Source organism: Prunus mume, linkage group LG6, assembly GCF_029339155.1.
Source record: "Prunus mume cultivar Tortuosa linkage group LG6, ASM2933915v1, whole genome shotgun sequence".
NCBI classification, from domain to species: Eukaryota; Viridiplantae; Streptophyta; class Magnoliopsida; order Rosales; family Rosaceae; genus Prunus; species Prunus mume.
Genome location: NC_142703.1, coordinates 13,048,607 through 13,164,514, shown reverse-complemented (window position 1 = coordinate 13,164,514; position 115,908 = coordinate 13,048,607). Strand labels below are relative to the sequence as shown.

The following is a 115,908-nucleotide window of genomic DNA, read 5'->3' as shown; positions in this document are numbered from 1 at the left end:
CCCATAAAGCACGATTTTTCTTTTTCATGCTCTAAACTCATTATTTTTTAGCACAAATGTGACATTGATCTTACTACAATGGTTGTTGCTTCTGATTTGACTTTTGTATATGCACATTAATTATTAATTTGTGTCCAAAATATTTATTTCTGAAAAAAAAAAAATTGATTGTTAAAAATAAAAATATAAATAACCTATTCTCTCTCCACCGCCACCTATTGTCTCACTCTTTCTCAAAAACCACCACCACCACCACCTTGTGTCTGTCCACCATCTAAACCACCGTCACTTCCTCTCTCTCCTCCACATCTCTCTCTACCATCTCCACCTCATCTCTCTCTCTCTCTCTCTCTCTCTCTCTCTCTCTCTCTCTCTCTCGTCCAAAATCTGCTCTCGCACCCAACCTCAGCCCAGGCCCAATTTTAAGATCCCAGCCTTAAAACCCACCCGAGCCCTACCACCATTGGCTCCGCTTAGTTAATTCTCTCCCTCTATCTCCCTCCAAATCTTCTCTAGACACCCATCATCAATGTTCAAATTGCAACCTCTAACACCCCAAATTCGAGGCCTGCCACTCACGATCTCACAGTCGTGAATCTGAAACGTGGGTTGGGTGGGTGGGGTCCAACTACAGGTGCATAAAGGTGGAGATGGCTGGGTTAGGTGCGGCTACAGTTGGGCTTCAGAGGACTGGGGTTGGGTGGGGGTGGGGAAAATTGGTGGGTTGTGGGCTGCTGGGGTTGGGGAGGTCGGCGGGGAGTCTAAGGAAGATGGGGGAGCAGAGAGACAAATGAAAATCAAAGTAGAATGAGAATAAGGAGGCTGGTTTTCAGTTTCTAAAAATATGGTTATGGAGAAAACGAAAGTATTTTCGTGCCCTGTGAAAAGCACAATTAATCGTGCTTTCAAATAATAATAATAATTTCATAGCCTCACTTATTACTCACAGTGAAGTGACATAATAAAGGGGTTATATTGACATGGATATTAGGCACAAATCTCGTGTCCAAATTTCAATGGGCACAAATAGATTCTTTTTGTACTCGTCTTAGACACAAACCTACAGTGTTTTATGTGTAATAGACATGTTTTTTTTTTTTGAGAAATTCTAGGATTGCATTCATAATTCAACCAAAAAAGTCATTAGTCACAAGGGCCAAAACAAACTAGCCACAAAGGGCGATTACAATAACGGAGCGGTCGAACAACAAAATTAAGACAATGGTGCGCCTCCACTAACGATCACGCAGGATCGAATAAACTATAGCATAGGCATCCCAACTAAGATTGCAAACTCAGAATAATCAAAAATAGACAAAGCTTGAAAAAATCAAGCCATAACAATACAAATAAAACTCTCACAAAAGAGAGATAAAAAGCTCTCACAAAGGAGATGTGAAAAGCTCTCACAAAAGGAGATGTGAAAATTCACAGAGAACCTACAGAGTCTCTGTGACTTATTCCGAACAAAAAGAAACCACAAAAAAGATGGTGGTAGAGATCCGACGTCAAAACGCAGGTAGAGATCCAACGCTGAAACGCAATCGCCTATGATGGTTGGAGGAAAATCAGAACAAATCACAATCGCCTATGAGAGAAAACCATTTGTCTCTGGAGAAGAGAGGGAGGAAGAGAAAGAGAAAGAGGGGAGGGGAGATGAAGAACAAGGGCCTCCTCCCCCCCCTCAAAGTGAAAACGGCTCTATGAGGGTTTTTTTCTCTGCTAGGGTTTTTTGCTCACCTTGTCTATTCTACATGTGTATGTTTAAGACATTTTTGTGCTAAATGAAGTTGAAAAAGACATGATACTTCTTTTGTGCTCTATAAAATGTGTCTTTAGAGCAATTTTGTAGTAGTGAAATAAACTGTACATGCCTAATTATGTAGCATGCGATCATGTTGTTATACTATAATTGCTTAAAACTTCCATGTGGACATGAAATGACAAAAATCGTGGGAGAAAGTTGCTCTAACCAATAATCAAATACTCAAAACAAGTAAAAATTGCAGTCCTCTATAAAGAGTATTAACCTAGAATAGTGTACATAATATTAGAATCATTATAGCTTGTTGGGTATGTGACAATAATACTCGAAACTTCATATAGTCCATGGTTATGTTGGGAACTAAAAAAGATATAGCTTTAAATCATAGATAACTGTCCACAAATTGGATAATTTTAGTTCCATAGATAGAAGGTCAAAAGTAAGAGTTCATCACAATATCATCTCTAAGAGTGAGGTCAAATGCAAAATGTTAAATTCGGATTTGATGACCTATTTAGCAATTTGACGCTTTATAAATTTTTAATATTCAACCGAAATATCATATAACATTTTATTTTTATTTTTATTACATCTTTTTTAAAAAATGGGGGTCATATTAAAAGAATAAACGATAGTAGGGCCCAACATATAAAAAGACTTCAAAATAACTTGTCAAAAGAGCTTCGAGTGTGAATTGCATTGCTCGATCCACCATGTGACACACGTTGGTAGTTCGTTTCTGATAATCTGAACAGACATATGTACCCTTGATTTGGGACCAGACCAGCTATTATCAACTTTGAAGGAAAATGTGTGCCGCATGCAAGTACGGAAAAAGATGAAAAAGAAAGAGAACATAAATTCAATCCCACTTCAGGCTGCAAAGGTTTACATTCACACAACCTGAAATATGGGAAGGTTCTGTTTGCATATACATATATATATATATATATATATATATATATATTCTCTCTATTTCTAAAGCAAGCGTGAAAGAATGATAAAATCAACTATCCAAGTGTGTCAGCTGGCAGATTGCAATTGGTGCTAGCTGGTTCTTCTTGTGGTTACATACTCACCATACAACACTAATTTTATCTTATCTTTTGGTGGGAAACATGAGCTTGCAATTATCACCTCAATCAAATTCAAATCAAACTCAAGTGCTTGAGTGAGTGTTCATGGTGGGGGCCAATGTAGAATAAGTTATGGGACCAGAGAAACTTTTGGGATCCTATATCCATGGCACAATTTCTAAGTTTGAAGTTGTAAATTAAGTTATAGTGATCACTGCTCCAATGGCACAACCAAGCCACTCTCACTTCTCATCCTTCCTTTTGATTCTTCTTCTCTTTGCATTGCCACTTGGGCAACAAACAGCTGCAGGACATGGACTCTCAATCAAGGAAGCCACCATAGACGATCTCCAACTAGCTTTCAAGCACAACAAGCTCACCTCAAGGCAACTTGTCCAGTTTTACCTTGGGGAAATCAGCAAGCTCAACCCTTTCCTCAAGGGGGTCATAGAAGTGAACCCGGACGCGCTTTATCTTGCGGACAAGGCTGACTACGAGCGCAAGACTAAAGCACCATCTGTGTCACTCTCTAAGTTACATGGCATTCCCATTCTGGTCAAGGACAACATTGCAACCAAGGACAAGTTGAACACCACAGCTGGCTCTTATGCTCTGCTTGGCTCTGTTGTGCCCCGGGACGCCGGCGTGGTGACCAAGTTGAGGAAGGCTGGGGCTATCATACTGGGAAAGGCCAGCTTGAGTGAGTGGTCCTATTGGAGGTCCAATGATGCACCTTCTGGTTGGAGTGGCAGAGGTGGCCAAGGGGTGGTGAGTTGAGGATCATTAATTGCCTCATGTAAACCTTGTTTGATTTATTTTAAGTTCTCTTGGTAGATACCTGGTATGTTATGTTGTGAAACTGTCAATTTAAAACATACATTCAACTAAAAGTTAACATAACTAATGTTTGAGATTGACTGACAGTCTGATAATATAACATTACAGACATTCTGAGATATAGTTCCGTTGAGTGCAGAACCCTTACAATTTCAACGCGACGCCAAGCGGCTCAAGTAGCGGGTCGGCAATATCAGCGGCAGCAAATCTGGCAACAGTGACACTGGGGAGTGAAACAGACGGGTCAATCTTAAGTCCATCCAGTTGGAACTCAGTGGTGGGCATCAAACCAACAATTGGCCTTACAAGTCGAGCAGGGGTTGTTCCAATCTCTCCAAGACAGGACACAGTCGGGTAAGTGGTGATCAATCAATGTAAATTATTTTCACATTAATTTTGATGGCTAGCTTTTTCAGTCTCATTGTTTGTTGGGGGGTGTTGGATTGAACAGGCCAATTGCTAGGACAGTATCAGATGCCGCATATGTTCTTGATGTCATTGCAGGCATCGACAGCAATGACCTTGCAACAATTGAGGCATCGAGGTACATTCCCAAGGGCGGCTATGCACAATTTCTCAGACCTGATGGACTTAGAGGTAAGAGAATAGGGATAGTTAGAGCCTTGTTCAACTTTGGCGGTGACGCTTCATTGACTCGAACTTTTGAACAGCATTTCAAAACTCTGAGGTAACAAAACCATGTATTAGTCTCTCCAATTCGAGACATACGTTCTGTTTTGATGACATAATAAGTTGTTGGAATTTGGAAATTTAATGTAGGAAAAGAGGTGCTGTTTTGGTAGACAATTTGGAAATAGCACATTTTGATGAAATCTACTATAATTCAAGTAGTGAAAGCATTGCATTGTCTGCTGAGTTCAAAATTTACTTGAACACATACCTCAAGAACTTGGTGGCTTCGCCGGTTCGATCCTTGGCAGATGTGATAGCCTTCAACAATAAAAACTCAAAACTGGTGAGTAAATAGGAGCAAGGGTTTATGTTACTGTCAAATTATATGCTCAGAATTTGTCCTAAGTAATTGGTTGAGCTACCGGCAATGTAGGAGAAAGTGAAGGAGTATGGCCAAGGCCTACTCTTGAAATCTGAAGCAACAAATGGGATTGGCAATGCAGAGAAGGCAGCGCTGGTAAACTTGGCAAAGCTATCCAAAAATGGTTTCGAGAAGCTCATGACGAAGAAGAGGCTAGACGCAGTAGTGGCTCCATCTGCAGCCGTGTCGACATTGCTCGCCATAGCAGGTTCCCCAGGTGTGGTTGTCCCAGCAGGATATAATAAAGATGGGGTACCGTTTGGCATCTCCTTTGGCGGGCTGAGGGGTTCGGAGCCAAAGCTAATTGAGATAGCATACGGCTTTGAGCAAGCCACTAAGATTAGGAAGCCTCCTTCACTTAAAAACTTCAAGATTTAGAGTCCCATTTTATTGGTATTGAAGCTAATGGGTGTACTATTGTAGTCTCATGATCAAGAAAAATGCTAAGAATAATAATGACGGGTCTTGATCATTTAGGTTTTATTACAACTCTTCTCTTGGTCTAATACTATTTCTCTTTCAAATGGTGCAAGATATTCAAGTTCAAATGGCTCTCCCAAATAATAATAATAATAATAATAATAATAATAAACAGAAATTATATTAAAATTGAAAACCATAATTACTTGTTTTCTATGATAACCTTTTCATGTGTTTAATAACTGGAATGCATCATGATTTTACCACAATATCAATACATTTAGCATTAAGAATACAAGTGATAGTCTAAACTATAAGAGAGTTTATGAAAGGTATGAAAGAAATATATATTTTTTTTAATGTTTACAAGTTAGGTTTTTTTTTTCATTGTGCTAGACCCCGTTGACAACAAAATATGTATGATTTAGACATTATAAACATGATCCATAACCATAGGAAACATGATATAACTAAGTAAATAATAAGTCAAAGAGAAACTCCTATCCCGTGAGAATTAACCAATTAAACATCATCTAGTCAAATTGCTCTCACTATCAGGGGCGGAGGCACAGAGGGACAAGAGGGGTCAGGTGACCTCATGGCAACTGGAAAGGTACCTGTAAAGGTCTCAGATGACCCTATGGCTGGCTGGTGTGTGACCCCGAAGGTGCACACCAGATGTTTGATGAAAGGTTTTGAAAGACCTTGTGATGCTGCTGCTGTGAGCAGACACGCAAGGTCTTTTTCCAAAATCGCATGGCCAAAACGACGTTGTTTTAGTCCAGCGTATTAAATTTTTTTAATGACCTAGCTTCAAAGCGACATCGTTTTGAGCCAGCTTATAAAAAAATAAAAAATAAAAAAAGAATAGAACCCACCCTTTTTTTCACATTTACACCAGTCTTAAATATGCTGATCTTTAGAGCACTTCCAGCGCGCGTCTTCAACCCTGGCAGAAGGGGGCCCAAAGGCCACAATCCAACTCCACCGTGCCAAGTCTAGCCAGGGCAAAGGTTGGGTCTTATAAGCCTAGCAAGCCCACAGGCAAATACAGCTTGAGCTGCTGCCTAGGCAAAATGACACATTGCTGACATCATCAACCAAAAAAAAAATCAAAATTCCAGAATTTTTTTTAATTATATATATACAGAGAACTTCTATTGAGGGACATCCCTTATAGGGCCCACTCTGGAGTATATTTCACTAATTCAAACAATCTATTTTATAGATACTCATTGAAAGATCATCTCTACAAAAAATCACTTGAATCCGATATCATTTAACCACTCAATTAAGTTATTGAAATTTTAGTACTTTCTTGAAGTACTGTGTTCATTGATTTTGCAGGATACAATTGGATGTCGAAACAGTTTGCGATTTGTCTAATTTTTTTTTAAGGATGATCTATTAATGAAGACCTACGAAATAGATGGTTTGGATTATTGGAGAAAAAATTGTAAGGGATCCCTCAATAGAATAGGACTATATATATATATATATATATATATATACAGAGAGCTTCCATTAAGAGATCCCTCAAATAAGCTTATTTGAGGAACACCCTTTGTAGGGCCCACTTCAGATTGTATTTCACTAATCCAAACCTTTTGTAGATACTCATTCAAAGATCATCTCTACAAAAAATCACTTGAATCCAATATCATTTGACTACTCAATTGAGTTCTTGAAATTTTAGTACTTTCTTGAAACACTGTGTTCATTGATTTTGTAGGACATAATTGGATATCTAAACGGTTTCCGATTTGTCTAGTTTTTTGTAAGGATGATTTATGAATATAGACTTAAACAATAGATGGTTTGGATCGTTGAAAATAAATTTGTAGAGTACCATAAAGTGTGTCCCTCAAATAAAATTATTTGAGGGATCCCTCAATAGAAGGGGACTAATATATATAGCCATATTCTTATTTCCCACATAAAAAACTTCTTTCAAATTCATCTCCTCATATCTCATGTGAATAGTAATTGCCATTACTCTATCCCATAGGGATGTTTGAGCAAGCCACTAAGATTAGGAAGCCTCCTTCACTTAAAAACTTCAAGATTTAGAGTCCCATTTTATTGGTATTGAAGCTAATGGGTGTACTATTGTAGTCTCATGATCAAGAAAAATGCTAAGAATAATAATGACGGGTATTGATCATCTAGGTTTTATTACAACTCTTCTCTTGGTCTAATACCATTTCTCTTTCAAATGGTGCAAGATATTCAAGTTCAAATGGCTCTCCCAAATAATAATAATAATAATAATAATAAACAGAAATTATATTAAAATTGAAAACCATAATTACTTGTTTTCTATGATAACCTTTTCATGTGTTTAATAACTGGAATGAATCATGATTTTACCACAATATCAATACATTTAGCATTAAGAGTACAAGTGATAGTCTAAACTATAAGAGAGTTGATGAAAGGTATGAAAGAAATTTTTTTTTTTTTTTTTAATGTTTACAAGTTAGGTTTTTTTTTCATTGTGCTAGACCCGGTTGGCAACAAAATATGTATAATTTAGACATTATAAACTTGATCCATAACCATAGGAAACATAATATAACTAAGTAAATAATAAGCCGAAGAGAAACTCCTATCCCGTGAGAATTAACCAATTAAACATCATCTAATCAAATTGCTCTCACTATCAGGGGCAGAGGCACAGAGGGACAAGAGGGGTTAGGTGACCTCATGGCAACTGGAAAGGTACCTGTAGAGGTCTCAGATGACCCTATGGCTGGCTGGTGTGTGACCCCGAAGGTGCACACCAAATGTTTGATGAAAGGTTTGAAAGACCTTGCGATCTTCTTTCTTTGTCTGCGACACGCGAGGTCTTTTTTTTTTTTCCAAAATCGCATGGCCAAAACAACGTTATTTTGGTCCAAGGGTATTCAATTTTTTTTTAATGACCTCGCTTCCGAAACGACATCGTTTTGAGCCAGCTTATAAAAAAATAAAAGAATAGAACCCACCTTTTTTTCACATTTACACCAGGTCTTAAATATGTCGATCTTTAGAGCACTTCCAGCGCGCATCTTCAACCCTGGCAAAGGGGGCCCAAAGGCCACAATCCAACTCCACTGTGCCAAGTCTAGCCAAGGCAAGGGTTGGGTCTCATAAGCCTAACAAGCCCACGGGCAAATTCAATTGAGTGTTGCAGGCAAAATGACACACCTTGACGTCATCAACCAAAAAAAAAAACCAGAATTCCAGAATTTTTTAATTATATATATACAGAGAGCTTCTATTGTGGAATCCCTCAAATAAGCTTATTTGAGGGACATCCCTTATAAGGCCCACTCTGGATTATATTTCACTGATCCAAACAATCTATTTTATAGATACTCATTGAAAGATCATCTCTACAAAAAAATCACTCGAATCCGATATCATTTGACCACTCAATTAAGTTATTGAAATTAGTATTTTCTTGAAGCACCATGTTCATTGATTTTGCAGGACACAATTGGATGTCGAAACGGTTTGCGATTTGTCCCATTTTTTTTAAAGGATGATCTATGAATGAAGACCTATGAAATAGATGGTTTGGATCATTGGAGAAAAAATTGTAAGGGATCCCTCAATAGAAGGGGACTATATATATATATATATATATGCATATAGTCTAACCAAAAATTGGTACCCTAGGCCAACACCTCCAGACATCCAATTTGAAGAACGAAACTTCCAAAGCCAATTTTTAGTTTCTTCTGATAAATTGTATGAATGGAATATTGATGGTCTATTTGAGCAAGAAATCCTTAATAAACTACAACTTATGTCTATGGTTGCTAATAGTTATATCTCCAATCACAGCTTTAGATAATATGAAATTGTGCCTTTACTTGTCATTGGTTTTACCGGAACCCTCCGATATTGGTGGGATAAGCATCTAACAGCTGAGTCAAAAAATTTGATAATTCATGCTATTAAGTTAATTGAAAAAGGTCTTCCTATATTTGATGAGCAGATAGGTCAAGGTGTAGAAGATGGAGTCAATACTCTGTTTTATACAATAATTGAGCTTTCTGGACCAGTTTTTCTTAGGGTAATATTTCTTTTTCTTATAGAACCCATCATTATTGTGCCGGAAAGATTGTTTTTTATGTGAGTAAGGACGACTTTTCCTAAGAGGACTAGACTTATTTTTCCTAGAAGGAGGAATACTAGTTAGACCGTATTGTTCACAGAAATTTCCTAACTCATACTTGGCTGATTTTGTCTGACTTTTTCTAGCCGGTTAATTAGATCTCGTTTATTAGGTATGGGATACCTAATCCATTCTAAGACTGAATTAAGAGGCTTATAATTGATGACTAATCTTGGGACCCCTTTTTCTAACTCAGCATTTTTCTGGACATAGAAAGTAGGACAAAACCAAGGCGATTTAGATTTACGGATTATTCCTTTCTGGAGTAACTCAGTTATTTTATTTTTATAGAATTCCATTATTTCTTGACTCATTTGGATTGGTCTGGCTTTAGTGGGGATATTTTTCTCACTAAAGGTTCTGATATAAGGCAGACTAACAACATGTTGTTTCCTATACCAAAAAGCATTAGGCAAATCAGAACATATTTCATTTTTTAACTTATCTTCAAATCGCTGCATTTGCAACTGGAATGACTTGCAATTAAGCTGTTGTTCAATTCTTTTGAAATTAATTTCCTCTTTAAGAAATTTCAACTGATTGTTTTTATTATGAATTATTCTGACAGACTTTGAGACTGAACTTTTTTTAAGGGCTTTTAAATTATGCAGCTCAGGTTTAGACAAAACTCAAACTTAACCTTTTCGCCTAACTGGGTGGAGGTGACTCCGTCATATTCTACCTGGAAAGGATATAATAAAGTAATAAAAGGCAAACCGATAATGACTTCATCAGTGATGTTTTTGACTAAGACAAATGAGGTTTTAAAACAAATTTTATTTTGACAGACATGGGCTTTAGGGATCTCATAATTCAGCTGAAGTGACTTTCCTGAAGCAGTGCTCAAGGATTCTTTGGACTCCTTATAATACTTAGTGGAGATTAGACCTTCCTGAATACAATTAAGGTCTGCTCCTGAATCAAATAAAGCAACTGTACTAAACTCAAAAATTTTGACAAATATTCTGATTTTAGAATACCATTTTCTAAAATTGACTTGTTTAATTAGATTAACTATCTGTTCTTTGTTTGAAGGTTCACTGTCTGAGTTAAATTAACTAAATCTTGTTTAATGGTATAATTTTCAACTTGTAGTTTATGACTCATTTGTTTTAACTCAACTATTTCTTTTTTGATTGTTTTGACTTCTAATAGTAAATCTTGTGAGGTGACATTTTTCTTTTGGTTAAACTTTTCTATTGTGGTATTCAGACTGATTATATATATATATATATATATATATATACACAGAGAGCTTCCATTGAGGGATCCCTCAAATAAGCTTATTTGAGGGACACCCTTTGTAGAGCCCACTCCGGATTGTATTTCACTAATCCAAACCGTCTATTTTGTAGATACTCATTCAAAGATATATCTACAAAAAATCACTTGAATCCAATATCATTTGACCACTCAATTGAGTTCTTGAAATTTTAGTACTATCTTGAAGCACTGTATTCATTGATTTTGTAGGACACAATTGGATGTCTAAATGGTTTCCGATTTGTCTAATTTTTTTTGCAAGGGTGATCTATGAATATAGACTTAAAACCATCAAATGTTACACTTCAGGCTATTAATACATTCAAGCTTCGATTTTTTTTTTCTTTCTTTTCACTTTGCGTTGATTGGATTGGATTGGACTCTCTCTACGAAAACGATCAAATGTCATTCAGCTGTTGAAATCTCCACTAAGATAACAAATTTGATGTTATAAGGAGTCAGCGGCTGGGGATCTAGGCGGCCGGGCGGGTCTAGGGGGCTGGCGGATCTAGGCGCCTAGGCTGCTGGGTGGATCTAGACGACGCCTAGGTCGCCTGGCCGTTCTAAGGCGATCTGGTGGTCTAGCCGGCGCCTAGGCGGCCTGGCAGATCTAGCAACCTCTTTTTGTTCCAAATGAAGACAGACGAGGCTTGCAGTCGCAGATCGAATGTATTTAGCGAGTCCAGCCGAGCGGCTATACTATAAAAATATTCGAATATATTCCTAGAATATAGCCGCGCGGCTATACCGTGAAAATAATATATTTAAATAATATCACCGTTCGTACGTCTATGCCTACTTTTTTTGAAACATTTCCGGTTGTTTTGGTAGACGGAGACGGAATTGTTAGAGCCTATGTTCCTTTTAGAATGGCATAATCAAAATATAGTGTCGAACAAGTAGGTGTAATTGTTGAGTTCTATGGCAGCGAACTCAACGGAGTCAGTTATAGTGATCCCGCTACCGTGAAAAAAAATGCTAGACGCGCTCAATTGGGTGAAATTTTTGAATTAGATCGTGCTACTTTGAAATCCGAATATATTCGAAGCGTATAGCCGCACGGCTATACCGTTAAAATAAAATATTTAAGTTGTATTGCCGCACGGCTATACTATTTAAATATACAATTTTGTCATGTAATTTTAAATTACCACTTTAGCTAATTAGGGTAGAGTTATTTCTTCCATTATTTTTTTTTTTATACTAGTGATATTGGGGAATGATAATTTAAATTCTTTCTAATACCTCACATTCTAATGATTTCCAGCTATTAGTCCATTAGGCCATAATAAAAAATGAATTTTATTTATAAGAAATAATACGAGTTAAACCCACAAATACAAAAAAAAAATAGGAATCCAATCCAAAGGTTTTGGACCTTTCTACACATTACCAGTTACAAGGTTTTATTTGTGGCAGCTCTTCTTGCCAATTAATTTTGCGATTTTTAGCACCTTTCTACACATTACCTGTTACAAGACCTACTTGGTAATTTCCACTTCACATTCAAAATCAGCTATTGAATCTGTTGAAGAATCAATGATAACCTACGTACAAAATTAAAAAACAAGCCACAATCAGTGAAACTTAGACTTTGGGTCAAACTTTATACACCTTAAGAAAGTTAAAAGGGAAAGAAAAGGACCAGTGACACTAATCTACCATTCTCATCAGACGGTTACCTTCCATTATACCCCTTACCCGTTGTTTAAGTGACAAGGTACAAGCAAAAATCTAGGCTTATTATCACAAAACGTCCATAAGGTTTACGAAACTATCAGATTGCATCCTTAATGTTTTTTTTTTTGTCACTTATGGTCCTTAAGGTTAGTATGTGCAATCACAAATGGTCTCTTAGGTTCATCAAAACTCATTAGTTTGTTGACGTGGCATACATATATATCACAAAACATCCCTGAGGTTTACACACTTATCACAAATGGTCCCTACAAATTTTTTTTATTTTTTAATTTAAAATTCATAAAATTTTGGTTTTATTTTTAAAATTATTTATAATTTATAAATAAAAAAACCATTTATTGAAGGATTTTAATCTTGAGGACCGTTTATGAACCCTAAACCTTTAATTTTTTTCATTTTTAAATTTTATGAATTTTAAATTATTTTTAAAAAACTTCATTAATTTGTTGATGTGGCATATATATGGAGCCCACATCTACAATAATATAGTGTCACATGTATTTAAAATTTAATATATATTTTAAAATAATTATAATTCATAAAATTTTAAAAACAAAACAAAAATTTTATGAATTTTAAAATTAAAAAATTAAAAAATTTCGTAAGAACCATTTGTGATAGGTGTGTGAACCTTAAGAATGTTTTGTGATATACATATATGCTACGTCAGCAAACTAACGGAGTTTTTGATGGAACCTAACGGCATGGACCATTTGTGATCATGCATACTAACCTTGAGGACCAAGAATGACAAAAAAAAAACATTAAGGATGCAATCTGATAGTTTTGTAAACTTTAGGAACGTTTTGTGATAATAAGCCAAAAATCTATGAATATTCAACGAAAACAACAAAACACATGGATCACATGGACTGCAGAAAAGTACCAAGTGGGCATACAAAACTTGCCAGATAACATTTTCAACATAGTTATTTTGCAGCAAATGCACTTCTACGTTTAAATATTTTATGAATGTCATATGTGGAAAATACAAACTGCTAACCAACTTACCATAAGTCTATACCGAGGTTCAAAATGGGTAGCGGAAACTTCTGAAATGGGAGGACACCATCCATTACAAAGAGTGGCATCAAATCAACACCAAAGTTTGTCATTGTATCATTCTCCAACTTCCTTTCGGCAAATTCCTCTGGGAATTTCTTATGTATAATGGCATTAAGTGTCACAATGGGAAAAACAAAAAGAAGATATTGAAGGTGTCAGAACTGAAGCAAACAATCTTGATAAAGAAGCATGCTGCATCCAAACATACATTAATACTGGCAATCACATCCCACAATATACTCAATTTTTAATAAAGATAAATATAAAGTTACCCAAAAACTGAAGGTTTGAGTCCTGCTGAAATGGCCCTATATTTTTTAGGATAATGTACTGTGAAAAGGAAAAACACAAAAGAAGAGCTTCTCTAGGAGGACGAAGGAAAAAAAAAATAAACAAAACAAAACAAGATAAACAATACAGGAAAGAGGACTAGCACTAGCTGTAGAATGTAATGATATAAACAAGGCCGAATGCCCAATTCGCACTAGCACTCGTCTTTTATTCTAGGCAAGTACTACTACTAAGAAGTCTGAAATACCTGCACAACCATTTGCAGAAGATTGATGCTACTAGTAATTGAGCTTGAAAAAATAAAAAGGAAAATGGTTTATTGATTAGATATAGGACTGCAAGACTTCATCCATTGACTTTATTAGATTTTATGATATTCAAAACCCCAAACAACCTGATTCCTAGTATTTGAGGCACATATTCAGAAAGTAACATGATTTGTTAGGCACGGGCGGATTGTGATGGACATCTACTCCCATCTTTCTTGTATAATCTAAGCAACTGTTGATTATAAAGGGAGAAAAGCATGTAATCTGATTCACATATTTCTTTCTTTCCATTTTTTATTCTATAAGTCAAGTGTGACCAAAACCATCATTTGCAATATATATGTGATTCATATTGGAAAATCAACGTATCCCTTTGTTTTCCCATCATAATATTCTGTAACCTACAAGAGAATCAACACTTACGTAAATTTGTCCTGAAGAACAGCTGCTGCAATATACTCCTACTAGAAACCTTTGTAAATATAGGAACCAAATGAAAAAGATACTGCACAAATTTTGCCTTACCTTTATAATGACCAGATGATGACCTGGAAGGTTTACAACCCATGCCAATGTGCTGGTACAAACCAATACCTATAATTTAATAGGTATGCCTAATCAGTATATAGAGTAAGAACATGATCTTTTTATTTTCTCTTTTCCTAATGTGTTTGTTAGGAAAGACTCATGCTTACTGAGGTACGACAGAAATGCCTGAATCTTGTTGTCTGCAAAGAGCTCCTCAACCAGAGATCCATCTTTGTCATTCAGACCGGCATGGTGTAATCCAATGCCAAACTGCAATGTGTGCCTCAGATTAAAGAACCATCTGCTGGGCTTCTTCTGGCATACTAAGAAACTGCCCTGGATGTTCATCTGACGTTGCCAACTTCAATAACAGAAAAGCACCCAAAAAAATTGAATCAAAACCGCAGCCGAAACCGAAGAAAAAAATCCAAGCTTGAGTTGAGAGAGGCTCAAGACCGAGTATTTGAATTTTGAAGATTGGACTGCGAGTGCAAGCTTCGTGTTCGTTTCTCTGTCTCTTCATTTCACTTGTGCACCACATTCCTCTGCGAGTGCAAGCTTCGTCTGTCATCATATGGAAAAAAAAGGACGCCCAGACCCGCCCAGGCCGCCTAGAAGCTCCCAAGCCGCCTAGGTGCCGCCTAGAACCTCCCAGGCCGCCTAGGTGCCGCCTAGAAACTCCCAGGCCGCCGAGGCGCCGCCTAGATCCACCCAGGCCGCCTAGGCGCCGCCTAACTCCCTTATAGCCTTAGAGATGTTATCTTAGTGGAGATTTCAACAGCTGAATGACATTTGCTGGTTTTCATAGAGAGAGTCCAATCCAATCCAATCAACGCAGCAGCCGAAACGAAAGCAAAAAAGAAATTGAAGCTTGTGTTGAGAGAGAGAGAGATTCTTTGAAGCTTGGAAGCGCTTAGAGAAATGGCTGAGTCGCGAGTGCAAGCTTCGTGTTTGTTTTGACCCTATTTAAAGCCTATAGCCGCACGGCTATATCTTTAAGACATTTGAATATATTCAAAGCGTATAGCCCAACGGCTATACCTGTAAAATACTATATTCAAATAATACAGCCGTCCGGCTATACTCTTTGAATATACTCTTTAAGCCTATAGCCGTCCGGCTATACTTATTCATTAAGCAATGTATTAGGGAAGGAGGGAGGGAACTAATGGGAATGAATATAATTTTGTAAGCGGGTTAATCGTTTTATTAGTCCCTGAACTTAGACCCGATTTGCATTTGAGTCCTTTAATTTTCAAAATCATTCCCATGGTCCTTCAACTTCAATTTCGTTAGGACAAATGGTCCTACCTCTCTTTTATCTAGGAAGCATAGGAGATCCAACATTTCATGAGGACCCAGGTTTGATAAAGAAGCAAGCTGCATCCAAACATACATTAATATTGGCAATCACATCCCACAATACACTCAATTTTAATAAAGCGAAATATAAAGTTACCCATAAGCTGAAGGTTTGAGTCCTGCTGAAATGGCCCTATATTTTTCAGGGTAATGTACTGTGAAAAGGAAAAACACAAAAAAAAAGCTTCTCTAGGAGGACGAAGGAAAAAGAAGAAAAAGATAATATACAGGAAAGAGGACTAGCACTAGCTGTAGAATGTAATAATATAAACAAGGCAGAATGCCCAATTCGCACTCGCACTCGTCTTTTATTCTAGGCAAGTACCTGCACGACCATTTGCAGAAGATTCATGCTAGTAACTGAGCTTGAAATTAGCACATATATATCTGTCATGGCCCGGATGATTCGCATACTTTGTTCTAATACTAACTTCAAGTCTGTAACTTAATCACTGATTGGTAATTCTAACTGCGAGAAATGTGCCTGAATGCAGAATTCATGCATGGTAAGAGAATAAAACGATGAGAGAACTAGAAAGGATGAGGACATGAAGTTTTTGTTTGAAAAACTTATAGTTGAAGACAACTCTGACCTGAAATAGCAGATTGGCTTTGACATGTGGATCATCTAAGCAGTCCTTATCCACTTTATATCAAACTCAGGTTCAGTATTGTCCAAGCCATAGTAAGCTGGATTAAACAAGCTGGATTAAACATCTGTAGAAGACTATGCTCACGTCATTGTCATTGCAGCATCTGTAAATCAAATACTAAGGACACAAAGTAATAAAAACCAAAGGCTTTTAACTTGTGTCTTCACCACATTTAAATACAAGAGGATCATTGTCACAGCAGCAATGCAAATGATACGCGTTCTGAAATTTAACAGCAAAAAAAAGATAGGTGTAGAGTATTGAGAAAATAAAAAAGAAAATGGTTTATTGATTAGATATAGGACTGCAAGACTTCGTACATTGACTTTATTAGATTTTCTGATATTCAAATCCCCAAACAACCTGATTCCTAGTATTTGAGGCACATATTCAGAAAGTAACATGATTTGTTAGGCGCGGGCAGATTGTGATGGACATCTACTCCCATCTTTCTTGTAGAATCTAAGCAACTGTTGATTATAAAGGGAGAAAAGCATGTAATCTGATTCACATATTTCTTTCTTTCCAGTTTCTATTCTATATAGTCATGTGTGACCAAAACCATCATTTGCAATATATATGTGATTCATATTGGAAAATCAACATATCCCTTTGTTTTCCCATCATAATATTCTGTTCCCTACAAGAGAATCAACACTTACATAAATTTTTCCTGAAGAGCAGCTGCTGCAATATACTCCTACTAGAAACCTTTGTAAATATAGGAACCAAATGAAAAAGATACAGCACAAATTTTGCCTCACCTTAATAATGACCAGATGATGACCTGGAAGGTTTACAACCCATGCCAATGCGCTGGTACAAACCAATACCTATAATTTAATAGGTATGCCTAATCAGTATATAGAGTAATAACTTGATATTTTTATATTCTCTTTTCCTAATGTGTTTTTCAGGAAAGACTCATGCTTACTGAGGTATGACAGAAATGCCTCAATCTTGTTGTTTGCAAAAAACTCCTAAACCAGAGATCCATTTTGTAATCCAATGCCAAACTACAATGTGTGCCTCAGGTTAAAGAACCATCTGCTGGGCTTCTTCTGGCATACTAAGAAACTGCCTTGGATGTTCATCTGACGTTGCCAACTTTAATAACAGAAAAGCACCCAAAAAAATTGAATCAACACAGTAGCCGAAACTGAAGAAAAAAATCCAAGATTGAGTTGAGAGAGAGGCTCAAGACCAAGTATTTGAATTTTGAAGATTGGACTGCGAGTGCAAGCTTCATGTTCGTTTCTCTGTCTCTTCATTTCCCTCGCGCACCACATTCCTCTGCGAGTGCAAGCTTCATCTGTCTTCTTTTGGAAAAAAAAAAAAAGGACGCCCAGACCCGCCCAGGCTGCCTAGAACCGCCCAGGCCGCCTAGGCGCCGCCTAGAAACGCCCAGGCCGCCTAGGCGCAGCCTAGATCCGCCTAGGCCGCCGAGGGGCCGCCTAGATCGGCCCAGGCCACCTAACTCCCTTATAGCTTCAGAGTTGTTATCTTAGTGGATATTTCAATAGCTGAATGACATTTGCTGGTTTTCATAGAGAGAGTCCAATCCAATCCAATCCAATCAACGCAGCAGCCGAAACGAAAGCAAAAAAGAAATTGAAGCTTGAGTTGAGAGAGAGAGAGTCTTTGAAGCTTGGAAGCGCTAAGCGAAATGGCTGAGTCGCGAGTGCAAGCTTCGTGTTTGTTTTGACTATATTTAAAGCGTGTAGCCGCACGGCTATACCATTAAGATATTTGAATATATTCAGAGAGTATAACCGTACGGCTATACTCTTTAAATATACAATTTCGTCATGATATTTTAGGGTTTAGGACCGCTTTAGCTAATTAGGATACAGTTATTTCTTCAATTATTTTATTTATACTAATGATATTGGGGAATGAGAATTTAAGTTCTTTTCAATACCTCTCATTCTAATGATTTCCAGCTATTAGCCCATTATCCCATTACCAGTTACAAGATTTTTATTTGTGCCTCTTCTTGCCAATTAATTTTACGATTTTTAGCAACTTTCTACACATTACCTGTTACAAGATTTTTAGCAACCTTGTAAAATTCAAAGGTGCAACTTCATAAAATCCTCAATTTTGGCATTACCATACAAAGGTTTTGGACATTGACCACGTAGCGGTGGCTAGAGCATTTTATCAAATAGTTTTGCGATGAACTAGAAGTGTTTGAACAGCTACCATGTCCTAACTCCTGTCCTCTTCAGAAAAACAAAAGAAAAACATTCTGGGGATAATCTAACTAAAAAACGCACTGGCTGCAAAATTTAAATAATAACCATTTTATTGTTGTCCTCTGTTTGCAATCACAGCCTACAATATACTCAATTTTAATAAAGAGAAATACAAAGTTACCTAGAAGCTGAAACACTCAGGATCTTGTAGTGAAGGCATCAGCGCTTCCACCCCGAGAAGTCTTTCAAGTCGTCTTCGATCTGTAAAGAGATACTATCATACATCAAAAGGGCACATAGGTATACTGAACACAAGAATAGGGAAGAAACCATTCTTATGTACACTGGCATTACATATAAATAAGATATGTTGATCTAGAGATAAAGATCCTCCGCAAATGTTCCAAGCAGAAGCTTCCTAAAGATGAAATCTGAATATGATAGACATTTCAGTGGAATTGGATCGTTGAAAATAAATTCGTAGGGTACTCTAAAGTGTGTCCCTCAAATAAAATTATTTGAGAGATCCTTCAATAGAATGGGACTGATATATATATATATATATATATATATATATCTAGCCATATTCTTTACTTTCCACATCAAAAACTTCTTTCAAATTCATCTCCTCATATCTCATGTGAATAGTAATTTCTCTTGCCCTAGCCCATAGGGGTGGAAACAAAATTACAAGGGCTGCCACTATTCATGTGAATAGTGACAGCCCTTGCCTTACCTTTGCCCATAGGGGTGAAAGTGCTCTTATATCAATTTCTTCATATATTACAGCTGTACTAGCTAGTACAAACACACCTTTTACTTGCCCAGCTAGACTCACCCCCCTCGTTAACCCCCCAAATGAATAGTTCTTCCTCCTCTCATCAACAATTGATTAAGGGGTTATTGATAGTGTTTTCATTAAATGATTAGTGCTTGTGTTTCGATTAATTGATTAGGGCTTTGTGTTTTGATTAGTTTATTAGGGTTTTTTTTTAAATATTTGATTAGGGTCTTGTGCTTAGGTGTTTTTTACATGTTTTGTGTTTTGATTAGTTGATTGGGAATGAAAATGCTATTGTTTAATTATTCAATGTTAATTTTGTTCTTAAGAAAAAATTCAAAACCTTTGCACTATATAGTCATTGAATGGAACTTTACTTTTGGACCTTAGGGTTAGGTTACATCCTAGGTGTATTCGTATGACCACTAGAAACAATCACGAGATTCTTGTTTTAAAATAAGGTGGTCCAATCTTTGTGATCATAGTATTAGTACTTACTATCAATATACGTAGTAAATTGTCATACAAACTTCTATTCTTTAAAACAAGACTTGCGCGACAAGGTACTTGGCTTTTAGTCATGACTCGTTAAATAATATCAACTCATATTTAGACCAATTGTCCATGATGTTTTTTTGATCAAAAATTGTTCATGATAATGTTGAAGCAAGTAGACGTACGGGCAGCGGCGAATCCAGGAATTTTTCAGCAGAGGTGCAATTTTCAAAAGCTAAGAGCTCCCAAAAAAAAAAATCTAAACATCCTTATAATTTAAACAATACTAATGTTATTCATAATACATTAAAAAAATATCATTACAATTACCCTACAATTGTTGCCGACGAGATTTCATATCTTGAAAACGTCGCATTATATTTATATTACTAATACAAGAAAAAACATCTTTCTCAATGTAAACAACCAAGCTATCACTCAACCATTGATTCCCTATTTTGTTACGCAATGGTGTTTTCACAATATTCATAGCTGAAAAAGCTCTCTCAACTGAAGCTGTTGCAACGGGTAAAACTAAAGCCAATGTAAGAAGTAAATATACATAGTTGTATATTCTACTCCTTCCTGTATTCACCAATTTTTCTGCCAGATCAGTAATTCCTTTCAATGATGAAAACTCAGTGCTGCTCTGCATATCAACAATATAAAGCCCAAGTTGATCTTCAAGCTTCATGAGGTCTCGGTCATTAAATTCTTGAGGGTAAAATTGAGCAAAACGAAGTATTTTTTGTTTGTCAAAAGCTGCAAAATTATAAGCCGGACTCAAACATGTCATACAAAGAAGCAATTCAGTATTTACCTCAGTGAAGCGATTATTCAATTCCACTAGTTGCTTATCAATGATAGTAAGAAATAGGTCCACACGATAATAATGGCGGTTTGTGATTTTCTGAGCTTTACGACGTGATCTCCCTCGTGGTACAAATAAATCATCCATGTTAGGAACATCAATATTTTGTCAATATCATTGTTGCCACAAAATATTGATACTTTGCCAAGCATATCATCAAAGTCATCATCCCTCATGGATTGTAGCTTTTGCTTACAACTTTGGACCAACATCATTGCATCACAATATCTTGATCTTTCTTTTGTAATGCCTTTGACAAATCATTTGTTATTCCCAATATAAATCTCATCAAATATAGGTGAAACACAAAGTCAAAAGTTTGTATTTCTTTCAATAACCTATTTGCTTCACCTAAATTATCTTGGTTGACATCATCAACAATCCATTCAAGCACCTTCACCACGGGATGAAACATAGTATTAATACTCAGTAAAGTATCATAATGTGAGTTCCAACATGTATCACAAGGACGTTTGAGAGTAGTCTCTTGATTTAACCCTTGCCCTGTTTCAAGATCATCAATTTCAAGAGCTTTCATAATATCTTTTTGTTGTTGCTCTCTAAGTGCATCACGACGCTTACACGATGCTCCAATAATGTTAACAACACTACTAGCCGTTGTGAAGAAAGTAGCAATATTTTCATTACCCTTTGCCACGGCTACAAGAGCTAGTTGTAGTTGATGTGCAAAACAATGGACATAATATGCTTGAGGATATTCTCTCAAAATCTGTGTTTTAAGACCATTAAGCTCACCTCTCATATTACTAGCACCATCATACCCATGTCCTCGTAGCCTGGACATGCTCAAATTTGTTACTACTAATATAGAGAGAGCTAAATAAGAAAAAAAAAATATTAAAAAAAGAATAAACAAAATTAGTGTTTGCTCAAGAAAAAAAAAAAAGCATTCGACTTACTTTGGATTGGCGTACTCAAGAAGAAAAAAAAAATGCAGGATTCTTGTGATGCACACACATTTTGATGAAATTGAGTGATGTTATTGGTCTTTTATAAAGAGAATTCTCAATTCTACTTAATTAAGGAATTCCCAACTCTATTTAATTAAGGAATTCTCAAAACCCAATTGTATAAAGAGAACTTTTAATTAAAACCCAATTAAGTAAGGAAATAGAAGCCCTTTTTCAAAAGCCCACAAAAAGCCCACGTCAGTTTCCCTTTGTTTCTTTTTTTTAATTTCAAAACCCTGGTCCAAAACGACGTCGTTTGGTCAGGTTTAGCAAAAAAAAAAAAAAAGGCAACGCATATTAAACAGCCTGGTCCAAAATGGCGTCGTTTGGCCAGCTTAAAAAAAAAAAAGAACCCTCGCGCTGCATGCAGCCTCAGATGGTTTGCGCATTTCATCGAGCACGTTGTGTGCATCGCTGGTCTGAAGCAGAGGTGCAACTAGGGTGGGCATCTTAAACCGAAATACCGAAACCGTACCCTAACCGCACCGATTTCATACCGTTTCATTTGGTACCGATAGATATTCGGTACCATACCGTACCATACCAATCGAGTATGGTATGGTAGCGGTATCAAGATTTTGATACCGGTCAATACCGTACCGTACCGAATAGTACTCTATTGAAATATAAATTTTTTTTCATTCTCTCGCTCTCTGTCTCTCGCTTGCCTTTCAATTTCTCAAACGCTTTTGTCATTTATGTTTGGATTGTGTTTGTATTTTTGTAAGCCATAAGGCATAAGTTTAACTCTTTTGGTTTGTAAGCCATAATGCATGAGTTTTAACCATTTGGATTTGATGAATATGTTGATGGATAAATATTGATTTGGTTGATTTGGATATTGAATATGTTGATTAGGATTTGGATATTGAATATTGAAAATGTTGATGGATATTGAATATGTTGAATCTTTGAATTTGTAACTTAGGCATCACTTATTTTGGTGTTGAATATTGAATTAGTTCATTTTTTAGTTGTATCATTTTGGTACCGATATCCGTACCGATACCGATTTATGACGGTGATGCGGTACCAATTTTGGCAAACCATAATACCGCACCGCACCATATCGATTCAAATTTCCGGTATCGATAGCGGTATAGGCTCGATGCATCGTGCCCACCCCTAAGTGCAACTCCATCGTCTATAATGGCTATTTCGGCGACGGAGATGCAGGCGCACCTCCTTGCGCCTGCACAGATCCGCCACTGCATACGGGTTTTGTTTTCTATTGTTGTTCCTTCTATAGGAAATAAACTGTACATGCCTACTTATGTAACATACGATTATGTTGTTATACTAGATTTGCTTAAAACTTGCATGTGGATAATGACAAAAAATCGTAGGAGAAAGTTGCCCCAACCGATAATAAAATCCTACATGAAATTTAAAGCAACAAAGGGGTTATTAAAAATTTATCAAGTGTCAAATTGCCGTATAGGTCATCAAGAGATGATATTGTGATGAACTATTACTTTTGGCCTTCTATCTATGCAACCAAAAATTATCCAATTTGTGAACGGTTATCTATGATATAAGGCTTTATAATTCCTTTTTTTAGTTCCCAACAGAATCATGGACACTATATGAAGTTTTAAGTATTATTGTCACATACCCGACATGGTAATGATTATAATATTATGTACTATTATAGGTTAATACTTTTTATGGAGGATTGAGATACAAAGAACCAGATTCATGGATAATAGCTGAATGATATACTCTCTCTTTGTCAGGAGACTGCAATTTTTTCTTGTTCAGTTGTTCTGAGTATTCTTAGAATCAAAAGAGCTTTGAGTGTGAATTACATTGCTCGATCCACCATGTGATACACGTTGGTAGTTCATTTCTGATAATCTGAACAGACATACGTACCCTTGATTTGGGTCCAGACCAGCTATTATCAAGAGAAGAAGACAGAGCCTAATTTGGATCCCACCATCACATTCATTGATACCAACCTCATATCAGAAAGCTCCATTTCATATGATTCTACTTTTTGGTCCCACACATTATTCTTGGAGTTTGGCACACAAGGAAATATAAAAATCCAACGTGATAAAACAATTTGTACTCAAGATTTTAATTAGCAAAGCTATTTGGGTTTGAGAGAACAAATAATGGCCATTAGTGACTAAAAAGAAGAACCATGTTTCAGTGTTGTGGAGAAGAATGTCAAATCTGTGGCGGGAGAAGAGAGAAGGGAAGATGATAAGGGTATAAATTGAAGGAATATCTATAAAAAAAATTCAATAAATTTAATAAAGGTAAATCTGGAAAACAAAAATTAACTTGTCTAAAGTATTAATGATACTGTTTTAAATATAAGAAAAGTGACACAAAAGGAAAAGACAAAAGGTACAAAAGAGAAAGTTAGAGAGAAGGTTTCTCGCATTCCTCTATATATATTCTCCCTATTTCTAATGTAATTAAAAAAGAACGATAAAATCAACTTTCCAAGTGTGTCAGCTTGACAGATTGCAATTGGTGATAGCTGGTTCTTCTTGTGATCACATACTCACCATTCAACACTAATTTTCTATCATTTTAGGTGGGAACATTAGCTAGCAACTAGTCTAGTCACCACAATCAAACTCAATTGCTTGAGTGAGTGGTTCACGGAAGTGGCCAATGGGACCAGAGAACTTCTCATTCCAAACAACCAAAAAATGAAGTCAATCAAATTGCAAATTATTAAGAAGTGAACTGAGGGGTACTTTTCACTTTTGGGATGCTATATCCATGGCACAATTTCTAAGTTGAAGTTGTAAATCAAGTTCTAGTGTTCACTGCTCCAATGGCACAAGCAAGCCTCTCTCACTTCTCATCCTTCCTTCTGATTCTTCTTCTCTTTGCACTGTCACTTGGGCAACAAACAACTGCAGGACATGGACTCCCAATCAAGGAAGCCACCATAGACGATCTCCAACTAGCTTTCAAGCACAAGCAGCTCACCTCAAGGCAACTAGTCCAGTTTTACCTTGGGGAAATCAGCAGGCTCAACCCTTTCCTCAAAGGGGTCATAGAAGTGAACCCGGATGCGCTTTATCTGGCGGACAAGGCTGACTACGAGCGCAAGACTAAAGCACCATCTGTGTCACTCTCTAAGTTACATGGCATTCCCATTCTGGTCAAGGACAGCATTGCAACCAAGGACAAGTTGAACACCACAGCTGGCTCTTATGCTCTGCTTGGCTCTGTTGTGCCCCGGGACGCCGGTGTGGTGACCAAATTGAGGAAGGCTGGGGCTATCATACTGGGAAAGGCCAGCTTGAGTGAGTGGGTCTATGGGAGGTCCAATGATACACCTGCTGGTTGGAGTGGCAGAGGTGGCCAAGGGGTGGTGAGTTGAGGATCATTAATTGCCTCCAGTATACCTTGTTTGATTAATTTAAACAGTTGAGTTCTCTTGATAGATACTTGGTATGTTATGTTGTGAAGCTTTCAATTTGAAACATACATTCAACTAAAAGTTCACATAACTATTGTTAGAGATTGACTGACAGTCTGATAATATAAGATAACTGACATTCTGAGATTTAACCCATTGAGATAACAGACAGTCTGATAATGTTCGGTTGAGTGCAGAACCCTTACAATTTCAACGCGACGCCGAGCGGCTCAAGTAGCGGGTCGGCAATATCAGCGGCAGCAAATCTGGCAGCAGTGACACTGGGGACTGAAACAGACGGATCAATTTTAAGTCCATCCAGTTGGAACTCAGTGGTGGGCATCAAACCAACAATTGGCCTTACAAGTCGAGCAGGGGTTGTCCCAATCTCTCCAAGACAGGACACGGTAGGGTAAGTGGTGATCAATCAATGTAAATTATTTTTACATTAATCTAGATGGCTACCTTTTTCAGTCTCATTGTTGGTTGGGGGGTGTTGGATTGAACAGGCCAATTGCTAGGACAGTATCAGATGCCGCATATGTTCTTGATGTCATTGCAGGCATTGACAGCAATGACCTTGCAACAATTGAGGCATCGAGGTACATTCCCAAGGGCGGCTATGCACAATTTCTCAGACCTGATGGACTTAGAGGTAAGAGAATAGGGATAGTGAGAGCCTTGTTCAACTTCGGTGGTGACGCTTCGTTGACTCGAACTTTTGAACAGCATTTCAACACTCTGAGGTAACAAAACCATGTATTAGTCTCTCCAATTCGAGACATACGTTCTGTTTTGATGACATAATAAGTTGTTGGAATTTGGAAATTTAATGTAGGAAAGGAGGTGCTGTTTTGGTAGACAATTTGGAAATAGCACATTTTGATGAAATCTACTATAATTCAAGTAGTGAAAGCATTGCATTGGCTGCTGAGTTCAAAATTTACTTGAACACATACCTCAAGAACTTAGTGGCTTCGCCGGTTCGATCCTTGGCAGACGTGATAGCCTTCAACGATAAAAACTCAAAACTGGTGAGTAAATAGGAGCAAAGGTTTATGTTACTTCCAAATTATGCTCAGATCAATTTGTCCTAAGTAATTGGTTGAGCTACCGGCAATGCAGGAGAAATTGAAGGAGTATGGCCAAGGCCGACTCTTGGAAGCTGAAGCAACAAATGGGATTGGCAATGCAGAGAGGGCAGCGCTGGTAAACTTGGCAAAGCTATCCAAAAATGGTTTCGAGAAGCTCATGACGAAGAAGAGGCTAGACGCAGTAGTGGCTCCATCTGCAGCCGTGTCGACGTTGCTCGCCATAGCAGGTTCCCCAGGTGTGGTTGTCCCAGCAGGATATAATAAAGATGGGGTACCGTTTGGCATCTCCTTTGGCGGGCTGAGGGGTTCGGAGCCAAAGCTAATTGAGATAGCATACGGCTTTGAGCAAGCCACGAAGATTAGGAAGCCCCCTCCACTTAAAAAAGTTCAAGATTTAGAGCCCCATTTTATTGGGGTATTGAAGCAATGGGTGTACTATTGTAGTCTTATGATCAACAAAATGCTAAGAATAATAATGACGGGTCTTGATCATTTAGATTTTATTACAACTGTTCTCTTGGTCTAATACATTTCTCTTTCAAATGCTGTAAGAGATTCAAGTTCAAATGGCTCTCCCAAATAATTTAAATTAAAAAAACAGAAATTCTATTAAAATTGAAAACTATTAATTACTTGTTTTCTATGATAACCTTTTCATGTGTTTAATAACTGGAATGCATCATGATTTGACCACAATACCAATACATTTAGCATTAAGAGTGTTAGCGTGTGAATTTGTACCTAATAGATTAAGACACAATCACACACATAACACAAGTGTTTGAGTGGTTCACCCATAATGGGGCTACTTCCACTATAATTTATAACTTCGTATTTGTATTTGAATATGAAGATTACATTGTATATGAGAGTGATATGGGAGAGAGGCTTAAGGGCTCTTGTAGAAGAGGAATAGAGGGCTTGGGAGAGCTGTTGGAGAAGTGGCAGCTGCAGGTCCCTTTGCTTGGATGTGGTGAGCTCTCTTTTGTAGTCCAAGTAGTGGTACTCCTTGATTTGGGGATTCTACATGGCCTCCCCCTGATTTGGGGCCTTGGGCATTGAGAAGACATGGGAGGGGGCATGGCTAGCTACTTCTTGTTGGTGGGATGTGAGGTATGACAAGTAAGGGTTATCCCTTAATTGGTGAGATTTGCTTAAGGGGGAAGATGAGTTCAACATGGTATCAACAAAGAGTATAAGTGATAGTCTAAATTACAAGAGAGTTAATTAAAGGTATGAAAGATTTATTTTTATTTTTTAATGTTTACAAGTCAAAGCCCTTTTTCATCGGACTAGACCCGATTGGCAAAAAAATGTATGATTTAGACATTACAAACATGATAAATAAACATAAGAAACATAATATAACTAACTAAATAATAAGCCAAAGTGAAACTCCTATCCCGTGAGAATTAACCAATTGAATATCATCTAATCAAATTGCTCTTTGATCAATAGCAGCATAAATATGCTGCATTAAAAATAATTGGATAAAAAAGAAGAATCTATTACATATTCCCTTGGAAATCGCACCAGACAAAGAAAAATGAGAGAGAAGAGAGGTAGCTGGGCATTTTTCCTTCTTTTTGTCAAAACGGACTTTCATTAAAACGCGAAAGGAAAAGGAGGGAAACATCACAACCAGCTGCTAACAACCAAACAAAAAGGTAACCAGACTAACAACCGGAACACCAGCTAGGACAAGAACAACCTAGGACAGGAAAGCCCATCACTTTGGAGAAGGAACACCAGGGAGGATGGGGGTAGCTGGGCTTTAGTGTGTAAATGGCAACTGGTGGTGGTGGTGACTCTCCGTTGATGGATAAAGGTAAGTCAGATTTTGTAGGTTTGATTTGATTAAAATTAATTGATTTTTTGCTTGATTAGTACATGGGTCCCTACTTACTATGGCTGATGTATTATAACCCTGAAAAGCATCTTCCCAAATCCAAATAGACGAGACGAGATCGATTAAATCTCAAATACAAGCAATTAAGCAGTAGAAGCTATATTTACCAGAAGAGAGACGGCCAAGGCTATGAATTGGTCATAGGCAAGGCAACTTTTTATAACCAAGTAAAATGCTAAAAATCGTTTATGCATGTCTCTGGACTATCTTCTTCTCGAATATTCGTAAAATGCTGCAGAGTTTAGCCGATTATCGATTCATTGCCATATGCTCTTAGCCTTGTTATTTTTGTATTTTATTGCACAATGGCATGCATTTAACTAAAGCATCTTGTAAAAACTTGAACTAGGCTACAAAGAGACCATGCCCGATTGAGACTAAGAAACTGTCAGCGGTCCAAAGATTTTGTTTATATAAATTGTAGCTGGTAGAACTCCTCTGAGCAAATCAAATCAGCCACTACATTACTTCAATGGCTGCAAAATCACCATCATGCTTTCCTCTCTTCCCAACTTTGCTTCTCATTCTTCTATCCTTTGCTTCATTTGGGTCCCAAACTTTTTGTCCATGGGCTCTATATTAGAGAAGCTACAATCTCTGATCTCCAACAAGCTTTCAAACAGAACCAACTGACTTCAAGAAAAATTGTTTAGTTCTACCTTCAAGAAATCCGCAGGCTCAACCCGGTCCTTAATGCAGTCATAGAGGTGAACCCAGATGCCCTTTACCAAGCTGATAAGGCGGACTATCAGCGAAAGGCAAAGTGTCCTGGTTACTATTCTGGGTTACATGGCATTCCTATCGTGCTCAAGGACAACATTGGAACCAAAGATAAGCTTAACACCACTGCTGGCTCGTTGGCTCTGCTTGGCTCAGTCGTGCCTCGTGATGCCGGCGTGGTGAGCAAGTTGAGGAGTGCGGGAGTCATCATATTGGGCAAGGCTAGCTTAAGTGAGTGGGCTCAGTTTAGGTCTCTTACAGCACCCGCTGGTTGGAGTGTTAGAGGTGGCCAAGGAAAGGTGAGCTTTGAAGTTCTTGTCAAATGCGTGTGAATTAGTATGGATTTTGCGCGTAACTTGTAATTACCATTTCAATCCTCTATGGTTGTGTGCAGAACCCTTATGTGCTATCAGCAACTCCCTGTGGATCAAGCAGTGGCCCAGCAATTTCAGCTGCAGCAAATTTGGTAGCAGTATCTCTGGGGACTGAGACTGATGGTGGCTCCATATTATGTCCAGCAAGTTTCAACTCAGTTGTGGGCATCAACCAACAGTTGGCCTCACCAGCCGTGCAGGGGTGATTCCAGTAACTCCAAGACAGGACACCGTTGGGTACGTGCTCTTAATCGAAACCAAACATTTCATTGTCTGGATTTTTCTACTCTGTTCCTCCATCTCAGTTAGCAACTTAGCCCAAGAAAATACTATTTGTTGTTATGATGTTCTTTGCTTGTTTCAACAACAATATACACTTCTGTAACCTTAGCTAATGTAGTATTATACTGTGTTGAATGTAATAGGCCCATCACCAGGACAGTTTCAGATGCCGTTCATGTTCTTGATGCCGTTGTAGGCTATGATTACAATGATCAAGCAACCAGAGAAGCCTCCAAGTACATTCCAAGCGGTGGCTACAAACAATTTCTTCAGGCGTACGGGCTCAAAGGAAAGAGACTTGGAATAGTGAGGGATCCCTTCTTCACTTCTGGCAGCGGATCTCTCCAGCTTCAAGCGTTTGAGAAACATTTCCAGACTCTAAGGTAGCACTTTATGCACTTTCGAGCTCACTACTAGTCCAACTGAACCAATTAAATGTAGTGTTTAACATGATACAATGTTCTTTCTGCAAATTGCAGGCAAGGAGGTGCTGTTTTGGTAGACCATTTAGAAATAGCCAACATTGATGTTATCTTGAACTTCAATTTGAGTGGGGAAGCAACAGCATCACTGGCTGAGTTCAAGCTAGCCTTGAATGCATATCTAAAAGACCTGGTGGTATCTCCGGTTCGATCATTGGCAGATGTAATCGCCTTCAACCTCAAGTTCTCGGGTGTGGTAAGTAAATTATACACATGCACAATAAGTTCCCTATAAATCATGTTCAAGGATGACCAATAAACTTGATTTTTCTGTGAAGGAATTGATCAAGGAATTTGGACAAGACATTTTTCTTGCAGCCCAAGCAACAAATGGGATAGGCAACAATGAAAAGGCAGCATTGTTGAATCTAGCAAAGGTAACAAAATATGGGTTTGAGAAATTGTTGACAGACAGCAGGCTAGATGCATTGGTGACTCCTGGTTCAGATGTTTCCCCTGTGCTTGCAATTGGGGGTTTCCCAGGAATTAGTGTCCCTGCTGGATATGACAAGAAGGGTGTGCCCTTTGGCATAACCTTTGGGGGACTGAAGGGTTCTGAGCCAAAGCTGATCCAGATTGCCTAAGGTTTTGAGCAAGCTACTAAAGTTAGAAGGCTCCTACATTTTTGCCTTGATAATGATTTAGAATAGCCTTCAACCGAAATTTACTTATTTTTTTTGCAATCATGAACCAAGTGTGTTGTGATGTCATCTATAAATTACATGATGCATCTTAGTTGGGACAAAATTTTGATAATTTCATGTTTACTTGAATTAGAGTGGGAGAAGTCAAGAACTGAAGAAGTTGGGAATATGGCAGAGAATGAATAGTAACTCATCTAAATCCTGATTTTCCACGTATTACGGATTTTAATGTGTAAACCGTATATAATTTTTGATTCATGAATCGGAATAGTTCTAATCTCCAATTCGGGAGAAATTATAGAATGATACGGTATCACCACGTCATCTAGTGATACTTCCATTCAAAATGCGCCATATGTATTATTTTTAAAAGAAAAATTAATTATTTATACAGCTGGATTTAAAATTCTAATTTTATAATTTAAAACCATAAAAAAAAAAAAAAAAAACTCATTAATAATAAAAATTTCCAACAACCACTTCCCTGAGCTCGCCGACTGCCCACTTTCTGCCATGGCTCCTGTCGTTCTTTCATTTTTCCAATCTCTCTCTTTTCTCCCTCTCCATCCCTCCTCTCTATTATGGATTTATGACAGACCCGCCCCAAAATTTCCCAACCCGAGGCGGATCCGTCTTGGTGCCGACATCACACTGATGCCGGGCCCACTTACTAAAAATCCAAGACATCCTACCAAAATTTTGGCAGAGTCTCCCCTGTAAAATGTTCAAACCCAACAATATTCAACCTGCATAATTTACATCATAGATATATTCCAACTGCCAGCATGCTTTTAACATACAACAATCCAACATAAAATGGCCTCCGGCCACAAGTAGCAACCTAACATGGGCGATAACAGAGCATCTACAGAATTTGTTTACAACAAACAGTTGAGTAGAAAGAATTTACATAGACCCTAACAACTGAAAAGTTTGGAGCTCAGCAACGCTCAACGCTAAAAGCGACTATTGCCTGGGGGGCGCAAAACAGAAATATGTGAGTGGACAAAAATAAAGTTTGCACTTTAAATCAACACAATAACCCCACCATGTAAAATAATGATCTAGCATGCAGTTTCACAATTCAGAAACCAAAACTCAAACACAAATTCCCAAAGTCCAAAACATCTCCACAACTCAAATCCACCACTCATTTCCCAATGATATACAACTCTCATCAACCCGTAAATACTCATATATAAATATATATATATATATATAGCTAGGACTTTAATATAATATATACTTCTCTCCATACTAATGTACCGGGGAGACAATCCAACTGGGGGATTGTTACTGGTACGTGATTTCGAACACTAACCCGCGTCCAGGGATGAGTAGTCCAACCGGGGGACGGAACTCCATAGCTCACACGCCGGCACTGCCAACGACACGTGTAGCTCACAAATCTCATAACAAGTCCTACGCGCGCAGACAGTATCACCACCCCACCGCACTGCCAACGACGTGTGTGATGATACTCAAGCAATATACATACTATTCCCATACGTCGGCACTGCCAACGACACGTATGGAAAGTGTCTCACACACCGCACTGCCAGCGACATGTGTGAGACCCGTAATCTCATGGCCTTCCCACCCCACCGCGCCAGCAGCGTGTGTGGGAAGCCTAGTAACTGGGAATGGTACTCACCTAACATATTCATACATCTCACAACCATCCCTCAAACTCACATCTTTCCACAATCTCACCACAACAACCTCTCATACTCTATACATAGACAATATAGATAGTCATCCTAAAATTCATATCAACATATTCATCATACTCAAATATATATGTCTATACTCAAAATATATAGCCAAGATGTATAAGAATATTCAAATCCATCAATCAAATGCTTATTAACTCAAAACCACCATTTAAAATATATGCACAAAGCTTTCATCAATAAAACCATGCATATGCTTAAAACAAAGTCCACTCACAAATAATACCAAGCTGCCCGGCCCCGAGAGGGTCCCTGCAGTGGTCAACAAGTACCTATTTCGAGATACAAATCCTTGATTAATATCACGTACTTCCAAAATAGAATTTCACAAAAGGAAATACTCAAATCCCCAAGTTCCCGGTGCGCTCACGTCCAAAGGAATATCCTAAGGTCCGGTTACAGGTTTGGGAATCGCTTCACAATCGTACGATAATCGCGATTCCCCAAACTTCAAATTTTTGAATCGGAACATCCGGGGCTCCGATTCACGATCCGCGAATTCCTATAGGTTTCTAAGAGTACCTAGATCAACATACTTCAGTTTGGAAACGATCCAACGGTTAAAACTTATCGAACCCGGATAACGCACAATATGCGAAATCCGTTCGATAGTCAAACGATATCCAAATTGAGATCCCCAAAATCCTACGCACTCGTGACAACCTAAGGATCTCATCAAGATGAAAAACAACTTCACCAGCCTTGCCCACGCGCCGCCACAGCGCCGTATGCAGGTGTATAGAGAAATTACGGAAAATCTCCAAATTACGAACCACCCTTCCAATCCTAGATACTACTCGACGAATGGAGCATCTTTTTCAACTACGGCAACGTCCAATTCGGACGGCAAGTGGCCGGAATTTCACATTGAAAACCGACCAAAACCTAGGTTCCAAATTCATGAATTTAAACTGCAAATCGATCCAAACCTATCCCAAAATCAGCTAGAGCACAAAAAAGGAGAAGAAACCTCACCGGTTCACCGGGATTGGGCCAGACGACGCGCAACGCCGTGAAAAATCGACTTGAACCATCGATATCGTGGCGGATTTCGAGTTTTCCGGTCGGGATAATCGTGGGTTGTGATCGGGCTTCGAGGTGAGTCGAACGGACCGGCTCTTCCGTTCAGGACTAAGAGAATCGAAGAGAGAGAAAGAGAGAGTCGGGAGAGAGAGAGAGAGAGAGAGAGAGAGAGAGAGAGAGAGAGAGAGAGAGAGAGAGAGAGAGAGAGAGAGTGAGGTAAAATGAAAAATCTGATTTTACTAAACCCTTGAATATTTACTGCCACCGAACAAGTTTTGATTGCCAAAACTTCGTTAAATCTCCAATTTAAGCCTACCACCTGTCTACGGTTTCGTCTCAGTACCACCTACACAACCACACCACTCGTGGTCCCAAAATCTTCCCGGATAAGAAATTGACCAAAATTACCCTTAACCCAAGAGTAAATTAATATTTTCTCTTAATTAAATTAAAATATGAATTAATTAGAGTCGGGGTGTTACAATTTAGGGTTCATGGAATTCTCTCTATGATGGCTTTAGGGTTCAAGGAATTTAGATAAGCTTCCAAAGTCCTACAGGGTATATGGCCATTGAGATTATCGACAAGAAAAGCAAATTTTATAGGTGAATAGGAATCCAATCTTGGTTGCATAGCTTTCTATGTATCAATAGCTGAATCAATTTTTTTTTCCTAATGATTGTGAAAGTGGAATCATCCATGTGTTGGCGTGTCATCAAATTCACACAGAGAATGAGGGTTTAGGGAAGACGGTGAGAATGAGGGTTTTGGAAAGACAGTGGTGGGGGATCACTATCGATGAAGCGGGCGGTTTTTGGGTTTTTTTTATTTTTAAAGTTTTTAAAAAATCATTTTAATTTTATTTTAAAAGTAAATATGAGTGTTGAATTCAGTTGTCAAAAAATAATACATGTGGCGAATTTTGAATGAAAGTATCACCAGCTGACGTTGTGATACTGTACCATTCTATAATTTCTCATCGGATTCCCCCAAAGGAAAGAAAAATAAGCAACATATCATATATTGTCGTTCATATATGGTAACCTGAATTAAACAACAAAGAAAATATCCATCCTTGGACTAATTAAGAAGAAAATAAGTTGGTCAAAGAGTTGGTGCCCTAGCAATACCCTTTTTTTATTCCTTATATGTTACTCAATATCGAAGAATTTATAAATCGAAATAGTTCTTAATCTCCATTTCAGACAAGTACAGAAAATTAAGAAAGATCTGTATGTCATATCTGATCTCCCCATTCATATATGGTAACTGAAATTATAAAATAACAGATAGAAATCTTCATCTTTAGGACTGATTAAACAGAAAATATAGTTTTGCCTTAATAGTTATTATCATATAAGACTAATTACCACAAAATGAATCACAATGAACATGAAACAATGTAACGGCTAGGATCATCCAACTCCAAACCAATCACAAATTTTGATCTGCTATATAAGACAACACCTCAACCCAACTGTCCCCGCACTCAAACAAACAAATACCGGCAAACCAAAAAAAAATTAAAAATGAAAGGCAGTCGATTCGTCCTCGTTTTGGCTTTGGCTCTCACCGCGATCACACCAACACTCTCTACCTACCACTCCGCCACGCTCCTCAACGTCCGCCACAGAGACAAAGTCACGCACCTCCACTTCTACCTCTTCGACATCATCAGCGGCACCAAACCCTCCGCCGTAGAAGTCGCACGTCCGAAGGGCACAAAATACGACAAGTCGGCGACGCCATTCGGCAGCGTGTGGGCCATCGACGACGCGCTCCGTGAGGGCCCCGAGTTCACTTCAAAAGTGGTCGGGAATGCGCAGGGGCTCTACGTGTCATCCGTCCAGGACGAGAACAGCTTAGGGCTAGTGATGTACGCGGATTTCGGTTTTACGACGGGTAAGTTTAACGGGAGCTCCTTCAGCGTGTTCTCGAGGAACCCGATCATGGAGCCGGGGGAGCGTGAGCTGGCAGTCGTGGGAGGGAGAGGGAGGTTTAGAATGGCGAAAGGTTTTGTCAAGGTGAAAACACAATTTTTGAATGTTACCAACGGTGACGCCATTCTTGAGTACAAGGTTACTCTAGTTCATTATTGAATCGAGCAATGTTGATCATGGAAATAATTTGTGGTTTACTTAAATTAAATAAACCAGCCATTATAATATGAACTTTGTGTTAATTACCAATTCCCTCAAATTATAATTGGTGATTGGATTTATATGAACAAAAAATATAACAAATGTTATTAATTAACCGATCAAAATGAATACCTGAGACGGTCGCTCGTGCTCGCGTACTGTATAGATAACATCCCATTTGAATTTGGGGTTCCGTAGGTACGCAACAGCCATGCATATATGTTTTTATTCCAAACAAAGTAAAAAAAGAAAAAAAGAATTTCTGGATTTGTTTGGGTCGGCAAGAATATAGGCCAACCAACTTTTCCGTGCAATTATGAAATTTTGATTTATATGATGGTGACCAGACCACCGCCACTCTTTCCTTACCCATTAATTATTTGAAAAGCATTAATTTTTTCGTTGTGCTTTTCTATATTTTCAATTTAAGGTTTAAACCCTGTTTAGTAATTGTAGAAAATTTTGTTTCTCTTCAATTCTGGATAGGAAAAACTATGATATCATTCATGTATCTTAATTATGGACTCATTTTCTCAATTTTTTTAAAGGACCTTTCTTTTATATTGAGAGAGACGATAGTATACTAAACTCACACACACTACACGAATACTAGGACCCGAATTCAAGAACATTTGCTCCAAACTACTACACTAATAAGTCCTTTGCGACCCATTTTCTCTTTTAGTTTCTGTTTTTGTTTTGCTTGCTTCACATTTGTAATTATAATTTTAGGAACAAAATTTATGGCTACCCCACTAAAAAACATGCCCTAATCTGTCTGACTTTTATTCTTTTCGTTAATGAAATATCAGAAATTTTTTATTTTATTTTTTTCGAAAATATTAAAAGAAATTTAGACACTCTAAATTGAAAACCCTAGCTGTGTTTTTGACTTTTTTTTTTTCTTTGTGGAAAGTTGTGACACAATCCTGGTGAAAGAAGAGAATTGGCCACGTATAACTAGTGGGCCCCAATAAAAATCTTCTTCTAGTTGATGGGTAGCTTAACGGCGTTTGAACTCTCGCCCATTATTTAACCCAGTTCGCAAACCCAAACCCAGCAAACATCCTCCAAAACTAAACCCAATGGCAAACTCAGCAACCCCTCTGATTTTGCTCATGCTCATCTCTCTACTGGCAGCCATTGAAGGAGCTCAAAACTCCACAGAGCTGAAGTGGGCCAAGAAGCTCAAGACGAGAAAGAAGACGACGTCGTCGGAGACAGTGACCAACCTCCAGTTCTACTTCCACGACACTGTCAGCGGGAAGACCCCAAGCGCCGTGCGTGTAGCCCAAGCCACAGACACCGAGAAGTCCCCCACCCTTTTCGGAGCTTTGCTTATGGCGGATGACCCGCTTACTGAAACACCCGACCCGAACTCCAAGCTCGTGGGTCGGGCCCAAGGACTGTACGGGTCATCTTGCCAGCAAGAGCTTGGGCTGATTATGGCCATGAACTTTGGGTTCACGGATGGCATGTACAACGGTAGCTCGATTAGTATTCTGGGTAAGAACTCGGCTATGAACCCCGTTCGGGAGATGCCGGTCGTGGCTGGAACCGGGGTTTTCCGGTTGGGCCGGGGGTATGCAATTGCCAAGACACATTGGATTGATTTTACCACGGGTGATGCAATCGTTGGATACAATGTTACTGTAATTCACTAGAGTGAGTTACTTTTTCTTTTGATATTTCATCCGTCTAGTACTAGTTTTATATACTTTTATTTATGTCATCTACCATTTCTTGATGAGTCTTACCTTCATTAGAAATATTCGGTGATGAATTTATATTGGGTTGATATGGTGCAAAAAGTTAGGAATATGTAGTGATAGTTTGCTTTCCTTTGTCGGTTCAATTTGCTATTTGCTTAATGTTGAGCCGTGATACCTATTTTTTTAGAGTCCCCCGTTCTCTCTCATAGGCTACACAATATGGATCAACGATCAAAATCACCAATGCAACGCTTAATGTCTGTTCAAAGGAAAATTGCTAATTTTTATAATCATCAGATCGTATTTTCTTTAGGTTCGTGACCTAAATTCTAGATTAGAAAATTGACATCAAAAGCATATTGAAATAGCTTTTTGATGACTGGTCAATATAAAGCTGTTCTATGCCTTGATAATTATATGTGATCCAAGAAGTTGGTAGCATAGAAGGTCTATCAAATTTTTCTGTCCACAAAATTTCCTAGCATTTCAGCCCTGCCGTTTTGATTCCTATCAATTCTCTTCCACATATTTTTCATGTAATATAGGGAATAAAAACCCACCACCACTAGCAATGTGACTCTTCCCTTTGTTTTGGTCCTCCGGAGATTCGACACCTGTCCAAACATCTCAAACCTTCTTCTCGTGACATTTTTATATTAGAATAAAGAAAATTACATCTGAAAAAAGTAATTTGCATGGTTAATGGACATAGATATGTTGATGCAAAGAATCACTTTTGATAATAAATCATATTAGGCAGGTAGATATAATTGGTTAGCTTCATTGTCTGATTTGCCATCACAAAAAAATAAAGGAAATGAAAGTGATTTGGCCATGCGAAAACAAACACCTTTTTTGGCCTCGATTTTTCATGACAATGAGTGATTCTTCTCCACGATATGCCATCCTTGTCATGACAATTTAATTTCACTTCAATAAATTTGTCTCAAGTAAAGCATGCCGGGTCCGCGACTTTGGGATGATGAATATGTTTGGACTTTACACTACTTTTGATTCTTTAAATTTGAAGATATTTATAGGGTAATTTTCATTTTATTACAGTAAAATTTGCGATAGACCGTAACATCATTTTTATAACTCTAGAGTATTGTGTAGGCGATTGACCATAACATTATTTTTATAACTTATATTAAATGAGACTACCAAAGAAATTTGTATGTCACATGAGTTGGAAGATAAAAAAGAATAATAAAGGACATGTACTCTTTTGAAAACAAAGTTTTAGTTTATATATTAATTTGAAAAGTTAAGAAGAAATTTTCTTCTTCTTCTTTTTTCCTTTTTTTTTCTTGTCAAAGTTAGGAAGGGGAGAGGGGAAAACTCACACAGGTATCACGGGAGCTTGAACTCATGACCACTTTAGAAGCACACTAAAAACTTGGGTCAATCCAACTAACACCCAATTAGTAAGAAGAAATTATCACATAGAAATGTTGTGTATAATCTTCCCCTCACAAAATTGATCGCTAATCTCATAACTAGCATAAGGAAGTTGAATTTGAGGAGTTGAATGTGAGAAAGTTTTAGTCTATATATTTGGATGTAAAGTTTGCCAAATTGTACTCTTTTAAGCCAATTTGAGTCATCAACTGGAGCTGCTCCTCTTTATCATGGAGATGCTCAACCAAACAATAAAGTGTCAAGATTTTAAAACCCAAACCTCTTAAATAAGATATTACCTCTAATGTCTTATTAATCTCCAATGGTCATACAAAGTACAAAAGGGTGAGAGGATTTGAGCATGAATTAGTCATGTTGACCCTCAAAAATGGTTCGGCACTTTTGAGCCCAACTTAATGATGAGGTATGATGGATGATGGGTGAAGGTGAGGACCTTCACCAAGTGTGTAAGGATTTGAGCAAGCGATAAATATACAGAACACAAGATATACGTGGTTCACCCTTAATGAATGGGCTACGTCCACGGAGAAGTATATTCTCATTATTATAATATTGTGTATTTACATTTGTACATGGGGCTGGACCCAAATTTAAATGTAAGAAAGGAGAAGGTCATGACTAAAGATCAAGCCCAGCCCCAATATCCTTTTCTAAGGGGAGAATGGTCTCCTTTTATATGTGAGGGGGAGCCTTCACTTCTTGTAATATTCCAATGTGGGACTCTTTGCTTTGCCTAGAGTTGCTTCTAGTTGCTTGGTCAGATATGGTATAAACAGAAGTCCCCTAAGTTCTCAAGCAAGGAGGTACTTCTTGGTTGAGGACTTATAATTTTTAATGCACTAACTGAGCAACACCTTAGTCTTCTTCTAAGTAGTGTGGTGTCGATGGTGCCGAATGATGGTGGGGTGCCGAAGGCATCGCCCTCGCCAAATGATGACTGGGTGCCGAAGGCATCGCTCACGTCGAATGATGATGGGTATGAAGGCATCGCTCGATCTAATGATGACAGGTGCCAAGGCATCGCTCTCGTAGAATCATGACGGGATGCCGAAGGCATCACTCTCGTAGAATCATGACAGGTGCAAAAGGCATCCCTCACATCTAATGATGATGGAGTGCCGAATGCATCGCTCTCGCTGAATGATGACGGGGTACCCAAGGCATCGCTCTCACCGAATGATGATGGGGGTGTCGTATCCCTCTCGCCAAATGATGACGAGGTGCCAAAGGCATCACTTGAGTCGAATGATGACGGGGTACCGAAGGCATCACTCTCGTCGAATCATGACGGGGTGCCAAAAGCATCGCTCGCGTCGAATGATGACGGGGTGCCGAAGGCATCGTTCGCGTCTAATGATGATGGGGTGCCAAAGGCATCGCTCCCGTCTAATGATGATGGAGCCTGAAGGCATCGCTCTCGCCAAATGATGACGGGGTGCCGAAGGTATCGCTCGCGTCTAATGATGATGAGGTGCCGAAGGCATCGCTCTCGCCGAATCATGACGGAGTGCCAAAGGCATCGCTCGCGTCGAATGATGACGGTGCCGAAGGTATCGCTCGCGTCTAATGATGACGGGTACCGAAGGCATCGCTCGCGTCTAATGATGACGGGTGCGAATGCATCGCCGCGCCGAATGATGACGGGGTGCTGAATGCATCGCTCGCCAAATGATGACGGGTGCCGAAGGCATTGCTCGCATCGAATGATGACGGGTGTAGAAGGCATCGCTCGCGTCTAATGATGACGGGTTGCCGAAGGCATCTTTCTTGTCAAATGATGACGGGGTACCTAAGGCATCGCTTTCGTCTAATGATGACAGGGTGCCGAAGGCATCTCTCTTGTCAAATGATGACGGGGTGCCAAAGGCATCGCTCTCGTCGAATCAAGATGCTTGTAGAACAAGCTTACCAATGATTATTGTCGATGGCTAATAGTCTTGGGTTTTTCTTTTGGCGTATATGCCGATGATCATATGTGCCGAAGGCAATAATGTTATGTGATAATATGTGTCGATGGCAGCGATGCAAATCATGACGATGTAGATGTGCCAATGGCCATGATGAGCATGTAATGATGCTTATGTGCCGAAAGGCAATTCGGTCATTCTACTGAACAGCAGGGTACTGAAGGTACATTGTCACTAGATGCCGAATAGGCATGTTAGTATCAGCTGCCGAAAGACAAGGTAAATATTGCTGAACGGCATGTTGTACTTTTGGTGCTTTTGAGAAGGAAACCATGTGGTGGTGTCTTGCAAAATTTAGTTGCCACTACCTGGTTCAGAATTCAACTTGTGGTGGGCCCATGAAACTTGGTTTATGGGTTTAGTAATTTTGGAAATTACCGTTCGGCTATTGACTTCAGAGATCATGGGGAGTTGGCCTGCACATGGAGCCACATGGGATGCCATTTGTAAACCTCAGAATATTTCCAAAAATGAAAGCTTGATCTCGACACTCTTGATCTGCCATTTAGCATTCTTGTAGCAGCTTGGATTTCGATTTCAGTTCGGCAATTTATGCTGGGCACAGAGACCTGGCAATTTATGCAAGTGATGGGCTGAAGATGTGTCAGCTCCAGCAAGCACGTGAATCACCGATTAGTCGACCTGTTGCTTAGCACTTGCAAGATGGCATGGGTGTATTGATAAAATTCTCTGCTAGAGGTACCGAATGGTGAGAGGCTCATACAGAGTGAGCTGAAGGGAGGACTAGTGTCGCTGCTTCCTTCTTGTCTTGCGGTGGTCAAGACTTACCGGTAAGACGTTGTTATGTGAAGCTCTTGTTGTCCTCAACACTTGGGGTACCGTTCGGCAAGCTGGTCATGTGTTGTTAAAAGTGTAGCTTCCGAGTTGAGTCACGCTCGGCGTTGCTGTTCGGCAATGGGAGATTTCGAGACCATGAATATGGGCATTCATCTGATGTGAGGCATTGATCGGTGATTGGTGGAGCTGCCGATTAATAAATTGCAGATCAATTGGAGGTCTAAGCGTATCACTTGGCTTAATCCTATCCTACCGAAAGGTAGGATGATTTGTGCTGTTGAGAAGGCTCCCAGATGAGCTACGCCCAACGTTACCGTTCGGCTATTTGCAAGTTCTGACGAGGAGACCATGCCTTGTGGTGATACCTCCTTTTGGGTGGTTACCGAAGACAGGGTTTGTCGTTTGATAATGCATTTTTGAAAGCCTTTTGAAGGTGGATATGGCTTCTGAAATCCACTAGCTGAAGCTAAAGGATTTGGGGATGAACACTAGGTGCCAATCGCTTCATATTATTTCTCTGGTTTTGCAGCCGTCGTTCGGCAAGGGTGACCGAAAACAAAAAAGAAGGACCGGTTCAGAGATTGCTGGCTTCGCGTCACGGCTTCGGCACGACTTGGTTCGAAAGAGAGGTCGAGTCTTCCATTGATTCCGGCGTGAAGCCATGGTGAGGCCACGGTGACAGTTGGTTGTCTCTCTTCCTTCGGCAGGTAACACTTGGTGAATCCGAAGTGTCTTGAGCAGATTTCGCAAGCTCCCTGTTTCGGCATTACTCTTGCCGTTCGGCAAAGGTGAAGGCGTTTCTCCCTTGCTGAACGGCAAGGGTGATTGGAAGGAATTTTTGCAAGCCCTCCAGTTCTTCATCGTCAGAAAGAGCTCGTGCAGTCACCACGGTAGTGCGGCAAGACTGGGTGCCATTCGGCAATTTACAGCTTTTCGAGCTATGGAGGTCGACACATGGTAGTTGCCGTTCAGCATGTATGACACCATGGGTGTCTTGAGAGATTTCGGCAGAGAGAGGTTTTGACATTGAAGGTCCCATTTGTCGTCAACTTTGTCGTTTCAGCAGGTATGGAAACTGTCCTTCGCGATCTGTCGCCGCCCTACCGATCGATAGGGGCATTGCCGATGGTTTTGGAAGTCGGATGGGGGCTCCCATGTTTTATGAAGACACCTAGGGATTGTCTTATGTCTCAATCGATGAGAGGTGTCGATGGGGATGACACGGTCCTTGCCATTTCTTCCTTACGTTTGGTCTCGGTGGTGGCCTTGCTGGGGATGAACCCGTTCTATTTTGGGTGTCTAGATAAATTTCTAGCGTGTGGTGCACTATTCAGTAACCCATGAATAAGCTGCAAGCTTGGTTACTCTCTGGTTTTTAAGCTTTCTGAATCGGATAGGGATATCATGGTTTGACCAATCAATTTGTTTGGAAGATGCGGTGCCGATGGCCACTTTGGAGTTGTCCATCCCGTGTTTTGAACTTGCCATACTGTTTTGAGTGGCTTCCATCAGATGATGGTTGAACATTTGAGATGGGTGGGTGCCGTTCGGCATGTCCATTCAAATGGCTCCACCCTTTCCTATGACAAATAGGACAAAAATAGTATTAAAATGGGAAGATTTGAAGATGTGGCTAGGCCACCGATTGATCCCATGTTTATGTCAGCCACTTGAATAATATATAGAACCACTGAATTGCATACTTATAGATATATTAAAATATACGATAAGATATGCAAATGTGTTTCATCTAATATTGGAAGTATTAGATCATTTGTAAAAATAATGGGTATGCCACTTATCTGATAGAGGATTCGGCAAGAGTGGTGTCTTCGGCATCTTGGTGCCTTGTGACTCAAAGTTGCCTCACTATGGGTATTGCCGAATGACAATTAGATAATGTTGATTATAAGGGTGCCAAACTTTCTCTTCAAAGGGGGTGCCGAACGGCACTCTGAATTGAGATGGTGGTTTGGTCATGCAAGCCATGCAAAAATGGTATCCGCATTCTGATTGGTTTTTCCTTGAAATATCATATTCTGCAATTTGGTGCCGAAGGGCACTAAAAAAGGGGAGAATGACAGAAGCTTTTTGTGTCGATTCCCACAGGTGGCGCCAAACTGTTGACGCTCAAAAATGTTTCGGCACTTTTGAGTCCAACTTAGTGATGAGGTATGATGGACGATGGGTGAAGGTGAGGACCTTCACCAAGTGTGTGAGAATTTGAGCAAGCGATAAATATATAGAATACAAGATATACGTAGTTCACCCTTAATGAATAGGCTACGTCCACGGAGAAGAATATTCTCATTATTATAATATTGTGTATTTACATTTGTTCATAGGGCTGGACCCAAATTTAAATGTAAGAAATGAGAAGGTCATGACTAAAGATCAAGCCCAGCCCCAGGATCCTTTTCTATTGGGAGAGTGGTCTCCTTTTATAGGTGAAGGGGAGACTTCACTTCTTGTAATATTCCAATGTGGGACTCTTTGCTTTGCCTAAAGTTGCTTCTAGTTGCTTGGTCATATATGGTATAAATGAGTCCAGATACAGTAAAGATCCTCCTTTAGTATTGCCGGCTACAACGTGGAATTGTTTATGCTATCCCACTTCATTCAAACTCAAGCTTTATTTTAAAAACATATATTAACAAGTGTCGTAAATGAGATTTGAACTTAAGTGCGTCGTTAGGTCAAATAATCATTAGCACCCATGCTTAGGTTTAGATAAAAGGAACTTACCCTACAACTCCTTTAATGATAATCCAGTGCCTACTAGGACCCACAAAAGTGTCTTTGGTTTGGTGTTGAACTTTGTTTGTCATGTAAAACATTGGATTATGATAAGCCAAAGTATTGCATCCACCATCATTGTTTCCTCCAGTCCAACTGCTTTTTCTCCTTTTTTTTTTTTCTTGAATTTTTTTTACTTTTCTTCCCGCCATGAAATAAGGATCACATCAGTGCATTTGATTATGCAAACTGAAATTAAAATTCACGTTAAGGAGAGATTAAAAAATGTAGCTTATTTGGTCAAGCAACAAGGTGCCAATTTATGCCGGATCATGGGCTAGTGGGCCACCAATTGAAGAAAAGCAATTAAAATACCTCCTTGCCCTTCAAAGTTTTCTCAATTGAGAGATTCATACACAGAGAGACACAAAAATGGGAAAGGTTGGTCCAATATTTCTAAACCTTTTGCTCTCACTATGCCTAGCCATGCCAACGGTACAATGCACCATTGAAGGACCTGAGATTGAGCAATGGTTTCAAAACCTTCATCTAGCAAAACAGAAGCTGACCCGTCTGCACTTCTACTTCCACGACGTCGTTTTGGGCCCAAGCCAGACCTCAGTGGGGGTAGCCCGAGCACCCAACACCTTCAAATCACCCACCTTCTTCGGGCTAGTCAACATCTTTGACAACCCGCTAACCAAGGGACCCGAACCCACATCTGAGCTCTTGGGTCGAGCTCAAGGGCTCTACGGGTTCGCCTCCCAAGAGGAAGTGAGTCTTCTTATGTCTGTGAACTTCGTTTTCACAAGTGGCAAGCACAATGGGAGCAGCCTCACCGTTTTGGGTCGTAACCCAGTGGTGCATTCAGTCAGAGAGTTGCCAATAATCGGTGGAACTGGTGTTTTCCGATTGGCACGTGGGTTGGCGTTGGCCAAGACTTATTTTATTAATACTACTCTTGCCATTGTTGAATACAATGTTGTAGCTCTGCATTATTGACTGAGAAGAGTGGTGGAAATCGTGGGTTTTTTTTGTTTTTTTTTTTTTTAAATGTGGGATAAGGAGGAAATCGTGGGTTGGTTTGCTATTTGTTTAACAGTTTTTTCGTGCTTTGCTGCATTTTAATATGTCATACAAAAGTTGGGACTTGCTGGAGATATTTGTATTTTTTTTCTATTGGGTTTCTTTATGTCACCACACCGCATGGTATGAAAATAATAATATTAAAGACGCAAAAGAATTTCTTGTGTTTCAGTCGCCAAATAATATGGCGAATGACATAAACGAGTATAACATTAGCACATGCATAAGTTTAAAACCCTAACTTTTGAGATAGGTTTTGAAGCCCCTTAGCATTACTCTTTTAAAATATTTTTATGCAAGGATGAAGTATGAAGCCAACCCACCTCACAAGTCCTTTTACTAGTTTCTTTTTTATTTTATTTTTTCTACAATAGAATTATTCACCCACAACAAATTTACGTGACAACAATGAACTAGCCACAACTACATATCGAACTCGCCAATCAAGTGGAGACAAGCAGACACAACGAGTAGTACGACCATAGACTAGTTTTTTTTTTTTTTTTTGGCGCAGTATATTTGATCAATGATAATTGCAGTAGGGGAACGAAACAAGGTAATACCATTTAAACCCACCAACTGCTCCAAACCCCACCTTCTCTCCAATGATTTATACAAAACAGCATCAATAACCTAAACTAAAAACATCCGAAAGGATATGCGACTTTCATGGGCTTGTTAAACCTTGGCACCTTGCTGGCAGAACGTTAGCAATTGGCCCTTTCTAAGACCCCATTGTGAAGTGACGACACATGACTTACAAATTATGCACTTTCTTTTTCATTTTTTCTATCGGTTGGTATACGGGCATTTTTGGACTAGATATACTGACCACATCTATCGTAGAGGTAAGACCCACTTCCATAGGTAGGTCTCAAAAGAAAATATAGAGGTGGATCTCAGCTCAAGTAGAGTTTAATTCTTATTAAACATCTGTTCTACCACTGTTTCTTAGAGGATCTAGCTGCTGGCATGATGAAAATTATGATCTTCAACTAACAGATAACAGAAATGAAAACCAAGTGTCACTCAGATCTCGGCAGATTCCAAGACGAGAGTTGGAAAACTCTAATTGATGCACAATTCATAAATCTGCATCAAAAAGGCACACGCTGTCAAGAATAAGATTGTATTCCAAACACACCGAAGAGGAAAACAGCAAACACCGTCTCTCAAGCAAAAAGATGACATCCTCATTTGTCAATTGTCATCCTGGTCATGGCTGGTTAAGACAAAGAAACTGGGGGAACCTATTGGTGCTGCTCTACCTTTCCCCAAAAAAACTTCGAAAAAGAGTAAAAAGTTAATTTTTTCAGAGCCCTCTGCCATGCACAAAGAACATCAAAAAAAGAAAGTAAAACACTCAATTTTATGTTCAAAGCCCTTAACCATGCACAACCAATCCCAAATGACTGGAGAGAATGGAAGAGAGGCCAAGCAATCAACAACTTCGGCAATATAAATGAATTTCCACACACAATTAAGAAAAAGGCCTGACTGAAAAAGAAGCAACTGTGAGTCCAGTACCTTAAGAGAACAAAATTCACCAACTGCCAGTATCTAGTTAAGAAGCTAAAATCACTATGATCAATGAAATACTAGATTGAAATGAGTTTAAACAAGCAGCTTAGAATCACTCACTAGTTGTGATGACCATCACAAGATGACCTCCTCACCCACTCTTGATGATGACCTATACCGCAAGGCTGCTGCAGCACAAATATTACTCTAATTTTCATCATTGTCCATACTGCAACTGTTGAGGATACGTGAAGAACTTTCTGAGCAGAGGAATGAGGCCGAACAAAGCTATTTGAAGCTGTTCTGAGCTATTCAAGCGCAAGCTGATTTGTCCAGCCCCCCTATTATTTACATTGGCACGAGCAATCAGGTTTGTATGTCGTCCAACTGGAATCTGAGACTGTATATTGCCTCCAATGGCAAGATCTCCATGCCAATCCATTACCGACAGCGAAAGAGTTGATAGCGAACGACCCAAAGGATAATCTTTGTCTCTCAACTGGGCCTCCAAAGTACATCCATAAGCAATATCACCACGAGCAGTCATTGCACCACCAGTCATAACCATCTGGCACCGTTTATTAGCAATAAATTTGTCTTCGACTTTCATCCCAGCTGATAAAGCATCACCCAAGAGAGTAACTGAGAGACCAGCCGTTGCCTTATTCTTCTTAAAATTACTGAACCTTGTGTCACTTCGCAGGGTATAAGCCAAGTCCTTCCCAACAGTCTGCATATCAAATCCTAATGAAGTTGCTTTCCCTTCCCCATACTTTATTGAACTAGCTACTTCCATTTGGACATTGGCATCCTTTTTATCCTTGGTAACCTGGCCAGAAAAAGACAAGGGTATTTTGTCTTTAACAACAAACAATCTTTCTGCATTTATGCCGTCATAACCAACATCATGATCCCAACCATGAGTTTCTAGAACAGGTCTTACAATCCACTGGTTGGAGGAATCTAGATATCGATAACGGTGACTTGGATTATCAGAATCAAAGGAAGCAGGTAAGGCCAAATCTGGCATGGGAACAGGAACAGATGCTGCCCCAGAACTTTCCTCTTCAACATTTTCACCATAATCATTTGGCAGTTCCATTGCTGAAGCTGCCAACTTTTTCATCAACTTCCGTCGCTTTTTCTCTTCCTTCAACTGTTTCTTCATGAAAAGCTTTTCCCTATACTCTAACTCATCAAAATATGCCGCCTTCTGAGCTTTAGAGAGTTTCTCCACCTGGGCCTTTGCCAAACGTTTAAATGGTGGCAATTCATCATATTCTGATTCATCATCAGAATCTGAAGATTCATCCAGTTCATCATCTAGACTGTCATCATCACCAAACTGCTCCTCAGGCAGCTTCAACTGTGGTCTTGATTGAAGGAGGGATGAGAGAAGGAAAGGTAAAGGAGGTGCCCTAGACCGAGTTGCAAAAGGTTTTCCAGGTGGACTATCTTGCAACTTCAATAGGGCATTTGCTTCAGCCAGAATCTTGGATGCAAATGAGAGCAATAACAGATGAGGCTTCCAAACCTGACCATTTGGCAAAACTCTCTGCCCAGCCCTATTAGTTCTGCAAGCAGAGTGGTTCTCTACTAATGAAACAGGATTCATGAGCCGCATATCCCCAGCAGCCTGACGAATGGCTTGCTGGACAACATGAGATCGTTGAGTGACAAACATGTCATAACTAGAAGCTGTGCCATTTGGGCCATCAGGTGGAGCTGACGCAGCATGAGTCAGAACCACAATCGCATTGAACCATATAGATGCCCCAAAAATGTCTGTGATGGTGCGCAAGAGTGGCATATCACTGAAATCCCTGCTCTGCATGTCCAACCTATCAAGATACAACACAATATCTGGGGGAGTTTTCTTGATAAAGCGGTTCACAGCCAGGAGAATCTTCTCATTCTGACGCTGGTCAGACCAGGAAGGTAAAAGGCCAGGTGTGTCAATGACTCGTACTCTAATCCCTTGCACGGTACCAACAACATCCTGTACTTTCTTTGTCCCCATCTGAAAAGCATCAGTGTTGAACTTCACTTCATCAAATATAGAATTGATGGTTGCACTTTTGCCAACTCCTGTCTTTCCAAGAACCATAATTGTGCAAGCAAAATCAAGGGGTTCATTCCCTGATGCCTCAAGCTGCTCTGCCATGGCACTTGCACGGTCAAAACTAAAAGCACCAACACGGCCCCCATTTCTACCACGCAGCTGCTCAGCTAGTCCCAGTCTGTACAAAACCTGAGCCACAACAACATTATGTGGAGTCTGCCCAAGCCTATGTGCAAGACGCAAAAATTTCACTCTTATCATTTGAAGCTTTTCACGAGTCTCATCAGACTCCTCTGCCTCTCCATTAGTGGGGTCCTCAATTTGCTGGTTTTGCACATGAGATACTGTACCATTTACTCGAGGATGCTGTACCACCCTAGGTGCAGGTTCCAATAGTGGGGCAGCACGGCCAAGGCCAGCTGGACGAGTAGGAGGGGGAGTGGGGTTTGTAGAATTTCCAGATGAAGAAGAATGCACTGATGCTGGCTGAATCTCTTGTTCTCTGTTCACTTTATTGATTCCCTTCTCTGCCTGAATGCTTTCTTTCTTTTCAGGCTCTTCAGGGGCAGCAACATTGTTGCAAACTTCACGAGCAATTTCATCAGATTGCAGAGGTTGATCACCTTTGTTACTCTCTGCTCTCAAATCAGCATCACCATCCAGAATCTTCTCTGTCTGCTCAGTTGCAGATGTTTCAGGAAAAGCGGAGCTCTCTGATGTCACAACCCTTTCCTTCCCATCCTCCCCTTTATCAGATGAAATGCCTTTTAGTTCAGATTCTTCCCCATGATGCTCTGAACCCAGCAAAGTGGAAGAGTCTTTCACTTCTCCATTCCTGTAATCTTGATGTTCTGCATCTGTACAAGTCAAAGTGTCTCTTAGTTCTTCAATTTTATTATCCTCTTGCCTTGCTTCAATGCAGGGCATAGCATCTTTTGATTCAGCACTATCACCTTCTTTATGTACTGTATTTTGTGACTCCGCAGCATTATCATCTTGAACCTTCAAAGGATGGCCATCTAACGCACTTAGCAGTCCCACATCCTTTTCAAGCTGAATCTTTAAGCTCGAGGAATTTTCCTCTAATTCCTGACCATTACCAGCTTCCTTCAAGATCTCCTTGTTAAATTCAGTTACTTGAGGAGAATCAAGATCAGCAGCTTCATTATCTAACTTTTCATCGGTAGGCACTGTCTCTGAAATTGAATTATCAAAATTGTCCTTCTCAGGTTTCTTATTTTCAACAACTACATCGGGCTTTGCATCAACATCATCCCCATCTGTCAAAACTGCTGTACCAGCACCAATCTCAGAAACCTCTTCCACCCCAACTTCTTGGCTACCCACCAATCCATCGAGCTTTAGATCAACCTCATCAGCATCTGTCAAAACTGCTTTTTCCCCACCAGCACCAATCTCAGAAACCTCTTTCACCCCAACTTCTTGGCTACCCACCAATCCATCATCCATCAATCCATTTGATTCAACATTGTCTGTTTCAGACTTCACATTCTCAGGAACTACAGACTTTACATGAACCTCATCCCCACCTGTCAAACCTGCTATTTCTTCACCAGCCCCAATCTGAGAAACCTCTTTTACTCCATCTTCTCTGCTACCCACCAACACATCATCTGTCAATCCATTTGTTTCATTGGTCACCGCTTCCTTTACAGTTTGTCCATCATCAATTGCGCCTGCCACTGCGGCCTCATCAACACTGTTCCCACCCACAAAACTTCCCATCTTCTCTTCACCATTCACGATTGCCTCCTCCTCCTCCTCCTCCTCCTCCTCATCCTCATCATCATCAGGAACCCCAATTGCCTCTTCAAAATTCTCTATACTAGGACTCTTAACAAGAACGGCCAAACCCAAACCACCCACTGTCTCAGCCTTTCTTTCTCCATCAACAGCAGCAGCATCCCCAAGATCACGTTTGGTCCCCTGCTCCTGCAAGTGTTCTTGTATCTCTATTGCCTCCTCAAAAACATCATCTTCTAAATCATCCTTGAGTCCATTAGACCCCTCTGCAACCCTCTCCTCAAAAACCTCAACTTCAACACTCTTGTTTTCTCCCACGTTAGACCCTCCAGCAATCTTATCACCATTTTCCATCCCAAATCCTCAAAATGCAGCTACAAAACCCTAGATTCACCAAAACACAGAAAACCCCAATTCTCAATAAGCACGATGATGAACAGATAATAACCATTTCAGGATCATATTATTCACCGCAAACCCCAAAGAAACGAATCATAACAAAACTCCATTGACAATTCAATTTTCACTACAAAATTCTAAATTAACGAAACAAACAACACCATTAACATTTCCACTGTGTATATATCAATGATTAACCAATACAACAATTTAAACGAAACCCCCCAGATCCTACCATGGATTGTTATTAGGGTTTTGTGCGGAAAACCAGACACAAAAACTAAAACCAATACAAGAGAAATGAACTGAGATAAAATAAACCCAAAAAAGTATAAATAAATAACAAATAAAAGAAAAGGCTTACCAGGTTTTCTGGGTTACAGAGATAAAGGCTCTGCCTTTGGTCTCGCTTCGATTGAGAGAGAGAGAGAGAGGCTGAGGTTCGAGGATTTTCTTCGTTTAAGCGGACTTCGTGTTTTAGATATCTCTACACACTCAGTACTCGGCTTAACCAGCAGAGTAATTAAGGATAAGAGTCCAATCAACAGTCCAGATTGATCCTAAGTTTTTAATCCGACGGTCCAGAGTTTTGCATCGATATCATCGTGAAAGACGCCAATCAAGATGACGTGGACTGAAACTGGGAAAAGGGTTTCCTGTTTGCCTTTTGGAATTTCACACGTGTGGATCAGCGGGTTTGGTGGCTCTCCAAGAGTCACGTGACCGGTACCGACCGTCCGATTTTGATGATGGCGAATGTGGGAGGGTTTTTGTTTGCTTTGCCTGTACATCTTTGGTAAATGATGTTCACGTGACTATCACGTGATGAATATAGGGCACCATTTCCAAGCATGTTGCACGAGTCTCAGCCTCTCACATCCATTTTCTTGGTGAAAACGATGCTTGGGTGGTTGGGATCTTTTCAATTAAAAAAATTGTGCTCGAAGGAGGAGGAAATGATTTCTCCACTTACCAAAGAAATATAAAATGTGCTTGAATGTATATATTTTTAAAGAATTCCATTTTAAAAATATATTGTTGTAAATGCATGATCAATTCCATTTTATCATGCAATTGTGATGTTACAATGTCACATATAAATTGTGTGCACAGTATTTATACTATTATATATGGATATCTACTTGACATAAATAAATTTAAGAAGTTTATCCAATATTAATGCTATAAAATCATTGTTTATATATATATATTAATTACTTGAGATATTGGGGAAAATTAAACTATTTTGATCAATTTCATTTCATGATACTGCCGACAACTTTGTAATAAAACGCCCACTAGAAATTCTTTATTGTCCTTAGTAAAATTGTTACATTAGAAACTGAATTATTGTATAATAATGCTAATATTTGAGGACGAGGAGAAGGAAAATTAAGAAAACACACTTCTATAGTTTTTATTTTTCTAAGCCATGATATGAATTATTTTGGTCAATATATATGTGTAAAATACATGGAGAGTCGGAGAACTCTAGCCTCCCGTTCATGTTTTCGGGATCAATTTTTTGTTTTCGCAAAATGAAAACGATTAAATATGAGTTCGGCGGATAAGAATTGAAAACATTGAAAAGCAAGAGTTTGAAAATGAAAACGAAATTCGTATTGGAGTTCAGAAAACAACCGCGTGATTCAATGTTGAGAAACAGGGGCGCCACCCCACAACCACATCAAGCCGTGGTTTGCATTCTTACAGATTATATATTTGTGAAAGTGCTTTAATTATTGAAGTGGTTCAAATAATATATGATGTAGCTATTTTTTAAGTGTGGGGTTCTACTGAAATATGCAGAGCACTCTTCTTTTTGTATGATGATGAAGAAGATGATTGAGCGAGGGAGAGAGGTGAGTTGATGGGGTTACTGCGATGGTGATGGGTGGGTGCAATGGGAGTGGGTGAGTTTTAATTTTGAAGAGAGAGAGAGAGAGAGAGAGAGATATGAGAGAACAAGAGAGAGGCATCAAGAGTGATAGAGAAAAAGAAAGGTTGAGAGAGGATTGGGGTGGATTTTGCGGAGAGAAACTGGGGCAGTATTGTTTTTTATTTTCTTTTTCTAAGTGGGAGGTGTGGGTTGAATTTTTTTAAAATAATAATTCTCGTCTCTATATATTATAATTTTCTTTAGAAGAGACATAAAAAATAGTTATAAAAAATTATTTTATTTTTTAGAAGAGACAGTAACAAAAGTGCCTAAAACTATTGAAATATATATTTTTTTAATTAAAGAAAGTTATATTCTTTTTTAGATGAGACATTAACAAAAATTATATTACATTGAAAAAAAAACTAACATATTGATTACATAATGCATTTTTAGTTAAAGTTACACATTTGTTTTTGCTATTTTCAAATTGTACTACTAAACACATTTTAACTGTTTTCATTTTCTACAATTGTTTTCCAATTAAGTTACCAGACATATTCTCGAATCGTGAAAATCTAAATTCTTTATCTCGTTTTCATTTTTTCAAACGGGCCCAAAAGGTTCGTCTCGGATCCCATAATTTTAGGGTCAAACGTTGATGAGACAAAATTAGATTATCGCCCATTATTTGATATGAAATGATTTTTTTTTTTAAGGTCATTAATATCAAAATAATACAATTGATACTGTAAATTAATCTAATATATAGGGTGGGAAATTTGAACTTGGGTGTAAGGGCGTGATCTCACTGACTAACTTTTAATCCACATCTACTAACCTAGTTTCTTTTTAATTACTATTCTAGGATCCTTTAAAATTTATGAAAGAAAGTGAGAGGTATATATATATTTTTTATATATATATATATATTAGTCAATTCTATGAATGTCATTTTATTAGTTTGGTCATGCTAATGGCTAATTAGGGCATCTTCATAAATTTAAATAAAACACATTCGTTATCATCTACTTGCTATACATGATGACTAATGAACCATTGGGTTTTGGAGCTTAAAATTGTCATTTGGTCGATGCAAAGAAACAAAATATCCAACATCATGACATGATAAATTAAGATTACATAAACCAGTTGCTATGTATTGATTGAGTCATGGACATGTGGGAAGGTTGTAGGAGTTGTGACTCATCATCATTCACGACTCATGTTTTGTACAAACACGAAATTGCTAGCATAATATGATGGATAATACGTTTTTTATTTACCTGAAAAGTCAAAATCAATATTCTAGGGCAACGGGCATGATGGAATGAAATAATGAATATGGATAATAAGTAATATGTTAATAAAATGGATGTCAGTTGTTAATACTTAATTCAGTTATTAATATGGGATTTGGTACAAGAAGTCAAATGTCTCGATTAAAAATTGACATGATCTAACCTTCTATTCAACGGTTAAAACGTTAATTGTTTTGGAATCTATATATATAAAGCAAAATGTAGATAATGGTGAAACATTCAAAAACTTTGAATATGCCCTTAGTCAAAGAAAAAATTAAAAGCACACAATTTTAATTAAAAGATGGTGAATTAGTAAAACACGCTGATTAAAAAAAAGAAAGGGAAAAATGCGAGATGATCAGTTTGGATTGTTATAGGTTTAAGTGCTTGACTAATTCTAAAGCTAAAATGAGGAATGAAAATGCGAGTGGGATTCACACAAAGAATTCAATTTTTGATATTGGAGGAATTGAATTTTTTGGTGGAGGTGATATTCTAATTCATGAATAACTAACACATTATGAATTCATATTTTTTTACCCATTATATCCTCACACAATTTTAAATTTTCAAAATTGTCATTTACTTTAACTCAACAATGAGGGCATTTTAGCAATCAATTTGGTTTCAATTCCAATTCATGAGAATTTAGTAAACAACTTGTAAGAAATCAATACCATTCTTACTCCAATTCCATATATTTTAGTAAACAACTTTAATAAGAAGTAAATACAATGTAATAAGTTTCGTACTAAATGTGAGAGCCCAAATTAATCCTCAATATATTAGTCACTTTCTATATACCATAAACCTAAAGAAGTAAAGTTATAATGAAACAAAGCGGTCCACCTCGGTTTATGACCGAGAGCTATAAGACAAGTAATTAAAAATATTTACCCCTACATCTGAGGTCTTGAGTTTAATTCCCTCCTCCTCCAAAATCATTGATATCCAAATAATAAATAAAAAACATATATATATTATTGAGAAAAACAAAGTGGGTTCAGGCCCACCCGAGTTACATGGTACGCATCAAAACATCGGATCAGTATGTGTACGAGCCCACATTGTCACTGTCAATTCAACCATTACTACCGGCAATGCTCGCCGTCGCCGGAGCTAAACCCTCAAGGCCCATAACCACCGCCACCTCCAACCCACCGTAGATGAAGAGACTTCAGCACAAACCTCTCATGGTTTCACTCTGCAATGCCCTCTTTCTCTTCCCCAACTCTCACTCTCACCAAGCCTAACAAACGCCTCACCGCCAAGCCTCCCTGCGTCGTCCAATCTCTCCTCAAACTCTGCTCTCAAGGCCACCTCTCGCAAGCCCTCTCGTCCCTCGACCTGTTAGTTCAAAAGGGCATCCGCTTACCCACCAAGACTCTCGCTTTCCTCATTCAACAGTGTGGAGCCACTGGGTCTCTCAGAGAAGGCAAATGGGTTCACATCCATTTAAGGCTCACTGGTTTCAAACACCCCCCAACGTTTCTAGCCAACCATTTGATTAATATGTACTTTAAATGCGCAGATGACGTTGAGGCCCGCAGGGTGTTCGATAAAATGTCTGTTAGGAATTTGTATTCTTGGAACAATATGCTTTCTGGGTATGCTAAAATGAGGAATCTGAAGGAGGCGAGGAGTTTGTTTGATAAAATGCCGGAGAAGGATGTGGTGTCGTGGAACACCATGGTGATTGGTTATGCCCAGAGTGGAGTTTGTGATGAGGCTTTGAGGTATTATAGAGAGTTAAGGAGATTGTCAATTGGTTACAATGAGTTTAGTTTTGCAGGTGTTTTGACTGTATGTGTGAAATTGAAGGAATTGGGGCTTACTAGGCAAGTTCATGGGCAGGTTTTGGTTGCTGGAGTTTTGTCAAATGTTGTGCTTTCTAGTTCGCTTGTTGATGCTTATACCAAGTGCGGGGAGATGGGAGATGCTAGGAGATTGTTCGATAACATGCCAGTGAGGGATGTTCTTGCTTGGACTACACTAGTTTCAGGGTATGCCAAATGGTGTGATATGGAATCAGCTAGTGAATTGTTCAGTCAGATGCCCGAGAAGAACCCTGTATCATGGACAGCTTTGATTTCCGGCTATGCTAGAAATGGTCTGGGGTATGAAGCCCTTGCATTGTTTACGGAGATGATGTTGTATCAAGTTAGACCTGATCAGTTTACCTTTAGTAGTTGCCTTTGTGCTTCTGCTAGTATAGCTTCACTTAAGCATGGTAAACAAGTACATGCATCTTTAATCCGAGTAATTTTAGACCCAACACAATTGTTGTGAGCTCTCTTATAGATATGTATTCAAAATGTGGGGATTTAGGGGCTGGAAGGAGAGTTTTCAAGCTCATGGGTGATAAGCAAGATACTGTATTATGGAACACATTGATATCTGCCTTAGCACAGCATGGTAACGGTATAGAGGCAATGCAGATGTTTGAGGACATGATCAGATCAGGAGTCAAACCAGATAGGACAACTGTTGTCGTCATTCTCAATGCGTGTAGTCATTCTGGTCTAGTGCAGGAAGGGCTTAATTTTTTCAAGTCCATGACTGGTGATCATGGCATTGTTCCTGATCAAGAACATTATGCATGCTTGATTGATCTCTTGGGTCGAGCTGGATGTTTTAATGAATTAATCAACCAGCTCAAGAATATGCCATCTAAAGCTGGCGATCAAGTTTGGAATGCGTTACTTGGTGTCTGTAGAATTCATGGAAACACAGAGCTGGGAAGAAAAGTGGCCGAACACCTTATTGAATTGGAGCCTCATTCTTCTGCTGCTTATGTACTACTTTCAAGTATATATGCCGAACTTGGTAAATGGGAGTTGGTAGAGAAGGTGAGACAACTTATGGATGAGAGACATGTGAGGAAAGAGAGAGCCCTTAGTTGGATAGAAGTAGAAAATAGACTGAATGCTTTCACCGTATCAGATCGGTTGCACCCTCTGAAGGAAGAAATATACTCGGTTTTGGAACAGTTAGCTGGCCAGATGGAAGAAGATGTTTCAGTACCTAATGCTGTGAGGTAAAAATTTGATGTTTTGCTACTTTGCAGGGCGGTAAGAAGGAGAAGTGATATACCATATCCATTCAATTTTTTTTATAATTTGTAACATGTTTTGAAGCTACTGTTTTTAGATTCGTTAAATTTAAATCTCCACAATGATATACTTGCGAGATTTTTCAATAAAAATCTAAGTTTCTGATCCCGTAGAGGGTATTATACTTTGTTTTGCATAGTTCTTTTCTCTCATTATCTGTACAAGACAAGCTTTATCCTCAGGCCTGTTATACTACACTTGAGTGACTTTTCCACTTAAGCTACATGGAGTTTTCAACTTTCAATAGGTACGCATATAACTGCAAAGTATGCTCATTTCTCATTTAGACCACAACAAGCTTAGGCTGTAAGTTTGGGTGTGCTGTACATACTTGACCCAACTTGAATGTTGAAACTTATATTAGGCATGGGCTTCCATTTGGCTTTAGTTTGGTTGGAACTTGTATTGAACTATGGCTGAATTTTGTGCTAAGCCTCTGTAGAAAGTCTCATAATCTTTTTTAACCATTTGCTCATTAATTCTGCACTGTTTCCAAGTGATCTTATCCTGAACTATAAACTTACTCTGTAGGGTACAGATTCTGTGGGGCAATATTTGCACATGGTAGACCCCATGAAACTTCATGGTGTGAGCTTCTTGACAATTTTCTTGCTTGTCTAATTAAGGAGCGTGGGTTTTTTTTAAAGGATTGTGACCCTTATCAACCATAATGAATTTTTATTTCTCAGAAGTTTTCATATCGTCTATTGAAACAGTAGAGAAAACCATCTTGACATTTGGACAGGAAGACAAAGCTTTACGGATGATTAAACATGTCGTCACAAATTATGTTATTATTATTATTATTTTTTATACAAATGATATTCTACTTTAATTTAATCTAAATTACGGGACGGGGATTCGAACTCGGGTGAAGAGTGAATAAAGACATCCGCTTCTAACCAACTCGACTAAGCCCATGTATGCATCACAAGTAGTGTTGTGGTCTGCTATTGATAGTAAATGTTTCTATAATGAGCATCTCTGGTAAATTCTATTGACCAGATGAGGAGACAGTAATGCTACACCAAGGTTAAAACTTAAAAAAAGTGAGGAACAAAATTATTCTTCTAGATACTACGGTTTCTTGTTATGGGAAACACCATAGAAAATATAATCAAAACCGACAGCCAACAGCCAACAGCTCACATAGCTTTGGACAACCATACAAGTGGACCAACCAAAGAAGAAGATTAAATAAAATCGATGAATACAATTGGACCAGCAAGACAAGATGATCGATTATAACTCTTCACCAATAATTCAATCAAATGGGCGACCCACCAAGATAAAGATGATACATCTAGATCTAGTCCTAATCAAAATCTTGTCAATAATTATTAAAAATTTATGCGCTAATGAACAATAATGAGTTTTTGTACGCATCAATAGGTGCTGCCACAATAAAAATCTGTTGTCTGACGTTACAATGCTTCCTATTATGACCCACAAAAACCTTTTATTTTTCTCTGCACAGCTTGCTCCTATTTACAGCCAGAAAAAGGCAGAAGAGGAGGAAGAAGAAGAAGATAGAATCCGCTCTGCTTCTTCGTTTTTCATATTGGAGATGGGTTCTCATGTCTCTAAGCAGGTACAACGGCGAAAGGCGATTTCGACGGAGAAGAAAACTCTATGTGATCTTCACCAAAACTGTGGTGAGGAGTTTCCAGGCTGTGACTACAAGCCTTCAGACAGGAAAAACTGGATGGCTGGCATCAACCCTGAGAAAGTTCATATAAACAAGATCGTATGGCCAGGAACACATGACTCTGCAACCAACAAGATTGGATTTCCAGCCATCACTAGGCCTTTTGCTCAATGCCAATCTTTGTCCATCTACCAGCAGCTTGTGAAAGGCACCAGGGTTCTTGATATTCGAATTCAGGAGGATCGCCGCGTCTGCCACGGGATTCTCCTCACTTACAGCATAGATGTTGTGATCAATGATGTCAAGAAGTTTCTATCCGAAACACAGTCTGAGATCATAATCCTTGAAATCAGGACTGAGTTTGGACATGAAGACCCTCCGGACTTTGACAAGTACTTGGTGGATCAACTTGGAGAGTTTTTGATCCATCAGGATGAGCATGTCTTTAACAAGACAATCGCGGAATTGCTGCCAAGGAGAGTGATATGTGTGTGGAAGCCGAGGAAGTCACCTCAGGCCAAGGCAGGGAGCCCTCTGTGGAATGCAGGGCACTTGAAGGATAACTGGATCGACACGGATTTGCCATCGACGAAGTTCGAAAGCAATCTGAAGCATTTGAGTGAGCAGCCACCAGTTTCAACAAGGAAATTCTTTTACAGGGTAGAGAACACTGTGACACCTCAGGCTGATAACCCGGTTTTATGTGTGAAACCTGTGACCGGTCGGATTCATGGATTCGCAAGGTTGTTCATAACTCAGTGCTTCTCTAAAGGTGTTGCAGACAGACTGCAAATATTCTCCACGGATTTTATAGACGAAGATTTCGTCGATGCATGTGTTGCAGCTACATATGCAAGAGTTGAAGGGAAAGCCTGAAGAAGCTGAACTTGTTCCTTGTTTGTGTGCAGTGTGTAGTTTTTTTTTTTCTCTTGTTGATAAAATCTTCCTTCCCACTATGTAATTTAATTCAATCCATTTTTTCTTGTTATTGTTTCTGTATCCATGGAATTTGTACTGTTATTGCAGATTGATAAGGAAAAGAGACATTTTCTATGCGCAAAAGACCTTGAACTTGCAAGTTAGAATTTCAAAAACCTTAAAGAATCATATGATTTGGTTTGCAACATGGAGTGGCTGAGTGGATAATTGGCCTTTGGATGTGTATTGCTTAACTGCTTTTTGGTTTTTCAGTACCAGAAGTATTTTCTTGGTTAAGGGCCGAAATTCTTTTTGTCGGCAGGAACAAAGAATAGGAAAAGTAGTGTCATTTTTCCGACGAGGAAAGAATTATATGCAAGGTACAATTTTTAACAGATTATTTTCCAGTTCTCTATAGCAATGAATTAAATATGATATATTTAAACATTATAGCCGCGCCGGCTATAATATTTATTTAAAAAGAATTTATACGAGACCCCAGTATAGCCGTTCGGCTATACTATTCATTTAAAAGAACTAAAAAGATCCATGTATAGCCGTGCGGCTATACTGTTTATTTAAAAAAAATTTAAACAGGACCCCAGTATAGCCGACTGGCTATACTATTTATTAAAAAAATTTAAAAGAGGACCCACGTATAGCCGGACGACTATATTATTTATAGAAAAAGAATTTGTAAAAAAGACCCCGGTATAGCCGCCCGGCTAAAATATTTATTTAAAAAGAATTTTTATAAAAACCCAGGTATAGCCCTCGGCTATACTATTTAGTACAAAATTAAACTAAAAACCCTAGTATCGCCGCACGGCTATACTATTTATTTTAAAAAATAAAATAAAAACCCACGTATAGCCGAACGGCGAGACTATTTATTAAAAAAAAAATTAAGAAAAAAACCTTACATATATCCCACTTTCCTAACTTGCTTCACGTTCATTCAGAACCCAGAACACCATTCCTAGTTACTTCAACAATTCACTGCCACAGAACCCAGCCAGAGTCATTTTCATTCAAAAGTCGCACTACCACTCATTTCTTCTCTGAGACGATGACTTTCGGCGAGCAAAACACGTTTCGAGAGTCGTTTGGGCTCCTCGACCAAGCTTTTCTGGCCGGCATCAATTTCTTCGACTCTGCAGAGATGTATCCAGTGGTTCAGCAAGCCCAGACTCAGGGGAGGAGCGAGGAGCGCCGTTTTGGCCACCAAGGTTGTAAATTAGGTCTGAGAGTATCAGTTCATGCTAATAATGGTGTGCCAGCTTGCTTTTCAAAGTGTTCGTTTTCAGAAAGAGTGGATAGATGAACAATTAATTATTTCATCCAGTATGAAATGATAGGGAAAGCTTGCTTGATTTGTGCATGCCAATTTCTTCATGAAGTTGAAGTTATGTTACTTTTCCCATCCTGTCCTGAGCAGTTCTTGAACAAATTCAATTGAATAAGAAGCTAATTAGTAGCTTGAATAATATAAAAATTAGCTGGAAAAGTAGATATATTATATTTAAATAGTATAGCCGCTCGGCGATACTATTTATTAAATAAACAAAAAAGACCCACGTATAGCCGCACGGCGATACTATTTAATTATATTATATTAGTATCGCCACCCGGCTGTACTATTTATTTAAAAAATTAAAAACCCAGTATAGCCGCGCGGCTATACGGTACGATTGGTTAAGAAAATTTTAAACCACAGGTATAGCCGTTCGGCTGTACTATTATTATATTATATTTAAAGTACAGCCGTCCGGCTATACGATTTATTAAAAAAATTTAATTAAAAAGGTGAGATCAACAATAAATTAAGAGTATGGCAGGCAATACAACAAAGCGAAAGCTGTGTTCAATTCAGTACATTCAACCAATGGGGATTGGGATAGAACAAAGAGAAAGTTCGTCAAGAGTTGAGAAAACTGGATCCAAGATTGCAAGGAAGAAAATCAGGACATACAGAAGAAAGCATTTCCTACTTAGTGTCTTCTAATTGATTTCTACCCACTTCACGGTAAAAGTTACTTCAGATGTGCCTATATCATATGAGAGAATTTCTGTTATATTGCTGGAATTAGATTAGACAAGGAAATGTCTACTACGGTCTACTTCCTTCTACAGAATTTCTGTTTCAGATCTTCCTCCAAGCGTTGGAATATCGATGAGAATGATCCTGCAATTAACATAAGGAAGGTTATACTGAATCAACGTTGCCTACAAGAAGTCACAATGTTACTAGAATGTCAGCAATGCCAAAACCATGCAAAGCATATTTATAGTTTTGAAGCTGAAATATTAATAGCAGATTGAAAGCTATTAACAAGTATTAGAACTTAAAAAATAGGTGGGTGAAAACCTGAAACTTGACTCTCTCTCTGCTGTAGAGAGCCTTTCACCAGAAGTGTGCCTGGGATTTGCTGAAAAACCTATAAAGAAAAATTTGTAAAAATCAAGCGCAAATTTAAAGACAATGTCACCAAATACAAGCCCAGCAATGACATAATTGTACCGAAACACGGATACTTAGGTTATTGGGAGGCAAGTTCAAACAGCTTGAGCTTATAGTTGCCTCTTTCACATCTTCACAACTAGCAACTCTACCACAATGTTGTGACTCACTCTTCAAGACTGCATCTAAGTGATCTTTTGTTGTAGTGACCTATTAAAATTAAATACTGCTGCATGTAAGCACACACCATATCACTTGATAAATTAACAGAATAACAAATTAACAGATGAGCATACATCAACTGTAAATGAGGATGTGTTCAGGTTACACAATGCACCACTATTGCAGAAAAAGGATTGGACTGATTGCAATACATTTATGGCACTGAATTTTCGGTCGAGGCCCTACAAAGTAGACAAGGTGTGGGATTAGACATCACATTAATAGGAACAAGACAATAACAAAATGCAAGATATGATGAGAATTATGATGTGAAGCGATGCAACTGAATAATCATTGATACCTATTGTCTGCCTACATAAACACATATTTGCTTATTACAGAAACAAAAGATATCTGCTAGTGCATACTTTGACATAAAAAATGGAAGGAAAAATAAAACCTTTCAGCTCACTGCTCTTGGCATTTAAATTTAAGGAAGCCATAATGCTATACGAACTATTCAGCAAGTTACATGCACAGGGAAGGACTAAGAACTATTCATCTTTCAATAAGTTGACATGCTCATAAAAAGCTCAATAAAAATCAATCTTGGAGGTCTCGAGTTAACATTAGAATAATGGTATAATTGCTACCAGCCCTCATACCAAGCTAGTTCTAAAAGCAGGTTGGTCATTCAAACAATCAAATGGGTGGGTGTTTGTTGGGTCATGGGGTTTGGGGGAATCCTTAACCTCATGTTAAGAACTCATAGCTTCAGATTTGCAACATTCAGAATATGAGGTAGATGCATTTCTGATATCGGAAAAAATTGAAACAACAGAAAAGTAGGGCAAAGAAACCTCAAGCATGAAAGATAGGTTGTTCTTCACAGCCACATGAGATGATGCAATCTTCTTGGCAGGGGGGAAAAAGGACCAGGCCAGCCCCCATCGACATGTTTGGCCTTGAACAAATTCAGTTGTCTTTACCACGGTAGCTCCAACTTCCCAAAGCTTTGATGTTAGGATTTTGAGGTTGAATTTCCTCCCAACCATTGATGTGTACCACCTGAAAGTCAAGGGTGAGACATAAGCGCTGAGTTTCTAAGAAAACTACCTTGGGACAGAGGAGATTTGGGAAGAGCATAAAAAATAATTTTACCGAAAAGTATGCTTCAACGTGACACTATCTTCAATAATGCGAGTGATGAAAGCCTTTTCTCCACCAGGACAAATCATCTCCATTGGGGTCCCACCACATGAAGTTTTTGGATTTAGTCCTGCTTCCTCCATGGTCTCAAAAAATGGAGGGTTACACATGCAGAAGTCAAACTCCTCACCCTCCCTAACCACACTGAGAAGAATAGGTGGCCCACAATACCTCTTATTTGCATTAGGATGCAGATTGGAGGAATTGGATGAAGAGGAAGGTGAAAGAGCTGTCTCCCTTCCCATATTTTCAGTCAAATCTATTTTGCTTGAAGTACTAACCAACATCTCATTGTGTGATCCTTCCAGTGGAAGGATCTCTTTGCCATTTTCAACCTTTCTAATTTCAATTAGTTCCGAGATATGTGGATTATCTCTAACATTTTTCTCTGCCCACTCGAGTGCTACATCAGTCACATCTGCAACCAAAGTCAATATGAATTTTTGTTAGGTTCTAAGCAGACATTAATATATTAAAAAATCCAAGTATGTACTAACTAAAACAACTAATGAACAACCTGACCCAACAAAACTCCACCCCAGAAGAGATGCACCAAGAAGTGGATATATGCAGTTTGCTCCAGTTCCGATATCAAAGCCCCTCACTTTATCACCACCATTGCTTGTAGGCTTCACAATGATGTCAGACGAGAGAAGATCTTCAATCCAATGAATGTAATTCGATCTATTGGGCACTGTAGGGCATAGCTGCCCATCAGGAATCCACCTGGGAAATCAAATGCACATTCAACGTACTACATATAAGGACCGCCATGACAATTCAACTTCATTAACTGAATAGACTTCAAATATTCAAGTTAAACTAAGATGATACTACAACCGGGGGTATCTTTAAGTTGATCAAACAAGTAAAACTCAAAGGCTGCCATACTTCATGTCTAACTTTTGAACCTAAATAAGGTGGCAGTGGTTTTGAATTCAGTGATAGAACTAAAAGCATTGGATACAGCAGACACACAAAATCTGTAGAATGAAAGCATATTCAGCTAAAAGAAGAAATTGGGCAGCCTCAAAGTCAAAACAATTAAGAAAACGAAAAAGATACAAGCTTTCAAATAAAAAAACAGAAACAAACCAGAGCACCCACATTCACAACTCTGTATTCTAAATTCCAACAACTACCCAGGTAACCAAACTAGATTTTGAATAAGAGAAGTTACCAATTGAGGCGGTGGTCGTGGAGGAGCAGGACCCGGGTGAGTTCCCGGGTGGCATTGAAGTCGGTCCAGTCGATTCTGGGTCGACCATCTCGGGAAAAGAAGACGAAGGGCTTGAAAGAGGGGTAGAGAGAAGCCAAGTGAGCGAAGTCGGGTGGGTTCTCGGAGTATTTGTTTCTCGGGTGGATCGTGGGTCGTTCCTCCCTTCTCCTCCTCTTCTTCTTCTTATTCTTGTTCGTCAACATTTCACATTTGGCTCTGTGAGACTTAGCCCATGAGCTAAATAAGCCAACCATCAATTTATGGCCTTCTATGTCTGAGTCGCTATCATCATCCCCACGCAAAATAGCATCATTGAACTCCTTCACTCGTTCATCCAGCTTTTCCACCTGTTCGTCCAGCTTATCCAATTCACTGTTTTTCATGGGGTTTAATTTAAGAGATGAAAAGAAAATTGAGATTGAATGAGAGGTATGCTGAGAAAGGTGTTACTTGGGGTCTTGCAGATGGCTTGGGACAAAAGGGTATTTGACTACCTGCTGAAGGAGGGAGGAGGGAGGAGGAGAACTCTGGTGTTTCTAGTTGGCAATTTCATCTCTCCCTCCCACATTCATAGAGATCACAATGTGGCCGTTAATGGGCTAGCCAGCTTCAATTTCGGCTTAGCTCAATGGGCTTAGTTTTGGGCTTGCACAAGTTGGATCTCATCTCTCCCCAAATTTCTTTTGTGGAGGTGATCCATTTTTTATGGATACAAATACGAGATATGAAATACGATGCCGCACAATACGAGTATACATTAAAGTTTGAGTCAATGAACGGGTATTTATTGGCTCAGCCTCATAGGGTACATGTATTGTATATTGTAAGATCCACTTGCGTAGACAACTGACAACTATTTGAAGCTGAGCTAATGAACCTTTTTCTTCTTCTCCCAAATATGGATAGACTCGGGATTTCAAAATGACTCGGGATTTCAAAATAAGGTGGGGTGGCTACATTTACTTTACAGGTGAGCTGTTAGATTTTAGGCCATGTTAAACTTTATAGTAATTTTGACTTACCCCCTTCAAATTCAATTTTCCTTACCTGCAACCCTTCACTTTTTGTTTTTATAAATAACATCCAATGTTTATAAGTAAAAATCCTATGACTAGGATACAACTCATCAAATTACTTTATCAAGCTCAAGATCTGATTTATTATCATTTTTAATCTCCCAAAATACCCCTATTTAAAATTCAACGTTTTATGTGGTGGTATTTTAAATTTGGTTCCCCAATTTATTGTGGTGATTCCCTCCAAAATTTTGATCTTTAATCAATCATCATTAATTGTCCGTTTATTATGGGTATCATATTCAATGTACCTATTTTTTAATATAGAAATAATGAAAAATAGTTATGTTATTTTGTAAATATGATTTTAATTCATAAAAAGTGTTTAAAAAAAATTTCTATTACAAAGTAGAATACCTATTTTTGTATAGAAATAATGTACCTATTTTCTTACATAATAGGTACAAAAAATTCATTTATTCAAGCTATACATTGTTTTACCTTATATATATATATATATATATATATATATACACATAGAATCATCTAATTAACGTGCCTATTTTTTATACGAGTATTGTACCTATTAATGTACCATTTTTTCTATGAGTATTGTACCTAATATTAGAATATATATTATACATCTATATTATTGGAGGATATTAGGTAATGTTTAAATATAATTGGAGAATGTATAATAAAATTCATTTATTCGACATATAGGAGGTTAGAGCATCTACAATCATGCTCCTTATATTTTAGTTAAAATTTAGCTAAAAACACACAAAAGTTATTTTAGTAGCTCTCTATAAAATTTGAACTTCAATCATACTCTCTAGTTTTAGGAGTCATAAATATTATAGTTATTTTTTAATTCAATATGATTGGTTCATCTCTTTTAAAAATAATATAAAAATATAGTTAACATTAATTAAAAATTTATACTATGCATAAAACAAAGCAACATTAAATTATATGGAGCCACTAGAAGTCATTTTTCTCTCCTCATATTTAGAAGCTCCTAGATGTCTTCTTATTTTAGGAGGTGGATAGAGAGCGTGGTTGGAGTTCTATTTTTCAAATTCCTTCCTAAAATTTGTCTAAGAATGCGGTTTAAAGAGCCCATTGTGAATGCTCTTAAGAGGGAATATTTGAAGTAATTTGATTGTAGCCCATTATTTATGAGAGTGGAAACATGAATGTGCAATGAGTTATTATTCGTTTGCCTTAATTAGGTGATTGGAAAACGGTTAGCAACCAAATAAAGATCTAGTGACATAATTTGTAAATAAATCAACCTACATGGACACATTTTATCCCACTTTAAAATTTAGTTTTACTTAAACATTGTACTACTGTTAGGTTATTCTCTAAAGTTTTTAAGTTATAAGGGTCTATTTTAATATGACCCTAAATTTTAAAACCTATATGCTAACTCGTATTCGTTCCTCACCACCGTCATGCACATGAAGCAAGGATCCAACTAACATTACAAGACTTCGTTCTCAATCTAAACCCAAAAAAAATTCAAGATCAAATGCAAAAACATATGAATTCAAATTACACTGTAACTATGAAAACCTTCAAGAAATTCTCAACCCCACTACCAGAACAAGAAAATCTCATAGCAACAAGAACACACAATCACCAATTAAATTAAGCCACCGAATACCTTGGCCATATAGGGTACATGCCTTTATTTTACTTTTCCGTTCATTTTCTGTCCTCCCACCTAGGTAGGCGCACAAGTTGTGGACCCAAAAAGACTCCTAATTTATCGGTTCTTTTTAAATAAAGTGGACTCCTCCACTTTTATAAAAGTTGGAAATATTTTTCTCACAATTTTAATTTAAGGTGTATATTTATCATTATTTTTAGCATTTTATATTTGTTTATGTGCCTAATCATAATTAATTTTTTACTTTATATTTATAGAATCATGATTATACGAACCTGCACACTTTAGAATAAAAATGTTCCAAAAAGAATGACAAGTCAAAGACCAAATGGTAGGTGAGGTGGGGCCTATGAAAAATACATAGGCCAAGGAACAACTCACAAGTAGATAGTCATATTATTACAATGATAAAAAGAGTGGGTCCAACTTTATCTGTATATACAACAGTAAGGAAAAGTGGGACCCGTGAAGAAAGGAGATGTTTATCCATATCACCTGAGTCAGCACAGTGCAGCATCCTATATGGATAAACCCTTTGCATGGTTGTAACTTACAAGAACAACACAATTTTGTGTACAATCCGTGTTATTAATTATCTTCGCATCAAAGAAAAATGTAGATCATATGAGAAAAAAGGAAATGATATTTAATAATGCAGATAGAAGTTGGTTTGTGGATCATTTATATGTAGAATTGTGTGATTTAGTAAATTATAAGTAAATCTCGCATATGTGTAATCATCGACAACATATATCAATATTGCATTATAAGAATCAAATCTCGCATATGTGTAATGATCGACAATAGATATGAATATTGCATTATAGGAATCAATTTATGTCTATTAGGTTTTCCAGCTCTATATAAACCAACACACACCTCTCTCATATTCAACTCCTCAAGCCCTCAAACACTACACTACCTTAACATTTGCCTCAATCCTCTTACCTCAATTTCCTGCCTCAAAACCCAGCACTTAACCAACAAGGTTTCAAAACCCCATCCATGGCTGCAGTTAGTTCTACTTCCACACTGTACGACGTTCTTGGCCTCACAATGGGTGCAAGTGGGCATGAGATCAAGGCAGCCTACAGGAGGCTAGCCAGAAGCTGCCACCCAGATGTTGTGGCCATGAACCAAAAGCAAACGTCCGCTAATGAGTTCATGAAAATTCATGCAGCTTATGCAATCCTATCAGACCCTGATAAAAGAGCAAACTATGATAGGGATCTCTACAGGTGTCCACAGCCTTTTCGCTCTTCTTCGTATTCGTCGGCGAGCATGGCGGCAGCAGCCTCTGCAATGGCGGGGTCTTCTAGACGGACTTACCGGAATTGGGAGACCGATCAGTGTTGGTAGCTCAAAACAGAGAAAACAGGGGAACCCCCCTTTAAGTGCTTATATATTTTATGTAACAATATTGCTGCTTCTTTTCTTTATGATTTTTTTGGTGGACAAATGTTGTCTGAAATGAACAGAACATCAAACATGACACATCAAGACCAACTAACCAACTAATAATTAAGAGATCCCCCTAGCATTATTTATTTGTTTTATGGATTTTTTTAAGATTAAACTAAGGGGTGACACATGCACAACAGCATCAAGAACATTTAATAATGGTGAAAAAATAAAATTTTAAAAAAAACCAGATAAAAGAAACAAGTTATTCATCTGTGGCCACAAATCAGTCTGTTATCAACTATATAAGTCACCATCAGGCATGAATTCACATGGAGCACCTCCCTTTTGGTGTCATTGTTTCATTTTTCTTTTCTTGCTTGGACCAGAACAATCCAAATTCAACCTTATCAGGTTTCAATCTAAGTGCTTTCTATTATTTGATGGATAATTTGATTGGTAATTTCAAGAGAGATTAAAATATGGGTGTGGAAGATTGAGGCATTGGGGGTTTCTTTCACTACTGTATTCAATATCCAATCCAACAAGTTAAACTATTAGATGGAGAAGTCCAAATTAGTGTTTGAAGCTCTTAAGATCTCTGTTTTTGAATATTTTTAGAGTCGTTTGATCTTGAATTATGGAGTCATTCTATATAGTGAGGGTTTTATCTAAGGTCATATTTCTTAATCGTTGAATCAAACTAACCAATTTGATTCAATAACTAACCGATTTGATCTTTGGTTAAGAGATAATGTTTTATTTAAGGACCTTATAGAATTCTGCTAAATTATGTCTAAACCTATTTTCATTTTGGGCTTGTTCTCAAATTAGGACCACCTTCAGTTATGGGCTTATATTGTCTCCAGGCCCCTGTTGAGACTTGAGAATCAATGAAGGCCACCCTTCATCAAGCCTTGTTTGTCATCACAATCCACAAATTTTCATGGGGAATGGCCATATGGTAAGTAAGTCACCCTGCCATAATTGGTCTACTTACGATTCCCCACCTTCCAAGAAAGGAGGTCAGTATTTTTTTTTACGAGAGACTCATTTTATCTTGGCACTCAAAAAAAGAAGAGACAAAAAGGAACCCTTTAGTCAATTGATGAGAGGAATCACTTCGATGATGGTGGAGAATCAGAGTTACAGTAGCAGCAATCATACCTCTTTAAAGGTGGAAATTTTTAGAGTTTTTAACATACAAGAGAGTCCAAAAGAGAAGTTATTTTTAGGTTTGTTATGGATCAAGTGTGTATAATGTATGTTATGCTTGTTATATTTCCATGTCGAGGTATTGTGAAAATCATGAAATTCTAACTTCTAAGTTTTTAGATTATGGCTTGTGTCTAATTATGAACCTACTCAATATACTTTTCACCTTGCGTTTAGATGAGGGAAATATGTCATAATTTAATTACAAGTATATAATTTAATAGGAGAAATTAACAATTCCCTTGTTTTGTAATTTAAGCACAAAATTTATTAAATGACACGCGGAAAAAATCGTGAAAATTGGAGCATCAAATTTCCGAATTTAATTTCCACTAAAATATGTGTCATTTCACAATTTCCATAATGTCATTCAGGAACATACCCATTCCCAAGCTAGTCTGGGCTATAGCCCAGGTGTCTTGATTTATTTTAGCCTATAGTAATACTCCCAGCCCACCCAAGCAAACCCCACACACCCTCTTGCATAGAAAACATCCATTAGCCAATGCACGCACACAAAAAAGAAAAGAAGAAAGAGCCAATCATCCCTGCTACACGCCAATTAACCATGCCCTTCAATGCTTAATTAAAGCAAACCAAATTAATCTTCAATTATTAATCTTCTTTTATTGTCTTAATATATTGATGTTGAAATTTTGGTACTTTTTAGAGTTTATGAAGTATCAATTAGGGATTTACAATTTTTTTTATTGAAAAAAATTATATTTATATATAAATTTTTTTTTTACTTGGCCAAAACATTTTTTTGTACAGGTTTTGTAATTAAAAATAAACAAATAAAAGTAGGAAAGCCCCTTATAGTCCCCTAAAATTCCAATATATTTTTAATTATAATCATTCATGTTTTACGCTATAAACCCTTAATAATTTATACATTTTTGGAAAGAAAAAAATAGCTTCTACATTTCTAATTGTTTAATTAGTATGAGTTTATTTCTTTTGTTGGTTAGTGTGAGTTTTTGTTTTGATTAATTAATATAGGTTTTGTGTTTTAAAAAAATTGGAAATTTGTACACATCGATCCCACTTATTATGTTCCTCCCTTCAAGGCTTGTACGTAAGTTAAATATAGCCAACCCTAATTTGAAATCCTAGGTCCCTCCTTGGTGCCATTTACAAAATTCTGTCATTTACAAAATTCAACATACATAAATCCAAGCACTGATATCTTCAATTGCCATAAATTGAAATGATGGAAATCTAAATTCTGTCATTTTCAATTCCTTCATCCAAACGGAAGGTTGGAATATCAATGATAATTCCTCCCTCGTTACTACTAGAGTAATTCCAAAATTGGTGTACACCATCGGCCTAAGCAAGAAATTATTCAGCTAAGCGTCATGTACTGGAAAAAGCTTGTACATACATAATTAGAACTCTCTCGAGTCATGAGCAATTCTTTCGTTACACAGTTTAGGAATAGAAGTGAATCGAACTCCATATGCAGTGGCGCCCCCCCACATGATTCAATTATAAATATTTAGCTATAAACATGTAAGTATTGAATATTTAGGTGTTTTATATACTTGTATTTTCTACTTCGGCCCCCCATAACTTTACAATTTTAGTTCCGCCCTATCCATATGGCCAATAGGAAAATAAAACAAAACCATCTTCTGTCATATTCATAATGAAGTACATTGATATCCACACAATTATTAAACTGGTTGGAGAAGAAGAAGCACAACATCAATTAACTAAAAATTAGCAAGTGACTTGGGTTTCTAATGTCCCTATCTAGATAGCAACTAATTAGCACATGTAAATTGGATTGATTGAACATATGCCACGTACCCTAACCCGCTATCTGATTCTTAACCCAGTTCATGAAGCAAGCCAGTCACAAACTTTGGTTTCTTGTAAATTCCACAGAAAAAGCATCCAATGTTTTCATCACCGATTGGTCTAGCAGTTTTCAAACAGCCCGACAAGACAAGCAAGGATGAAGAGGAAAGTTCCAAGTCTTTAAAAAAATACATTTGTAAATTGAGTTTAGACCCATAAAATTCATCTTAAATCACCTACAACTCTTTTCTTTATTTTTTTTTCCATTTAAAATACTCAATTTTTTCAAATAATATCCCGATGACAATGGATACAATTAAGCAAGTTACCTAATATAACTTAAAATCTAATTTATTGAATTTTTTGGATTCCAAAACTATCCCTGTTTATAAGTTAATGTGTTATTGGATGGAGGGTGTAACTAATGACACACGTTGAATTTGGAAAGATCTTCAAATAGTTGTAATGGATATATGAATTTATTTAGAAACTTATTTGAAATTAAATATTAAATTCAACATTAACATATTAGTAATTTATAGGTGATTAACATTTTGGTTTATTTAATACAAAAATTATGTTGTTTTCCTTTTATGAACCTATTTCCTCCAATTAGGTTCCCTGCCAATTAGTAATAGACAATCCCAATAATAAAATTGACAAGTCTGGAGTACATGTAAATTGTCTACATGGGGAGGGGCCCCTTACCCCCCCTGGATAGGTTCGAGGAGAACAGAGGAAAATCCATAGCATTCCATCAGAGGCATCAACCTCGCCTTGGCTTGGTCTTTCTGGAATCTTCACTGCGCTTTCCATAGACACAGCGCTGATTGATTGCCTCGTCAAATCTCCCATCATACATGGCGGAGCTAGAAGAAGCTAATATTTGTGGAGCCGGGGGCCGGTACTATAAAATCAAGATTATATAGAATTATATTTTAACTAATATTGCGTATGATATTTAAGAAATAATGGAGTTTTCATGGAGTTTTGAGGACCACGGCCATAGCAGCCCTGTGGCTCCACCCTATGCCCATTTTCAACTCGCGCTAGTAGCTACCCTGTAGCCTGCCCCCACACAGCAATATAAACTTGCTTGCTGATATGGATGGTTTGAAAAAGGTTTCTCGAGAGTTTGGCTTTGTCTGTGGTTCTAATGTTATACGTTTTGCCTCAATATGAGATTGTGCTAAGACTACATCTACATGTGGTCTTAAGTTAAAGCTATGAGTATTCTTAAGTTAGACGCCCTATCGGTTTGTAATACGTTTACGGTCAGATTTTAGTCTTTGTGTGAGTGTGACCTAACTTTGCATTATTCTTAAAGCTATACATATATCTAATCCTATGTTGTTTTAAAGGCTATATATCAGTTCAATTAGGGTTCTTATTAAGGGCATGGCAGTTATAAATTAATTAAAAATCCTAAGAGTTATTTACACTAACACTACTGAAGTTTTTGAATTTTTCACAAAATTCTTGAGAAATTACATGAACACCCATTGAAGTTTTAAATTGCTTTTACAAAACTCATTTTCACTGATTTTTTTATCTAAAGATGGATGATTTTATACAAAAAAATTATCCAAATGACAAAGTTGGCCTTTGAAATTAGATTGCATATACTTCATTGAGGTTAATTTTGTCATTTGCATAAGTTTTTTTTTCTCAATAAAATCATCAATTTTTGGATAAACAATCAACGAAAGACCAAAAATTTGCCAATGATAATTTCGGATAATATATGTGCAATATTACTATCAAACTAACCGCTAGAGCAATATTTGAGATAAAAAAAAATCAAAGAAGCAAATGTGGGTTCTTCTCTGACAAGTGCCAATCACCACAATCATGTAAGAACTATAAACGAGCGAAATTATGTTGTCTGGTTGAAATCGATCCCCAGTGAAAAAATCCAAAAGATGAAAAAGTTTTTGTTACATGGATACATGCATGTGACATAAGAGAGGTTACTTGACTGACAATGTATGTTGGATTGTTCAGTTTTTTAACAAGCGATACTAATTCGAATGCCGAGAATATTTCTATTGAAAACACTTGTGATGATAAATGCATTTGGTAGAAGCGTTTTCATTATAATTATTTATTTCTTTTAAAAATATATTTTTTTTACAAGCGATAATGGAAAAGTTAGATTCGACCCGGCATTGCAAAAGTATAATAATGTCTTCAAACGTAAATAATGACAGAAAATTTGGACCCATCTTCATTAACGTTATTCCCAAATGCATTTGAAACTCCAAGGCAGGTTTATTTTTTTTGGTACAAAAAAAATTTCAAGGGAGAGTTGAGACCAATCAATTGGCATGCTATATATGACGTGAAAGAAGAAATGCCAGTTTCTTCACATGAAAGTTGGAGAAAAAGCCGTTTCACCATAGCCAATAGCTCCTCTTCCTCCTCCCTCTCCTACCGGCGGCGCCACCCTCCACCTCAACCACACAACTACCGCCATCACCGAAACCCGGATGGGAATGCAGACCCTTCCCTAACCATCGCCAACCCAAAAAAACGAAGAAACTCCATCTGCCATAGAAATTCATATGATACCATTGTTACGTTAGAATTGCACTTGATTAAATTGTGCACGAACATGTAACAACAGGGGTTACATTGCATCGTTCACATTGTTTGGCGAAAAACCCATTTCGAATTTGGGATTTTCCGATGTGGGTTTCTTCTTTTTGAAGGTGTTTGATCTGGTTTTGAAGGTTCTGTATTTCTGGGGGGGCGGCCATGGCGGCAATTGTGAAGGAGATCTTGGCAAGGCCAATCCAATTGGCGGACCAGGTGACCAAGGCCGCCGACGAGGCACACTCATTCAAGCAAGACTGCGCCGAGATCAAATCCAAGACGGAGAAGCTCGCCGGCCTCCTCCGACAGGCGGCGCGTGCGAGCAACGAGCTCTACGAGCGCCCCACGCGCCGCATCATCGACGAGACGGAGCAAAACCTTGACAAGGCCCTCACCCTCGTCATCAAGTGCCGAGCCAACGGCCTCATGAAGCGCGTCTTCACCATCATCCCCGCTGCCGCGTTCCGCAAGACCGCGCAGCAGCTCGAGAACTCCATCGGCGACATGTCTTGGCTCCTCCGCGTCTCCGCGCCCTCCGGCGACCGCGACGACGTATACCTCGGCCTCCCTCCGATTGCCTCCAACGAGCCCATCTTGTGTTTGATATGGGAACAGGTCGCGATTCTCTACACTGGGTCTGCGGAGGACCGAGCGGATGCGGCAGCTTCTTTGGTGTCGTTGGCCAAAGACAACAATAGGTACGTTAAGCTCATCATCGAAGAAGGTGGCGTGCCTCCGCTGCTGAAGATGGCCAAGGAAGGAGGAAAGGAAGGTCAAGAGAACGCCGCGAGGGCAATTGGGTTGTTGGGTCAGGACCCGGAAAGCGTCGAACAGATTGTGAACGCTGGTGTATGCCCGGTGTTTGCGAAAATACTCAAAGAAGGGCACATGAAAGTGCAGACTGAGGTTGCGTTGGCTGTGTCTGAATTTGCCGATAGGCATCCCAAATGCCAAGACCCTTTTGCTCAGAACAATGTGATCCGATTGCTCGTCAGCCATCTCGCTTTCGAGACGATCCAGGAGCATAGCAAGTACGTAATCCCCAACAAGCAGCAATTGTCGATACATTCGATTGTGATGGCGAACAACAATCCGACTAGAAATGAATATGATCATAATAAACACCCTGGTGGTAGTACGGCTCACGTTTCACACCCGATTACGGGGAATCACAACCCAATTAATCAAATGCAGAGCGTTGTTAATAGCACTCTGGCTTCGAAGAAAAGCCCTAGCCCTAGCCCTGGCCAAGGCCACGATCAGAGCCCTGGCCCTGGCCCTGGCCAGGGGATGAAGCAACCCGGACATCATAATCAGAATCAAAACCAGAATCAGAATTACAATGTCAGTACCCATCATCATCATCCTCATCCTAACCACAACAATGCAAAGACACACCACCCCAATCATGTGGCTCTATCGGGGGCTAGCATCAAGGGGAGGGAGTATGAGGACCCGGAAACCAAGGCAAAAATGAAGGCTATGGCAGCTAGAGCGCTTTGGAAGCTTGCCAAGGGGAATGTCGCCGTGTGCCGTAGCATCACGGAGTCAAGAGCGCTTTTGTGTTTTGCAGTTTTGCTAGAAAAGGGTTCTGAGACAGTTCAGGGGTATTCTGCCAAAGCGTTGATGGAGATCACGGCGGTGGCAGAGCAAAATGCAGACTTGAGGCGCAATGCCTTCAAGCCCACATCCCCTGCCTGCAAAGCTGTGGTTGAGCAATTGCTGAAAATTATAGAAGAGGGAAACTCACACCTCCTCGAGCCCTGCATCCAAGCTGTTGGCAACTTGGCAAGGACTTTTCGAGCAACCGAAACAAGGCTAATCGGGCCATTGGTGAAGCTGCTCGACGAAAGAGAGACAGACATTTCCGCCGCGGCTGTGATTGCACTTAACAAATTTGCCTGCACTGAAAATTTTCTCCATCTCAACCACTGCAAAGCCATTATAGATGCAGGTGGTGCCAAGCACCTAATTCAACTTGTTTACTTTGGGGAACAAATGGTTCAGATTCCTTCCCTAATTCTCCTCTGTTACATTTCATTGCATATTCCAGACAGCGAAACACTTGCTCAGGAGGAGGTGCTTATTGTGCTTGAATGGTCATCAAAGCAGGCTCATCTGGTTAATGAACCCTCATTTGAAACATTATTACCAGAAGCCAAAAGTAGGCTGGAACTTTATCAGTCCAGAGGGACTAGAGGGTTTTACTGATGTAATCTCAAGTTGTACAATATTAATTTCTTTAGGGAAATATAAAACAGAAATTCCAGAGTTACATGTATGTCTTCTTGTCCTCATTTTTGTTAAGGTGTGGAAATATATATACGTGAATTAGTATTGCTGCATTTTAATTTAATTTCTACTTCTTTTTTCCTTTTTCCATTGTCCTAATTGTTCAAGGCTTCAAGCTCAACTTTCAACCGGTTTGTAGTCTTCTTCTTTCTTGTTTTTTTTCTGAATTTTTCTGCAGGGATTGGCAGGGGTTGCAGCAGCTTTTCATCATTCTGGTGCCAGGGGATTGTATTACAAAAATTGAGTGGAAATGTGAGAGAAATTGATATGATAGGATTTGGAAATGTGGAAATGTTAAGTTGAGTTAGATGATCTCTGTAAACTTCAGTTGAAAAGCTGTAGTCATTTTGTATAACGAGTGCTGCAAAAGAGATTATCGTTCAAGTGGTCTCTTCGACCTTCATGCAAAAACAATCTTGTTTGTCTAAGTAAGTACCCACAAAAAATGATTAAAATACGAATAAGAACTCAATGGGGCAAAAGGAGTACAGCCCAAGTGATTAAAAGGTTTAACCCTCCACCGAGTTCTTGTGTTCGAATCACTCTCTCTTGTTCAACTCATGTTACCACATTATATGATCGGTCTCGTCGACGTCGACCTTCGTGCAAAAACAAATTTGTTTTCTGGTCACATTGCTATTTGCTTATGTTTATATATAGCATGTGCAGCAGTGCAGTAATACACAAAGTTTAGGCATCCCTTATGAATGCATGGTGGCCAAATGCCATTAATGTTCTCTTCTCCTACGCATTTCATGCCTATACCTCCAAAACCCATCATTCCTGAACTTCAGATTTAACATTTCTTTGGAGCCCGCAAGTACCTCTGTTTCTGCTGTTCCAGAATTGCACAGATGTAAGACAAGTCCATATGTCCCATGACAAAACGACACGTTGTAGTCTTTTAATTTCGGATGTAAAATTCAAAAGATTGACGCACACACCCCGGCTGGCCTGCTGGCTACCGTGCTCCAGCTAATAACATGCAATGCAACATGCATTCACACACTGCACTGCACTCGTATGGTTTTCATATATCTCTCTGCTATTTGTGCTGGATAAAACAACACTTCACACTAATTGTTATGTTCATATCGGAGAGCCGAAAAGAAGACACACCACATACATTTCATGCGGCGTATGCGATGCTTGAATTTTTTCCTTTTTGAATCTTAGTATTGTTGTGTGTCTTAACTTTTTGAAATTTTGTTCTGTCATCGTGATTGTGTTGTATCGTAGATGTATTGCAGATTGAGCAGAATAAAAGAGGTGTCTCCAAAGGGAAAACAACGTTGGCTAAAAAGATGTAGCAATAAGTGTGTTTAATGTTCTGGTCTAAAGGCATGTTTGGTAAGTCGAAGTCGAACTAGATTGGACTATTTCAATTAAATTAGACAATTGTTATGATTGTTGTTCAATGAACTTATAAATGGTGAGACTATATTTATTATATTCTACAACAGTCAAACATATTATGTTTTACAAATCATATCTAAAGAGATGAGACTCACAAGGATATACTTGAATTTAACTCCAACCTAGTCTAAGTGAGCCGAGAAACGAGCCCTATATTGTATAATTATAACGAGTCGTTCTATAGTAAGGGCCTAATTATGACCCTTAGGTTCTTAATTATTAGATCACGTTAACCAAATTGATCCAACAATTAAGAGATAAAGCCTCACTTAAAGGCCATATATTAGACCATCACTGTATAATTCTTGTAACTATAACATCTTATATCTCTTGTATGGGGCATGACAACCTTGCCCTCTCATCAATCTCTATGGGCCTCAGGGTATCAGAGTTTGACAAAGTCAAACCTTTGCTTAAGCATTGCAAATATACGGGCCTCAAAATACAGACCAATACAATAAAAATGGGCTATATAGATTTGGAGTGATAATTTCAAGCATGACTCGTTATACGATTCGAAACCCACATGAGAATTTAGCGGGTTCAACCCGCACAATGTTAACCCAATGGTAAAAGGGAAAGCATGTGACCAAATGCAAACTCTCATGTTCAAATCTTCACAACAGTCAAAAATTCTAGTTTACACAAAAACACATGGCTTGCAAGTTACTGTAAGAACAAAATAATAATAATAATAATAATTACTCTGCAAAATTATCATTTGCACTATTCTGTATGAGTGCAAGAATCAAGTGACTGGTAGTAGAAAAAAATTCAATAATATTTGACTGACAAAAGAAAACCAAAAGTAAAAAACTTTACCGGAAATTGGTCCAATAATCTCCAGAGAAAAGTCGAAGTTTTCTCTTTGAATCATTTATCATTTCTTTTCCCCTTCTATGATGAAACTTCAAAGATGGAGAAGAAAATCTGACAAATATGCAGAAAACACTACCAAGGCAAACAAATTCATGGCGATTGTTTTTAAAAAAATTATTTATAACTTTATCTTTCTGCAATTTCTTAAAGGGAAATGCATCATGCATGGCAGATGCTTTTAAGCTTTTTTTGTACGGTCGTATCTCCATCCCTGCAGAGTATGTTTGACCTGGTTAATTTTCCAAAATTGACCCCAAAATTTAATATCAGGTGACTCATGAGGTTAATCTTAAACATTGATGATTAACTAACTTATTTTACATCTATGTAACCATATGATGTGTTTAATAAAGTCCATAAACTTTATGAGTTTGAATTTTTTTTCTTTTCACAATTCCAAAAATTTTGTTAAGTTTGCTCGATTTCGTAGTATATTTAGGAGAGTCATGCCGATTAGTTGCCGGTTTTGTCATTGATGTAATTGGACTAGATTCTAGGCAACTATGGTGGTAGATAGGAGTTTTATAAAAGTTATTTTTTAGGAGTCTTATGTCCACCATACTACTATTGAGATGACTCCATTTACAGTTCTTTTCCTTTGTATTTTTTATATATGTTTGATCTAATAAACTTCTATCGGATCGGATTAATATCGTACTTTATTTTGTGTTGTACAAAAAATTGAAGTTTCATTAGTAGTCTCATTCTTTTATTGTACTTATCTACTTTTTATATTGAATGTTTATATATTTTATCATAAAAATAAATTGTAAGTGTATTCTTAGTGCATATAAAACTAAAATTACTCATTTTCACATATATAATATTAATATAAAGCATGGAAAAACTAAATTATACTTCATACCAAGTCGGATCAGATTATTATCAAATCATATCAATTATAATCCATGTCTGGATCTATTTATAATTGAATTATCGGATTGAGAAGTCCAATCCATCTCCTATTAATTACACCAAATTCAAATTGAATTCGGATCAAAATCTAATCCATTGACATGTCTAGTATCTACTACACCACATTAATATTACATCATTCCACTTAGGATATGTAACATATATTTTCATTGAAATTTAAAAATAAAAAAAATTACATATGGTCTTGAAAACTCAAGTTGTGCTTTATAAATGTATAAATTAAAGGACTTCAGACATTAAAATTTAAGGAGATTCACTATTATACCTAATATAGAGGCCGAAATTGTAAAGAGACCCTACATGAAATGGACTGTAGAAACACATTCAAAGTCCATTTACAATATAACAAAGAGGCTTCGAAATTTCTATAAATTACAAAGATGCCATCGATTTCTTAAAATAAGTCAAATCCGAAAAGCTCATAAAAAAATTCAATACATTCAATAGTGCATTAAAACGTTAAGAATACGTATATAACTAAATATCTCTAAAATTTAATGCTTATCACCTAATCCCTCTTGAATTTGTCTCATACAATAACGTTTGTCACAAGAGATGTAAATATGATTGGAAGTTTTTGGCGAGTTTTTACTATTTCATAATGAGACCCACACAGAAGCAGATTATTTGTCAAACAAACAAATTTTGGACACATTCATTGTATCCAAAGCAATCATACTTGATTTAGATTACTACACTTTTGTAAATCCAATGTACTTATCAATTATTCTTTTTCGAGAAACATAATTAAATTAATTTACTGTGACAAGCACAAGCTCTGTTCGTTGGAAAGACAAGAGTCACAAGACCCACCGATAAGACTCGACCTGCAGATGCTTTGACCGTCAAATTGACCATTTGACCAATCCCCTCTCCAAACCTTAAAAAGGAAAGGCTCTTTTTTTCGTATGCGGTCTCGGGGACTAAATAGTAATTTCATCATCTGATTTCCCACCAAAATTACCCTAATTGGATATTCAGCATGGACACCTTGGCCTATTTTGTTCCACATTTCCCAAAATATCCTTTTGGGTAAAAAGGTAATAACAAGAAGAACCTGGAAAAAAGAGAGAGGGGAGATATTTTGGGGGTACCAATGAAACGGACTACTCGAATTCCATCCTATCCATTTCCGGGGACCAATCCAACGGCCCAAATAAACACAAAAAAATAACTAATATCCCCAGCCGTCAGTTTGGGTTATGCAAGGGAAGCCGTCGCTTCGGCTCTCACGGGGCCCACTAAGAGCTAACGTGGCAATCAAGCCCTCTCTTGATTTGGATGTATAAGTAGCTGTCAATCCCTCAGCCCCAAAGAGGCCATTTTGTGCTAGAGTGAGAGAGCCGTGTGGGTTTTCTAGGGTTAGGGTTTCAAGGGTTTGAGAGAGAAACTTCAGAGAGTCCAAGATGGGTGAGAGACTGAGTGGTACCGTCAAGTGGTTCAATGACCAGAAGGGGTTCGGCTTTATCACCCCCAACGATGGCGGCGACGATCTGTTCGTCCACCAGTCCTCGATCCGAACGGAAGGGTTTAGGACCCTCGGCGATGGCGAGTCGGTTGAGTTCCAGATCGAATCTGACAGCGATGGCCGCACCAAGGCCGTTGATGTGACTGGACCGGGGGAGGGTCCCGTTCAGGGAAGCCGTGGTGGTGGCGGTGGTGGTGGTAGAGGCCGAGGTGGCGGCGGTGGGGGTTATGGGTTTAACGGTGGAGGTGGTAGAGGCGGAGGCGGTAGAGGTGGGAGAGGAGGCGGTGGCTATGGAGGTGGTGGATACGGCGGTGGCGGTGGTGGATATGGCGGTGGCGGTGGATATGGCGGAGGCGGCGGTGGTGGCGCCTGTTTCAAGTGCGGCGAGTCTGGGCATATGGCTAGGGACTGCGAGCAGGGCGGATCCGGCGGTGGTTATGGCGGTGGAGGCGGTTATTCAGGTGGTGGTCGCGGAGGCGGTGGTGGTTCTTCCGGTGGCTGCTACGGGTGCGGTGAGTCTGGCCATTTCGCAAGGGAGTGCCCTAACAGGTCTTAGATCTGTAATTTCACCCTTAGTGTCTCTGCTGCTGCCGTTTCTGGGTTTTGTCGTTTAATTAAGTCGGGTTTTTTTTTCTAAGAAATGTTGACTCATTTTCAGTATGAGGATTGTCGGTTTTGTGGGTCATCTGGTTCTTTCATTCCATGGAAACATGAATTGATGGCTTTTGATGTAGTAATTTTTTTTTCTTTCTTATTTTTAAGATTTTAGTAGTGAGGATTTGGTGTTTTGGCAGAATATGTGGCTTTATGTTTTAGTGGTTGGACTATGATTCATACACATTAATATACTCTGCTCCTCTGTTTATTGTGTTCTGTTCTTGGTATGCTTTCCGTGGCGGTACCGGCGGCCCTCATCACAGCTTTAGGGTTAGGGTTTATGAATTTGAATTGCTACAACTAACCCTCCTATATTATTTGGGAAATTGAAATAGACCCATTGATGCAAAAAGCACAACAATAATGCAATTCTCATTCAATTTTAGAACCCTACTGTTTTTGGTTTGTGGCCCTCTTCTTGTTTCATATGTGCTTTGTCTGGTCGTTCATGGCCTTTTCTTCACACTTTTTCTTGTAGTTGGTACATTTACTTTAGCTTTATTTTGTTGCTTTGATAACCTGAGTAGGTAGGTGGAAGATGGGAGAAGGAGAATGATTCTTTGTGAGTTGTTTTTCTCGACCCAAGTAAATTGCAAAGAAAAAGGTTATTGGTTAATCTTGGAATTTGAGTTTTTGAATGAGTGATTTGTAAATCCTACACAGGTTCAATCCATTGTTAGTCATGTGAGTAATTTTTCTTGGAATTTACCCTGGCACTTTTTGGCTTGTTAATTCTTTTGGGGTAAATGCCAAAAGAGTGATCTGCTGATTTTGATATAATAAATCTGTCTAATTAAAGACATCATAATGAGTTAAATTCATAATGGACATGGAAAATTTTCTACCATAAAGAAAATAGTGGGCTTTTGGTTTTGCAAGCATTTGCAATTAACTTTTATGGTGCAAAAATTCCATGATGAGTAGGCAGTGTGATGGTGTTGGTTTATTGGTAGGAAGCTTTTTGGTTAAGGTTATGATTTGGGAGACATGTGTGACAACTAGTGGAAGGTTTTGCTCGTGGTCGTACAACTATTGGGATTTTTTTGCTCGTGTTCGTACAAATAAATAGTGTTTGTACACTAATTTATTTGAGTAGCACATTTTCTATTTTTCTGGGCAGATTTGGATAGATACGATTGGATTTGTCGTCCGGGAAAAAGAAGGTACGATTGGATTTGTCAATTCTCATGTCGACCAGGTTGAATTGATCCAGTAATCTGGATTCTATAGTCATAGATGGGCTTGGGTGGAAGTGAGGCCCTAGTATTGATGGCTGGTTTTCCTGTGTGTTTTTGAGCCATTGTTTCCCTTTTGTGTAGATGCAACTGCAGACTCATTATAAGAAAAGTTTTGTTTTCTCCGGTTGGGTATCGAGGATAATCGTCCTCTCCGACTCCGTCCGTACTCTCGAGCAACTTCGAAGTGGGTGTACTATGGAAAAAGAAGGCAAATTTCGGTCATACAAACCGGCTTCACAACTCGTGCAAGGGTTAAACCAAAGATGGCAGAACTGACAAAGAGTCAAATTAATGGCTTGGGAGGCTTCTTCTATCAAATGAATTGTTTGGCAGCTCTTGAACTTGAATTTTCATTTTATTGGGGCTTTAATGTAAATCTCATTGATAATTATTTTCCTGCTGGACTTGGCTTTGTGGACTGTTTTGAATGGGGATGGCCTTTTCGAAGCTCGTTGGTTTGGGTTCAAACTCCCCTGTCCATTATGCGTACGCCAATTTGAAATAACCCCTTCCTCACAGTCGTCCAACAAGAATTGATACATGTTCATCATCCGTAAGGGGGAAAAAATAGACTTTAGTGGTCCTAAAAGAAGAACATGAATTCATGTATGAAAAAGAAAATTTACATAAATGTAACAATGTTGCTAGTATAAAGCTGTTAATGGCTCATACCATCATTGTGACCCGAGCACCACGTGGCCACAGGATGCTGGGTTGCCCTTATACCAACCAGATCGATGCAGACCTCGGGTGTTGACAAAGGGCCCCAACCGAACCTGACAGGACAAAATGTGAATTAGTGATCGGGCATTCGAACACCGACCCGACCACTATGATGCCATGTATGACCAGATGCACATTGATGTTAAACACGCATGATCAAACCCCTGTCAAGTCACCACTCCATCCATCCGATTAACAGCGATGGAAAGAGATCGATTAATGTATTTCCTATCCAAAGCCAGGTGTCGCTTTACCATTTGATTCCCGATGAGCAGCCTAGTAATGGAGAGGGATCAATTAATGTGCCTCCCATCCAAAGCCAAGTGTCGCTTTGCCACCGATCCTGTCGACGCATGGTGATCAGAATAAGTCATTTAATGTAATCCAGTCCCACCAAGGGGAAGGGAGATAAATATATTTGTCTCTCCTTCTCTCCTTATAAAAATTACAAAGGGCTTGTAGTTAAAGTGTTTAGCCCTTGCGTCCAAAGGCCTAGGACAAATTTATTAGATGAGTAGTGGCAAGTCGGGAAATCAACTTTTGGGCTAAATTTTGTTCTCTGCCTCTTAAATCTTAAATTATTCAATCTCTCGTTAGAAAATAAGTAAAATATTCGATATTCTTCAAAACAAGAGAGCATGTATGGATTTGTATTATTAAAGTGGCTTAGCTACAAGGACTGGCGGACCTACAGAGGCATTGCACCTCCTCTTACTGGAGAAAGAGTTTCAATTGCCTTAAAGTTGCCCCTTCGCTTAGTTTGGCATGATAGACTTCCTTCCTTTTTAGTGCAGTGCCGCTTACTTATGTTTTTTTTAAACTCATGGCTAAAACGACGTCGTTTTGGACCATGAGAAAAAAAAAAGAAAAAAAAAGAAAGAAGATAAAGTCCATACTCTAGATGGAAAAGGAGGAAAACTCCTTGAGCAATAAGGAGATTTTGCTTAAAAATAAAAAAAGAAAGTCTCCGCTTTTTGAGAGGTTCTTTACGTCTACCGATCTAAATCCTGACCCAAAAAAAAATCATCAAATTCATCTTTTTTTACGTCTTCATATGTTTTTTGTTTAGGTTTTTTTTTTTTTTTTGGAGAGAACTCCAAGTCTTTTATAAAAACTGATTCATTGATCAAGTCTTGTGCCAAAAAAGAAAATATTGTATCGATCAAGCTTCCAAATAAGTTCGAATGTAATTCATAGTTAATTGACATAAAAAAAAGGATGAAACATACTACCGTTTTTTCTTCTTCATCAACCTTCGCGCCAATTTCATTTTTGGTATATGAATGACATTGTTATTGTTTAAATTACAAGACTATTTTGTTGTTAATTTTTATTTAAAACTTTTAGCTTTTCAAAATTGCACTTTCGCCAAAAAATTCCTTAACCCGACAACGACTAGTCTACAAGTAGCTCGTGTCATTTGAGGTCTCAAATTTAACCAAATATCGCCTAGCGTTGCTCGAGATGCTAACCATATATAAAATAACAAATGGAATTTGAACACATGCATATTATTTATTGGTGAAAGCAGAACCAAAAGCAAAGCAACAGTCATGACATTAGAAAGAAAAAAAGAGAGGCTATTTCAACAAAATTCCACCTCTGAAATCACAGGCTTGTCTTCCAAATTGAAATCATTGTCTTCTTCTCTGGCTATCGATTAAAGCAAGAACATTATTATATAATATAACCATGTAAGAGACAAAAATAAAATGGGGCTTTAACTGAAAAGGCACAAGGCTTTTGTTATTTTCTTGGGGTCGCATGCTAAATCTAAAGTGAACTGTGAACAACTTTGTGGCTTTTACTCCGACACTTCTGTGCTGCGAGATGGTAGATTATTAGATTCCCACCCACATCACCAGAATTTTATCTCCACACCCAACCAAAGCAGACTTTTATCATACACCCCTTACGTCAGGCACACTTGTTTTCCCTTGTTCTTTAATCTTTTTTTAGGTTATTTTTCTTGGGGAGCTCTCATAATCATGGAACCTGAGCTGGGGTTTCAGAGAAGGTGTAGAGAAAGAGAGATGCTTTCAGTTTCGGCATATATTCTGTGCCTGCTGGATAGCCTGCATGCAATGCCTCTTACTTGATGAATTTTCGTTTTCAAGGTCTGAGTAAAGTGGGAAGCACTCGATACATTATATATCATTGGAAACCAGAAAATTTTAAAATCTAAAAGTGATGTATATCTATGGGTACTGTCAAAAGAATCCAGTTGGTTAATTTCGTAAGCTCAAGATGGGCAATCTAACATATGCAAGTGCTCAAAATGTTGAGCCCAACATTTTTTTTCTAGTGTACAACCTCTTTATATGCTCGGAGAGAGATAGACACATAGGTGCACTTTGTTTACTTTGTGCTCACATCTACGTTATAGCACATAGTGACGGAGGTGGAAATTTGTCACGAGAAGGGCATGATAATAACCTTGTGAAATTGAACTTGGGATCAAATTGCATATTTTGCTCTGTTAGGCCGTTATCCTAATTATGACTGCATATAATTGCCTGCAGCTGTTATGCTATTATTATTATATTGTAGTAACTGATATGGCAGCTGTTATGCTATTATTAGATTGTAGTAACTGATAGGTTTACGTTTATGTTCATGTGTATAAAGAGATTGTAATATCAGTTTTTGATAATATATAGAAAACTCTGTTTCTACATGGTATCCAGAGCCTAAATTTTTTTTTCCCTTTCCTTCTTTTTCTTTCTTTCGATGGCTTCCAGCAGTGTTCCCACTATCTCCATTCCCAATATCTCTCACCTTGTCTCTGTCAAACTCTCTGATACCAACTATCTTGTATGGGAAAGTCAGGTCAAACCTTTCTTACTCGGCCAGAATCTTTGGCGCTTTGTTGATGGCTCTCATCCTTGCCCCTCCCCTACACTTCCTCCTTCTGAAAAGTCTGAATGCTCCACTCCGTCGTTGGCCAATCATGACTATGTCTCTTGGTTTCAAACTGACCAAAGCCTGATTAGTATTCTTCGTGCTACACTATCTGAGAGTGTTCTTCCCCAAGTTATTGGGTTCTCCACCTCGAAGGAAATTTGGGATTGTCTCAAACAAAATTTCTCCCAACAATCCCTTGCCAATTCTGCCCAGCTCAAATTTCGCCTCTTCTCTATTACCAAAGGTTCCAAATCCATCTCTGAATACCTTGCTCAGGCCAAGAGTTTGGCTGATGAACTCACTGCAATCCAAGAACCTGTCTCCAACTCTGACTGGTTACTTATGTGCTTCGTGGTGCAGGTATTGACTACCAAATGATTGTGACGGCAATTTTGAATTTCCCACCACTTCCATCCTTCTCGGACCTCCGCACTCGCCTTCTTGCTTTTGAAGGGCAACAGCCTTAGCGGCTCGGATGGCTCTGTGGCTTCCCTCGCTTTGTAGCTGCTCGCTTCTCCGTGGCCCCCGCCACCCTCGTCCACGTGACCAATCCTCTCGTCCCTTTGGTGGTCCGTCTTGACCGTCTTTTCTCTAGCGGGCAGTCTTCTCACCGTGCTCCACGTCCTTCCTCCTTCTCTCAAGGTCTTTTGGGTCCTCCACCCTCTGCCATCAATTCAATGTTGGAATTGCGGCAACTTGGTCATGTTCAAGCCAAGTGCCCTTATCCTCGTGCTTTGGCATGCATGTTGCGTCCACTTCCGATCCTAACGGTATTTGGACTCGGTGCCACCAATCACATGACCCATGATGCGCGGACATTCCACTCCGGCACTCCGTATGCTGCCGGATCAGGTTGTTGTTGGTAATGGTGACACTCTCCCCATCACTCATTCTAGTAACCTTTCCTTTTCTTCTGGTTCCTTTGTCTTTCGTCTCTCTGATGTTCTCCGTGTTCCTTCCCTTCATAAAAATCTTTTATCTGTAGCTCAGTTTACTCGAGATTTGAATGTTAGTATTACCTTCTTTCCTTGGGGATACCAAATTCGTGACTTACAGCGTGGTGTTGTTCTCTTTCAGGGCCTATGTAAGGATGGTCTTTATCCTATCTTTCCAACGCTATTATCCAGTTCCAAGCAAGCTTTTTCTTCTATCGTCGCGTCTTCCTCTTTGTGGCATCGTCGTCTTGGTCATCCCTCCAATAAAGTTCTTCGCACACTTGTTTCTCGGTCCTTATTAGGTTCTCTTTCTCGTTTATCAACTTCCCCTTGTAGCCACTGTGCGTTATCTAAATCAATAAAACTTTCCTTTTCGTCTCATGACCATTGCTCTACTAAGCCATTTGCTTTAATCCATTCAGATGTGTGGATGTCTCCTGTTGTTTCTGTTTCTGGATATCGATATTATGTCTTGTTTACGGATGATTACACTCGTTATTCATGGATTTTCCCTATGCGTCTTAAATCTGAAGTTTTTGGTCTTTTTTCTACTTTCGCTATGTATGTCAAAACTCAATTCTCCTTGTCTATCAAACAATTTCAGAGTGATGGGGGGAAGGAATATGATAACCTGCAATTTAAACAGTTTTGTGCTACTAATGGCATTGTGCATCGTTTTTCTTGTCCTCATACACCCCAACAAAATGGGTTAGCAGAGCGAAAACATCATATTGCTGATATGGGTCGCACTCTTTTACACCTTTGCTCATATGCCTCACAATCTTTGGGTGAAGCATTTTGTACTGGCGATTTCTTTGATTAATCGACTTCAACCCCTATCCTTAAAGGACTTCTCCTATAAGTTATTATTTGGCATTTCCGGATTACGCGTTCCTTCGTGTTTTTGGATGTATTTGTTACCCATATCTTGGAGATTATGTAACTAACAAATTACAATCTCGTTCTCTTCAGTGTGTTTTTGTTGGCTCATGATCGCCATCATGGTTACCGATGTCTCCATCCTCCTACAGTCGGCTCTACGTTTCTCGCCATGTCATTTTCATGAAGATCAACTCTATTATGCTGCTGTTTCTAAGCTGTTCAGCTTTCAGACCTTGTTGTGGTCCCAGTGGGCCTTCTTCCTAGTCCACCACTCGGCCCATTCCTGCAGTCCATTCTCAAGACACACCCGGTTCTCCAACACCACATCAGGTCAACTCCTCTCCATCTTTTCACGTTCACCTAGCTCTCCACAACCAGCGAAATCTCTTCTCCCCAATCACCGTCTCGCCCCATCATCAGCCCCTGTTCTCCAACATCACGGTATCGTTCCCTCCTCCGACACTGCTGCCGTCCCACCTCTTCTCCACCACCAGCCGTCTCATCCCCATCCTCGGACCCAAGTTCTCAAACACCACCCGACTGCCTTTCTCTTCCTTCACAGTCACCGTATCCGCCTCTTCTCCACCCACTTTGTCGTTGTCTCCTCTGGTTCCTTCTCATGTCCCTGTCATCGCTCCTCTACCACCAAGTGCCCGTCTCATCCTGTGCACACCGATCCAAGTCTGGAATTGTCAAGCCAAATCCCAAATATCATGCCAATTTTTCTACTCCCCCGTTCCTCATGCTTTTTCTGCTTTGGTCAACAGAGGCGTTGAACCCACTGCTACACACAAGCATCTCGATATCCCGAATGGAAGCAGGCCATGCTAGATGAGTATCATGCCCTCCTTCAGGGCACTGGTCTTTGGTGCCGTCATCCCTTCGCTCAATACGGTTGGTTGCAAATGGGTCTTCGAATAAGCGGCGCTCCGATGGCACGATTGAGCGATATAAGGCACGCCTTGTTGCCAAAGGCTTCCATCAACAATCTGGTGTCGACTATTTTGATACATTGATCCCGTGGTTAAGCCCACAACCGTTCGCCTGTTCTATGTCCGGCTATTTCTTTTGGATGGCCTCTTGGCAACTCGATGTCAAAAGCGCATTCTTGCACGGCTCTCTATCCGAAGAGGTTTATATCGACAACCACAGCTTTGTCGACCGACCGCCCAGTCATGTGTGTAAACTTCATAAAGCCATTTATGGTCTTAAGCGAGCTCCGGGCATGGTTTCAGTGGTTTAGTTCTTTCCTCCCGAGTGTTGGCTTTACTCAAAGTCAGGTGACACTTCTATGTTTATTTATCATGATCACTGTTCTGTTATGATCTTGTTGCTATATGTAGATGACATCATTCTCACTGGCAGTAATTCTTCTCATCTCCTTGCCTTTCTCCGCATAATTGGGTCTGAGTTTGACATCAAAGATTTGGGGCGTTTGCATTATTTTCTTGGTGTGGAGGTCCATTATCACCCTACTTCCATCCATCTTACTCAAAACAAGTACACCGTTGATCTTCTCAAACGTAGCAATCTCTTGGACTGCAAACTGTTTCTACACCCATGACTTCCAAAGGCACTCTTTCTCGGACTCATGGTACTGTCCTGCGGATCCTACCCTTATCGGCAGATGGTTGGCGCCTTACAATATCTCACCATGACTCGTCCGATATCTCATACTGTTCAACATGTGTCTCAATTTATGGGATCACCCGGTGATGTTCATTTTGAAGTATCAAAAGCGGATTTCGTTATCTAAAAGGCACCCTTGGTTGGCCTTCTGTTCGCAGTCTTATTATTCCTTCTTAGTCGCTTATTCCGATCAGATTGGGTGGATGTCCCGACACTCGCCGGTCCACAACCGGGTATTGTGTTTTCTTGGGACCGAACCTCATTTAGTGGAGTGCCAAGAAGCAACCCATGTTTCCGTTCTAGTACCGAAGCCGAATATCGAGCTCTTGCCTATGCTGTCGGATACTTTGTGGATTCAAGGTCTCTTAAGCGAACTTTGTTGTCCGCTTACACGTCGGTTTTACTTAAGCGTGACAACACATGCGCCACATACTTAGCCGCTAATCCTGTCTTCCATGCTCGTACAAAACACATTGCTATTGATTATCACTTTGTTCGTGAACGGGTCGCCTCTGGCAGTCATAAAGTTCAATTTGTTCCTTCTCAACTTCAGCTTGCAGATGTCTTCACAAAAGGGTTACCCGTGACCGTTTTGAACGTCTTGTTTCCAAACTCGTCACCTATCCGGTGTCCAGTTTGCAGGGGAATGTTAGGCCGTTATCCTAATTATGACTGCATATAATTGCCTGCAGCTGTTATGCTATTATTATTATATTGTAGTAACTGATATGGCAGCTGTTATGCTATTATTAGATTGTAGTAACTGATAGGTTTACGTTTATGTTCATGTGTATAAAGAGATTGTAATATCAGTTTTTGATAATATATAGAAAACTCTGTTTCTACATGCTCAAAGCAATTGAAGTACATATACATCCTTAGATAGTTCGAATTATTTGCCTTAATTTATTATGAAGTTTTTAATGAATTATCTATTTATTTATTATAGACTGAACTTCTGTTGAAGTGTCAAATCCATTGCTTGCCTCAATATGCAGTAGGGCAGGACAGTGTATTTCGCTTTTATAGTTGCCATTCACCATTTTGTGACATTAAAAATTGAATTCTTGAAACTTTAACACACAAAAATATACTCATCCAAACCTTATGGGATTCAAAATTTTCAAGAGAAAAGGAGAGACAAAACCCTAGGGCATGGTATAACAAAGATTACAAATTTGATTTTCAAATATTTCATGCATTTTCTGCCCCTTTTTTTTTTTTTTTTTTTTGACTCATGGCAGTGACCCTAAAAGCTAAAACCGACGCAGAAAATTTAACAGAGAACAATAAGGTTGTGTAATTTGAAGGGGGTGAAAATGCTCATTTGGGCACCACATATTTTTTTTTTTATAATGTGCCCATGGCACTAGGCGTGGAATAATAGAAAGTGAGTGGACAAATCAAGGCCGGTGAGGGTGAGGGTGGTGGATTGGAGCAGGAGCTGAAGTTGTGTTGAAGACCATGGGTGGTGATGGTGGAGGGCACTGGTAGCACTTGGTGAAGAGCCCAAATGTGTCAATCTGGTGCACAAAGTTTGTTATGCTCGCCCACCCACCGAATCCAAACCCTACCACAAACACCCACACCACCACAAACACATTGATTGTATATGAACCAATCCACCCTCCCAGAAATCTTGGTGGCCTCTCCACTGCATTCTGCAATCACAAACCGTTCATCACAACCCATCAGTCAAATTGTAGTCAAATTGACAACAAACTCATAGCAAAAGGTAGTAACATTTAACTCTTTCGTGTACGTAATTAGTAATCGTGAGAGAAACATTGTATACAGAGGCAATTAAAAACGGATATTTCTATGCTTTAACACAAAGGGGACCACACACACATACAGTGTTTCGGGCATCTGGCTGTGTACGGCACATATAATGCATCAACTATCAATAAAAGGTAAAACCCACAGTTGGAGATTTTAAGAGGGCTCCCCAGATAAAGGAGTATCAGTATGTATCACTGTATCAGTACCAACATGTTTGATATTCTGACCCATTGGTGCAGCAAGAATCTCGTGCTTTTTCTGCACTGTTTGATATTTAATGCTTTTTCTTTTTTCATTTCTGATGGATTGAAGTGGGAGCAAACAGAAAAATGTTCAAGTCCCAGTCATCAAAATGGATCATACAGGTTAAAAAAATGAGGAGAGAGATAGCCGGGTCTGGTCTGCTTGACTGTGACCACACGCTACCACTCTGTTTTTTTTATATGTTCATAATATTTATTTAATTTTATATGTTTAATGATGATCAAATTGATTAAAGAATTCAATTTCTGTTTTGTTTGGTCAAATTTATTACTCAAAACACTAAGGCTGACCAAAAAGTACGTGATTCAGAATTTCCCATCTGGCATTGCAGATTTAAAGATATATGCTAAGCAGCTAAAGTGGCAGTTTTGTGAATTCAAGCATGCTTAGGGTTAGAGTGGGTACCTCTCTTGCAGCAGCGGATTTGTACGTGAAGATATGGGCCAGAGCTGGGATGATGTAGACTGTGAAGCTGACAAGGAGTGATCCTACGGTGGAGTTGATGGGGCCAAAGAATGGGAAGATGATGGCCAAGAACCAGATGGGGATGACCACAGGCAATCTTGCTGCTGCTCTCTTGCACAAGCTCTTGCACTCATGCATGCCAATGGCCTTCTCCCACACAAAGTACAGTGGTGTGCATGCAAACCCAAATGTTATGAACTGCAAATAGAAAAACACATACACAGTTTAGATCACGGAAAATGATCTCTTGTAACACAGTATGAGACTGCGAGTCTCGATTGCTGATTAGGTTAATTCGTGTAGTGGTAAAGAGTTGTGTGTATATGTGCATGCCTGGTGGATGAGCATTAAAATGACAGCCATGTCTCTGAAGGGGGATTTTGGGAGGAGAGAGAAGGCGTTGGAGTGGTTAAGAAGCATGTCTCCAAATGCCCAATACACTGCCGATGCAGAGGGAAGCGTCAGTGTCAGCACATACAGGGTCGCATATAAATATATGGCCTTGAACTTTTGAGGTTTCCACATCGCATGCATGATCTCCCTGCAAATTCCATTGCCCACGCCAAATTAAATAAACCCATTATCTTCAACGATAATTAATAAATAACATGGGTTATTATTACTGATCTTTTTTCATGATTTAAAAAAAAAAAAAAACAAAAGCAACTTGGAGGAAAGAGTACTGGCTTTCTACATGAAAAAGGAAACGGGTATGTTCCCAAGAAATAAGGCCTTTTGCCTCCCACGCCTAATAAGGGCATCATGGGAATTTTCCGAAAACTTAAAATTAAATAAATAAATAAAAGAGTTATGATTTTCTTTAATTTTCGTTGATAAAGATTTGGTCTTTTTAGATCGCCCGGTTAGATCATGTCCCCAAGGGGAGAAGGTTTAGTCACTTTCAAAATGACGTTATAGTCCTTGTTCTGTGCTTATTTTTGTCCCATGTAGACAAGGGCATGGGTTTTTTCTCTGCATTTTAAAAATGTGTACTGCATCAATTTAAGTTTGTCCCCATATATAACGTTAATGTTGAACACTAGATTTGATATTCAATGCCTAAAATAATTATATCAAATGCTGTATTTAAAAAAAAATAGCAGAAAAAGAGAATCCAATATTATAAATCTGAGCTGAGGGTTTCATATCTTACACAGTAACAGCATGTCCCCCAAAAGTGTAGAGAATGTTTGTGGCCCCGGTGAAGTATAGCACCAACTTGGTTGGACCAGAGTGCTTCACTCCCTCAACCTATGATCAAAATCAACACACAAATTATCAGCATGATATGAGAAATCAAAGTTTTCGGGTTCTAAGGGGAATATACAAGGCCGAAACTTAAAGGAATTGACGGAATGGCACCACTAGGAGTGGAGCGATTTAAGTATAATTAACTTAGGTATTAATTAATTAAGCTAAATTATGAAAAAGAAAAAACCAAATATGTATACCTGGCCATGGAGAAAGGAGGCAATGGTGAGGTACCAAGCGGTGTAAGTGGTCATAACAAGGCCCAAAAAGGACCAGACTCTGTAGTTGTGAAATGAAGGGATGAAGACTGTGGTTGCACAACATGCTCCAAAGATGTAAGTCCAAGTCCTCTTGTCCAGATTGTCATTTATGTAATATATGTTGCTGCAACAAAACATTAGAAATTAGAAAGATACCCAACAGACAATACATTCTCTTTGTTTATTGGAAAAATTCTAGTTAAAAAATGAAAGCGTTGATGCTAGGGGTCAGAAGATGCATAGGTACCTAGCACAAGCTATGAGTTGAATGACAGATCCAAACAGAAGAAATGTGCAGTTAAATGCCAAGCCCACGTTCCTCCAGTGCTTTCCAAGCAGCCCATCAAGAACTTCAAACCACTGATTTCCAATTTTTATGAAAAACCCATGTCAGATTTCTGGCTAAACAAAGATAAATGAGAGTGAGAGAGAATTTGGTTAAAATTAACCACCTGGATGACATGGTTTCTGAAATCAACTTTTTCTCTTTCTTTTCTGGTTCTGTATTCAACATAGAGGGAGCTGATAAGGTAAGCTGTCCAGCTGCCCAGCAAGCCATAGAAGAGCTGGAAGAGAATGCCTGATAACATCCCCAGCTGTGAGAATGAGTATGGCAAAGTAAGCAGAACTTGAGCCACCTGAAAGTTTGCAAAAACCCAACACAAATTAATTAACAGAAAACATATTTATGAACAAAAGATCACATCACTGATAGAAGCGGCAAAGTAATTAACCTGATTAGAAGCACAGCTAAACCAAGCATCATAAGCAGAGCCACCATCCCAAAAGAACTTGGAGAGCTTGCTCTTGACGCTCTTGGGCTTCCCTTCAGTCTCCATCTCCACATAACTTCCTACAATCACTGTGTCCACCACCTTATCCGCAGAAGCAGCCATGACTTCAATTTCTTCCTTTGACTCAAAACAATGCTTTTGAAGTTCTATGAAGAAACCTGAACAGAACACTATAACTAGCTAGTATTTGACTGAATGCAGGGGTGAGTGAGGTGGGTTTGATTTGAGGATGGGGGTATATGAAGTGAAGAGAGGGGTATATATACACAAGACATGAGGTGGGTTCTGGTTCTCGAAGCCTGAGAAAGCCTCTCTCTCTCTCTCTCTCTCTCTCTCTCTCTCTCTCTGTTCTTGAAAGGTAATTTTGAGAGGGGTTTTGGGAAGCGAGTTAATTCTTTTTTGGGCTTTGTGGCTTTGACGAAATCTGCTGGTTCTCGGGCCCTTTTTGGTCATTAAATTTTTTTGTTGTTTAGCTCATAATATTTAAATAGTGCAAAATAATATAAAATTACTGTAAATAAGATTTTATTTATTAAACTAATTATTTTGTGGAGCGTGAGTGGCTTGTCCGCACGAGTGGGTCTACACGCTTCCCGAGCTGGCCAGATGATTATTACACTTGTTTACTTACTTAATCACCTTACTGATTACACTTGTTTACTTACCCTTAGGTATTTGAAAGATGTGTATGTTACCCGGCTATTGGTTTAGTTGTATTTTTCTTTCTAATGTTATTAAAGAAAATGTCTCGAGTCCGAATCACACGTCTCTCGTTGATTGTAAGTGACAACACTAATTGGACAGAAAGATAAGTCTCAAATGCCTTTTTATAAAGAAATGTTGATTGCAATTGTCTTGCAAATGAACTTCCTAATTAGACATGAGGTGTTTATTGGATACTCTTTCAATTGATGACGTGTTATTTGCAATCCTAAGTAAACTTATTGCCATTCTCTAGATGAATATTGCAAATAACACTTTCTGTGATGATTTTATTTGTACTTACAAACAAGTCTTTCGAGAGTGTGAATAGTGTTTCTCTTAATAAATACGAGAATTTTCCTCATACAGAACCTATTCCCTTTACAAAGTAATAGTTGCATCCAAGTCAAGAATTAGATACCTTATATCAACATGCAACTATGCATATACCATTCTCTTATGCGTCTAATATGCATGATATCTTAGAATTCATTAATGACATTAAAATTAGGGGATAGAGTTTGGTAAAGGGTAAGATGGTAAGAACCCAAAAGCCAAGGAATGTTATTGACATTTCATAATGTTGTAGAAGAACAAGGTACTTAGGGAGGGGGGCAATGGGGGCAAGGGGGGATAAAAAGAAATAAGCAAGGGAAAGAGTGAGGGGAAAAAAATTATAACATAGTAGACCACATGATTGCAGCCAAACGGGCGTGGTCGCTTTACAAGAAGAAGAAAGCTGCTTTTTTCACATGGCCTCTATCTGTGGCTTGCTTGCTATCTCAATGCTTTGTGGACTCGAGAACCTCTCCACCGCTCCAAAGGCCCAAACCCCAATTCCCAAATTTCTCAATTGAAATAAAACTCACTCAAACTTCCTTACTTTTTTTAACCTAAATTTACCTAAAAAGAAAACAACCCGCGATTTATAATACGTCGCCTAATCCTCGTGACCTTAGTTCGGAACTCTGGATGTACTTGCAAGAAGAACTACCAACTAGGTCTTCTCTGCTAGCTAAATCTTTTTTAAATTAGTTATTCTCTTTAATCTATTCATTTAAAACAACAAAAACTTGGCATTGCAACCCGTGAGGTATCAAAATAGGGTTGCAGCAAAAGATTTTAGCACATGAAACATATAAGATTCTGATACCTCACTGTGCTTCTTTGACCGTCCTTTGATTTCCCCATTAACAGAAACATGTGAATTGAATTTGAAACAGACAGCCTTCCTAAACCAAACCAGACTAACTCTTCAACCCCAAAAAAAAAAAACAATGCAAAAAGGAACAAGAATTAGGTTGAGTCCGACGTTTTAACTGAGTGAACACATAATTTCCTCCTCCTTTTCTCTTCTTTCGATGCTGCGAAGATTTTTATGCCCGGCTCTTTTAGAATTCGAACATAGTGATCATCTGGAGAGATTGATTATCTTCCACCTAATGATGATGAACCATAATGAGTTTGTCTTTATTTAAATAATTAGGGCAAACCATTTATGCGGAAGCAGTTCAGGTGATGATATTATTAACATATTACCACGTTATTCAGGTCTAAAAAGAGTTTTGTTTGGGTGCAGGGTAACATATTCATGGGTTTTGTTGGGCCACCCTCACCCAATTCCTTGTTGGGTTATGCTTTCTAGTCTAGGACCAGAAACATTCCCTGTGGCTTGTGTCTCCTTGACTGAAAATCTGGTGCAGCCCTGACCACCCTATCATTCTGCATATATGGTTGCTCTTGTAATCTTATCGTTTGGAGCCTTTGATGGTATATATTCATCGTATGAATGAGAGAGATCAGATTGACTGAGTTTGAATTTCCTGTCAGATCATCTAGGAGGACCAGTACTAGTTGATAGAACGTTTGAAAGCAACATAAGAGCAAAATGATGTTCTAACAAGGAGAAAAACGATTAGAAAAATTTAGGTGTAATAGTTGTATGTAATTATGTGTCTATTTCTCATTGCGTTACTAGCTAGTCATGTGATAAGAGAGATGTATATAATCGATTTTTTTAGACAGTTTCAAGCTAACAATTAGAAGATCCAATGGTTTATCTATATGAGGCTTCGTAGAACCCGCAAACATAAACGGCTGACAATTGCTCAAGTGGATGTCATTAATTAGGAATTTTCACTCCATGTGTAATACCAATTTCTTATATCCATAAGTTGTTAATTAATTGGCTCTTAATCACACCAACATTGCAAATGAAGACAAGGGAGTTCTATATTCATAACCTAGTACAATGGCCAAAGTTAAAACCTAGACAAGGGCACAAAGCATGTTTGATGGCTTGAAATTTTGTCTCATCAAATTCTGAAATTTGGAAAGGGATGGCACATGTGTGACAAATCTAGACAAAGCATGTTAACTGCCATGAATTTTGTTTCCGAACCAAATTTGAAGGCCTATAAGGTGGGGGACCAAAACACAACGGCCATATGATTGAGATTAAACCAAAATCTTTCACAATGTTGAGGAACACCAAAATTAGCAACCAACTAATAATCCTCAGCGTGGTAAAGGTTCTTAGCACGCGAGCTGGTCCATTGGATATAAGTCAGCCTATGATGAACAATAATTTCTTGACCCTCTTTGATCCATACAAGTATGCAAGAAGTTGACGTATCAAATGACTCATCATATAGCTCATCAATCCTCTTTCAACATTTTCATCATATTTATTAGATTAATTTTAGTTAACTCAAATGACGAGTTTAGATATGATGTAAATATATGTATTCAAATATTGTATAACGCTCTCTTGTCAGAATTCTACCAACCATGTGTTTATATTATCTATGAATGTGAAGTACGATGAAAATTAACCTAATTTCAAAACGTTCTTTTTCTTCCTAGATTTGGGGCTTATCCTAAACTCTCATATATAAGGGCTTATCCTTGGCAATGATTAAAGCTCCATAATTGGTCAAACTTTTGCTCTTCTTTTATTCTTGTTAACAGTTTCTAAGGGTGTCTTTTGTTGCTGATCGGAGAAGCACCAATTTGGCTTTTTGGAAGCCCTACATTGACCTGAAATTCAACTAACAGCAAGTGGGTCCTTCGTTTTGTGCTAAGAATTTATTCAACTTCGGTCAACCCCATTAACAAAAAACTGCCTGCCTGCCTTATATTACTGGTGCAAAATAATTGAATTGAAGAAATATACCAGCAAACACAATAATGCTAGATTGCCTTTATGGCCCTCCTTTCTGAGAACAATCTTTTAAGACCAAAAGAATCCTATCTTTAAAGAAAATGTGTACAACTTTAGTGTCCATTGGGCTTTGGGTAACACATTAAAGCTGCACTTTGACACTGCACAACTCACAAAAGGGAATAAAAGTATAACGGGGTATCTTCGGAATTGGATCTAAATATTTGAAATGAAATCAACTCATTATATTATTTCGGCCATAAGCAAGTAATGAATGTCTACCCACACTATCAAGGTGTCATGGGAATTCGAAAATGAGACTACTGATCTACAAGTCAATACTCATTTCGATTAAGTTAGACCCCATTGGTGGAATGAGATTGTTTTTACTTTGCTTTATGACTGAACAAATTAATGATTCAAATAAAACTACCCAAAATTACACTTACACTACAAAATGATATATTAAAGCCCAAAGTAAAAGGAATTTTCTACACAATCATACATTTGGTATGATGCTGCTTGTGGTTTGACATGGATACAAAAGGTTTATTAAAGGGGCATTATGAACATTGGATAAAATTAGCTTGCAGCCTTCAATTTTTAACTCTCCCAAAACATAATTATGAGATCAATAAGAAAAAATTAAAAGGGAAAGACACGATTAAGGAGGCCTAATTAGCATCATAATTGAAATTACACAAGTTTTAGCACTTTGTAAGTTAATTTTTTTCTTAATTTCCTATAATATCTTGCCATGAAATTAAATAACTTAAAACCCAAAAACAAAAAAAATATAGTCTGGCCCAAGGCCCAAGTTTACATAGGCCATTCCTTTGAAGCCCAATAAAATTCACCCATAATGGGCCAGCCCAGAAAAATGAAATTCCATGGACGGCTGAGATCATCTACTTATTAATAGTCCAAAATATGACGTGGCAACAAATTATTACAGCCCAATTTATAACGGTGCTCGCGCGAAATATTTCGCTCATTGTTCTGCGCAGTTACACCAACCCCCCGCACGTTCGCGAATGGAGCTTCGCAATTTTCGGGTCGCCGGAGCTCCGATCTCCGATCAAATCAGCCGTCAGACTTAAAAGCAATCATCTTTAGCTGAAATCTTAGTTTGTGAGGTGAGTAGTGTTCGTCCCTTCTCTGTAAATTCATTGTTGGGGCTACGTTTGGTTGCTGAGAAAATGTGGCAAAGTGATTGAAAGAAAATGAGCATTTCAACTGTCAAAGTTTCCAATTTTGAAGGTTAGCAATGATGTATTTTACCAATTTGGACCAAATTGAAGAACTTGTGTTTTGAATGATTTCAGTTTGATCTTAAATCTCCAATCTTTATTGAAAATTTGTGTTTCTCCACATCATGCCTTTTGAACAAAATCATATAATCAAATCCAGAGTTGTGACTTTCAGAATGGTCATGAACAAAATCTCATTCAAGCTTTCAAATTTTAGAACTAGTCCATACAAATCCAAGAGATGGGTTTAGTCAAACACGTTTCCAAACAGCCTTCATCTTCATGGGCTCCCCAAAAGCTCAACCATTCAATAATATCATTGAATCAAATTGGCCTGAAACCACTTCCAGAAAGCGACTCTTAATTTATTACTTGGGCAGTGATGAGTGTGGTGGATAATGATTTATCTCCAGATATTTGTGGTATTATTTATTATAGATTGTACTTCAAACGAGTCCAAAATCTTCTCCTACCATCATACCATGTGCACTTTGCCTTTCCTTTTTTCTGGGTCCCAAAACAAATTCACCCCTAGCTGCCAAATGTTCACGGCCTTGTTGAAACATATACAACTAAGATTTCAGGTCACATTAGGATTGCTTTTGTAGAGGCACTTCTATAAAAAGTGCTTTCTGATTTATAACCTAGAAGCACGATTTCTCTACCAAACTGTGTTACAATTGCTTTTAGTTGTTTGTAGTTATTTGAAAACGCCTTTTGCCGGTTTAAGAACAGTCCCAATCCCTCTCAATTTTTCCATGAAAAGATGGTAGACAGATCCTTCTAGTGCTTGAAAAAGGTCATTAAAAAAAAAGATAAATCATAGAACTTCAACGTAGACACCAAATTTTGAAATCATAATCCCATTCAGATTATAAAATTTATAAAAATTACAAACCCAAAAAGCAAAAGAAAAAACAAAAATTGAAACACACCCTTCTCTCTTCGCAAGAAAAGTAAAGTTCTTTGGCATCCTCCAACCTCAACTATACAGCTGCACATACTTCTTCTTCTTCAATGGATCGTCTGCTACTCTCTGCCTCTGTACTCACACTTCTCATCCTCCCTTTCTTCTCAGGTAACTCTAAACTAATTTTCCTTCAAACCCAGTTCTTAGTTTTTCATCAAAATCAAAACCCAATTCTTAATTTTCATCAGAAACAAAACCCAATTCTAAATTTTTCATCAGGAACAAAACCCATTTCTTGATTTTTGTTTTTAAATTTTGGTCCATGCAGAAGTGAACTCTGCCTCTTTCAAGCTAGTGAACAAGTGTCGGTACGAAGTATGGCCCGGTGTGCTTTCCGGCGCGAACACGGCTCCGCTCTCCCCAACCGGCTTCGCGCTCAAGTCCGGCAAGTCCAGGACCCTATCCGTGCCCAAAGCCTGGTCGGGTCGGATCTGGGCCCGGACCCTCTGCACCGAATACTCGCCCACCAATTTCTCCTGCGTCACAGGCGACTGTGGCTCCGGAAAAATTGAGTGTGCCGGCAGCGGCGCGAAGCCGCCAGCTACTTTAGCCGAGTTCACTCTCAACGGCGCCGACGGCTTGGATTTTTATGACGTCAGCCTGGTGGATGGGTACAACCTGCCGATGCTTGTGGTGCCACGTGGAGGTACAAGAGGGGGATGCAGCGCCACGGGGTGTCTTGTGGACTTAAACGGCAAGTGTCCCAGGGCGTTGAGGGTTGCGCGCGAGGGTGGAGGCGGCAGAGTGGCGTGTAGGAGCGCGTGCGAAGCGTTTGGGGATCCGCAGTTTTGTTGTAGTGAGGCGTACGCTACGCCCGACGCGTGTCAGCCCTCTGTGTTCTCGCTGTTTTTTAAGCATGCTTGCCCACGCGCGTATAGCTACGCGTATGATGACAAGACTAGTACTTACACATGCGCCTCTGCGGACTACATTATAATCTTCTGCCCTTTGCCTTATACAAGGTACAATTACTATTACATGTTACACATATATTGTGATGTGTTATTTAATTTTTCTGGTACAAAATTTTACATGGGATCATATGATTGGTTGTTAATTAATCATGCTATCACATTATAACATAACGTGTATGGATTATAATTTATATGATTCGAATCGTGCGAGAAATGGACACGTTGAATTTTTTGTTAGGAATTATTTGAGCTATGAATGTGATGGCCATGTTGTAGGTGTGGGGTACAACTTACGCGCCCCTAATTTGTGGTTTTTCACGATTGCTTACAGCTTATGGCGACGTTTTTCAGCTGCCTCGAAATCCTTACTAATTTGCTATTTTAGTGGCACAAAGAAAACATAAAATGAGATAAAAGACAAAGAACAAGTTGAATTTTCAAGTGGGGTTGTTTCTGAATGACTAAACTAATTAGTTCAATCAAGGTTCAGCTATAAGTCTTATGATCACAATGTGGTCAATATATATAGCAGAGAGAAACTATGATATGGTTAGACTTTGGGAGTTGAAGGTTGACATCTCTGCACATCATACAGTGCGTCATTTTGTTTGTTAGTATCTATCTGGTTTGTCACTGGTTGATATAATTTAAATTGTCTTTGGGACATCTGTGGTTAAAGATAATCATATTGTATGCATTTATATATTAACAATATATACGCGTTTGTCCCGTCTCTTGTTTACCCGTGATTTGGGAAAGTTGCATTAGTTGTTCATGAGGAAGATGTCAAGACCTATCCCCCTTGAACACCAGAATTGTTCAACCTGTACAACAATTCAACTGCACCACTTGTTGTCTGTGATTCAATGTTGTCTCATATTCAAAATCACTTCATCGCATTTTTACCTCAGGATCATGAACAGACCAAATGTTTTTCTCTTCTCGTGAAGCCATGTTTGCTCTGTTTTGTTTTTTGTTTTTTTGTTTTTTTTTGTGTGTGGGGGTAATCTGGAAGGTTTTGTTCGTATGTGTATATTTATTTCCTCTTAAACCTACAAGTTGCTGCATTTTACTTCAGGCAGTTAAAAGTGCTCTGTTAATTTGTTCAACTATTATAATGCATATTGCATAATGAATATGTTGAGTTCAGCACATTACAGCATTGAGTAAAACTTCATGAGCATAATTGGTGCCTTGTATGGAATTTGCAGTCTAAAGGTGCTGGGAATACGAAAAGATGGGGCGGTGCTACCGCTGGTTAACAAGACCATGATGTACTTTTAAGGAGCCATAGTGCTAGCAGTGTTTCCTCAGCTATGGTTTGAATGCCTCTAGTGCAGCAATACGTTCTGTTTTCCAGTTTCGGTCACTTCTAGTACATGCTTTATATGACTAATATTGGTCCTCACGTTTCCGGGAAGAAGGTATTACAATCCCGATTGAATAGCAGGTGCCATGGCTGATACTAGCTATCCACCCATCACTCCTCACTGCATTTGCTATTAGTTCATCGGAAATGGTTGTGGGGAAAAATAAAATCCTTATGAAATCTTGTAGATTAGTATTTGTTCACTCCTATGCAGTCATAAATACGTAGGACTGTTGGAATTTTGCCTCTGATGACTTTTTTCTTCAAAATATCTGTAATATTAGGAGAAACTCCGAATTCCCATCATTTTTGAGAAACTGCATGTTCTTATAAAGTAGTTATGCAGATGCTAGGTTAGGATGGAATGGAAGTGTATATGTAAAGTTGCAGATATGGCATCTTATGTGTTTGTTTGTGGATATAAAGTTCACCCCACTAATGTGTTCTTTGTTGCCCCTTTGGTGGGTAAGGGAAGGACCCAAGTTACATGTGTTTGGGCTCACTATTCACAGCTCAAATTGGCTAAGAACCTGTGATGGCTCCAAATTTCAACCAAATGACTAATTCGAAGTAAAGATTGTTTCTGTTTACATCTATATATCCTTAAAAGAGACATGTCTCAGTCCAACACCATGTCAATTATTGTATTTAAATGTGGAAAAACCTTACGAGCGGCTTGTATTTCAAGTGGTTAATTAAGTGCATTTACCCATACACTCGAGGATCTGTGTTCAAATTCCTCCTTTCTCAATTTCACTTGTATCAAGGAAAAAAAAGAGAGAAAAACTTCACAAATTTAAACATCAGAATGAAAATGAATAGACATGACATTGATTTGTCAATGTAGGGTTTAACATTTGGAAAGCAAACTTTACTATGATCACTGAGCTCTCATTTGTCACATAATCTGTTGAAAAATCACTACAGAGTTTACCCTAATCATATAACAAATTAAAATCAAACTAGAGGAAGACAAAGAAAAGAAAGGACCGTCTCTTGGCCTACTTTGTACACAAAAGAGAAGGAAAAGTTAAAAGAATAAAGGGAAGATAAGAAGTTCACTTTTACATAAGATAGAAATGAGAAACAAGATCACTTCACTTTACATATTCTCCCCACCTGCACTATAGGCACTCGAAGACAAATTCCCTCTTACAGAAAGTGGGTTCAATGGTCTCTGCAATCGTGCGGTTTGGACCCCCAATGATGCTTGCCTTAGAAAAATATTATGACAAAACAAAACAATCACATGCAAAACATTTAATTACTTGGATCCATGGGTTGAAAATGAGTCAAATAATTGATGTTACGCTTTCCTTCCTTTGGGGATTTTTTATGTATTGGGGTTTATTTGGTGTAAGTTGAGGCATCCATACGTGACTAGAGAATTTTGCCCATAAATTTTACATGAGAAATGTGGTTGGATTACATCAAGCACCTAAAATAACACTCTTCATGGGGATGAGACATGTAGTGCATTCATAGCAAAATCGGGCATCATCATTGGCTATGATTTTGTCCAACTTGTGTTAGAAAATCACCTAAATCATTTTCAAATTTTCAATATTTACAGAGCATTGCTCTTGCAATGTCTTTTGAAGGATGTGGGGTGTTTCGTGTTTTCAGGAAAATCGGATATGAGGGGTCAATAGTTGAAACATTTATGAATTTACATGTAGTTTTTATGTTTCATACAAAATTCAAAGAAGTTTATGGGATTTATTGAAGTCACAGCCACTTCAGATCTATATGGCTCTGCTTGTGTTCTGTACCAATTTCTTCTTCCTATTCTTTCTCAATCCGCAAGCTACACGATGATTAAAAATAGGCTTGAATGCAGTTTTGCCCCATAAACTAACCCATAATTGTCAATTTCTCCATCAGAAATGGATGAAATCATTCAAAATTTGAGGGCATGCACCTAATTGGCTATTTTTAACAAATTTGTATCCTTAATTTACCGAAAAAATAATGGAGGGTGCAAATTGACAATTATGAGTTAGTTATATGAAGGAGAAAAAAAGATTTAAAATCGATAAGTTTCTCCCATTTACTAACATTGAAACATAATCAAAGTAAAATTTGATAGCATCTATAATAGCGGACAAGTGAGTCACGAGGATGTGGTATCATACAATTTTTATTTCTTTTTTAGGTTTGTTTTTTGGGTTGAATTTGGCTGTTGAGAAAAAAGTAGATGATATGGTTATTGAGATGGATTCTGATACTGATGTGCTTCTTATTCAGAGTAAGGTTTTGAATGCTTGTCATCCTAATGCTGGGTTGGTCAGCAGCTATAAAAGGCTTATGAATTTGTTTCGAAGGATCAAGCTTCAACATATCTATAGAGAGAGAGGAATGATGTAGCTGATGGGTTGGCTACTTGGAGTCACAATCTGGAACTGGGCTGTTATTATTTTGAGGAGAGTCTTGCCTGCCTTGGTTGTTTATTGCTTAATGATTCTTTGGGAGCTGTTAAGGCTCGTCTGATTAGTACTAGTTCTTCATAAAATAAAATTACATGGCTAAATTCAACATCCAAAGTAATTCAAAATTCCTCTTAAAAACCCTAAACACTCGAAATCCCTATCTAGACTCCGACTTCTCCCAAATTCATCTCTCCCACACGGCTAAGTGCCATCATACACACGGCTCTGGGCACTCGATTCTTCCCATAGAGAAAACTCCATACCCTTTTTAGCTATTATTTCTCAAGGATTCAATCGAACTAACTTATACATCAGAGGGCATTTCGCCAACACCCCCGAATGTGGTCTTTTACTCATGTTTGATTTTATAGGTACTGAAGAAGAGAGAGAAGGAAGTTAAAAATGCAAATAATCTTCAAGTAAATATTCTTCCGTGAAATATTTGCACAAACAAAATACATATAACCACACAAGATGCATCGTACAATTTTTTGTACACCTAAATACCCGAAAGTGACTAAAATACTCACCTGATGTTTTTACTAATTACTCATTTTTCTTCAATAAAATACTATTGCTTTTCCCCAAAAAAAAACCAGAAAGTGACTAAAAGATAACTTTTCAAGATCAATGTAACATTTAAGAGGGATTTAGTTATTGCATTAATATATAAATTTGATCTAATTTTGAAAGTTTAGAAGGGTCAAAATTTTCAAGCCTCAAAATAGGGAAAAACATGAAAAGAAGAGAGATGTAGGGAATCCAATGCTTCTCCCATAATTTGCACTAGCAGCAGAACGAGAACACACCGAACCCTACTGGCCCATGTGGAGCTTATCAACGGTCACTAAATCTGACGTGTCAACAGATTAAATGTTCTCTCATAGACCCCACCTTCCAAACAGTGACGTGGTGATTGAATATCATTATTTTCTTCTCTGTAGACTGTGGTGATGATGTGACAGCTCAGCCAAGAAAAAAGGCCTTTAGCGGGCCCCATTGTTCCCAAAGCTTCGACTCTTTGTTGACTTTACTCGTGTGAATAAATCATGCACAGTCCTACCATATGAAGCTACAGGAACAGCGTAGCTCCCGCGTTAATTTGTGTTTTGTTTTTTCGGTGGTAAATAAACATGCGTTAAATCTTTTACTGAAAAAAAAATGTGTTTTTTTAAATGTTTTTTTTAATCAAAAGAAGAAGAAAAAACATTTGTTAATTGACCGTTAATCATATACAGTTAAAAAAAAAACTAAAGTTGAAATAAATTCTTGATGGTATAAAAGCTAACATAAGTTATAAATTATATATCCCAATGAGAAGATAATTTTGAATTACTTGTTAATTGAGTGCGTAATATTTTGTTTTAAAGACACTCCGTATGAGTTATATTGAGAAAATTTGGTTAGATTGGGGTATTCAAATTTATATATATTATTTTTTTATAAATTATTAAATACGTAAAGATATGCTCATAACCACTTGCTTATAAACCCTTCGCATTAACGATATGCATTCCAAATTGAATTCTTTAAAGAATGTTTTAGATTCGGTCTCCCATTAAAAAAAAAAAAAGAGGGAACCATAATAAAGACGAGAGAGATGAGAGAGACTGACAGAGCTATTATTTTATGATTTGTATATCTCAAGCTCAGTCTCCAAGAGTTCCCACACAAACCAAATTTGTCGTTTTTAGCTGTAATTGAAACCCCATACCTTCTCTCCCATTCTCCATTCGTCAGTCTTCACTCCTCTCCAGTGATTCTCTGCCCCTAAACCCCTGCATTGTCCTCACTCCCAACCCTCCCACGCCACCACCACCAACCTCATCCTCATAGGCCAGCTGCTTCACAAAAAGACCCATTTAACCTCATCCGCATGGATCCTTTCTCTTCAAGCTCACATAACCTCATTCTGAGCCTCGTTCTTTTACTATTCTTCACTTTCAGAGGTAAAGCTTCAATCTTTGACTCTCTCTCTCGCTCTATCTTCCTCATGGGTTTGCCTTAATTTCTTCTGGGGCGCTCTCAAGACTTACATTTTTACTAACAAGCTACAACTTTCTCTCTCTAGCTTCATTGGTTTGCCTTCATTTCTTTTGGGTCGCTCGCAAAACTTAAAATTTCACTAACAAGTTTACACCTTGGTTCTCTCTCTATCTCTCACTCTCTCTGTATTTTCTTGCAGGCGTTTCGGGCACGACGTTCACATTCGTCAACAGATGCGACTACACAGTTTGGCCAGGCATTCTCGCAAATGCCAACAGTCCTAGGCTCGACTCCACTGGATTCGAGCTCCCGAAGCAAACCGCCCGCACATTCCAAGCCCCAACCGGCTGGTCGGGCCGTTTCTGGGCCCGAACCGGCTGCAGTTTCGACGGATCCGGGTCCGGGTCCTGCACCACCGGCGATTGCGGCTCCGGCCAAGTCGAGTGCAACGGCGCCGGAGCCGCCCCGCCGGCGACCTTAGCTGAGTTCACTCTCGGCACCGGCGGTCAGGATTTCTATGACGTCAGCCTCGTCGACGGGTACAACTTGCCGGTTTTCGTCGAGGGTACTGGCGGGTCGGGTCAGTGCGCCTCCACCGGGTGCTCCACGGATCTGAACCGGATGTGTCCTGCCGAGTTGAGGGTCGGCGACGGCGACGCGTGTAAGAGCGCCTGCGAGGCGTTTGGGACCCCCGAGTACTGCTGCAGCGGGGCGTATGCCACACCCGCCACCTGTAGCCCGTCGGTTTACTCGCAGATGTTTAAGGCGGCGTGCCCCAAGTCGTATAGCTACGCATACGATGATGCTACGAGTACGTTTACGTGTACCGGGGCCGATTATACGGTTACGTTTTGCCCCTCGTCTCCAAGGTAAACAAAATTAAAGCCATATGAGCGCTTTGCTTTCTTGTTTCAAAAGCTAAAGATTATTCTCTTCTAGGGAAAAAAAAAAAAGCTTTGCTTTATTGTTTGACAAGCTTTTCTAATAGTTGATCAAATTCTCTAGTATTTTATTCAGAATATCTGTTTATCTGTTTATATGTATTTGATGTTGAAACTCTGGACTGTCACACCAAAGTATCTGATCACTTGTTTTTGTATGATTTTTTCTAACATTTGATCATGTGGGTGCATGCAGTCTAAAGTCCACACCAATGACAGCAACACCATCACAAGGGGCTGCTACTGCCGGGTCAACTCCCGGGTTCGCTTATTCGGATTCAGGTGCCGGGTCAGCCACGGGCACGGGCACAGGCACAGGAACAGGCACAGGCACAGGCACGGGCACGGGGACAGTTCCCGGGTCAGGGTCTGGATCTGGTGAGGCCATGCTGGCAGATGATGGGTCATGGTTAGCTGGTTTGGCCATGGGAGACTCAAATAGGGCAGGGCCCCTCTCCATAACCTCAGCAGCTTCGTGTATCATCTTGTCCTATCTTTTCTTGTAGTCCCCAACTCTGTGTTTCCCTTGGCAGTTTGCTCTTTAATGTGAATTATTCAGAGGTTTGAGTGTTCTAGTGGTCACTCTGGTTTTGCCTTTGGTAGAAAAAAAGCTGACAGATTCATCAAAGATTGTAAACCCACCCAACCATTCCAAGATTCCCTCACCTCAAAATCATTGTAAGATACACGTAAAAAATGTTCATTTTTCCTTTTTGTTTTTTGTTTAATTTCTGTATGAGAGTAGTAGTAGGAAGTAGGGTTCCTTTTTCTTTTGCACTCAAGCTTTTTGAAGGTTCTGCCGCTATATGTACTTATTAAAGCAGCAAATGAGGATTCAGAGCCCTTCTTTTGATCTCGGGCTGGCTTTTTGGGGTTTTGTTTTTCCTTTGATTCTTGATCTAAAGAAAGAGAATTGTGTGTGGCTTGTGAATGTTTTCTCATAAAAGGGAGTGTATAATGTGAATGCGTGAGCAAAATGGTGGCTTCACTTTGCGGCCAATTCAAGTTTTTGTTAGCTTTTCCTTTATCTGCTGCATGTTTTTTCAGTTCCATATGGCGTGTCCTTTAGGGTTTTTGAATTTAGAATGTATGACCTTACAACTTGTTCCTTGGATAATCCGTGATGTTATCAATTCATAAACCACGTTCATCAGTTAAATTCGAAAGTTTGCGTATAGAAGAGTTTAAATTTAGAACGTTCGAGTTTGCAGTCCGTCTAATGTATTATGAATTCGTTTGGTGAGATATGGGATGGTGTTGAAGTCGTTAGTTGGATTTTCAGAGGGAAATAAGTTAATCGTCAGTGGGAGTTGGGGACCAGAGAACAAAATGCAAATCAAATCTTCGCAATTAAAAAAAAAAAAGGAATACAGTGGAAAAGTGGTTAATTTGTGCACAAGACATAATTAGCGGCTTCTACTTGTTGATCTAATGATCAGGCCTTCCAACTTTTCTTCACAAATTTTGCATAAAAGTAACATGATGTTGACATTGTTGAGCTGCGAATGTATGCTCTAATGGCCCACCTTGAAAATATGCAGACAACAAAACCACTTTTTGGACAAATGCAGCAAAATTTACGCCCTAATTATGTCAAATGATGTAAGCCGAGAGCTTATTTATTCTTCCGGATTGTGTTTCTACTTAGACCATGTAATTTAGCCAAAATACCTAGACTAATAAATGAGTATTCTGTTGTATATACCCTCACGAGAAAAGGGAGACACAAGAGGGTGTATACAACAGATTGTGATTCGAGAAATTCTCTCGACTGTAACGGGTGTGTGTACAAGTTTCTTACGTGAGGGAGAAAAACCGTAGACACCCATTTCAGCTGAGTTTCTTCATTTACTTTGCCGGTACAATAAAGAATTATGATGGCTTATGCTGATCTGCTAGAGTGATGCAGATTGTAGCCATCAAATTTAAAAGAGCTTAGCATTATGCAGTTGCTCCAAAGAATTATCATGTGGGTCCTTCTCACAAGAATCATATCTTGAAATTATATTCAAACTGATTAGAAATCCTAGCAACTTCTTCCAAGTCTCTAATGACCAGTCAATTATTTCTTAACATTTGTTTAAGTAAGATGCAATAATTATTAGATTATTTCGTCAAAACAGAGTTGCAAATGTAAGTGAAACACGTGTTGAAAGTTGAGTCTGCTGGATAGCATGGCATCATAAAAAAAGAACTCAAGTTGGTGTGGTGGCTTAAATGTGAGATGCAAGATACATAGCTAGGGGACAGTTTCTGCAAAATCAAGCAACTTTTGCCAATGGAATTTAAGAGGTGAGCATCAATGGGATATAATTATTGATATCTTTGGCCCAAAAAATAGATCAACTTTTTAAATGAAGAAATTAATTTTTCGGGTTATAACTCAATGAAAAAGAGTCTTGAGTTGCAGACCAAACATCTTGTATTTAAAAAAAACCTAACTTTCCTCATTAAATTATGACCTACTGCTCTATTAAATGCAACAATATTCTAATAATTATGTAGAAATAGTATTACAACTGAATGCTAACATGTCTAGTTTCGTCACCTTGACACAGTGAGAATGTTGAGCTTGAAGTCTTATTGCCATACTTGATACTTACCTTGTATTCACCCAAGAAACCAAAAAAGCTATATGATCCATGGTCATCTGTCTCCCCTTCTATCTCCCCAGTTTGCCATTCTGTCAAGAGCTTGTCCACCACATCTCCAGCTGGTAGGTTCTGAAGATTGTTATCTGTCAGGCACATTTGGTAGCACCCGTTAGGATGCAGAGCAGTCCAAAGCATTATCCCATTCACAGATGGATGTGAGAAGCCTTCCCTTAAAACTTGTTCTAGATAAATGGCCTATATATGGAACAAAAAAATATGTGGTCAGTCGTGACAATGCAAAATGGCAATGTAATTAAGTTAAAAAATGACATATGTTAACAAATGGTCATTAGATTTGAACACATGTCATCTTCCAACTGGACTACAGAATTATTCTGCATTTCGTGGAGATCCAATTTAATTTTTTGAACTATATGTAACACTTATTTACCTGTGCTTCTTTGCCTAGAGTGCTGCTAATATCAACTTCTGTGAGCCAAATAGGAAGGCCTAATGTGGCCAACTTGTCTAGGATAGCTCTGATTAGAGGAGGGTTTGGTACTATAAAATGACCCTCTAGTCCAATTCCATCCATTAATGCTCCACCATATCTAAGCTCTCTCAACCTTGAAATGTAGGCATCAACAGTTGAATTTACATCACTGCAAGTCTCCACCACATTAAAGTCATTCATGAAAAGGGTTGCCAAAGGGTCAAATTTGTGTGCTGTTTCAAAGAAATGCAATGTGGCATTGGGCCCAAGCTTCTGCTCATAGAAATCAAAGTGAAGCATTTCATTGCTGACATCCCAATGGATGAACTCTTCTCTGTATTTGCTCATTAGGCTTTGGATTCTTGAGTTGACAGCTGAATGTAGCTCATTGCCTGTAAGGTTACGAACCCATGCCGGTGTGTACTTGGGATCTTCCCAAAATATATTGTGCCCTCTAGCAGTAATCTGGTTAGCACGAACAAATTGCAGCATCTGATCTGCTATGGTGTAGTTGGTCTTGCCTTGCTCAGGCTCTGTTGCATACCATTTAAGTTCGTTTTCAAAAACCGCAGCATTGAATCGCTTAACAAACCAATTCTGGATTTAAACATGATGCATATAAGATTAGTTTTTACTTAAAATATTGTTCTAAACCAAGCTCATCAAATTCCCTAACCTGATATGGAAGATTTCCCAGAACGGTCTTTGCTATTGCAGATCCAAATGGGAAATCTTTGGACACTTGCTCTATGTTAATTATCACTCCTTGCAGCCTCTTTCCTTGCTCATTTGAGACATGGACTGTCACAGCACGTTTCCTTTTCTATTGATAAAGAAAATAAAACAAGGACACAAATTAACAACTTTCATTTTAATCAAGTTCATATTACTGTTAAACAAGTATTTAGCTAGGTAGAGCAAAATTTGGTTAAGCATTTGCTGAGATGCTTACAGTGTTGATTATATATTGCTGATATGTCCTCCATTGCTGAACACTGAATGGCTGCAGAGAAGAGCTTGCAATTTCTATGTTGACATCTCTGTCATCTGTGTTCTATGTAACCAGAACAAAAGATTAGTCCACATGAAAGTTGAAACTTTTTTCGGAGGAATAATGAAATAAATAAAATGTACCATTGTGTTGGAAAAAAAAATTCACCTGAAAGAATAGCATAGATAATTGAGATGGTGAGTTTAGCACAAACCCACCCTTGAGAAATGACCAGCATCCATGCTTAGCCAAAACAGTTCCTATGCAGTCATAGGTTTCTTTTTCTGTCTTTAAGCTTGCCCTTATGAGAGCTGAGCCTGCACCCTCTATCTTCACCCAACCTGTTGATTAAGCACAATGCAGCCCAATGTAAGATGCAAGTAAATTTTACAGTTACCATAAATCCCTAATAAGAATTCGACTAGCGATAGTTGTACACATGCGTGAGTCACTATTAGTCGTTGATTAATTTGAAATTCACATCAATCAAACATTGAAATCATCCAACTCCGGGCTGGGCTCCGGCATTTTTTTGTAGTTTTATTTACATGCAATGTTTGAACCCAAGATGCCCATGCATAAATTACAAGGATAAATACTTAAGAGTACTAAATCATATCAACAATCCGTTGTAGTCTAGTTGGTCAGGATACTCGGCTCTCACCCGAGAGACCCGGGTTCAAGTCCCGGCAACGGAAATTTTTTTGCTTCATGCTGATTTTTAAATGTAATTTTTGTTTTACCACAACAAAAGAAGAAGAAGTAATTTTACACTAAATTACCACTATCCGCTGAAAAAAAAAGGATAAGGAAATAGAGAACCCAACTGGAGAAACAGTAAATGGTGCCTTGAGTGAGATTGTGGAGTATGAAAGACGGTGAATAAACACCACTGCTTGTAGTTGCAGAGTTGCCCAAGCTGCCTTCAACCCCTGAAGCTTGATCATTGATGATTCCTCCACCGTACAGAGCTGCCTCTGGCTGCATTTTACACTGCCAAAAACAAAACCAATTAATTCAATGAGTTGACAGTCTGAATCAAACGAACAAATTCATCTGGGACATAATAATTTTGTCCACATTTTATGTTCACCTCTGTGTAAGCAGTAGAATCATACAGTGGACCATCTGCAGTGTGCAAAATAAAATAAAATTATAAACTCATCAAATCAGTAAAATAAACTGAACAAAAGAGAGAGAGAAAAGAGGGAAGAGAGAGAAGAACCAAAGGAAGCAACAGAGGAGCCCCTGAGGAGGAAAAAGAACATGAGGATGCAAAAGCTGAAAGGGTCTTCCATTCTTGCTTACAGTTTGCAGTGCTGAAAATGGTGAAAATGGTTTTATAATACAATATAATTCTGCATTTGAATGTTGAGGTTATGGGTTGTAACTCAAATATAAGAAAAGTATGGCCCCTTAAAATTCTTTTTTCAAGTAAACCGCACCCCGACAACGAGGTATAGCCAATGAAAAAGACATTGACTTGCAGACAAGAGGTCTCACGTTCAAATTCTATGACATCTTAGTTGTGCTTGTGAGAAATCCCTTTATTTTTAATTTAGACTATCCCTTATGCTAAAAATGATAATAAACCGTACCCCAAAATAATGAAGCGGTTAAATAAGAAAGAGCCTATGAGGTGAGAGATCACAAGGGCACAGTGGCAGCTGGCAGCAGGTCTACTGAGAAGCCCGTGGCCTGGTCACGCGCTGTGTGAGTGTGAATGTGTGAGAGCTTTATCACGTGACCATGAATTGATGAAGGTCAGCAGCAGCAACATTCCAACCGTGAGTTCATTCTTGTCTGTCTCTCTGTGTGTCTCTCTCCTTAATTCCATACTAATCTCTATTAAATGTTTGGTTTTCATGATTAATTTAACAGCTTAATAAAAGGATTAGATTCCTCGGTTCAGCTTTTCGATCTTTACCTAATTCTTAGTCTCTGCAGTGCTTGATTGGAATTAGTAGCAGCTAATTACAATTTAGCAATCAACCAGGGATAATTATAATAAAGGTAATTGTGTTACAACACGAAATTAATGGTGTCCTCCTTTGGAGCTCGGCCTATTTGAAAAATACAAAAGAAGGGTTTGGTTTGATAATTTAACACAGCTGGTTAAAGCAAATGTTACTTTACACCTGTGTAAGGCAATCTAGAACCTTGGTCAGATTGGGAGGGGAGGGGATTGGGGGTCCATGGGAAGACTTAGTGGTAGTGATCAGAGTTCCATTTATGGCACGACGCTTTGGCTGCAAGTCTTCTAAAAGTCTCTTTCTGTGTTTGATTTCCAAAGCTTTCATGGCTCATGGGTTTTGAACTTCCACGCGTGCACCATTACAAGGAGCCATGGCATTCATCTACATGCTGTATTGATGGTAGGGTAGTCCTTTTGGGGATAGATTATGGGGTGTCTCTTGTCATGTACATTTATATGTCTATCTCTCTCATCACGTGACTAACTAACGAATAGCAAGAAAATAAGTTAAATCTTGTAGAATTCCCAAGAAAATCTTTGATTTCTCCCAAAAACATATGTTGATTCATCTACTTCTCAAGCATAGCCAAAATATTTGGAAATAACCCGAAAGGCAATTAGGGAATCAATCCATCTCTCTTCATTCTATTTGGAGAAAAGAATAATCCAAAGACATGGATTATGTCTTTTAAGAGTTGAATATCTCT

At 38.7% G+C, this 115,908-nt stretch overlaps 14 protein-coding genes, 1 non-coding gene and 4 pseudogenes across 19 annotated transcripts; 14 read left to right on the top strand and 5 right to left on the bottom strand.

The window, feature by feature from the left end:
- The first annotated feature begins 2,915 nt into the window (after positions 1-2,915).
- Positions 2,916-5,256, top strand: LOC103334999 (putative amidase At4g34880). Its single transcript, XM_089054118.1, has 5 exons — positions 2,916-3,609; positions 3,818-4,032; positions 4,130-4,366; positions 4,459-4,654; positions 4,745-5,256. The coding sequence occupies exons 1-5, from the start codon at positions 3,064-3,066 to the stop codon at positions 5,108-5,110; spliced, it is 1,560 nt and encodes a 519-aa protein (XP_088910244.1). The 5' UTR covers positions 2,916-3,063; the 3' UTR covers positions 5,111-5,256.
- A 14,998-nt stretch (positions 5,257-20,254) lies between these two features.
- LOC148916129 (uncharacterized) lies at positions 20,255-21,599 on the bottom strand (annotated as a pseudogene).
- Positions 21,600-24,400: 2,801 nt separating this feature from the next.
- On the top strand, positions 24,401-26,875 carry LOC103343845 (putative amidase At4g34880). The gene is made up of 5 exons (XM_089054117.1): positions 24,401-25,108; positions 25,354-25,568; positions 25,666-25,902; positions 25,995-26,190; positions 26,282-26,875. Exons 1-5 carry the CDS (start codon positions 24,563-24,565, stop codon positions 26,774-26,776), a joined length of 1,689 nt encoding a protein of 562 aa, XP_088910243.1. The 5' UTR covers positions 24,401-24,562; the 3' UTR covers positions 26,777-26,875.
- An 871-nt stretch (positions 26,876-27,746) lies between these two features.
- LOC107882004 (putative amidase At4g34880) lies at positions 27,747-30,964 on the top strand (annotated as a pseudogene). Its single transcript, XR_016127650.1, has 6 exons — positions 27,747-28,078; positions 28,509-29,178; positions 29,274-29,490; positions 29,679-29,918; positions 30,015-30,213; positions 30,296-30,964. The product of XR_016127650.1 is annotated as a putative amidase At4g34880 (transcript).
- Positions 30,965-34,891: 3,927 nt separating this feature from the next.
- On the top strand, positions 34,892-35,584 carry LOC103343842 (dirigent protein 15-like). Its single transcript, XM_008247481.2, has one exon. The coding sequence runs from the start codon at positions 34,947-34,949 to the stop codon at positions 35,514-35,516; it is 570 nt and encodes a 189-aa protein (XP_008245703.2). The 5' UTR covers positions 34,892-34,946; the 3' UTR covers positions 35,517-35,584.
- Positions 35,585-36,576: 992 nt separating this feature from the next.
- Positions 36,577-37,305, top strand: LOC103343843 (dirigent protein 23). Its single transcript, XM_008247482.2, has one exon. It carries the CDS (start codon positions 36,644-36,646, stop codon positions 37,220-37,222), a length of 579 nt encoding a protein of 192 aa, XP_008245704.1. The 5' UTR covers positions 36,577-36,643; the 3' UTR covers positions 37,223-37,305.
- A 7,261-nt stretch (positions 37,306-44,566) lies between these two features.
- LOC103343844 (dirigent protein 21 pseudogene) lies at positions 44,567-45,351 on the top strand (annotated as a pseudogene).
- A 773-nt stretch (positions 45,352-46,124) lies between these two features.
- On the bottom strand, positions 46,125-51,530 carry LOC103334797 (translocase of chloroplast 120, chloroplastic). 2 transcript variants are annotated; one of them, XR_016127769.1, is made up of 3 exons: positions 51,390-51,530; positions 46,921-51,010; positions 46,125-46,371 (listed from the first exon to the last, which is right to left on the bottom strand). XR_016127769.1 is itself a non-coding variant. In XM_008237763.2 (2 exons), the coding sequence occupies exon 2, from the start codon at positions 50,978-50,980 to the stop codon at positions 47,018-47,020; it is 3,963 nt and encodes a 1,320-aa protein (XP_008235985.2). In that variant the 5' UTR covers positions 50,981-51,010; positions 51,390-51,530; the 3' UTR covers positions 46,760-47,017. The 2 variants fall into 2 exon arrangements, 1 of the variants encoding a protein (XP_008235985.2); XM_008237763.2 differs by lacking the exon at positions 46,125-46,371 and having other exon boundaries at positions 46,760-51,010.
- A 3,661-nt stretch (positions 51,531-55,191) lies between these two features.
- On the top strand, positions 55,192-57,443 carry LOC103334798 (Pentatricopeptide repeat (PPR-like) superfamily protein). Its single transcript, XM_008237764.2, is given in 2 exon segments — positions 55,192-56,465; positions 56,468-57,443. Coding segments are annotated over 2 exon segments (1,830 nt in total). The 5' UTR covers positions 55,192-55,417; the 3' UTR covers positions 57,250-57,443.
- A 1,243-nt stretch (positions 57,444-58,686) lies between these two features.
- On the top strand, positions 58,687-60,031 carry LOC103334799 (PLC-like phosphodiesterases superfamily protein). Its single transcript, XM_008237765.2, has one exon. The coding sequence runs from the start codon at positions 58,751-58,753 to the stop codon at positions 59,843-59,845; it is 1,095 nt and encodes a 364-aa protein (XP_008235987.1). The 5' UTR covers positions 58,687-58,750; the 3' UTR covers positions 59,846-60,031.
- Positions 60,032-61,746: 1,715 nt separating this feature from the next.
- Positions 61,747-65,502, bottom strand: FIO1 (methyltransferase). Of its 2 annotated transcripts, XM_089054116.1 has the most exons (9): positions 65,389-65,502; positions 64,900-65,310; positions 64,237-64,445; positions 63,672-64,137; positions 63,371-63,578; positions 62,645-62,752; positions 62,409-62,558; positions 62,256-62,325; positions 61,747-62,072 (listed from the first exon to the last, which is right to left on the bottom strand). In XM_089054116.1, the coding sequence occupies exons 2-9, from the start codon at positions 65,190-65,192 to the stop codon at positions 62,005-62,007; spliced, it is 1,572 nt and encodes a 523-aa protein (XP_088910242.1). In that variant the 5' UTR covers positions 65,193-65,310; positions 65,389-65,502; the 3' UTR covers positions 61,747-62,004. The 2 variants fall into 2 exon arrangements, with proteins under 2 accessions (XP_088910242.1, XP_008235988.2); XM_008237766.2 differs by having other exon boundaries at positions 64,900-65,480.
- Positions 65,503-68,499: 2,997 nt separating this feature from the next.
- On the top strand, positions 68,500-69,126 carry LOC103334801 (chaperone protein dnaJ 11, chloroplastic pseudogene; annotated as a pseudogene).
- Positions 69,127-74,351: 5,225 nt separating this feature from the next.
- ARO1 (armadillo repeat only 1) lies at positions 74,352-76,997 on the top strand. Its single transcript, XM_008237768.3, has one exon. The coding sequence runs from the start codon at positions 74,812-74,814 to the stop codon at positions 76,858-76,860; it is 2,049 nt and encodes a 682-aa protein (XP_008235990.2). The 5' UTR covers positions 74,352-74,811; the 3' UTR covers positions 76,861-76,997.
- Positions 76,998-81,481: 4,484 nt separating this feature from the next.
- On the top strand, positions 81,482-82,513 carry LOC103334803 (cold shock domain-containing protein 4-like). The gene has a single exon (XM_008237769.2). It carries the CDS (start codon positions 81,579-81,581, stop codon positions 82,194-82,196), a length of 618 nt encoding a protein of 205 aa, XP_008235991.1. The 5' UTR covers positions 81,482-81,578; the 3' UTR covers positions 82,197-82,513.
- A 9,186-nt stretch (positions 82,514-91,699) lies between these two features.
- LOC103334805 (auxin transporter-like protein 2) lies at positions 91,700-95,760 on the bottom strand. The gene is made up of 8 exons (XM_008237770.2): positions 95,365-95,760; positions 95,083-95,268; positions 94,878-94,990; positions 94,571-94,754; positions 94,273-94,370; positions 93,453-93,660; positions 93,060-93,317; positions 91,700-92,269 (listed from the first exon to the last, which is right to left on the bottom strand). The coding sequence occupies exons 1-8, from the start codon at positions 95,524-95,526 to the stop codon at positions 92,012-92,014; spliced, it is 1,467 nt and encodes a 488-aa protein (XP_008235992.1). The 5' UTR covers positions 95,527-95,760; the 3' UTR covers positions 91,700-92,011.
- Positions 95,761-100,287: 4,527 nt separating this feature from the next.
- On the top strand, positions 100,288-104,231 carry LOC103334806 (Pathogenesis-related thaumatin superfamily protein). Of its 2 annotated transcripts, none has more exons than XM_089054912.1 (3): positions 100,288-100,549; positions 101,778-102,471; positions 103,635-104,231. In XM_089054912.1, the coding sequence occupies exons 1-3, from the start codon at positions 100,513-100,515 to the stop codon at positions 103,705-103,707; spliced, it is 804 nt and encodes a 267-aa protein (XP_088911038.1). In that variant the 5' UTR covers positions 100,288-100,512; the 3' UTR covers positions 103,708-104,231. The 2 variants fall into 2 exon arrangements, with proteins under 2 accessions (XP_088911038.1, XP_088911037.1); XM_089054911.1 differs by having other exon boundaries at positions 100,288-101,617.
- Positions 104,232-107,979: 3,748 nt separating this feature from the next.
- On the top strand, positions 107,980-110,148 carry LOC103334910 (Pathogenesis-related thaumatin superfamily protein). Its single transcript, XM_089054175.1, has 3 exons — positions 107,980-108,170; positions 108,407-109,076; positions 109,345-110,148. The coding sequence occupies exons 1-3, from the start codon at positions 108,098-108,100 to the stop codon at positions 109,652-109,654; spliced, it is 1,053 nt and encodes a 350-aa protein (XP_088910301.1). The 5' UTR covers positions 107,980-108,097; the 3' UTR covers positions 109,655-110,148.
- A 1,356-nt stretch (positions 110,149-111,504) lies between these two features.
- On the bottom strand, positions 111,505-114,641 carry LOC103334807 (Glycosyl hydrolase family 10 protein). Its single transcript, XM_008237772.2, has 8 exons — positions 114,452-114,641; positions 114,320-114,354; positions 114,054-114,219; positions 113,395-113,567; positions 113,188-113,289; positions 112,912-113,058; positions 112,194-112,832; positions 111,505-111,997 (listed from the first exon to the last, which is right to left on the bottom strand). Exons 1-8 carry the CDS (start codon positions 114,522-114,524, stop codon positions 111,662-111,664), a joined length of 1,671 nt encoding a protein of 556 aa, XP_008235994.2. The 5' UTR covers positions 114,525-114,641; the 3' UTR covers positions 111,505-111,661.
- On the top strand, positions 113,852-113,924 carry TRNAE-CUC (transfer RNA glutamic acid (anticodon CUC)). The gene has a single exon. It is a non-coding gene; the product is annotated as a tRNA-Glu (tRNA).
- Positions 114,642-115,908: the final 1,267 nt, after the last annotated feature.

What these genes read in the sequence shown, in the direction of transcription:
- LOC103334999 (XM_089054118.1), top strand. Translation starts at nt 3,064, where the DNA reads ATGGCACAACCAAGCCACTCTCACTTCTCATCCTTCCTTTTGATTCTT. An exon ending in CCAAGACAGGACACAGTCGG is followed by an intron (nt 4,033 to 4,129) that starts GTAAGTGGTGAT and finishes TGGATTGAACAG; the next exon opens with GCCAATTGCTAGGACAGTAT. An exon ending in CAGCATTTCAAAACTCTGAG is followed by an intron (nt 4,367 to 4,458) that starts GTAACAAAACCA and finishes AATTTAATGTAG; the next exon opens with GAAAAGAGGTGCTGTTTTGG.
- LOC103343845 (XM_089054117.1), top strand. Translation starts at nt 24,563, where the DNA reads ATGGCACAAGCAAGCCTCTCTCACTTCTCATCCTTCCTTCTGATTCTT. An exon ending in GCAGAGGTGGCCAAGGGGTG is followed by an intron (nt 25,109 to 25,353) that starts GTGAGTTGAGGA and finishes GGTTGAGTGCAG; the next exon opens with AACCCTTACAATTTCAACGC. An exon ending in CAGCATTTCAACACTCTGAG is followed by an intron (nt 25,903 to 25,994) that starts GTAACAAAACCA and finishes AATTTAATGTAG; the next exon opens with GAAAGGAGGTGCTGTTTTGG.
- LOC103343842 (XM_008247481.2), top strand. Translation starts at nt 34,947, where the DNA reads ATGAAAGGCAGTCGATTCGTCCTCGTTTTGGCTTTGGCTCTCACCGCG.
- LOC103343843 (XM_008247482.2), top strand. Translation starts at nt 36,644, where the DNA reads ATGGCAAACTCAGCAACCCCTCTGATTTTGCTCATGCTCATCTCTCTA.
- LOC103334797 (XM_008237763.2), bottom strand. Translation starts at nt 50,980, where the DNA reads ATGGAAAATGGTGATAAGATTGCTGGAGGGTCTAACGTGGGAGAAAAC.
- LOC103334799 (XM_008237765.2), top strand. Translation starts at nt 58,751, where the DNA reads ATGCTTCCTATTATGACCCACAAAAACCTTTTATTTTTCTCTGCACAG.
- FIO1 (XM_008237766.2), bottom strand. Translation starts at nt 65,321, where the DNA reads ATGAAAAACAGTGAATTGGATAAGCTGGACGAACAGGTGGAAAAGCTG. An exon ending in CACGACCACCGCCTCAATTG is followed by an intron (nt 64,446 to 64,899) that starts GTAACTTCTCTT and finishes TTGATTTCCCAG; the next exon opens with GTGGATTCCTGATGGGCAGC. An exon ending in ACCTAAGTATCCGTGTTTCG is followed by an intron (nt 62,326 to 62,408) that starts GTACAATTATGT and finishes TTTTCTTTATAG; the next exon opens with GTTTTTCAGCAAATCCCAGG.
- ARO1 (XM_008237768.3), top strand. Translation starts at nt 74,812, where the DNA reads ATGGCGGCAATTGTGAAGGAGATCTTGGCAAGGCCAATCCAATTGGCG.
- LOC103334803 (XM_008237769.2), top strand. Translation starts at nt 81,579, where the DNA reads ATGGGTGAGAGACTGAGTGGTACCGTCAAGTGGTTCAATGACCAGAAG.
- LOC103334805 (XM_008237770.2), bottom strand. Translation starts at nt 95,526, where the DNA reads ATGGCTGCTTCTGCGGATAAGGTGGTGGACACAGTGATTGTAGGAAGT. An exon ending in TTAGCTGTGCTTCTAATCAG is followed by an intron (nt 95,269 to 95,364) that starts GTTAATTACTTT and finishes GCAAACTTTCAG; the next exon opens with GTGGCTCAAGTTCTGCTTAC. An exon ending in GGGGGACATGCTGTTACTGT is followed by an intron (nt 93,661 to 94,272) that starts GTAAGATATGAA and finishes TGGAATTTGCAG; the next exon opens with GGAGATCATGCATGCGATGT.
- LOC103334806 (XM_089054911.1), top strand. Translation starts at nt 101,557, where the DNA reads ATGGATCGTCTGCTACTCTCTGCCTCTGTACTCACACTTCTCATCCTC. An exon ending in CATCCTCCCTTTCTTCTCAG is followed by an intron (nt 101,618 to 101,777) that starts GTAACTCTAAAC and finishes TGGTCCATGCAG; the next exon opens with AAGTGAACTCTGCCTCTTTC. An exon ending in TGCCCTTTGCCTTATACAAG is followed by an intron (nt 102,472 to 103,634) that starts GTACAATTACTA and finishes TGGAATTTGCAG; the next exon opens with TCTAAAGGTGCTGGGAATAC.
- LOC103334910 (XM_089054175.1), top strand. Translation starts at nt 108,098, where the DNA reads ATGGATCCTTTCTCTTCAAGCTCACATAACCTCATTCTGAGCCTCGTT. An exon ending in ACTATTCTTCACTTTCAGAG is followed by an intron (nt 108,171 to 108,406) that starts GTAAAGCTTCAA and finishes ATTTTCTTGCAG; the next exon opens with GCGTTTCGGGCACGACGTTC. An exon ending in TTTTGCCCCTCGTCTCCAAG is followed by an intron (nt 109,077 to 109,344) that starts GTAAACAAAATT and finishes GGGTGCATGCAG; the next exon opens with TCTAAAGTCCACACCAATGA.
- LOC103334807 (XM_008237772.2), bottom strand. Translation starts at nt 114,524, where the DNA reads ATGGAAGACCCTTTCAGCTTTTGCATCCTCATGTTCTTTTTCCTCCTC. An exon ending in AGCAATATATAATCAACACT is followed by an intron (nt 113,059 to 113,187) that starts GTAAGCATCTCA and finishes CTTTATCAATAG; the next exon opens with AAAAGGAAACGTGCTGTGAC. An exon ending in CTCTAGGCAAAGAAGCACAG is followed by an intron (nt 111,998 to 112,193) that starts GTAAATAAGTGT and finishes TTCCATATATAG; the next exon opens with GCCATTTATCTAGAACAAGT.